Consider the following 119,080-nt stretch of genomic DNA (forward strand, 5'->3'; position numbering starts at 1 on the left):
TCTTTGGTTGCGCCGTCAACAACATAAATTTATATATCTTTGGTTGTCAACCACAAAAATTGCCATACTTTTGGTTGGCCCAGCCAACCACAGAAACTTCTAATTACTTTGGTTGCACCACGCCATCAGCCACAGGAAATTCTATATCTTTGGTTTGCACCGTCAACCAAAGAAATGTCTCACGTTTTGGTTGTCATCGTCAACCACAGAAATGTCTCACTCATCGGTTGTCGCATCAACCACAGAAATGTCTTATTCTTTGGTTGCCCTGTCAACCACAGATATGTCTCACTCTTTGGTTGCCCTGTCAACCACAGAAATGTGTCACTCTTTGGTTGCCCTGTCAACCACAGATATGTGTCACTCTTAAGTTGTGCCGTCAGCCACAGAAATGTATCGCTCTTTGGTGGCCCTGTCAACCACAGAAATGTCTCACTATTTGTTTGCCTTGTCAACCGTTAAAATGGTTGTGCCAATCAACCGCAGAAATGTCTTATTCTTTGGTTGCCCTGTCAACCACAGAAATGTCTTTCTTTGGTTGAGCTGTCAACCACAGAAATGTCTCGCTTTTTGGTTGCCCCACAACCACAGAAATGTATCGCTCTTTGGTTGCCCTGTCAACCACAGAAATGTCTCACTCTATGATCTTTGGTTGCCCTGTCAACCACAAAAATGTCTCGCTCTTTGGTTGCCCCACAACCACAGAAATGTATCACTCTTTGGTTAGGGTGTCAACCATAGAAATGTTTCGCTCTTTGGTTTTCGCCCTCAACCACAGAAATTTCTATCTCTTTGGTTGCACCCTCAACCACAGAAATATCTCGCTCTTTGGTTGCCCTGTCAACCACAGAAATGTCTCGCTCTTTGGTTGCCCTGTCAACCACAGAAATGTCTCGCTCTTTGGTTGCCCTGTCAACCATAGAAATGTCTCGCTCTTTGGTTGCCATGTCAACCACAGAAATGTCTCACTCTTTGGTTGCCCTGTCAACCACAGAAATGTCTCGCTCTTTGGTTGCCCCACAACCACATAAATGTCTCGCTCTTTGGTTGCCCTGTCAACCACAGAAATGTCTCGCTCTTTGGTTGCCCTGTCAACCATAGAAATGTCTCGCTCTTTGGTTGCCATGTGTCAACCACAGAAATGTCTCACTCTTTGGTTGCCCTGTCAACCACAGAAATGTCTCGCTCTTTGGTTGCCCTGTCAACCACAGAAATGTCTCGCTCTTTGGTTGCCATGTGTCAACCACAGAAATGTCTCACTCTTTGGTTGCCCTGTCAACCACAGAATTGTCTCACTCTTTGTTTTCGCCCTCAACCACAGAAATTTCTATCTTTTTGGTTGCACCCTCAACTACAGAAATGTCTCGCTCTTTGGTTGCCCTGTCAACCACAGAAATGTCTCGCTCTTTGGTTGCCCTGTCAACCATAGAAATGTCTCACTCTTTGGTTGCCCTGTCAACCACAGAAATGTCTCGCTCTTTGGTTGCCCTGTCAACCACAGAAATGTCTCGCTCTTTGGTTGCCCTGTCAACCACAGAAATGTCTCGCTCTTTGGTTGCCCTGTCAACCATAGAAATGTCTCGCTCTTTGGTTGCCATGTCAACCACAGAAACATCTTTCTCTTTGGTTGCACCATCAACCTCAGAAATTTGTTACATATTTGGTTGTGCCATCAACCACAGAAATTTCTTTCTCTTTGGTTATGTCGTCAGCAATTATCTTTCTCTTATACTCTGGCGGTTTTGGTCAAGTCGATGATGTGACAAGTTTGAGACATTTTCAAATCTCATGCAACATTCAGGGGTTCCGAATAATATCTGTATGGCAGGACATAGTTCTTTTTGGGCTTGATTTTTGGGCTTGATGTTGTTTTCGTTTAACTTTTTGTTTTAATTTAATTTTAGTGTCTGTTGATGTTATTCTCACATTGTTGGTTACAACAAAGGGTTTGAGTAGTGGGTTTATGTAGTTAAAGCCTTTTTTGATTTCAAGCTATAATTTGTCTTTGTCACTGTAGTTTTTTTCTCTAGTTTAAAGCACTGGACACCTTTGGTAATTGTCAAAGACCAATCTTCTCACTTGGTGTATCTCAACATATGCACAAAATAACAAACGTGTGAAAATTTTAACTCAACTGGTGGTCGAAGTTGCCAGATAAAAATGGAAGAAAAACACCCTTGTCACACCAAGTTGTGTGCTTTCAGATGCTTGATTTTGGGACCTTTTATTCTGAGGTCTTGAAATCAAATTCAAATATTTTAGTGGAAAATTACTTCTTTCTTGAAACTATGTTACTTCAGAGGAAGCCATTTCTCACAATGTTTTATACCATCAACAACTCTCCATTGCTAATTACCAAGTAAGTTTTTATGTTCACAATTATATGGAGTAGTCACCAATAGTATCCAGTGCGATTAAAACATTCTTTTGTTTACTTTGTTCAGGCTTTTACTGTGTTTTTCTTTGTGGTATATAAGGTTTTGAAAAGATTCAATGTAGGGTTTATGTAACTATTCATATTGGTCTAAAGATGTTTTTTATTCTACTTATACCTTGTAAGTTCCGTCAGTCGGATTTATGAATTAACTCAAGCAACTAATGGAACACACAGTATAGCTTAACTTCCAAGTCCCTGCAATAAAATAAGTATTTGACCCACTGCATCATTGTCATTTAAGGCTGCTGATTGCAGCATTTGCCATTATGGGAGTAAAATTGCATATGAATTTTATGGTAGGCATTTAAAAATCTGTTTAATGGATTGAGTGTCACTTAATATGTGCACTAACTGCACAATCATGGAGAAATTCATTGTATAACACTCCCAAAATGGCGCAACAAAGATTTTCGTGATCATCAAATTGAAGTTCTGGTGGTCAGGTCATCGGAGTGTGTATTAGAATACCGGTTGGGACACTATAAGTGGGTACCAGCTAGGGTAGAGGTTGATACTGTGTATGAAAAGCCCTTAGAGCATAGGGTTGCCCAGGTTGTATACCCCCAAGGGAGCTGAGACAGATTAAAAGAATGTTATGGCCAATTGACCAATGCAATAATGTAAAGCGCCTTGAGAGGGTTATTGTGAAATGTGCTCTATATAAGAACTAGTTATTACTACATATATTATTATGACATCATGTGGTTTGGGTCAATAAGTCGTTTTATCATGTGTTGTACTCTTTATTTACTTTACTTATCAAATAATAAACCTCAAGGTAAACAGACTGGGCATTTTTTTTCTTTGCTCAATCCCAATATTCTTTTTTTAACTTGTAGGAATCCTTGAGAAGATGACACTCTGAGATGTGCAGGAAGATGTGTGGGGAGGCAGCCCACCTGCAAGGCCTCCCCTGAAATGGCTGCTGAAGAGACACGAGTACATAAAGTGCCCTAGAAGCTTTACTGTAGTGAAATATTTGCCATCATCCTGCAATACACACATGGTAAGTTGCCGTCAAGTTTGTTGTTATTCTATCTTTAAATAAATTGGCTCACGACAGGGCCCATTTTTATGGCTCTGCTTACCGTAAGACAGAATCGAGGTTACGGAAGCAGGGAATTCTGTGCTTACGACAAGCGTATTTCACGGGTTTGCGGTGAATTTTGGCTTCTGCACATTCTACACTTGCAAGACTATAGCCCAGAAACTCGGTGCTTGCTCGTAAGCAGGGAATCGTGATCGTAAGCACAGAATTCTGCAGTAAGCAGGGCCATGAAATTGGGTCCAGGCCCCGATTTCACGAAGCGCTGCAACGCGCCGCAAGTGCAAGTTGCGACCGGTTACACGTCGTAAGTTGCGATGCGTATAAATCATCTTTATCAAAGTTACGATGCGTCGGATACGTCGCAAGTTCCTTGACAACGAGGAAGAACACGTCGTAAGTTTACGACTACCCATAGGGTCGTCGTAAGAATGCTATGTTTCATTTGTTTACGCACAAAATGCACGAAAGGACATAACAATTACCACACGTAACTTCCGTGAACCAATCGGGAAGACACTAGACCACAAATGGAAATTTACCCTCCCCCCCCAAGAAAAAAAAAAAAAAAAAAGACGGGTAAAAGAAAAGAAAAACACATGCATAACAAACGAACACACACAAACTAAAACAACTAAATAAATAATTATAAATCCCCCCCCCCCAAAAAAAAACCTAAACACTAGTCCGAAACGGTTGACTGTCTGCCATCTTGAATGAACTATAATACACGACTGTTTCATGACCAAGTTGTACACAACATAAAACAGCCGCAGAACTTTAGCAGTTCATCCTCGTCCAAAGGGTTGTTTTTATTAAGAGTGAAAATAGTTTGTATTGCGACTCGTCGCGCTTACGATGTGTTTGGTGAAATGGATTGTGGAACTCGTCGCAGCCGCGACGCATCTTAGGTCTGCGACGCATCGCAAACCCTACGATGCGTCGCTACTTGCGATGAGTTTTACTGAACTCCTGTATTTGTGATTTGCGTCCAGAATTAAAACAGTTTTCATTTTAATGATTTTGCTGTGGCATGTTTTGGCCAAGTTTCTGCGACTGGCTAGTGCCCAACTTTATGGTGTGTGCCAACCAATAATGTCTGTGGGTATGCATGAATATATTCAGGGTATTTCAGTGTCACCAATTGAATGATTTCTCTGTGCACATTTTTCTTTACCAGAATGCCTTGTGCGATCATAACCCCATGCGTTTTGGTGGATGTAACCAATAACATTTTTGGTTGAATCAGCCAATGGTTAATCACAGGCCAATAATCAAAACTTTTATTGGTTACTGTCGCCAAAACGCACCCCTTGAAGTGTAACTTTGAAATATCCTATATTGCATATTTAAGTTAATCCTGTGATTGATCCATCTCATGGTGAAGACTATACAGAGCGTACTGTAAAAAGATGCATCAAGATAACTTGAACATTGAAAGGGGCAGCAGTGTAGACAGACTCATGAGCAGGCCTGGAATTTTGTGTTGGAAGGGCAAGGCTATTTGCATTTTGCAAAGGGCACTTCGATGGGAAACTTTTGAAGGGCACCAAGGCCAAGACATGGGGCAATGGAGACCGATGGTCTCCGTAGACTGCATGTTATTCCAGGCCTGAGTGCAGATGCTATAGAGAAGGTATTTTGATGGTGTTTATATAAAACCTTGTCAGAACAACAATGTCAAATCTGCATGTAGATCCTGCAAATATTACGAAAGTGCCCCATGCAACAGCTGTGCAATTTTGTCCATACATTCATGTTATTTTAACCATGTCTGATGATGTATACAAAGTCAAATCTTATTCAAACTAGCTTATGGTGGCCACTTTACAAACGCCCGGAACAGCTCAGAGTATCCATTTTTTTATGGTCAGTTGACCATATTCTTTGAACCGGGAAATCTATTGTGCTGCCTGCACAGGCTAGGCAGGCACCTGTACCGTGTTATGCTTTGAATCCCTCATAAAAATATATGGAAGGTACTGGAATTCATGCTTTAAATCTCCCTTTCTGGGGGATATTGTGTAATTCTGGATTCCAGACCTTTTGTCCTTAATTTACAAATGATCGAGCAGGTTGCCATCACTGTATTTGGCTCAATGAGAGATTGTCCGAATGGTAGATTATTAATATTAGATTATCATTCTTAGCCTTGGCCAAGGTTTTGCGATAAAGAGTGACTCATACCTATTTTTAACACAAAACAGAAGTAAGTTCATTATGTTTCCATAATAAAGCTGAGGGGGTGGAATATCTCGATTACCTACAGAGGTGAGGTAACCAATAATTATTTCAACTAGTTATTTGTTTTTCTTTGATTTTTGTTTATCTTGCAGTACTTTGATAACGTCTTCTCCACATTGGGAGAGATTGAAAGAGAACAGGTGATGATCAGGAGGGTGACTCCAGGAATGCGTCCCCATTACAATGTGAGCATGAGGCGACCACGGACACTTGTTTATGCCAGACCGCAATACTGTACTAATGAAACTCAATGCATGCATCAAGAACATTCACCAAAGAGCCACTGCAAACAAGATGATGCTAAATGCTGCAAAGCATTGGTTCTTCATTTTACACCAAGATTTTCACAACAGCCACTTCCAGTCATTTCCATCACGGTTGGTGATGTGAAACCACTCAACGAATACCAGAAATCTCTGTGCAGTCATGGATGGACATTACATCAGTCATTGAAGAGCGCGGCATATAGGGTGGTGACATGGGCCTTCAGTGGTACGTCATCCAAAGATGTTTTAAATTTAGAAAATAATGATCCACACAAATACACCTGGAAATTGTTTGGTTTTCCTTGGCCGTCTTGAACTAACATGATCTGCCATTTTGTTCAAGCAGTAGTTTGACTCCCCAAAATGACAGACCATCATAGTTCAAAAAGTATTTGGAAAACCTCACAGTTTTAAAGTACATTAGTTTAATTATCCACTACTTTTAAATGCTTTTTTGTCCAACCTGGTTCATGTCATAACAAACTCTTTAAAATAATGTTTTAAAATACGAAAAATAATGATCCACACAGATAAACATGTACCTGGAAATTGTTTGGTTTTCTTTCTATATTCTCTTGAAGTAACACAGTCTGTCATTTTGTTGAAGCAAAATATGGACTCCTAAAAATGGCAGACTATTTTAGTTCACAAAGTAAATGGAATTTTTGACTCCACAAAACACAAAGTATACGGAAAACCACACAGTTTTGAGGCACCTTTTAGTGTTGATAATTATATACACTACTTCCAAAACATGTTTCCAACCATGCAGGGCCCTATTTCATAAAGCTGTTCGGCAGTAAACACTTCTTGACAAATGTGTTTGCTATGTTATTTTTTTGTGGAAACCTGTTTCTGTTAAACAATACTTGTCTGTGCTGAGCCAGTTGTTTTGCTTTTAGGCTTTATTAAATTGGGCCCAGAGTCATATCATACAGGTGGGCAATTCCACACTAATGGACCAAAGGGATAACTTTGTAAGTCAGGCATCTTTTTTGTTTGTTATTCCACAATCCTCATGTGCTTCTGAATGTACACAGACAAAAATACATGTCAACATACTTCATTTTGTTACAACTATCCAAACTTTCCCTTTCCATTTGTGCCCATTAGTGTGGATATTGCCCATGTGTAACAAATGCTTTCATAGTCCAAAGCGTCAAATCTAAAAGCAATGTTTCTCTTGGAGAAGGTTTTGATGACAGTGTGATCGAAATTGTTGAAATTTGAGATGTGATGAATTTTCAACAAGGTTTAATAATAAGTACTGAGCCTGACTTTTTAATGTTGAATTACCTCAGATGCTTAAAGGGACATGTTGCATTTGGGTTTGTGTTGTGTGCTTTTAGGAAGTTCTTGCTATGAAAAGAATAGGCCTACATGGTTGGATAGATTTTGAAAAAAATGACTCACACATAAATATACCTGAAATTGTTTGGTTTTCTTGTTATACCCTCTTGAGCTAACACAGTCTGCCATTTTGCTGAAGCAAATTCTGGACCCCTCAAATTAGCAGACATTTTTGTTCACAGAGTAAATGGAAAACTTTGCAGTTTATGAGGCAAATAGTGTGAATGATAATTTTAAAACATGTTTCCCAACCAGATTCATGTCCACAAATACTTCACAGTCTAATGTGCCAAATATAGAAGCAATGTGTTTCTTAAAGGTTTTAAGAAATATTATTATTGTTGAAAATTGAGATGTGGTGAATTTTTACAAAGACAAATTTTGATTTTGTGTACTGAGCGTGACCTTCTAATTGAATTGGGTACATTATACAATTGTTTTACGCTGTGACGGGGTCCATGGCGTTTTGTACAACCGAGGGGGGAAATGGAACCCGAGGCGAAACCGAGTTAAGCAATACTTATATTGAGAAATATTTCATAAAAATTAAGAACCATAAAAATATGTTTGGCCTATCATTATATTTAAAAAAGAGGTATGATAAGATACACGTAAAATTCCCCTAATTTTCTTACACAAACTGCAAAGGAAAGTTCATTTTCTAACATTTTGTTTCACTTTAGTTCACCTAAATTATGCTATAGAAAGATGTCTTTTTTAAACGGTAATAATTATTAATTTCTGAGACAATGTCCAAAAATCATTCCCATTGTTATTTTAGTTCTGCACTTATAAACTCATTATTAAAGCTTTCCACCAAGTATCCACTATAGAAACAGTTAGTTTTACGATTTAAAAAAAAATGTTACATCTGTAATTCAGTAATTGCTATTTTAGCCTATTAATATTATTTGTAAAAAAAAAAAAAAATAAGTATTTGATTGGTAAATTGAGCGACGTTAATAAAATTATTGACCAAAAATTTGAACTTTGTGCATGGAGTTTATTATTATTGATGACGTTTTTCCTCAAGCAGACTTTACTTTATATTATTTCCAATACAATAATTAAGCCATTACATAAAGAATCCTTAATTATTTTCTGGGGGCGAGTTCGTTAGGGGGCGACATTGGCTGGGGGTGACATTGTCAGTAGGCTCTACTTTATATTCTTTCCAATACAATAATTGAATTCGCAAAAGCCATATACTAACGTAAGAATTCCTTACTTATTTTCTGGGGGCGACGTTGCCTGGGGGCGACATTGTCTGTGGGCGACATTGTCAGGGGGCGACTTGAACTAAAAGAAACCACAATGATGTAGTCAATCTTTGACCTTAGTCAGAACCATGGTCAGAATAAACCTTGATTTGTGGCGACTCAACATGGTTGCAAAGAGTCTCAAAAGTGTCACCCATCCAATAGAGAGGTCAATTGAGTGAATTTTATTTCATTGAATGTCATTGATTGAGGTCAATTGGTACAGGTAGTGGGAATCATTCAACCCAAAGAATTAATTCATGGTATTTATTACACAGTCATGATATGTAAATGCGTGAAGAAAACCCCTTGACATTTGACCTGGTTATATGGAAATCGAGTATACAAATATGTTATTTAGATTCTCAAGGTCAGGTTTCTATTCACCTCTAACACAAACCATGTCCATAAAATAAATAGTTTTAGAGATAATTGACCTTAAAGATTGCTAATTACCACCTAATTTAAATATGCAAATTATGTCACTTCTGGCTTGGAACTCTTGTCTGATTTTGGATATGTCATCAATAACCACCCAATAAACAAGAATCAATAATAAAACAAACTTTTGCAATTTGTCGACATGAACAAAATGTTTATATCTGGTCCTCATTTAATGAGGGGGTTTCATCGTTTTATGTGTGTGTACTGGGACCACGCGTTACAATACTTTATACTTTTCCCCGGCGCCGGTATAGAGTGCCAAAGGTGTAGTGGTAGACAGGTTCCCTGTCTTTATCCGTCCACCCGTAAGAGAGATAGTCATGCTGGCTGGAAACCAAAGCTTGTCAAGTGCCGAATCTTCGGCGCCCCATATGAATCTTTGCCAAAAAACACATGCGCTTCACACGATCAATGATGTCGCTGTGTTATTCAACGCAACCTTGTACAACGAGGATGATCGTATAGTATAGCGGCGTTATACGATAGGGGGATCGACTTGACTATACTAAGAGCTTACAAAATAGTTACATAACACTCTTTAGAACCACCATGCTAGCTAGCGCTTGGCCATTTTCATAAAGATTGAGCTAAGACTTAAAAGAGTAACGAGTGTTGTTACTGATTGCTATGTTTATATTTGTAATGCCTTACCTGTATTACCACACACTACTTGTACATAGTTGAAGATGGAAGTCGCCGGTGAGCATGGTGAGTTTTATATTATTCGAGTAACGTCACGAAACGATGATTCCAAGAATCCAAAATAGTTCAATTGCTGTATCCGATCCATAGACCATTACACGGTCCTACTACTTGCCGTCAACTCGCCGACTTGCCGTCAACTCGCCGTCAACTCATTTTCGTGCCGTCAACTCATTAAATTTACATGAAAAATTTATAAATGGGACACGGAAGTGTTAAGTCTGGGCTAAACTACATATTTCTCATGGTTTTCGGTAAAAATTCATTCACAAAAACGACTTTGTGTTGATAAAAAAAAAGTACCACTCATTGACATCTTGGGCCAAGACTAATCAATGTGAAAAAGCAAGATGGCGGCCGACGGTTTTGCTGTTTCGAGATAATTTTTTCACGAGAAAAAAACTCAATTTTTATTCCGAAATATGACCTAAAACTTTCGCGAATTCTCTTTGAGCTGATACTTTACAGTTCTATGTTTCTTTTGTGGATTTTAAATGTATATTGGAGGAGTTGACGGCGAGTTGACGGCGCAAGTGAGTTGACGGCGAGTTGACGGCAAGTAGTAGGACCCCATTACATACTAAACACATCAACAAAAGTAAGTCCCCCCCCCCTAAACAATTCGTCATAACATCGCAAGGTAAAACATTTTACCACTACAACTAATTAAGAAATAATTCTATGACATGTTTCCTAAGTGGTGTATGAAAATGAAAGATGTCCATGAATGATGAATTCATGGCTGATTGAGCTCAAATTGAAGACAAAAACTGCCATTCTCAAAGTCACTAAGGTTGCGTTGTGTTGTTCACCGATGAAACGAGAAGTTGCCTGCGTCACATTGATGGCCGGAGACGGGTGTTGAGATGGGTGTCGAGTTGGAGAGCAACATGCAGAGTGCTGTGTTCAACCTCTATGGTTCAACCTATGGTGGTGGGAGTGTCATGTGTGGGGTGGTAAGCCTTACCAGGAAAACAGGTTCAGGGTAGCTACTGCTTTGCTGGCTGGTGAAGGCATCGAGCGAATGGTGTGGCCGGCAAGTTCCCCCAACCTCAATCCCATCCCTGTGGGACCAGCTGAAGCGATCTGCATATTCCCACATCAACGCCAACAGCAACCTTGATCACCTGTCCCATCTTCTGCAAGTTCTGTGGAATGCCATCCCACAGCGGCAGCATGTCACCAGACTGACCAACACCATGACGGTGCCAGGCGGTCATTGGCAGGCGTGGCCGGATACAGGCGTTACTGACCTGTATATTTGATAAACCTTTGTGACTTTTGAGAAGAGCAGTTTTTGTCTTCCATTTGAGCTCATTCAGCCAAGAATTCATGGACATCTTTCATTTTCACACAACAATTCTAAAGGAAACATTTCATAGAATTATTTCTTAATTAGTTGTATTGGTAAAATGTTTTACCTTACGATGTTATGGCGAATTGTTTAGGGGGACTTACTTTTGTTGATGTGTTTATATCGAAATTTGAAACCAGCCAACTCGCCCCACAGCAAAAGTCACCCATTACAAAGTCGCCCCATCACTTACAAAGTCGCCCCTGTCAAAGTCACCCCTCACAAAAACAAAGTCGGGATAACTTTTCCGTATGGCCCGTAACTTTTCCGTAAATGAAACTAAAACAAAACAAAGAAACAAAACACCGAAGTGAAGTCCCTAAAGTTGGACGACTTTATCTCTTAATTTTTGCCCTAAATTATCAACAACCATTTGAATGAAATTGTGGTTTGAGAATTGTTTGTTTTGAACATGTTCTGATCTCCGTCCGTTTGCAACAAAATCTTCGTGAATCAATGAACCAGTGGGCGACCGTGTGAGTATTACCATGTGGTTTTGTGCATCAATGATACTACACGCACGCCGGAGATTGTGGGTGCTTTCTTAGTACTCCATAAACACGCAGCATTCGAGCGGCTTATTTTTAAGCAACAATCAAGAAAGCCGGAGATTGTGGGTGCTTTCTTAGTACTCCATAAACACGCAGCATTCGAGCGGCTTATTTTTAAGCAACAATCACAGAGAAGATCGCGGTTTTGGAGAGAAAATATTTTTTTGATTGTTTTTACAGAAATGAAATACACTGGTCTAATTAGGAGTTTTACATGATTGTTGTCATTATTTTTCACCTATTTCGATGACATTTAAAACAATTTTACATAAATTTATGCCGGTCGCAGTTTGATATTTTTTGTTGGATCCCGGTCGGCTAAAGCTGTGACCGGTCATAGCCGACCGGCTCCGACCGTGGTAGCTACAACCTTGAATTTTCCCAAAGTCGCTCCCCCCCCCCCGTATGGAAAACTTTGACCCCATTTCGGACAGAAAGTAAGCCCCTGCTCTGTCACACACCGCGTGTGTGCACCCACACGCATTCATGAATAGAATCCCGGACACCTCGGCACCTCGCAAACTCGGCACCTCACAAACTCGGCACCCACTCGGCACCAAGAATGTCGGCACCATACAAAATGGGCACCGGCCTTTTATAGTCTAACAAACTCGACACCAAGCAATATCACCTCAAAGAGTCAGGTGGTTAAAAATAAAGTAAAGTACCTGTCTTACATGATATAAAATGGTTTGAATAGTTAGTAGCTTTGTAAACGCTGTTAATGGCAAAATCACCAGTTAAATGGGAGTTCATTTAGAATTCCGAACTTTCAAGAAATTAATTTGGGCCCCCAGCAAATTTTTATTTGGGGTGCGACTCTGTCAGGGGCGACTTTGTAGTGGGCGACTTTGCTGGGGGGGGGGGGGGGTAGGGGGGCGACTTTGCTGGGGGGCAAGTTGACTGGTATTCGCTGTAGTCCTAATTTGCTATATCCATGCTGTATCCATTTGTATGATTGTAGGGTGTCCTGTTTTCATTCAAGGTGTGTACCTAAATGGAGGCAAATCTTTGACCTTGTGCGATGTTAACAGTCCCAATAGATAAAATGTTTGTGGTTTTACTTGCCAAGCAAAGAGTCTCCTCTCTCATGACCAAAACTAAGAAAGCACGCCAGGCTCCACATGGTAGGCCTATCAATCATTCCCCCCCCCCCCCAAAAAAGACCTTATATGCACATGACGTCATTTCAGTACGGCGCCCTCGCCTTGAGGTCAAAAGGAGGTTGATCATTGGCCAATCTATGTGCGTTTCGATTGTTTCGTCACCGTTTGACCTCAAAGATGGCGGCTGGATGACGTCAATGCATAAGGTCTATTCAAAGAAAAAGACATATTATATTAATACCTCAAAAACAGGACAGTTGAGGAGTCATACTCATGAGCCATGCATGAGCAAGGGCTGTATCCTCCCCTGTCCTGTTTCGAGGTAATATGCCTTTTTCTTAAAAAATTGAAAAAAACAATGATGCCATATCCTGGTGTCATTTGTTTTCAGTAGGATAATGGGAAAATTTTACACAATCAAAAACTAAGTAGACTTGCGGGTACAACCATGGCTTAATTTGGGCCTCCATATTTTACTTTTTTTTAACTCCACCCCCAGACGTTGCTGCGTGACGTGTCCTGGAATGTCTAATCTTTTCCACAGTAGTAGTTTGGTTTACTTTTACTGTGCATGGTTTGTTTCTCTAAATGTTAACATAGTACCATTAATTTTTTCTGTGTTTGTCAACATTTACAGATTGTGAATCAGAAGACTCTTATCAGGAGAATACTGTACAAACTCCACCACAGAGCAGGAGAATCACAAGAAATCAAAGCAAATTACTGCAGTCATCAGCCAGTGGCAAGTTGGACTGCCACTTGCTTACAGGAGTTAATTCAAAAGGTTTTGGAGAGTCAGAAAGAAAAGGGGGAAATCGTCCTCATGCACAATCAAAAACGTTGAACTCCAATGATTCAAAAAACACAAAAGAAAGAAAGAGGACTAAGAATGGTTATGTACACCAGCCTGCTAAAAAATTAATAAGAAAAAATGAACCAATAAATGTTGCCTTGCGTATGAAAACCTGCAGTGAAACATTATTGGACCAAAGTGACAGGCAAAATGTTGATGAAAAGAATGATCCATCGGTTCAAGACTGTGCTGTAAGGGAAAGTGGTCCTAATCGTGCAAGTAAACCTTCCAGAATGTGTCAAAGTAGTACAAGAACAGGCTCTACAAATCAATCACACAGTGTGCGTAAGACTGATATTGGAAAAGAAAGTTCCACTTTACCAGGTTCACTGCTGTCATGTAATGCTGAATCACCTAACAATCAAAGTGTTCAGTGCATAAGTAACAAGCTTTCACTGAAAATGAAGTCAAAGATTCAGAATTCTGCTGGTGTCCTTGACTCCAAAAACAGTAATACGAGTGCCAATTTAACAAATTTTGTTTGTAAAAATACATACACAAATCAGACACAAATGGAAAAAGATGAGGAGTCAACAAGTGATGGCGAATCTGAGGAATGGGAAGAGGTGGAGGGTAGGTAACATTTTACACTTAAAAGTAAACTTGGTTGCAAAATGTAGCCTGCGCTTTAAAAGATAATGTCATCAGACCAAAAGTTTGTAAAGCAAATTTGAAATGATTTAACCTTGAAGTTTTTTTTGCAGTATCCGATTTGGTGGCTTCAGCTACAGCTATGAATGTTGTTAAAGGATGCCCAATATTTAAATACATGATGATGCGGCAATCCAGTCGTCAATTTCGGATACAGCCTGAAACTGGAAAAAAGTTTCACTTCACTCCCGTTTTTTTTTCATTAAACTTTTGTCAATTGAACTAGATATTGTTTGGTAAAATAGTTCCATGCCTGATCATCTTGTTTTTGTATCCCTAGTTTTGACTTTAATCCTTTTCATGTAGATTTGAACATTGAGGAAGTGGAATGTGAGTTGACAACTAAAAAGCCCCATAGTGGTCCGACTCAGTCTGTTGAAATCCAGATTGATGTTCCTGGATCTTCAAATGTCCGAAGGTGAGTTTTGGCTTTATACATTTAAAATGATCGTTGAAAAAAAAAATATCTCATGGTATAACTTCGTTTTTATTTTGTGTTATCATAATTCTTTGCTTGCAAAAGAAAAGGAAATGTTAATGTTGGCCTTCATAACACATTTTCAAACGTCTTTGAAGCGTAGGGCTGGTCTTTCAACAGGCTTGGTTCCAACTACTAGCTCTTTGTAGAGCACATCTTTGGGGTTTTGTCAATCCTTTATTCGGCTCACATGACAAAGCCCATGCAACTGTCGCTAAGTGAGGAGAGCAAACATGCTTGGGATACCCACATGTTGTAGAACATCCTTGTTTTGGACATCCTTCATCCATGTGATCTTCAGGATTCTTCTGAGACAGCTCCCGTTAAAGGTATTCGGAGGCACTTTTGGTGTGTGTATATAATGGCCATGACTCGCTGCTCTGCAGTAGTGTGCTCACACATGACTGATACACCCTCATGCTGTTCTACTGACCCTCTCAGAAAGTCCAGCCAATGATGTTGCTCCACTGCCAATGCGTTTTTTTTCAATTCGGCATCGAGAGATAGGTTACTGGGGTTAATTTCACAAAACACTTCCTAACTTAGGATCGGTCCTAGGATTGAGGATTAGTCCTAGCCTTGAGACCAATCCTACATGTACGTGAGACCAATCCTAGGATCAATGTCACAAAACTTGTCTTAAGCAGGACGTGTCCCAAGTAATATAAACCCACAAACAAATTTCTTTGAAGTGGCTAAAACTGCTATTTCAAAGGCTATGTATTTCACGCTGAATCACATAGTTAATTAAACTGTCGCCAATTTTCACATCACTTGATCGTGCACTCTCCTCCAGAAAAAAAACAAATCTTGGCCTTTCTCTTTTCACTTAGTTGTGACAAAATGTCAAATGGTACAGTTGATTGTGTGTGTTTGAATAGAGCATACAATGTAGGCAAGCTGTTTTGTGTTTTTGGATGTTGAGCATAATTCCCATGCTATCCTACAGGGCAGAAACCTGGGCAACAACTAAGAAGCTGGAAAAGAAATTTGGAGTCACAGAAAGAGCATCGGAGAGGATCATTATAGGATCGAGTTACAAGAAAGGACAGGGTCAGAAATGAGGACTTACAAAAGAAAACAAATGGCAGGGACATCATACATAACAAAGGAATGGAGATGGGCAGGCCACCTTGCAAGGCGTCATGACAACAGATGGACACACTGTATAACAGGAATGGACCCCAAGAACACAAAAGAGACAAAGAGGCAGGCCAAGTAGGCATTGGATGGACTACATCAGAGAATTTGGAAGCGTCACACGGATGCAACCAGCACAAGAAAGATCAAGGTGGAATTGTGATGAAGAGGCCTTCCCTTTCCGTAAAGTTACATGTTGAGTAAAAGGAGGGGAAACCCAAAAGTGAGTGGGAAAACAGTGTAAGAAAGTGCTGTGAGTGTGACAAATATACCCCGTCACTCACTGCCCAACTGCAGGCCACGGCTCGGTAAACAATAAATGCTTTGCACATTTGAGTAGAAGTGTGATATTCAAATACTTGAGTTTCAGATAACACATAAAATTGGTAAATTTAATCAATTATGAATTACTGAAAAAACTCTTTTCACTATGTTTTTTAATTTATTTTACAAATTATGTTATGACTGAAATGTATGCCAATGTTTCTTCAACGCGTCCTTCTCTATTCACCATAATCCAGCTAACAGTTGCAGAGCCATAACGTACAACACAAACTCATACGCCAAGACGACCTTACCGGTTCTAACTTGGGACAGAAGTTAGGAGGCGTTAAACCCTTCTTGTCTTTTGTGAAATCGTTCCTAGGACGCGACCTAAATTAAGACAAGTTACTCGCCCTCCTTCTTTTTGAAATCGACATCTGGAGATCTACATTAAAAAAAGGTCAAATGTTCAATCTAACTAGAAATGTTGTGTTCATGAACTAACAAACACTAGGTTTTCAGGATTTTTATTGAATGTTAATAGGCTTATTACCATGGTGAAGTTCATGTAGACATTTATAAGTACGCAAAACCCTTTCATATGATGTATTTCTCTCTTCAGTCTGGTGGCGCAAAATGCGCCGCGGTGGTCATTACAAGTCTACGCCAACCATCTCGATCTGCTGCTGATGCAGCTGCCATACCCTGTCCAGTCCAGTTCTTAATGTCGTTGATCCATGATGCTGCTAGGCGACCTCTTCTTCTCTTCCCCTTGACCGACCCCTGGATTATTTCTTTGTTGAAACCTCTGCGACGCATGACATGTTTAAAGAAATGCATTTTCCGCACTGTAATCTGTTTCCTCAGCATCAGCTCACTCCCTATCGTGTCCAATACCCAGCAGCTTTGTCCGCCTCTCCATCCATGACAATCGGAGAACCGGTCTGTAAGCTAAGTTCCTAAAGGCATCCACTCTTCGCTGGCTTTACCTCTGCTGTTCCATATGGAGACCATCTTCTGAGTTGCTGCTCGTGCTATGTCCAAGTGCCTCCTATAGTCTTCTTTGAGCTACTGCCAGTAGAAGTGATTGTGGATCCAAGATGGCAAGCTCACCCACCTTGTCTACTTTATGGCCATGGAGTATAAGTCAGACCAGTCCTGTCTACCTGGATGGATGAAGAACATTATCTTTGTTTTGGTGGTACTGATCTTAAGGCCCCTTGGTGTAAAGTCAGACCAGTCCTGTCTACCTGGATTGATGAACATTATCTTTGTTTTGGTGGTACTGATCTTAAGGCCCCTTGGTGTAAAGTCAGACCAGTCCTGTCTACCTGGATTGATGAACATTATCTTTGTTTTGGTGGTACTGATCTTAAGGCCCATTGGTGTAAAGTCAGACCAGTCCTGTCTACCTGGATTGATGAACATTATCTTTGTTTTGGTGGTACTGATCTTAAGGCCCCTTGGTGTATAAGTCAGACCAGTCCTGTCTACCTGGATTGATGAACATTATCTTTGTTTTGGTGGTACTGATCTTAAGGCCCCTTGGTGTAAAGTCAGACCAGTCCTGTCTACCTGGATTGATGAACATTATCTTTGTTTTGGTGGTACTGATCTTAAGGCCCATTGGTGTAAAGTCAGACCAGTCCTGTCTACCTGGATTGATGAACATTATCTTTGTTTTGGTGGTACTGATCTTAAGGCCCCTTGGTGTAAAGTCAGACCAGTCCTGTCTACCTGGATGGATGAACATTATCTTTGTTTTGGTGGTACTGATCTTAAGGCCCCTTGGTGTATAAGTCAGACCAGTCCTGTCTACCTGGATTGATGAACATTATCTTTGTTTTGGTGGTACTGATCTTAAGGCCCCTTGGTGTAAAGTCAGACCAGTCCTGTCTACCTGGATTGATGAACATTATCTTTGTTTTGGTGGTACTGATCTTAAGGCCCCTTGGTGTAAAGTCAGACCAGTCCTGTCTACCTGGATTGATGAACATTATCTTTGTTTTGGTGGTACTGATCTTAAGGCCCATTGGTGTAAAGTCAGACCAGTCCTGTCTACCTGGATGGATGAACATTATCTTTGTTTTGGTGGTACTGATCTTAAGGCCCCTTGGTGTAAAGTCAGACCAGTCCTGTCTACCTGGATGGATGAACATTATCTTTGTTTTGGTGGTACTGATCTTAAGGCCCCTTGGTGTAAAGTCAGACCAGTCCTGTCTACCTGGATTGATGAACATTATCTTTGTTTTGGTGGTACTGATCTTAAGGCCCCTTGGTGTAAAGTCAGACCAGTCCTGTCTACCTGGATTGATGAACATTATCTTTGTTTTGGTGGTACTGATCTTAAGGCCCCTTGGTGTATAAGTCAGACCAGTCCTGTCTACCTGGATTGATGAACATTATCTTTGTTTTGGTGGTACTGATCTTAAGGCCCCTTGGTGTAAAGTCAGACCAGTCCTGTCTACCTGGATTGATGAACATTATCTTTGTTTTGGTGGTACTGATCTTAAGGCCCCTTGGTGTAAAGTCAGACCAGTCCTGTCTACCTGGATTGATGAACATTATCTTTGTTTTGGTGGTACTGATCTTAAGGCCCCTTGGTATAAAGTCAGACCAGTCCTGTCTACCTGGATTGATGAACATTATCTTTGTTTTGGTGGTACTGATCTTAAGGCCCATTGGTGTAAAGTCAGACCAGTCCTGTCTACCTGGATTGATGAACATTATCTTTGTTTTGGTGGTACTGATCTTAAGGCCCCTTGGTGTAAAGTCAGACCAGTCCTGTCTACCTGGATTGATGAACATTATCTTTGTTTTGGTGGTACTGATCTTAAGGCCCCTTGGTGTAAAGTCAGACCAGTCCTGTCTACCTGGATTGATGAACATTATCTTTGTTTTGGTGGTACTGATCTTAAGGCCCCTTGGTGTATAAGTCAGACCAGTCCTGTCTACCTGGATTGATGAACATTATCTTTGTTTTGGTGGTACTGATCTTAAGGCCCCTTGGTGTAAAGTCAGACCAGTCCTGTCTACCTGGATGGATGAACATTATCTTTGTTTTGGTGGTACTGATCTTAAGGCCCCTTGGTGTAAAGTCAGACCAGTCCTGTCTACCTGGATTGATGAACATTATCTTTGTTTTGGTGGTACTGATCTTAAGGCCCCTTGGTATAAAGTCAGACCAGTCCTGTCTACCTGGATTGATGAACATTATCTTTGTTTTGGTGGTACTGATCTTAAGGCCCCTTGGTGTAAAGTCAGACCAGTCCTGTCTACCTGGATTGATGAACATTATCTTTGTTTTGGTGGTACTGATCTTAAGGCCCCTTGGTGTATAAGTCAGACCAGTCCTGTCTACCTGGATTGATGAACATTATCTTTGTTTTGGTGGTACTGATCTTAAGGCCCCTTGGTATAAAGTCAGACCAGTCCTGTCTACCTGGATTGATGAACATTATCTTTGTTTTGGTGGTACTGATCTTAAGGCCCCTTGGTGTAAAGTCAGACCAGTCCTGTCTACCTGGATTGATGAACATTATCTTTGTTTTGGTGGTACTGATCTTAAGGCCCCTTGGTGTAAAGTCAGACCAGTCCTGTCTACCTGGATTGATGAACATTATCTTTGTTTTGGTGGTACTGATCTTAAGGCCCCTTGGTGTAAAGTCAGACCAGTCCTGTCTACCTGGATTGATGAACATTATCTTTGTTTTGGTGGTACTGATCTTAAGGCCCCTTGGTGTAAAGTCAGACCAGTCCTGTCTACCTGGATTGATGAACATTATCTTTGTTTTGGTGGTACTGATCTTAAGGCCCCTTGGTGTAAAGTCAGACCAGTCCTGTCTACCTGGATTGATGAACATTATCTTTGTTTTGGTGGTACTGATCTTAAGGCCCCTTGGTATAAAGTCAGACCAGTCCTGTCTACCTGGATGGATGAACATTATCTTTGTTTTGGTGGTACTGATCTTAAGGCCCCTTGGTGTAAAGTCAGACCAGTCCTGTCTACCTGGATTGATGAACATTATCTTTGTTTTGGTGGTACTGATCTTAAGGCCCCTTGGTGTATAAGTCAGACCAGTCCTGTCTACCTGGATTGATGAACATTATCTTTGTTTTGGTGGTACTGATCTTAAGGCCCCTTGGTGTAAAGTCAGACCAGTCCTGTCTACCTGGATTGATGAACATTATCTTTGTTTTGGTGGTACTGATCTTAAGGCCCCTTGGTGTAAAGTCAGACCAGTCCTGTCTACCTGGATTGATGAACATTATCTTTGTTTTGGTGGTACTGATCTTAAGGCCCCTTGGTGTGCTGAAGCGTTCCACACGGCAGATCAATCAGATCTTCTCTGGTTATGACCATTATGGTCGCATCATCGGCAAAGCGCAGGTTACTCCTTCTTGCACTTGCCAACTGTGGACTCCTCTGCTGAACTCATACAAGGCTTCCCTCATATTGCTTTTGCCAGCGGACAAGCGACGTTGAGTAGAGGAAGAAAAAGAAGAAGAAGTATCAATAAAACAAATTAAAATGAACAAAAATAAGGCGTGTTCCGGACTGAATGCCAAAACACCTAAAAACAAACAAAAATAAGAGGTGTTCTGGGCTGTTAGCCTGAAGCGAACGCCCAATTAAACGAGATTTGGAATCATCCTCAATGTAGAATAAGTTTAGTTTTTACATTTCAAAAACTAAGTAAATGGGCAATTCCAAGCAAACAGGGACATGACACCAAAAATTACAATTTTTGTCACAGCTTTCTTTCCACTTTATTCAATTTATTTCAATTGTTTACAAGTTATGAACCAAATTTTGCCCAAAAAGAACTCAGCTTGGGCTCCATGATAGGCTTGGATAAATTGACTTGAAAAACTGTAAAGCGTCTGACAGTAATGCGACTGACCATGTTTTTTTCGATGCTGACCCTTTATAAGTATCCAGTAAAAGAGTTGTTTGACACATGTAGCAAAAATTTTGCAAGTTTTTTAGTTTGATGATTTTTTTGAATTGTTAAAGTGTACTTTTTTACCATGTCCTTTTTGTGTAATGCGACTGACCGCTTTTTACAAAGTTACATGTATGACATCCAGAGCACATAGCCCACAACATTTCTAATATCATCAATTCGAAGCCTTGGGTGTTAAGTACAAATCAGTCTTTAAACTTAGTGGAAAAATTATCTCAAGTAGAACTTCTAGCACCAAGATAAAGAAATTACACAAAAAAGTGTTATGCGACTGACCATGGAATTGCCCAAATGGCTTTTAGATGTAGCAAAGGTTGAATTCTTTGGCTACACTCTTATAAATGCAAACTGTGAGTGGTGACATGGTCTAACATGTTGTTTGAGACCCGCCTTTCAATCACTCTGTATTGCTTTACGATTATTCCTTTGAAAATAATATACCTCAACTAATAATATCCCTTATCTAATAATATCCATTGTAACATAGGGTTCATGGCAAATGTCAGTGGGCGAAACATGTACAGTGGCAAGTTAATCGCTACAACAAAGCACTTCAACTGCAGAAACACAAGGTAAACATCTTTTTACATCTGTTTCCCCCCTTAATTATACCTCCGGCTTATAGAACAAGTACAAAGATTGTTTTGGGCTTTTTTCACTAATCACTGAGAACCATGTTCTTATAAATTGTCCGCCCACCCAAGGTCTTGTTTTTATAAATTTTTGGAGCTTCTTGAGTTATCGGTTTCCTGTAAAAAACCATGGCGAAAAAGGAACCTTGAAAAACTGAGAGTCCCAAGATAAAAGAACGTAAAATTCATGCTCAAAATAAGCAACTCTTCTGATGCAACAATATATCATCGCTGATTATGAAAATTGCCACAATTTCTGTTATCTTGTTAACATAATATTTACTTGATGAAATACCACTCGCCCCTACCTCATTCCAAGCGGCGCTACTCAAGCCACAGAGATATAGACAATATAGCAGGTAGAGCGCTGCAACATGGCAATAATCTGATATTCTTCAAGCGCTTTACTTCTACTACATCGCTTGCTGTTGAATGTCGACCATGAGTGCTGAAAAGATTGCCACCTCCATTGCTTTTTAGAGGCATTGGTCTTATCTTAGTCTGTCCCGAACCATAGAGCTAAAGCTAAAAGCTTAAGATAAAAACTGAGGTCTCTGATGAAAAAAAATAGATGTGGGTGAGGAAATAGTAATAATTGGACTGGACTACATAGTTCGCGGGAATAGTAATTGGATAATAATTTCAAACAATCTGGAGTCCTGTGAACAAATCCACAGGCACGAAACTCGGGTGGGATTCAAACCCACGACATTTGCCATTCTAGGACAGATTTTTACCACTAGACCACCGAGATTGCCTGGTAGCTAGAGGTAGTGTGTATCTGATATTGTAGCAGCAGCCGTCGATTTCACAAAACTCTTCCTAACTTAAGATTAATCTTAGGACTTAGGACGAGTCGCAACCCTGGACTGTAGCATGCAGACCTAAAGATTAATCCTAAGTTAGGACGAGTTACTCGTCCTAACTCGAGATAAGACGAGTGAAATCGATGTGAAATCGATGGCAGGTACCACAACAATTTAATAGATGTTAAATGCATCTTCATTTATCAAAAGAATTGTTGGACAAATCTTTTGCGAAGTCCATCTCACGACACACTTTTCCTGTTTTGTTCAGTCTGATGCAATTTTGTTATCTCAAACACACCCCCAAAATGAAGTTGGCAACCCTTTGAATGTTCAAATTGGTACAACTACCAGCGTCAGAAGATAACAATTATTAGTTCAAAGTCTCTGACATTATTAATGTGATTTAATTGTGTATAATAGTTTTACCCTTTCCTGATGATAATGATAAATTGTGTATGTTTTTTTCCTCATCTTTTGAACATAAATATAATAGGCTCATCTTGTCTGTCTGTTAGCCAGTGCAGTACATAGCAATGAGGTATGCAACAATGAAGAGCTGCAAGCATTGGCACTTTCTCAAGTTTCCATAAACCAAGTGTTTGGAAAACTGTCATTGTTTAATCTCAACTGGGTAACACAGTTCATTGCATGGTACGTATGTTTATCACTCTTAAGATTGTTTTGTTATTTAATAAACACCTCTGAAAGTTTATGCATTCTGAAGATTGGTTGAAGACTGGTCTCGTGTTGTGTATTTAAAGGATTGGGGTACTTTTTGTAACACAAAACACAATGTCCACAGATTTACATTAAAGGATTTGGGTACTTTTTGTCACACAAAACACAATGTCCACAGATTTACATTAAACTTACACCGTTTGAAGATAATGATAGTAGAAAGCGTAGCTTAAAATATTAGTTGATGAGGTGCTGTGGTTTTTGAGAAATGAGGTTTCCTTAATTGTGTCATTGCAGACGAGGCGATTTACATAAGGAATATAAGGAAATAAAAAAGTAGCGACGAGTTCTTAAACTGCCGAGTTCTTAAAGTTCTTAAACCGGCATGGTCGTGGCCGTGTGATAAAGGCCTGAGCTGAATTCTTAAACTGCCGCTTAAAGGCATCGCATGTGCATGCTTGTTAAAATTCTGGCACTGTTTCCATGCCCTTCACAAGTAATGAATACAAAGTTTTTATTTAAACATATGGTATCCAACCAAGCCAAAGTTATTTTTTTGACCGTGAGCACATAATGTTTACCTGAACTGACTCTTAAAAAGCATAATGTTCAGTCCCGGCTAAACAGCTCAAAACGTTCACAACTTTATCGACTTTGTTCAGTCCGTGAGTGAGTATGGTGTAAAAATTAGTGAGTGGTATGACTAAGCTTGGGCGATATCACGATATAATCGAAAATCGCGATACCATTTTTTAAACGATTACCATATCGTCTTGATTTTTTTTAAATCGAGTTATCGGCATATCGTGGTTTTGATGAAGTATCACGATGTCTTCCCTAATTGAGACGTCTTGCAACCACAACGGGCTGTTTAAAAAAAAAATTCAAGTCCCAGAACCAACCCCAAGATCCCCCAATTGAAAAAAAATAACATCAAACACTTTAGCGCCCAGGCGGTCTCCCACAGACACTGCAGAAGTAACACAATGTATCAATTACCTCCCCTGTGTAGGAGCCTTGTGCGCCGCCTTGCCGCCGAACTGCAGACCACAATGGGATCATATTACACAAACCACAACCCATCCACAACCGTTTTATGAATGAGAGGTCACCCCATGTGCATTATGGATGCTTATTGGTCAGCTAGAATGAAATGGGCAGGATATACATACATAAGAACAGTCATGCGCAGTAGACACTTTAAAAGACACTTTATGTGTGTGGGTAACTCATAGAGCTACAACACCATGGGTGGTCAGTACACCTCACAGATCCATACCTCGATTTGTTTGAAGTCTTGAAGTATGGAAATTGAGCATAGTAATTGTCAGAACTTTATACTTTAAATAATATACATCGCGATTTAATCGAATATCGCGATACTTTGTTGACGATATATCGTGGGATAATAAAAGCAATATCGCCCAAGCTTAACTTAGGTATGATGAGTGGACCGTCAATAGGGTCTAAACGTCAGGCTACATGTTTGCTAAATACTTACTTGTTCCATGCAATCCCGTGGTTTTCATGTAAATAAACTCATTCCCGTCTGATACTGTCCTGTAACCCTGTCCCATAAATATACACACTCCTGTTTCATTTTTCTGTATGATAAATTTACAATGTACAAGTATATCTTGGGTATATCTTCAAGGAATTTTTTCTACTATCATCATCATTAGACCGTTTAAGTTTTATTTAAATCTGTGATCTTCACGATTTTTGTTTCTTACCAATTCTGTTGCGTTCCTTTAAAGCCATTGGACACTTTCGGGTAACAGTATTGTCCAAAGGCCCACACTTCCCGTATCACAACTTATATAAAAAATAACAAACCTGTGAAAATTTAGGCTCAATCGGTCATTGGAGTTGGGAGAAAATAATGGGAAAACCCACCCGCACGTTTCGCCGTGTCATGACATGTGTTTACTATAATCCGTAATTCTCGTTGTCGAGAATTGACAATTGTTTTAATGTTTTCTCAAAAAGTAAAGCATTTCATGGAATAATATTTCAAGAGAAGTTACCATTACCTTCTGTAAACCCTATAAGTTATTTGTAAATCTGTGAACTTCATATTGCATTTTGCAAAGAAACTCTGCACGTCAGCTTCATTATCTCAAAGTTGCGCACTGACTCTATAGGCACTTCCAATACCCACTCAATTTCTATCTTTCTCTCTCTCAAAATGTCATGTTCCTTCTTCTCAAAATTTCATGTTCCTTCTTTCACAAGAACGTATGTTAGAGTACTGCCTCTCCCCAAAATCTTGCATACCACACTCCATGCAAAGTAGCTCAATCCTTCAATGCACAACATTACATTCTTACCAACCTGTGTGACCACACAAGTACAAAGTAAAGTACATGTAAGGGCACTGAACTCTGCACTTCTCTTTCTAAACAAAGTTACAAAATTAGCATAATAACAAGTGTTCACAACCTTTGGGGAGAAAAATACAGATTCATTGGTTGATCTGACCCTGTAAACATATTCAGTAGAAGATCTGTTCGGCAAAATAAACACCATACACAAGTAGAAGTACACAACAAAAGTACGTGTCCCCCCCCCCCTGAACAACTCGCCATAACATCGTGAGGTAAAACATTTTACCAATACAACTGAATGAGCTCAAATGGAAGACAAAAACTGCTCTTCTCAAAAGTCACAAAGGTTTATCAAATCTACTGGTCAGTAACGCGTGTATCCACCACGCCTGTCATTGACCGCCTGACACCGTCTTGGTAATGATCAGTCTGGCGACACACTGCTGTGGCATTCCACTGAACCTGCAGAAGATGGGACTGGTGAGCCAGGTTGCTGTTGGCGTTGATGTGGGGATATGAAGATCGCTTCAGCTAGTCCCACAGGGATGGGATTGAGGTCAGGCGGGCTTGCCGGCCACACCATTCGCTCGATGCCTTCACCAGCCAGCAAAGCAGTAGCTACCCTGAACCTGTTTTCCTGGTAAGGCTTATACCACCCCACACCATGACACTCCCACCACCATAGGCTGTAACTGGTTGAATACAGCACTCTGCATGTTGCTCTCCAACTCGACGCCACACCCGTCTCTGGTCATCAGAGTGATGCAAGCAACTTCGCGTCTTATCGGTGAACAACACAACGCAACCTTTGTGACTTTTGAGAAGGGCAGTTTTTTTCTTCCGTTTGAGCTCATTCAGCCATGAATTCATGGACATCTTTCTTTTTCACACAACACTTAGGAAACATGTCATAGAATGATTTCTTAATTAGTTGTATTGGTAAAATGTTTTACCTTACGATATTATGACGAATTGTTTAGGGGGGGACTTACTTTTGTTGATGTGTTTAGATGATGTTAATCTAATTGTGAACTTCATAAATTTTGGCTGCCAGTGAGGAGAAAAATGTACACAGGCTTACGTGGAGCTCCGCCATCTGAAAAATAAACGATGCTCTCGCGGCACTTTCAAATTGATTTGCTCAATTTTTGGGGATCGATAGAAAGATTATTTTACTGTATAACGTAAGATTTTGTTCTTCCTTGTTTTGTTTTGTCTTGTTGTTTCGGGGAAGTTTTTGCGGGGTATTTTTGCCAAGTCAAAAATGCTGTGATGAAGACGCACTGATTTTGATCACATGTGCGATTGGAAGTTGCATCATAAACAGCCGATAGGCTGGGGCAGCAGCGGCGGTTTCTTTTGAGGTTTTACTTTGTGCGCGCCGCGGGGTCGTGAACTTCTGCGGCGGGCAGCTGATGGCGAAACACAAAGAACAAGCAGACAGACATACTTGGTTGTAAAAAAGTATTTTATTTATTTAACAGGGCAACTCAAAATGATGAAACTACATAATGAAGACGGCGTTTCTAATACTCAAACACAGATTTCTTTTTAATAATCTGACACTCTTTTGGTATTTTCGATATCATTTAGAAACATCGAAATTTTCAAAACATCGAAAATTTTCAATATATCGAAAACATTGAAATTTTCAATATTTCGATATGATTAAAAAAGTGACATCGGCGATTTCGATGTCAAAAAAATATCGAGTTGTTGAGTATTTTCAGTACATCGACGGACGTTAGAACTGGGTTAAATTATTCTCCATGTTAGATATTGTAGTGTGAAAGGAATCTCTGGGTCAGGTTTAATCCGTGTAGAAAACATTAACAGGGGTCACAACTTACACGGATCAAAGGTGAGTAGCGTGAAAATGGCTATAAACACCAAGGGAGCGCGCATGAAAACAACTGGAAGATAACATAATGGTTTATGACCTTTGCAGACAGCTATCGGCAGTTAGCATTACGTGTGAATGCAAGGCATTTTTTAGTTAAGTTCAGTTTTACGAGGATCCACGGCTGCTAATATTTAGCAGCGAAGTTAGTTTTTCCAGTCAACATCCCCAAAGTTGTACAAAAGTCATTACGTGCAGTCTATTATTCAAGTTAGGAAAAAATACATTACGTTATTGTTTATAACGAGAATCAAGCTTTCACATTCCTTTGGATTGATGGTTCAGTATACAATTGTTGCACGCTGTGACTGGGGTCCATGGCGTTTTGTACACCCGAGGAGAAAATGGAACCAGAGGCGAAGCCGAGGGTGCCATTTGCCACTGAGGGTGTACAAAACCCTTGGACCCCAGTCACAGCGTGCAACAATTGTTTTGTTATACCTTTGTAACATTATTATTCCTCTTCTCGAAGTTCTGGTGTCATCTTCAAACATTATTACGACGGACTATTCATTGTTTAATAAGCAGACAAACAAGAAACAATTCCCTCGTACCCGCGGTTGTTTCGTACACAGCGCTGGAAATCGACCAACGCTGGGAACGATCAAGGTGATGTACACCGGTGTACATCACTTTTCATGTTACCCGGCCCGTCGAGCCATGTAACATGCGTATTTGTTGCGCGGCACGTGATTGGTTCTCGACCAATCAAACTTCACAATTTGTACAGAGGTATAACAATATTCTTTGACACATTACAGGAGACTGAATCAAAGTATTTTCTAAACAATAGAAATACTGATGGTTTGTGGTTAAGCCGTAGAGTTTGATAAACATAATTTAGCACATTGGGTCGTATGAATGTAGCCCACGGTATTTAATAGGACAAATAAAGGATAGAGGACACGGCTGTGTTGTTCTTATTGTCACGATGTTTATTCTGTAAGTAGAAGACGAAGGAAAGGAAAGCTGTTTACGCGTCTTCTACAAGAATATGAATGACTTTTTAATTAATAAAGGCTAATGCATATTTAGGATATATTTAGATTTAATAAACAAATCAATTAAATTAAAAGGTAAAGGTATTGCTTAAGGCAGAAAACAAATAAAACAAGATGGCGCATGGTTCCTGCCAAAAGCTTGCTGGCGGCCGCCATCTTGAATTATGTGACTCAGTCGACGATAGAGACATCGTAAGTCCAAATAAACAAAATGGACAGACGTTAAAATTATCACGCTTGTGTTGTATATTTACTTAAACATTATTTACAACGAGAGTACGAGATTAAACTGAATTTGGTTGCTTTTCCTGCATACCTCAATATACAGGAAAACATCTCGCAAACAATAATTATCTACAAACTAACGATAAATCACAGTAATATGTACTGTAACTCTATTATACATTTGCTCTAGTCACATGTTATATAAATAATTGAAATAAAGTTATAAGCATAATATATGAAAATAGAAAATCTTTACCTGTAAGTAGAAGACGAAGGAAAGGAAAGCTGTTTACGCGCCTTCTACAAGAATATGAATGACGGCGAAGTATAGTGCGCCGCCAACGGTGTGAAAGCTGATTTGATTTTGGGGTGATTTGCATATATGAATATTTTTAACCAATGACGTAAGTCTACAATCTTTTTTTAGAGGGGGGTATTATTCATACCGGTGACATTCTCCCCTCTGTTGAAAACAAAATGGCGGCCTCGACATTTTACTGATTTACTAAAGCCGAATTTAGATTTCAATAAAAAAACATATTATTTTTTTAACTACGATAACAAATACATACACATACAGAGATAAATCGTTCTAAATTCACTCTGCAACCTTAAGATCTTTGTGAACATAGGTAATGACTTTAGCTTTAATTTCTAGCTGTCATTCTATAACACAGCTTGAAAGCTGACCTCAACTGTGGTGTCTTTTTTTTTTTCTTTTTTTTGACACATGTGGAAAAAAAATTTACACATTGGGATTAACTTGGCTTGTGCTTTTGGGAAAGCCTTACACAATGTAAAAAAAATTAAACACAGTTTATTTTATACAATAGAAATAAAACAGCAACATTATGCAATTAATTACTCATGATTTGTGAGAGGAGAAATCTTCTACCGACTTTCATTCTCACTTCAGCCATCTCAGGGCTTTTCCACCTCGTCCACAACCTTTTACCATTTTTGAGCTTGGACTCATAGAGCTCTTCCAGTGGTTTCTCTGAAGCTCTATGTTGTTTGGTTTGTCCAACGCACTCATATGTGAACCTGTCTGGTGGTTTACGCACTCTTTGCGGTCTTATTGGTAGCCGGTCGGGAGAATTGTTTGAAGGAGACTCGTCATCAGTCGTCTTTGGAGACTTGATGGTAGGTTCTACTTCGGACACGATTTGTGAAGGAGAGTTAGCCTTTGAAGTTGAAGGAGAATTGGGATCAGAGATGTTGTCATCTAATGGGAGGAACATGCACGGTGTAAGCAAGTTTCGATGAAGAGTGTGTTATTTACCGTCGTCCTGATTGCACACAACATACACTGGGACGTCTGGGTGTTTGGAGACTACAACGTATGGGTGAGTTTCCCATCTGTCTGCCAATTTCTGCATCCCAGTGATATGTTTATGTTGGACCAGCACACGGTCTCCCAGACGAAGAGGTGCATCTCTTGTGCCTCTGTCATACAGACGTTTCTGTTTTGCTTTAGACTTCAGTGCTAGGTCGGTTGCTAGTCTGTATGAGGACTGCAGGTTGTTTCTGAGTTTTTCTACAAACTCGTCGTATGATGCAGCTTCACTGTCTTTGTCTTGGTTAAGCCCAAACATGATATCTACTGGCAAGTTAGGCTGTCTGCCAAACATGAGATAAAATGGGGCGTGGCCGGTTGAATCATGACGAGTACAGTTGTATGCATGTGTCAACGCTGACACGTACTGTTTCCAATCTTCTTTGTGATTGTCGTCAAGAGTTCCTAACATGTTTAAAAGCGTGTGGTTGAACCGTTCCGTCAATCCGTTTCCTTGGGGGTGGTAGGGGGTTGTCCTTGATTTCTTTATGCCACATAACTTGCACAGTTCTCTTATGATTTGTCCCTCGAAGTTCCGACCTTGGTCAGAGTGAATCCTGACCGGGAAACCATAGTGGGTGATGAAGTTGTTGAAGAGAACTTTCGCGACTGTGGTTGCTTTCTGATCTCGGGTAGGATAAGCTTGGGAGTACTTCGTGAAATGATCGGTCACCACCAAGATGTTTTCTATTCCACCTTTCGATCGCTAGTATTTTCTTTTACTTGAAAAAATCAAAAGGAAGTTAAAGCTTTTACTGGAACGTATTTACTAAAGTGCTCATGAAAGTATCAACTTTTAATGAAAAGTAAATTCCTTTCTGTTTAGCACTTACTTACTTCCATATGAGTAAAAAGGAGAAAATACTACATAATGCTAGTAATAAGTTCTGGTAATTTTTCAAGGTAGCTCTAGAGCTACCTTGAACACAGAAGTAAAAGGCTTGTCTGAAGAAATGACAGTGTTTCAGAAGCTTAACAAAATCGTTTGATTCTGGGGGTCCAGATGAGTCGTCTTCATAAAAATGTTGTCAGAATAAAAATCTCATCGCGGAATTGAGCCATTCAGCCATGGCAGACAGCTTGATATCAGAAGTATTTACTCCAAAGCATTAAGTGAATACTTTGCAGTAAGAGAATACGTTTATTCAAGCATAATTTAGAAGATGCTAATGTACTGAATGCTTCTACTTGGAAGTTTTTGATTTTACTTTTTGCTAGTATTTGTCAGTTATTACTATTTTTATTCATACGACCCATTTCTCTATGATGTTCTAACAAATGTAATGAAATACAGGAAGGTAGAAAGAAATAATGAAGTGATTCTACATTATGTACGAACACATACACTGTATACATGTACAATTTTATCACAAGATTGGGTAAAATTGTCAAATTTGCTGGAAGGTAATGATTGGTTATGCCTCACATTGTATTTGATCACTGCATTCTTTATGATCACGAATCTCTTCTGTTATAGGTTTAAGAAGTCATACAAAGTAGACTCGAAGAACTCAAGTGACACTAATGGCACTTTGACTGACACTCTTTCCCATAGTATAGTGAACCTGACTGCTTCTCATGAAAGGAACATAGTATTGGTAAGTCTTATTCTTAAGAGTCATTTAAAGGCAGTGGACACTATGGGCGACTTTCTGGGACGATAGAGGGCAGCAGACTTACCGGGTAAATCCATTGTTCTCAAAATTATGCGCATGTTCAGAACTACGTAAACAATGGAAATTTACCCGGTAAGTCTGCTGCCACCTAGCAGTGGAAAGTCTCCCATTGGTAATTACTCAAAATAATTATCAGCATAAAACCTCAGTTGCTAAAGAGTAATGGGGAGAGGTTGATAGTATAAAACATCGTGAGGAACGGCTCCCTCTGAAGTGATGTAGTTTTCGAGAAAGAAGTAATTTTCCACGAATTTGATTTCAAGACCTCAAGTTTTGAATTTGAGGTCTCGAAATCAAGCATCTGAAAGCACAAAACTACGTGTGACAGGGGTGTTTTTTCTTTCATATTTATCTCGGAACTCCGACGACCAATCAAGCTCAAATTTTCACAGGTTTGTTATTTTGTCCATATGTTGAGATACACCAAGTGAGAAGTCTTTGACAATTACCAACAGTGTCCATTGTCTTCAACACGTTTAATTTTTGTCAGGGTACAGAAGTACGACATACATGTATTCTACACCCTCGGAAAACAACTGGTCGTTGCAGATACTCTATCCCGTGCACCAGACTGTAACGATGACAAAGGGGAAGCCCTGCAAGTGCAACATCTTGATGATGTTGTGGAAGCATTCGTTGATATGATCATACATGTAGAGACAATGCCCGTGTCTGACAACAGATTTAATCAGATACATGATGATACTCAAGCTGACGACCAACTGAGTAATGGAGGGGGTGGTAGGACTTAATAATTTATTATTATTATTTGTTAACATATTTCATCTTATCACAGCATGCAAAAGAAAGATCATATCTTCATTTGTGCCGGTAACTTCTCCAGTTGGGCTACGTCCCGTAGCCTTAGATCTCGAGGGTCTTTCTCAGAATCCTGGCTGTTCCCTAAAGCACCGCCTTCTTTTTGCAACAGATCTATCCTCACATTTGTCCCTATTTCGTCTAGATGTTTCCCTAGTGCTTTCAGAATGGTGCCGAGTGCTCCAACCACTACGGAACTACTTTCACTTTCACCTACCAAATCTTACAAAGTTCCCTGTCCAGGTCTTGGTACTTTTGGATCTTGTCCATCTCCTTCAAAGCTACCCTTTAATCTCCTGGCACAGCTATGTCAATGAGATTACACATCTTCTTTGCCTTATCTAAGACTACAACATCTGGATGCCTATGTTCTATTACATATGATCAGTCTGAATTTCGCCGGGAAACCTGGCTATATACAAGTTGTGTTTTTGTTATTGATCAACAGATTAATAATGTGCAAAAATAACTTGTCGGAACATAGGGGTGCCGGAACATAGGTGTGTCGGAATATAGGTTCAGTTGTCGGAATGTAGGGGTGTCGGACTAAAGGGGTGTCGGAATATAGGGGTGTCGGAATATAGGTTGATTTGTCGAAACATAGTAGTGTCGGAACATAGGGGTGTCGGAATATAGGTGTGTAACCATTAAAACGAATACCTAATTTATCCCATCCAATCCCTCAAACATAAACTCACGGTCTCTTGTGGCTGATTTGATACGGATATTCAAATATTTAAAATAGAAAATTTTTTGTTATGCAATGAGAACTGATCAAATAGAAAACTTATGAAAAGAGATGGGTTATCATCTTGAATGCAATGTAGGAAGTCTCCTTTCTTAGTCTGATGGGTAGTAAATGCAATAGTGACAAACCGGACCGAGAGAAAGATTGGTTTCCCCCAGGAGTGATGAGAGAGGGGCACTCGGGAGACGGTTTTGGTCCTAGGAATGAAGGCGTCGGTGTGGTTCATGGCGTTGTAGGAATGAAGGCGTCGGTGTGGTTCATGGCGTTGTAGGAATGAAGGCGTCGGTGTGGTTCATGGCGTTGTAGGAATGAAGGCGTCGGTGTGGTTCATGGCGTTGTAGGAATGAAGGCATCGGTGTGGTTCATGGCGTTGTAGGAATGAAGGCGTCGGTGTGGTTCATGGCGTTGTAGGAATGAAGGCGTCGGTGTGGTTCATGGCGTTGTAGGAATGAAGGCGTCGGTGTGGTTCATGGCGTTGGTTCATGGCGTTGTAGGAATGAAGGCGTCGGTGTGGTTCATGGCGTTGTAGGAATGAAGGCGTCGGTGTGGTTCATGGCGTTGTAGCAGCTCTTGAAGGTACGTTGGTGCTTAGCCATGGATAGAGCGCAAAACCAGAACCAACATCTTGAAGAGAATTCGCTGCTGTACAGAAAACTAATAAAAAGCGCCGAGGACGGGAAGGGATGTGACACCAAAAGTCTGAAGCCTCTTAGTCAGGACAGAATGCTTTACGGTGTCGAAGGCAGCTGACACACCAAGTAGAACCAGGTGCAAAGTGATCCAAACACCAGGAACTGCTTTCACTTTCTCCTCCAAAAATCTTACCAAGTTCCCTGGTCAGGTCTTGGTACTTTTGGATCTTGTCTACCTTTTGAAGCAGCCCTTGTGTCACTGGGCACAACTATGTCATTGAGACGACACATCTTCTTTCCCTTATCTAAGATTACAACATTCAGATGCCAATGCTCTTTAAAATTATCAGCCTGGAAGTCCAAGAGGATCTTGACCTGGTACTTTGCAACTTTCTCCAGAACATGGTTGTACTAGTTTGCAGTCACTTGGACACCCCATTTCGACACAGATCTCTGTGGATCAACTTGTCATGTCTTCCTTTGTACTCTGTCAAGGCCGTCTTACTACATTCGCTTACACATCTTTCAAACACTTGTTTATCAGATTTTCGTCAGTGTGTCCTTAAAGACACTGGACACTTGGTAATTGTCAAAGACCAGTCACTTGCTGTATCTCAACATATGCATAAAATAACAAACCTGTGAAAATTTGAGCTCAATTGGTCGTCGAAGTTGCAAGATAATAATGAAAGAAAAAACACCCCTGTCACACGAAGTTATGTGCTTCAGATGCTTGATTTCGGGACCTCAAATTCTAAAATCTGATGTCTCGAAATCAAGTTCGTGGAAAATTACTTCTTTCTCGAAAACTCCTTTTTTTCAGAGGGAGCCGTTTCTCACACTCGTTACCAAATAAGGTTTTATGCTAATAATTTTTTTGAGTAATTACCAATAGTGTCCACTGCCTTTAAATATTTTGCTTGCATTCACATCTTCTGTCATGAACTGTTACAGAAATCAGTGACAAAGAGAAGTTTTGATAATTGACAGCAAAATTAATCATCGAGAACTTAATTGATACTGTGATGCCAATACCAAACGTCTGATAACATAGTAGCAAATTTGTTTGTACATTTTTCCAATCAGACTTTTATCCCTCATTATGTTTTCCCGCAGATTTGTTTGATAACCTTGAGAGCACTTGGTCTTGAGACTCGTCTTGTTCTTTCACTTCAACCAGAACCCATCAAGCACAAAACTCTGTCTAAGGTAAATTCAGGCTAGACAAGTACATGTACTCCATATTAAATATTTACACATGTGACAACATTTCATTTTTATTTATTTTTTATTTAGAAATTTACTATTGTTTGCAATTCGAGCATTTGGTTCTGTCTCCTGATACTTGAAATAAAAATGTATATAATTATCTTCTTGTATGTTAATATAGAAGAATCCGAAAAGTTTAAAAATACTTACAGCCTGAACTATTGAAGCAGACTATTTAAGCAACCACATGTAGGGTGATAACACACTCGTAATCACATGTACATGGAAAGTGGCACATGGAACAGTGGCCAACAAATTGATAACCACTTTGGTGGTCGTTGTCAGGAATGTTGGTTTGTTACAGCAAAGTTGCCTAGTTTCTACTAGCTTACTCCTCCTTTAATCCTTCAAAACGTATAAGACATGTCAAGGACCACCAATCTTGATGTCCTTTTTTATCTGGCAAGCTGCCAAGGATCCTTATTTTATTTTCCAGCTATACCAGTGTGACATTGTTCTTAGAAGTTCACTCAATAACTAGCCAATAATGGTGTTCTTGACCACCTTTGATCAGCTCAATTTTGTTTTTTTTTGTTTTTTAAATAAATGCAATGTATATAATGGTTTGCAGAAACACCATGTGTATCTACTTGCCAGGTAGAGTTTGTTCTTAGAGAACTGTTTTGCTTTGTTCTAATACCGCAGAGTAGATTTGTTGGATTGTTCGGGAGACTTCTCAGTTCTGAAAAGAACTGTCCTGCTTTTTAACTATTGCCCGGGCGGGAGGTATAGAAAATAGGCTGGAACTACTACTTTAGCTTATAAAGGATCGTAATTAACTGCACTACCGCAGAGTAGTTCTTGAAATGGTCTCAATGTTTTGACTAGCTTGCTCTAGTGTACATTGGCGAGACCGATAGAGACTTCACAAGTTCACTACCTGGCTAAAAGAACATAAAGCACACGGCCGCAGAAGGAAACATGACAAATCTGCCATTGTCAAACACTCTACTGATTTAGACCATGTCATAGATTGGGATCAGGCTCGAATGATAGCACCTGAGAGACATTGGTGTACAAGGCGTATAAGGGAATCTATCGAAATACACAGACACAACACTGTGCCACAAGATATCGGTTATTTCATCAGCAGTAGGCATACATACCATCCTACCACCCTCCTCCTCTAACACCCCTCAGTCTACTAAACACAAGGGCTTTCTTACACAATGGGCTCCTAACAATAGCCCTAACCCCCAACCACCACAACACCAATCAGAGCGTTGATTGACTCTACCTGGATCCTTTGAACCCCTATAAATAAGCCCACTTCTCTCTCTTCAGTCTCCTGACGATGGAGATCAAGCTAGTCGGAACGTAAATAAGCCCACTTCTCTCTCTTCAGTCTCCTGACGATGGAGATCAAGCTAGTCGGAACGTAAATAAGCCCACTTCTCTCTCTTCAGTCTCCTGACGATGGAGATCAAGCTGGTCGGAACGTAAATAAGCCCACTTCTCTCTCTTCAGTCTCCTGACGATGGAGATCAAGCTGGTCGGAACGTAAATAAGCCCACTTCTCTCTCTTCAGTCTCCTGACGATGGAGATCAAGCTAGTCGGAACGTAAATAAGCCCACTTCTCTCTCTTCAGTCTCCTGACGATGGAGAGCGAGCTAGTCGGAACGTAAATAAGCCCACTTCTCTCTCTTCAGTCTCCTGACGATGGAGATCAAGCTAGTCGGAACGTAAATAAGCCCACTTCTCTCTCTTCAGTCTCCTGACGATGGAGATCAAGCTAGTCGGAACGTAAATAAGCCCACTTCTCTCTCTTCAGTCTCCTGACGATGGAGATCAAGCTGGTCGGAACGTAAATAAGCCCACTTCTCTCTCTTCAGTCTCCTGACGATGGAGATCAAGCTAGTCGGAACGTCAAGACCAATTCAAGAACTGACTCCGCAGTAGTGCAGTTAAATACGATCCTATAAACTAAAGTAGTAGTCCCAGCCAATTTTCTTTACCTCCACCTGGGTAGTAGTTAAAAGCAGGACAGTTCTTTTTTGAACTAAGAAGTCTCCTGAACAATCCATTAAATCTACTCTGTGGATTAGAATAAAGAAAGACAGGTCTCTCAGAGCAAACTCTACCTGGCGAGTAGATACACACATATGTATTGATACATGTACCTCACCATGCATTGCCTCAAATCCTAATCGAGTGTATTAATAGTGCTAAAGACTACTCTTTTTGCCTTTGTTTTTGTGTTATGTCAATGGAAAACTTATTTACTGGTAATTTTTTCTCTTTTTAATTTGGTAAAAAAGTGATGCAATTATTCCCTTTATTTGAAAGGTTTCAAGTCGACATGTGTCAAACAAAAGACAGTCATGTAGGTCCAAGATTTCTGGCTCTGATGTTACGCATGAGGGAGTTGCTGCCAGAGTAAACGTGGTGAAGAAGAAGCAAGTCACAAACAAAGGAAAATGCAAGGTCTTGCGAAAACAAAACCGCAAATCTGCAGCAAAAATGGACTCGGATAGTGATTTCGAAGGAGATGCTGTATCCTCAAGTTTTCAAAGAAAGACATTCAAAAGAAAGATACTATCATCAGAATCAGAACATGAAACAGACAGCCCCTGCATCAATTCTGAAAAGATCAAGAAGAACGGTACGTTAATAATAATAATAATAATAATGATAATATCATCTTAATAATGTCATCTTAATAATAATGTCATCTTGTAGACATAGCTGCCGGGAGATTTAAGGGTAGCTTCGAAGGAGATGGACAAGATCTAAAAGTACCACGACATTGCCAGGGAACTTTGTCAGATTTGGCAGGTGAAAGTGAAAGTAGTACCTGTTGTGGTTGGAGCACTCGGCACCATTCCCAAAGCACTGGGGAAACATTTGGACGAAATAGGGAAAAAAGTGAGAATAGACCTGTTGCAGAAGGCGGCGCTGTTGGGAACAGCGAGGATCCTAAGAAAGACCCTCGAGATAACAAGGAGTTATCGGCACAAATGAAAATGTGATATTTCTTTTGCATGCTGTGATAAGATGAAATAATAATAATAACAATAACTAATGCATAGCTGTTTCGTTAATAACATTTTCAAATTTCTCATCTGAATTTGAAATTATTTTTGTATTCAAAGCAGTTATGACCAATCCAGCCTTTTAAAGCCATTGGACACTTTCGGTAAACAGTATTGTCCATTGGCCCACACTTTGTGTATCACAACTTATATATAAAATTAACAAACCTGTGAAAATTTAGGCTCAATCAGTCATCGGAGTCGGGAGAAAATAACGGGAAAACCCACCCTTGTTTCCGCACGTTTTGCCGTGTCATGACATGTGTTTAAAATAAATCCGTAATTCTCGAGAATTTATAATTGTTTTAATAATTTCGCAAAAAGTAAAGCATTTCATGGAATAATATTTCAAGAGAAGTCTTTCACCATGACCTTCTGTAAACCCTGTAAGTTGTTTGTAAATCTGTGAACTTTTATTATTTTTTTCTGTTCCGAAAGTGTATAATGGCTTTTAAAAAGAAAATTTAAGTTATGCAATTTATGTCTTAAAGGTGCATATCAAGTGATGACCTCATCATGACTAACAACCTACCAACTTTCAACATGATCGCATCAATACTTCGGGAGTTTTGAGAGTTAAAAAAGTGCACCTTTAATGCCATGTCACGTGACCCCCAATGACGTTATCGATCTGAAACTTCACACACACATATGATGGCTGCCTGACGATCAACATGTGTGTAAATTTTATGGTGATTACAAAAAACTTCACCACACACATCTTCAAAAAGTTCATTTTGACGAGTTTTCAACCTGTCGCTAGAGGGCGCTGTTGCACTTTGTGACGTCATTGATATTTTGTTTGAACTGCCCACCCTTGCTAGACACTTGCATCCTTGAAAAGCACCCTCATAACTTTAACCACTTTTGAACTACAAGGCACTTCCGTTGTTGGCCCGTTTCGACTGGAAGTAGTGGTCATGTGAGGTCACACACAAAATAAAATGAAGACCTAATTTATCCCTACCCAATCCCACAAACAGAAACCTACTGTCTCTTGTGGCTGATTTGATATAGATTTTCAGACATTTAATATAAAACATGTCACGTGACAGGTGATGTTTTAGGATCATCATTGCACCAATACCTTTCATCACTGAAAGTTTTACTGCAATTGCTCTTTAGAAACATTGCAAATCAGCAATTATAAAAATTAGTTCTTAAAGGCAGTGGACACTATTGGTAATTACTCAAAATATTGATTGGCATAAAACCTTTCTTTTATTATTACTGGTTTATTGTAAAAACATCTGCTTGTCGCAGTCCAGAGACTGAATTAAAATACAGATTTACATTATTATATAAACATTTTAAAAAGCAGAGAGAAAATTTATACACAAGAAAAATTAAAAAATTAAGAGCAAAGTCAAAAGAGACGTCATGAGAACTAAAATTAGATAAAACAAAAACAATAAATATTTAACAAGCACACTTAACTAACAAACCCAACAGCAGCCCGACAAACATACCCCCCCCCCCCCCCGCCAACAGACACCACAACAAACACCCCAACAAACAAACAAACGAACAAACAACCAATCAAACACCCCAACAAACGAACGAACGAACGAACGAACGAACGAACGAACGAACATACAAACAAACAAACAAACAAACAAAACACTCCACCAGACAAACAAACACTCCACCAGACAAACAAACACTCCACCAGACAAACAAACACATTAAAAACACACAAACAAAAAACCAAACACACACGCTCAAAAGGTAAAAAAGACAAAACAAACACGCAAACAAGAAAATAAAAACTGGGAACAAAATCGATGGTAAAAATATGAGGCCTGCCAAAATGTGTTACATGTTCAAAATACTGGTGAGGTAGGGAATGGGGCTCGACCTGTATCGGTTGGTTCTGCACCTAATACTAGACAAAGAGTCGGAATTCCTAAGGTTATTATTCCTTGCAGGAGGCAGCCACTCTCTATGCTTGCTTGAGGACAGGAGCGAATTACCAAAGTTCAATGAGAGCTGTTCAAGTCTTTCAGTGAGGGCGGAATGTTAAGCACCACACAAATATCAGCATAAGGTTTAAATTTACAAAAATCCCAAGTAAGTATGATACGGAATGCCTTTCGTTGCATTTTCTCGAGGCACTCTCTTTGGACTTTGGTAAGACCACAAAACCAAGCAGGTGAGGCGTATTCAAGAGTTGGACGAACATATTGCAAATACACTGTTCTCAAGTCATTAACAGGAATGTTACATCGTTTAAGTTGACGTAAGAAGTACAGTTTTTTGTTGAAGGCTTTACACATGTAATCAACCTGAGTATCCCATTTAAGGTTTTCTTGTATATGAATGCCAAGAAGCTTAACACAGTTCGTTTGATTGATGACATTATTACCAATTTGAAAAATGGGCTTAACAGGTTGGTGTCTTTGGAAGCAAAAAATCATGACTTGACATTTTTTGGGGTTGAGTCGCATGTGATTTTTTAATGACCAGGAATGCAAACAATCAAGCTGCTGTTGCATTAAACTTGTTTGGTCATTATTACGATATGTTTGAACCAACGACATATCATCTACGTATTTGTAGTGGGAAACCTCAGGAGTGCCAGAAACAAAGTCATTTATCATTGCTAAAAAAGCCACCGGCCCTAGTTTAGTACCCTGGGGGACCCCAGCATTGGTTGGTTCCCAGCTGGAAACACTACCATCATATCGAACAGCTTGACTTCTGTTTGTTAAAAAACTACATATCCATGGAATAATTGAAGTACGAACACCAAGATTAAGAAACTTTTCAACGACAATCTGATGATTTACCCTGTCAAAAGCTTTTGAAAAATCAGTAGCTACTAAAACAGCAGAATGTTGGGGTCTATCAGTTCCCTTAAAAATATTATCTAACAATTTGACCAAACAATGAGTTGTAGAAAGTCCTTTGAGGGACCCAAATTGATAAGGATCAATGGAATTTTTGATATCCTCTAGGATCCAATTTACAACAAAATCCTCAAAAACTTTAGAAAACAAACATGTGAGTGAAATAGGACGCAGATTGTCAATAGTAGGGGGATTGCACTTAGGGACGGGTACAACAAATGCCCTTTTCCAAATGTCAGGTACAATGCCCTCCTGCAGTGAACAGTTGATTATTTGGCAGAGAGGGAAGCTTAGTTCATAGGAGAATTCTTTAATCACACGTGGCGGGAAAAGGTCCGGTCTGCCACTCTTGTTGATGTTTAATTTCTTGAGTTTCTTGAAAACATCATGTGGAGAAACAGATGGTGGTGATGATGTCATTGGAAGGTAGGCAGGTAGGCAGCTGAGATCAAGTTTTGGGATATCATGAGCTGCTGATATGAATTGATGATTGATACTATTTGTAATAGCCTCTGTTGAAGGTCCAGGTAGAGTAAAGCTTCTCTTGCAGTTGTGACCAGTAAGTTTCTTGATATGTTGATGCCATTGTCGCGGGTTAAGTTGTTTTAGTTTACCAACACTGGAATTGTAGAACACTCGTTTAGCATGTTTAATAAGTCGAATGGTTTTGTTACGGATCATGCGCCATAACAACAGTTTACCGCTGGAGAAAGCCTTTTGTCTTCTAATGATTAGGGATTTCAGATTTGGAGTTATCCAAGGTTTGTCATTTCGGTGCGAAGAGATAACCTTGGTCGGGAAAAAATTATCAATTGCCTTGTTCAGAACTTCGTAGAACACAGAAGTTTTGGTTTCTGCTGTGGTTGCAGCTTCAACACCCTCCCAATTGTAGTTTGTGATCCATTGGCCAAAGGCTCGTTGGTCCGAGTCTTTAATTGGGCGAACAACTCGTTTATGGTTGACATTGGTCGTTTTCATGGTGTTCAGGGGTTGCCACATAACAGTATTATGGTCGCTCAATCCAAGCGGTGATGAAATGATCGGCTCGTGATATAGATCTTTCAAGTTAGTTAAAATTTTATCAAGAATGGCTTGACCTCGCGTAGGGGTTTTGACGACTTGAAGGAGGCCGGACAAGCGGCAGATGTTGTCAGTGTCCAGTTTATTAAAATCTCCTAAAAGCATAACACCAGCGTTGGGATATTTGGTTTGAAGTGTGTTCAACGATGACAATAGGTGATCGGTGAGTATATTATCATGTGGAGAGGATGGTGGATGGTAAACGACACAGATGATAATACCACTCACCGATCTGGGAAGCCGTCGTGGGCGAGTCCAAATCCATAAAACCTCAAGATCATCGGGAACGTTGATTTCGCTCAAAGTTCTAAACTCTATGCCATTTCTGACATATAGGGCGACACCTCCACCGCGTTTATTGACTCGTGGTTTACTGGTTAGTCCAAACTTGGGAATAGAGAAAACACTAGAGTCATTATGAGCAGGAAACCATGTTTCAGTAATGGCTGCTATGTCGATGTTACTGGTGTTGAGCATTATCTGAAGTTCATCGATGCGTTGAACCAATGATCTAGCATTGATCAGGAACACAGGAGGTGTACTGAATCCGTTAGTATAGTCTATTGTAGATATACCAATCGGAACAGAAATCAGGTTTGACACGACAGACCCTCGTCGTGTTTGCGTGGAGTTGGCAATGGGTTGTCCATGTCCGCCCTGCGTGATAACTTGAATTCTTCTCTGTTTGTTTCTCCCCGCTCGAGAGCCACGTTTGACTTTTACTTTGGTTAGCTTGCAGGATTTTAAAGTCTTCCAAACCTCATTAGAAACAACCGATGTTGACTTACCAATGTTTCTCAAATTTAAGAGTTCTGATCTTGAGTACTTATAACGTCGGCGATACAACTGCTCGTCGCCATTTTGTGATGGTTCCAGGTAATGGAGTGTGTGTGGGGAGACACGTAAATCGGGCGTGGCGCGCTGGGTACCAGTGACACTGTTGAGAATGTCTATTGTAAACGTGATGTTGTACAGCAATACGAAGAGCCCGTACAAAAGCATGGCCATGATGGTGGTTCGCTGAACCATTGAATATTCCTCAGCTTTTCCAGTAAAAAGACATTAAGAACAGTCAAAGTTTCCAAACGGGAAGTCAAATAAAAAGACGAAAACGTACAACATACCTCGACTGACACGCAGAACATGTAAAACTGGAACAAAAGTTAGCAGAGATCACAAAACTTTAAAGGAAAAGCCGGAGCTCTAACAGCTGCGATGTGGACGCACTAATAAATCAGCCGTTCTTGGTGATGAGTAATGGGGAGAGGTTGATAGTAGAAAACATTGTGGGAAATGGCTCCCTCTGAAGTGACGTAGTTTTCGAGAAAGAAGTAATTTCCCACAGATTTGATTTCGAGACCTCAGATTTAGAATTTGAGGTCTCAAAATCAAGCATCTGAAAGCACACAACTTCATGTGACAAGGGTGTTTTTTCTTTCATTATTATCTTGCAATTTGGATGACCAACTGAGTTCAAATTTTCACAGGTTTGTTATTTTAGGCATATTGTTGAGATACACCAAGTGAGAAGACTGGTCTTTGACAATTACCAATAGTGTCCACTGTCTTTAAGATGAAAAATAAAAATAATAAAAAAACTTTAACAAAAACAAAACAAGAGCTGTTTTGCAGCGCTGCGCTACGAAATAGCTCATTATAATAGTAATGGGCATTTATAGTGCGCCAGTATCCATCTAAAGATGCTCATGGCACAGTGACACATTAAAAGAAGGGAAAGTTAGGCAGTCTCTTCATTAGGGAAGTTTTGAACAAAGCTAGTAATGGAGAACATTTAACTTGATCTGGCAGGTCGTTTCTTATTGAAGGGGCAGCAAAAGTAAATGATCTTTCACCCCATGATGTTTTGGCAAGGGGTTTCCTTAAAAGATATTTCTATCGAGATTGCATAGACTGGCGGTTGGAAAAATGAGGTTGAAGTCCTTCTGAAAGACATGGTGGTAAAGCGCCTTTTGATGAATGATATAGAAATAGACAAGGATCTTGAAAATGATTCTGTCCTTTACTCTTTCAATACCTGCGACATTTCAAAAGTGATACCCTAAACTGCACAGCTTCCAGCTTTCTGTAAAAAAAAGTAAATATATATTGGTATCCCTTCTCTTTGTCTTGTAGCTTGCCATCCTATTCTGAAATATCCTAATCAATAATCAATAGATGATTCTGATTCAGAAAAGTCATCCCTATTGCTGTCCGAATCAGCAAAAATTTCATTGATTTTCTCAGGAGATAACACACGCGCTCGTTAACTGGGCGCCACCATTTCTAACACAATAGAAAATCAGTTCTTGGTCAGTTAACCAAAAACCAGCTCAAAATTGAATGACGATTGTGTGTCGTGACAAAGAATGAGGATATGCAAGCTTGAACAGAGTGCTAAAGGAATTTGAATGCCTCAAAACGAAATTGAATAGCCGAAATATGAAATTGAATAGCCGAAATATGAAATTGAAACACAGTAAAAACTGGAGAGGCAAAACAGCTTTAATTCAAACATACGGAAATTAAAATGGCTGCTCATTTGCCGAAATTGACAAAGAAAACCTATACTTACCATGTCATGACATACGTCCATTTTATTTTGCTATTTTTGTAGAAATAGTTTAGGTAACAAAAACATGTCTACTTTCCCCCCTTTTTTTTATGTACAGAAATTGATATCTGGATTGAAGTTTTCAACTCAGAAGAACAAAAATGGATTTGCTTGGATTGTATCGGAGGTCATGTTAACCAAGCCGAATTATGTGAAGAGAATGCAACTAAGCCAATGACATATGTCATTGCACTAGACAACGGTAAGACTAATGTACCATCAGATCATTTTTACAAGTAATAATTTTTCACTTCTTCAGCCTGTTACAAGTTTTTCCTGGCAATTATCAACAAAATACCATTCAATGTGGGCTCATTAAATTTCTTATCTAACTGTTCAAGATGACCATTAAATTTCATTAGTTGAGCTTTCATTTGACAAATAAGATCATTAAAGTCCATAGGGTAATTTCTAGGTCATTCAATTACTTCAAAGTCCATTACAATGCATTGAACAAGAAATATACTTTTTAATCAGGAACTTGTTACATAAGATCCTATGCTTGGTGATAGAGACAAAATTTGTTGGGTTTTTGTTGGGGGGGGGGGGGGGGGGGGGGGAGGGGGAGGCCAGACAAGGGATGGACAGAAGAAGAAGAAGAAGTATGAAGAAAAACAAAAACAAAACGAACAAAAATAAGAGGTGCTCGGGCTGTTGGCCCGCACACCTATTAAACAAAAAGGCCCGCATCCTTCCCTTTTGATCAGGACGATCAACTAGTATTTTGTTTATTTGCCCCAATGTGTGTGTAAGCTTTATACACCAGATTTTTTCAACTAAGACAGTGACTAATTCTAGCAGAAATCACCAGTTTTACACTCGGATTACTCCAGGAAACACAAAAAAGTCCTGTAGATTCCAGGTGTAATAACAAATCCAGTTATATAAGAATTGGAAAAAAAATGAGCAAAATACTAAGAAATTAGCTAACAAATACAGAGCAGATTTGAGTTGCAGCTTGTCAGGTGCGCACTCTCAGGTCAGTTATTTACTTCAGATATAAAAAGTCATCCTTTTATCTACTTCTCTAGTGCTAGGAATGCTATATTTCTCAGAGCCTTTTTAAAATCTATAAATCCAAAAGGGGCAAATGGCATTGGTTAACCTCTAAAGTATTGAACATGTTTTAGATTTTTTTGTCAGTAGTGACTCCCACATTTTTGTATGATAAAATCATTTGGGCTCAAAAACAAAACTCAGGGCACATAACAATGCAAGATACTTTTAAAAGGTTATAGAATAACAACAAAAAATGTGTGAATTTGAGAAGTTTGTGATAACAATTATTAGTTTTGTTGAAATTGCTTGGAAAACCTATTGACCCATTTCACCTGACGTCATCAGCAGAAAAATCTTGAATGCGCCATACTGGTGGGCAATTTCAGTGTGCGTTTTTAAATATGCTGCGCGTTATGCAGTGAAAGTGTGCATTTTATGCGACGCGGCGTTAATACACGTAAACCTAACTGCCCACCAACATGGTGAGCGTGGCATTGGTCGCCGCGCGTGATACGCGTGCAAGGGGTCAATAGGCCTATTACACTTAAATAGCTATCATGTTTTAAAGCCAATGGACACTTTCGGTAAACAGTATTGTCCAAAGGCCCACACTTCGTGTATCACAACTTATATATAAAATAACAAACCTGTGAAAATTTAGGCTCAATCAGTCATCGGAGTCCGGAAAAAATAACGGGAAAACCCACCCTTGTTTCTGCACGTTTCGCCGTGTCATGACATGTGTTTACTATAATCCGTAATTCTCGTTGTCGAGAATTGATAATTGTTTTAGTGTTTTCTCAAAAAGTAAAGCATTTTATGGAATAATATTTCAAGAGAAGTCTTTTGCCATTACCTTCTGTAAACCCTGTAAGTTATTTGTAAATCTATGAACTTTTTTTTTTTTCTGTTCCGAAAGTGTATAATGGCTTTAAAACAAATTACCAGAGTCACTCGTGTCCAAATGGTTTTCATGATATGATATTAGTGGATGTACAATTGTAATAAATTATACCACTTATTTTTAATGCAAGTTGCTTGTGTTTAACGGGAAAAAAATGATTATTTCTGGAATAATTTATTATAAAAACTTGTTTTCAATGCAGACTGTGGTGTGAAGGATGTAACGAAGCGCTATGCCTCAAAGTGGATGTTTGAAACATCCAAGCTGAGAGTAGAATCAGGCTGGTGGGAGGATACTTTGAAGCCTTATATCAACACCAAGTGCACATTCAGGGACCAACTGGAAGATACACAGCTATGCAGTAAGTTATTTTCTGATTTCAGCTTATCTTGATCTTAAAAAGAATGACTTGTGTTGTAAAGGTAAAAAACATACAACTCTTGATATGATGTGTGTGTTAGGAAGTTATATTAAGGGGTCTACTTCACTCTACTTACCTGTAGAGCGAATACTACAATTGCTTTGTTCCCTATGCCGGCAGGCAAATAGCTAAGAGTTTTACATACAATAGCGCCCTCAAGAGTCCTATCCCCGACGCCCTGTGACATGTGCACCACTGAGGCATGAGAACCTTCCGGTTTAAACCGGAATTCTGTTTTTTTTCCTTTCAAAATTGTGGTCTCCGAGTTCGATGTGAATTTGCTATAAAATTCGGGGGGGGGGGGGGGGGGGGGTGTAGGTTTTTGGGGGTATACATTTGGATTTCTCTAATCCCTCTTCTCTATTCAGACAATGTATGTTTACCTTTATAATCGTATATTATCACGGATCCACAAGGCATTCATGAAAAAACCGGCACCTAAACAGGCCCAATATACGGCTTGTTGTCTTCCTGGTCATGTTGTTATTGCGCATGCATTCCCCATGCAGCAGCAGAGCGACAGACGTACACATAAACTTGTCTCATTCCTCGCTAGCAGTACGGTTCAATAATGTTTGCGCGTAAATGCACTTGTTGCTGCAGCAAAGATAACACGTGCAGAGACTTTCGAAAGTCCACTGACATAACATTGCCCGTGTTTTGCACCCTGTGTACGTGCAGGTTTGATCGCCGGCAGGCCATGGAGAACTGGTACCTGTTATTGCCTCACAACCAGCGAAAGATACACTGGGAACCAGCAAACACACTGTACGTCCGGACGCCATTGTAGGAGCGAGAGGGCATTATAACTCAAATTTGTGTGGGGTCTAATCTAAACCTCGTTCCAGTTTTATCCTATGCTGAATAACAACCTCTTTCTCAAAAACACATTGCTCTCGCCAACTTTTTTATTATTTTTTTATGTGCGTCGCCGACGGATTGATGAAATCCAGAACATTGCAAAAGATTTTTTTTCTACAACCGAACTTCAAAAAAGGAACCTATAAAAAAGTGGTTGTTGGTGTAAAAAAGCATTTTCAAGGGCAGAAATAAGGAATAAGATCATCCAAAAAAAAAGTTTTATTTTTAAAAATTTTTTTATTCTGTTTCTTTTTTCTGTAATTGTAACAAAATCGCAGGGATTTTGCGCTGCGCGCTCGTGTTGTGTGCGTTGGAATATTAACATTTGCAATAAACTTAATTTTGTCCTGTTTTTTCTGTCATCACCCATTCTCATGCCTGACCTCGTCGGCGTCCTCTTTTTCTCTTAGCAGGCAGAGGCATTGGTATAAATCGGTAAGATTTAATAGTGCCTTGGTGCTTGAGAAGTGAAGTAAATAGTGGCTATTCAGTAGAGGATAGTCTGTAGAGTTGAGTTGTTTTTGAGTGTGTTTGATATGAGTTCATATAAAACATCGGGGAGGAAAGGGCTTGTCGCCGTAGGAGGGACCTAACTTCCCTCCGAGATGGCCTGAATCCTCGGGGGTTTGCGGCGGTGACACTAAGTCCCTGCCCAAGCAATCCCCCAGCCAGGATCCCCCCCCCCCCCACCCAGCCATGGTTGGTTGGCGAGGCTGATGGATCAAATACCAGCCGGGCGGCGGACGGTTTTATTCTTATCATACAAAAATGTGTGAGTAACTGCTGACAAAAAATCTAAAACACGTTCAATACTTTAAGAGGGAGTATTTGTGATAAGGTCTATCATATACATGTAGGGTAAAAGGGGCACATCTTACAGAGTCCGTATCAGAATCAATATTTGTAGGTTTTTGAAGCACACTTCAAGTCAAAATAAGTGCTTCTTAAAGGTGAAGAGTTTTCTGTCTCAAAGTCAGACCTACTTTAATAGATTGGAGTGCTGTATGAATTGGTCTGTACATTCCAAATTTATGCACCAGTCAAAGGGTCCAAACCAAGGCAGAAAAATATACATACCATATAATTGCAATGTGACACCATTGAGTATGTTGGTTATGACAAAAAAAATTGCACCTGAAGAAAACATTTTGAAATGGTATTTTACATGGTTTTAACATGAGGATGGTGGCTTGAAAGAAGTTTCCATTTTTTCCCATACTTTTAACCTTGGAGCACCTCTAAAGAACTACATGTTCGAACACTGCACAAATCAATTTATTCTTGAAACAAAAGGGATATGGCTTACTTAATTTATTCCTTGATTAATAATGTGAATTATTTCATGTTTTACTTTTAGAGCAACTGGAAGGAAAACCATTACCAACTCGTGTCTCAGAGTACAAGAACCATCATCTGTAAGTTGTTTTTTATATTGACTATTAATGACATTCAAAACACACGGTACTTCAAAAGTGAATTTAATAGGGTACAGAAAATACGACATCTCCGATCGTACAAATGCATTTACAAAGCGCAAGCAACTCCGATGAATAAAACCAACCCAAGTGTACCCAAAATACGCCCTTCTTTTTACAGCGCCCTTGTCAAATGGTCCTTCCCACCTACATGGCAGAGTATCCGCAGCACAACATTGCACAACACTGGCTAAGATTATTTGTGAAAAAAAAAAAACCTACTCTGTTCTACATGTGTCAAATGTCAAGAAACAGACTGGCTTGCAGGGCATTTGTGTTTTTAAACACCACTTTTCTTGTTTATAACTTTTATTTCTACTTACAATGATTCATATAAATGTATTTTCCTTTTGTTTTCTATAGATTTGTTCTCAAGCGACATTTGTTGAAATTTGAAGCGCTGTATCCAGACACAGCTAATATCCTTGGCTACTGCAGGGGTGAACCAGTGTATTCAAGGGACTGTGTACATAATGTAAGTTTATATACAAATCCATCTTTGTGATGCATTAATAGATTCCTACTCAGTGGGGGGGGGGGGGGGGTGCTTGCTTGTAGAGTCTCTTTGTAGATAAAATGTAATCAAATTGCCTTTTGTATGTTTTCAAGACTGGAGTAGTAGGTCAATCCTTATGTATGTACATGTACCTAAAAGTTAAAAGTCAATAGTGCTAACTTTGTAGCTAGACTACATGTACAATTCCAACAGGTTGGACTTGGGCTATTCATGTGGTTTCTTCCCAGCTGTTCATCATCTCTAAGTCTGGTTTGAAGCTCAGAATACCAACAGGTTGGACTTGTGCTATTCATGTGGTTTCTTCCCAGCTGTTCATCATCTCTAACTCTGGTTTGAAGCTCACACCAGAGCCTTTCATGTTGATTGGGTCCCAGTTCTTACCTACATGTAATTACATTGATTTCTTGCAACATAAAAACAGATATTTCTATGAGTTACAGTGCATTCACATTTGCGCTTCCCCTGCTTTCCTTACCAAAACGATATAGTTAAAAATAACAACAATAATAAAACAATTAGTTGTTTGTGTTACCTTTTCGGTTTTATTTTTATATAGTTATATTTTGTTTCAGCTACACACACGGGAAACCTGGTTAAAAGAAGGTTTAGCTATAAAACCTTGTGAACAGCCATACAAAACGGTACAAGGCAGACAGAGAAAGGTAAGGCATTTTATAAGCAATTTAAAGAGACAAATTGCCTTGGATTGTTTTCTTTGGGCCATTCAAAGTGTTTGTTATGAAATAAATATGGTTGGAAAGATATAATAATTAACTTATTATGATTCACACAGCTATCCCCCCAAAAATCACTCTGGCCCTGCCATCTGCTGTGGTAAAAAGTATGAAAAGTAAACCCCACAATTTTGAGGGTCTACTTCACTCATATTTACCTGTAGAGCACACTACTATTTTTGCATATTTCCCTATACCGGCAGGTAATATCGCTAATAATTAAATAGCGCCCTCAATTGGCCGCCCCACAGTGCCCGCGGCGTACCGCGTGATCTTCCTCTTTTCTCTTTTAGCGACAGGAACGATGAGACGTGTTATTAGAAACTAGCGAAGATTTGCTCTAAAACGTCCCTGTTTTTGCTTAGAGAAGCTTGATAATTTACCTCTACGACCATAAACAGTTCGTGGAACTGTCGTAGTTTGTGTCTTTTGATTGTTGTTGATTGTGAATATGAAGCGTTTTGGGAGGGCAAAGTATGTCGTTACCGAGGGAAACTACACCCCTCGGCACAGTCTGGGTCCTCGGGCAGGAGGCTGTGTTGGAGACTACATGTATGTTGCTGACCCAGTATACCGCCCAGCACCCACAGCCACTTTCGGCTGCAGGTGACGGCAGCCCCACTGGTGATGTCGCGGGTCGAGTACTCGGTCCCCGGCGTGACCAAGGATGGTGGGGCTGGAAAACGCAAGACTGTTTCGAAGGGGCGGGTTACCCGAGCCCCCAAAACGGAACATAAGTCGAAGAGAGGTCGAGTTGGCAAGCAAGACGTTGTACCGGGTCTGATCCTTGCCACCGACCAAACCCAGAGCACGGGGCCGCCCATTGTGGCTAGCCGTCATGGCTCAATGGGTTCTGGCCTCTCAGGCCCCCTGGCACAGTGCAATGCAGCACGGGTGACCAGGGAGGGTTGTTAACCGGGTTTCCGGACCACGCAGCACCTGCCGACCCAATGGGTGTTGGGGCGCCGCTGGCCGGGGGAGGGCTAGGCGGACAATTGTCCCTGAGCGGGTCACGCTCTGACGGGCGCTCCACGGCATCGGGGGTGCCCATGGAACGCACCCCAGTACTCTTGTCAAAATTGAAAGTCATTAGGGTATTTGGAATGAAGCACACATTTTGTTCTGTCTTGCCTTCAATGAATAAAATGAGATGTGCTTTTCTGCAAAAGAAAAATTGTAACAAGTGTTTTTCCTTTTTGGCGAGCTGCAGAGCAGTGCGAGCCTATGTAATACCAATTTCCGTCCATTCGTCCGTCCAACCGTCCGTCCGCGTTAAAGTTTTTGGAAATGTTAAAGTTTTTGATTTAAGTTTAAGTCTTTGAGTTGAGTTGTTTTTGATATATACATGTACAAGCCAAAGTGAGATTGTTATATACAATTGCAAGTCATTTTCAGTGATTTTCAGCAATGTTTTCAAATAATGTTGAAGTTTTTGGAATAAAAAAAATATTAAAGATTTTTGGGATAAACAAAAAAATGTTATTTAAGTTTTTGGAATAAAATTTTTTTTGTTCAGGCTCATACATTGACATCTGGATTTAAAAGAAACAAAATCAAATTGAAATCTTGAAGTTTTGAAATAATTTGTTAAAACAAAAATCAAACTTTCTGTCACTGGTTCCGGTTGAATGAGCTGAAACAATGAAAAACATTAAATGATCATAACTCCTGATTGCAATGATGTTCTGACTTGAAACTTAAGTCAAATATTGCTTCTTACATGTAGTTTTATATGAAGAGATAAAACTTAAAGAGTTAAACACTGGTTTCAGTTGAATGAGCTAAAACAACAAACAAATTAATCAGACATAAATCCTCATTTCCATGATTTTCTGACTTGGAACCTAAATCAAAACTCAAAGAGTGCATTACTGAAGACTGCACAGTTTTAATCAAATATTGCTGCTTACATGTAGATAATATGAAAAGATGAAACTCAAAGAATTTATCACTGGTTCCATATGAATGAGCTAAAGCAATGAAAACCTTCAATGGTCATTACTTCATACTTGTCACGTCCCAACCCGTTGACCATCAGTTGATCAAATGATTGTTTTTTCTGTCAGTCATTGGTTCTATCTGGTGATCGGCAGCTTGCCATGGCAGCTTCGCTGTTCTAGTTTGTTATGTACTCCAAAAGAGAAATTGTTAAGACATTTGTATTTCTGTTTTTCTCATTCGTTATAAGAACGCCTCTGAAGTTTCTGTATTATGTTATTGTTTCAGAAAAACTCTATTGATCCTGTTTTACCTCTTTATGGGAAATGGCAGACTGAGTTATACATCCCCCCACCTGCAAAAGATGGCAAGGTTCCTCGCAATGAATATGGAAATGTTGAACTTTTTCAACCTTCAATGTTGCCCATGGGGACCGTACATCTTCATGGTATGTGTTTTCAAACAAATGTATTTGAATAAGTTTTTCAAATACAAGTTTTATCTGTTTATGGACTGCAAGACAATGGTTTCATTTTAACAAAATCAAATGGATGATGGAAACTACCTGGTTTTGTAAAACGTTCTCCCTAAGCAAATTAATACTATGATGACAATCACCTAAAAACACATACATGTTTAGCTTTGTTTCTATAATGATTGAGAAGTGTTTTTATTCTAAATGTTCCAACGTGTTATGGAAAGGACACTACCCCATCCCCCAACTGATTGCCCCCCCCCCATCCCCCAACTGATTGCCCCCCCCCCTCCTGCTGATTGCCCACATAGGTACATCATGTATATTAACTTAAAGGTCAGCTACTGGATGCTCTGAATTATCTTACCTTTTTTCGTAATAGACGGAGTCCATAGGAAACAGACAAAAAATATAACAAGTCACTTACCTCACATTAAAACATGGTAAAAAAAATTATCTGAAACGCTCCAAGCCGAAATTCTGAAATTGTGAGGTAAAAAAATCCCGCGCGACAAAGGACTTGTGAAGTCATATGGAAAATAGCGACCTCAATTTGCCAAAGCTGGAGAACTGTGCACAAACGCTAATGGGAAATTGCGCCAATGACGTCAAGGGGTCATTGCATATCATTATCGTAGATAAGCAGTTTTTGACTCTCAGCTGAAAAAGCAGCACGGAGAGGTTTTTTTTTGACTTGAATTATTTATTACTAAATGCAGATTTTAAGTGTAAAATGGTTATAAACCCGTATCTACAATGTCTAATTGGCCAAAAAGGTAATAGTTGAAATATTGAGATTATCCTGTAGCAAACATAAAATCATTCTTTTTCATTCGTTTTATACAATATTTGCGGGGCATAATGTCTAACAAAAAAAATTGCAAAAAGCACAATGCGAAGTAATGTTCTGATATTTTAAACTTTGCGCGTTGGACGTGAGACTGGAAGATAAAATTGTTATCACATGCGCGCTCGTGGAATACGCAAAAATATAGCGTGTCTGCGTCCCATATCCAACTCGGCTTTTGGCCTCGTTGGATATGGGACGCAGAAGCACTATATTTTTCTGTATTCCACTAGCGCTTGTGTGATAACTTATAATATTCGTACACCTTCTCTTGTTGACGTAGGCACAAACTCCACCTCCAGTAAGTTTATTTGAACTTAAAGTCCTGTCCATTCTTGCGCAAGCAAAACCCTCAATTTCTGATGTGTGTGGACTGTATGTACTCTTAAACCCTGTCTCACTAAAACACATCAGGCAACTGTCTCTATATTCATACTGGTAGTCAGTGCAGGCCTTTAATTCATCCATTTTGTTTCAAAGTCATTGTGAATCACCTGTGATTATTGAAGGATGTGGGGGACGAAACTTTCGACGTCTGAGTCGTTGGCGAATTCCACCCTATTTTTTCCCCTTTTCCACTGCTTTGTTTGAATCTCAATTGGAATGTCAATGTTGGGTGGGGCACTGGTCACTGGCCGAAGCTGCAGTAATTCCTGTCACTTGGACACGATGGGAAATGGCCGTCCATGTTCATTCACCCCCTCAGCAGGATTGGCGAGAATTTGTCTCAAAACTAACAGCAAAGAAATACAAATCCGTAAAAACCTGGTGCTTGATGCAAAAACGCAGCCTCACATTCACCAATAAGTCCAACAAATGTACTAAAAAGTGACAAAAACAAGACAAATATAAGACACCGAGCACACAAAGTGGTCGCCACAGTGCAGATGCCAATGAAAATGACTTTGTATTTGCAAACATTATTTATATGTAGGGTATACGTTTGATAGCTGTCAAAGACCACTGTACACCAGTATCCTTAGCTGGTGTACATGTACATGTACATTGTGTACATGTATACATGTACCTCCTTAACATTTATGCATAAAATAATGAACCTGTGACAGTTTGAGCTAATCGTGCAAGAAAACTTGCAAAAAACAATCCATTTTTACAGCAAGACGGTGTGTGTGTGTGTTTACATTTCACACATGTCGCGAGGTAGAGAATGGTATGTTACCTCATGTTCATCTCATAGGTTAACATTGCCACTGGCTACACCGCCAGCCTAATTGCTGTTCATCGCACATACAGGGACAATGGTATTCACGTCTTGAAATACATTTGGCAGGACATTTATCGGTGGTCAGAGGTCATAAGCAGGTACCACCAAGAGCAACTGACTACTTTTACTTTGAGCATTGGGCTCTAATCAATAATAACATCCAATATAGCATGCTACATCAGTTAAGCTACACAAAAATAGTAAATATTTTGTAGGATTTGATTGTTGTACTATTGCTTAAATAACTTGTTTCACTAATTTCATCTTGTAAATAGTCAAGTATAAAGACATTTTGTGTTTATTTGTTATATTTTTTATATTAACCAACAGTGCCTGGACTAAATCGTACTGCTAGAAAACTTGGTATAGATTGTGTACCTGCCATGGTTGGATGGGACTATCATAGTGGCTTCTGTCATCCAGTGTAAGTACAGCATTGTTATCAGAGTCACATGTATTTCCTACAAAAGATAAGCATGCTGTTATGATCAGATTTGTAATGTCTTTTGGTAAAAATGTGCGTTTTTTCTTCTTTCTAGATTGGATGGTTATATTGTTTGCACAGAGTTTCAAGATGTTCTTCTTGATGCTTGGGAGAAGGATCAGATAGAAATTGAGGCCAAAAGAAAAGAGGTATTTTTGTCCCTAGCTTTATTAAACTGTAACACTTGTAAACAATTTGCAAGAGGTGATTAATTTAGCTGCCTGTATGTGAAATATTTTGTTTGATTTAATTGTGGGTTCTTATATAGCGCTCATAAGCGTCAATCAGTGACCCTATCAAAACGCTCAAGGTATGTGGGACTTTGTTTGAATTCTGAGACCTACTCCTTTTGCATAGAACCATGTAATGTTTTACAAGGTGCTGTGGTGCAATATACTGCCAATCAAACCAGGAACGCGGGGCGTACCACTTGGTACCTTTACAGCCCCATTTGGGGCTAAACTGGGATGGTGGGAAAGTGGCGTCAACAGCCAGGTGGATAAGGTGCCAAAAGAAAAAGATTAAAGGTGCACTTTTTACAGGTGCAAGAAAAAAAAGGAAAGAATTTAAAGGACAATATTGCCATGCAGAGGCTGCATTGCTCTGATGGCAGGGACAATATTGTCATGCAGAGGCTGCATTGCTCTGATGGCAGGGATGGCTGATGTTTGGTCAACCTGTATGGATCGAGCTATGTGTAGGACAGCAGATGGTGGGAGCCTGTTCCAAACTGACATAGCCCTTGGAAAGAAGGCATATTTGTATGCATTAATGGTTGGAATTGAGTGGGTGATCGACTCGTTGTGAGATATGAGTAGCATGTTGAAAGCACTGTGGGAATGTAATATTGACAAAGTTGTAGTAAGTTTGGTAGTACAGTGTGCATGGTTGAATCAGACGACGAGTGTGAAGTAGATCCCAGTTTAATTGTTCAACAAGCCGTGTAACACGAGTTGTCAGTGAAGACAAATCTGGCTGCTCTCTTTTGAACCTGTTCAAGATGGTTTATGTCGGTAACAGTACTGGGGTTCCAAACTTCACTTACATATTCAATTTGTGGACGAACTAGTGCTGTGTAGGCTCTTGACTTAACCTGTTGGGAACAAGGCGATAAAGTTCTTCTCAGGAGACCTAGTGTACGACTTGCTTTCTGTGCAACTTGATGAGAATTCACTGTTGATGCTTCTCTTACTACCTCCCTTACATTACTCCCTGGTGCCTGTTGGTCTCTACTGACCTTTGAAGAACCCACTGATTATCAATTATGGTTTATTAAGTCAATTGTTTGTGCATGATGAGCATTGGAATGGTATTTGTAGCTATCAGATATGAGTTTTCCGTTTAGTGGAATAAAACAACTTTTAAAATAGTTTTACTGCAAAATTGTTTGTGAGAAAATGAATCTTGTAATTGCCACGTAGGTTGAGTGTTGTTTATATTTTTATTTCAGAGAATAGAGACACGTGCAGTGAAAAACTGGAAACGTCTTTTCACTGGTATTCTCATAAGAAAGCGTCTGAACAAACGCTTCAAAGTGGATACAGACCACAGCTTTGACGAGTAGAAATCCCACCTGCTGACCAATAACAATACAACAAGCCTTAAAGGAGACTGTGGTGGAGGCAATCGCTTACCTTTATAATAACATTTAACCAATTCTTTACAAATGATTCTTTTTCATTTGCATAGATAACTTTTGTTTGGATCAGTGTCTGTATATATAATCATAAAAAATTAAAGGTATGGTCACACTTTGGCAATGAAAAAAATTGTATAATCTGTATCCTAAAGCCTACTTGAAAAAAAGAATTGTAATTGTAGAGATCATCCTGTGGAATGGGTTGGCTCAAGTGCCTCCTGTTGAAGTATGTCAACAGAACTTGAATCTCCAAAAAGCACTATAAACAGAACAGCTTTGGAAGTTGTTGTATTGGTTGAATGATGCTCTCAATACAGAGATGCTATTGGTACCCGCTGTGAACAAGCACAGTGCTTTGCGTCTCCTTGATGTATATGTGCAAGGATTCAATGTTGTTGATGAAAAAAACAGTGATGTCCCTGGCATTGTATCATTAATTTAGGAAATGTTTGAGCCGTATGGGGAGGATGAGTACAGATGTTGGACCCTATATTATTTAGGATTACTTCCATATTGACTTCACTGATAAGAGTGCACATGGAAAGGGAAGTAAGATTAGCTCAGGATTTCTATTATGATTTAGGGGGGTTTATTTTTAGGGGTGGCTTCTATCATAGATGCTTCTAGTGATTGCACTACATCAGAGTAAGGTGTGTGAAAACAATAATGTCCATAATGTATACCCCATGGTGTTCTCAAAATCTTAATATGTACATGGAGGAGCAGTGATCACACCTAAGTTATGTCAAACATTTTACAACAGAAAAACAAATTTCAATCGACCTTTCCAATTCAATTATGTAAAGTACATTCATGCATGCGCACTAGACACTACTTGGCGAAACGAGTGAACATTATTCTCTTTTTTATGGTGGTGTGACGCATGTTTCCCAACCAATAGTATCTGTATGCATGTATGAATGTTATAAGAACATTTATAAAAACATCTATTCGTATGAGATTGTGCATGGCAAAAAGTTTATTTTAATGACATCTGGAAATTTTGAATGCAACAAAAAAGCTGAAGAGATAAAATTAAAAGAATGTAATTAATAGCCCGAGGTCGATTTCACAAAACTTTTCCCAACTAAACTTAGGATAGAACCTACTGTAGGATTTAGAACCAATCCTACGTAAGGATCACCTAGGATCGATTTCACAAAACTGTCTTAAAGACACTGTACACTGTTGGTCATTGTCAAAGACTAGTCTTCACAGTTGGTGTATCTCAACATATGCAAAAAATAAAATTCTAAATCTGAGGTCTCGAAATCAAATTCGTGGAAGATTACTTCTTTCTCGAAAACTATGTCACTTAAGAGGGAGCTGTTTGTCACAATTGTTTAAACCTCTCCCAATTTCTCATGATAATAATTATTTTGAGTAATTACCAATAGTGTCAACTGCCTTTAAAGACACTGGACACTATTGGTTTTGGTTAAAGACTAATCTTCACAGTTGGTGTATCTCAACACATGCATAAAATAACAAACCTGTGAAAATTTTAGCTCAATCAGTCGTCGAAGTTGCGAGATAACCATGAAAGAAAAAACACCCTTGTCACACGAAGTTGTGTGCTTCAAGTTGTGTTTGAATAAAGCATAGGCATGAAAGGTAAGCTTTTTTATGCCCCACAGTTGGCGAAGACAACAAAGGGCCATACTGTTTCCAACATGCAAGATATAATTTAATGAGGACTCAAATGTCAACATAAAACTTGGTGTGTGAATTGGTTATTGGATTCCTCCCTGAAGCCTGTCATTATTGAACCCCTTTGTAACATTGCGAGGTCACTGTGACAACAAATTGATGTTGGATTGATAACTTGGGATAGACTTTGCATATCAACTGCAAACTTGGTTTGTGGATTAGTCTTGGGGTCCTGGTCCTTACTCAAGATAAGATGAGTTCTAACTCTTTGTGAAATCAACCCAGGTATGTTTTTGAATGATATGAATCAATAAGTACATTCGTGTCCTCTGTATTCACTATCTAGAAGTAATCTGACGTTTTTTAAGTGTTTTCATATTCTCACATGTGTGTACATCAAACATGAGAGGTGAATAAAAAGGTAAGAACTTGCATGTAGATACTCAAGACTTTTGCCATTTGGCATTTGTTTATACTGATAGTTTACATTTGTATTAGTTGATGATATTTCAAGGTTACCAATAAAAATCTGAAACACTTTGTTTTGTTTATGCCATGTAACACAACTTTTATTTATTTATGTGTACAGTTCTAAAATAATAACATGTTTCCATCCTTACCCATGTTCGTTTAAAATACAAAAACATTTCTTATAGCAATGTACCGGTAAGGTGATCTACATTTTGGTTGTATGTTTTCTGCATTGTGGTTTGCAGAAAAACCAATACAGTTGTCTAAAGTAAAATGGTTTAAAAAAAGAGATGGTATGCTTAAGGTATCAACTTAGTATACTTAAAATATCATGTTATGTACATTTATACAAGATAATTAGTTGGGATTACCAAACAATACATTACATTGATGTGATTAACGTCCCATGTGCTGTGTTGTTCAAAAAACTTTTACAGAAAAACAAGTTGCCGTAATGCAAAGTAATATTCCACTACTTTCTTACTGTTTTTGTGTGTATATATTTTGTTTTCAGGGAATATTTTGCTAGTAAAGCACTGGTAGGCAAAGGGCAACTGGCTAGCTATTCAGATCAAGCTTTTATGTAGATTACTACTCAAACTTAATAGGCCCACATAGCCTTGATTCACATGCAATCAAACTCAAGTCAATGTACATGTATTTACTAGAAGTTTAAACATTTGATCTGAATAGCTAGCCAGTTGCATGAATGATTCAATATTTACTGTGCAGAATAATATTATTATCACTATCACAAGTACATAAGTTCAAGTACATATGAGGGTGTAAACAAAATATTTCAAAAGAAATATACAATAATATGAGTTTATGGTATGTTGACATTCTCCACAACACGGCAATTTAATGTCCATTATTTCCTCTGGTATGTTGACATTCTCCACAACATGGCAATTTAATGTCCATTATTTCCAACACTATTAAGCCCTTCACCACATTCAAGTATAAACTAATTGCATCACAAACTAATTCACTGCTTGTTTTTTGTTTTTAATACAAGGTATAGTTTAAATATTACAAAAACTTCATAATTGTACTTGCAAAATCAAATATAAAAACAAAAAATGCTTTATTTATATTTTGCAAAGAAAATTTGAGTACAAATACCTACATGTGTTTAAAATAAATCCATTATCTCGATACCCAGAATTGATATTGTTTTAATGTTCTCTCAATAAGTAAAGCATTTTGTGGAATAATATTTCAAGGGAAGTCTTTCACTATTACCTTCTGTAAACCCTGTAAGTTATTTGTAAATCTTTGTACTTTAAACTTTTGTTCTGTTTAGAAAGTGTCCAATGGCTTTAACAAAGCGTAACTGGTCAACATGTTTTTAAACGCTAAAAGTGAGACACAAATTATTTGTTTTACTCATTTCTCAAAAACTACCGCACCTCAGTAAGTAAAAAGTAAGGGAAGTTTGATGTAAATCTGTGGACATTATTGTGTTTTGTGTTCAGAAAAAGTACATAGACCTTTTGAAATCAGGTTGTTTTGATCCATACAAATGTTATTACTTTGAGAAAAATTTCAAAGAAACAGAGACTTAATTCATGAGGTAAACTGATTTTGTTTGGACAAAAACTAAACTTTCAATAACAAAATGATCATGAATAATTTGGTGTAAAAACATTCTTATTAATGTTGTTTTGCTGTAAATAACTTATTTTAAGTGATTGTAATGGAAACGAAGACTCCACAACATGAAAATAGATCCAATACTTAATTATTTGTTTTATATTTGTGACCAAATACAGTACAGGGCAAATTTTTGAAATGTCTGGGAAATAGTGTTAGTATAATATTTGACTTTGCCCATTTCAATTACTTTCCTTCTTTCCACATTCATATAAAAAGTACTATGAAAATGGAGTGTGCGATCAATTTAGTTTGACAATAGAACAGTTGATTTGTCAGTACCTGTGGCACTTTTAACTAATAAACAAATATGGACCAGTTTTTTTAAATAATGTTCAGTCTTTATATCCCATTTTAATACACCTTACCTCCACATGACAGGATTTGACAACATTAGAACCTATAAACTCTCCAAGGAAGTCATCTTTTTTATTCAAGGTTATAAAAAATAAAATTGGAAATACCTAAAAAGCACATGACACTATTGGTAATTACTCAAAACAACTGTTAGCATAAAACTTACTTAGTAACAAAAACAAAAGAGCAACGAAGAGCGGTTGATAGTACAAAACATTGTGAGAACCTCTAGGTAACATAGTTTTTGAGAAAGACGTCATTTCTAACTTAAAATTTGAATTGATTTCAAAATCAAGCATCTAAAAGCACACAACTTGTGCGATAAGGGGTGTTTTTTTTTTTACATTATTCTCTCGCAACTTCGACCAATTGTGTTCAAATTTCCACAAGTTTGTTATTTTATACATATGTTGAGATACACCAAATGAGAAGATTGGTATTTGACAATCACCTAAGGTGTCTATTGCCTTTAAAATTGTTTTGTTCACTTGACACAAAGTAAGATTCTACTACTCCTGTAAATCCATGTTGCCAAGATAAGCATGCAGTCTTTGAATGTAGCCATCGTCTGACCAGCAGACTTCTAGACTTTTAAACTCATGAGAGGAAATTAGATGGTGGAAGCTCGGACTGTGTATCATCCATGCTTGTCAGACTGCTTCGTCTACTGCTATGTAAAGAGGCAATTGGTGAAGATTGGCACAATAGTGGATCCACTCCAGTGTGCAAAGTATTATCGTCCATCATTTCCTCGATACTTGATTTGTTCTGTAACATATTTGCAGTTCTTGAGTTTCCAAAGCTGCCTTCAGTAGCAAAAGTAGCTGCTCTGTAAATGTTGCCACCATTCTCTTTCATCTCAGATTTTTCACCTTTAATGTTCAAATCAAGATCATTGCTCTGGAGACGCATAAATTCACCGGCTATATTTTCTGTCTTTGTCTCCTCACTAAGAGCAGTGCTTGGAATATTGAATTGCTTGCATCGCATTTCCAACTCCTGTGAGGAAAATATACAGAATTATTTTAAAGGTAAGGTCATAGATTGTCAAGAAAGATACAATAAAAGTCACATGTGAAAGTTGCAGCAGGAACCAGTGTTAAAGTTTACTTGCTGAGTAAATAGATTTGAAAAAACTGTCGGTATTTTCACAGGAACGTGGAATCCATACAACCACATCTATAGTTGCAGCATTCGTGAATGGACATTCATGCAGGAATCGTTTAAAAGATTCAAATGTTTTTTGGGGAAAAATTGTCCGTGAAGGGAATCCTTTCTCATATAAACTGCCCACAAGAAGTAAGAACACTTTTTTTATTCGCGTATATTTAGCTGTTCTAACAGTTCAGTCGTAACAGCGATTGTAATCGTCCAGATTTTTATTTTTTTCATCTGTTCCGACAGTTCCGTCGGAACAGCTATTGTAATCGTCCAGATTTTTATTTGTTTTTATTATTATTCTTTCTTTCCCTAAAACCCTATTGACTTAACACTTGACTTTTCAAATGTCAAATTGGAATAATTAGAAGTAGACAAATCATATACCATATTAAAGCTTATGACCTGACTTAATTTTTAGATGTATTTAGATTAACATTCTTAAGTTCACTTGACAACCGTATGAATATTTTATTAGGCAATATTGTTCCAATAATATCTCAAGAATTAAATATCCGATCCCAAATTTTTTTTCGGTAATGGACTTGTCTTGTATTATAGATGCTGTGTCTGGCCTAAAATGTTCAGTCACGTCATCATGACATCATACGCTTGCGTGTTATATTTTCTGTGTACAAAACATATGGCGCTAAAAGTGGAAACGTTTTACAAGTCAAAAACACAATAACTGACAATAAACCTCAAAATAATTTATCTGCTCGTTTTCAAAACTTCATATTCCGTGTTGAAAAATTAACTGATTCTAATAAGAGATGTTTAAGTCCATTAAAAGCAATCAAAGTACATCTATAATTATCGATTCATTAAAATTCTTGGCGTCATGGGTACAACTTGATACTTCATAAAGTGGATGCAGTCGCTTTCACAGCATCAATACACCTTATCCATGGTCAAGGCAATATAATACACTGTTGACCCGCATGGATTGGGGACTTCTTGAGGGGAGTCTATACGTTGTCAAGAAGCTGGCAACCTTTTATTAGTTTTCTAATCACGTTCTGGACCCATTACTTTGTACCTACTCCATTGGATTTGTACACAACCAATAGGCCTATATTGGATTCCTGTGGTGGTTCAGGGTTTTCGTTAATACGAATGGACGTTTTAATAGGGTTTTTGTAAAAGGCATTGGATTGGGGCAAGTTACATACCATCGTGTACCTAATCAATTTTGTTAGTACGAAAAAAAAACCAATTTTAAAACTGTGACGACATTACTTGTTAATTTATGGAAATTAGAAGCTTTAATGAGTTTTTCTTTGCAGCACTATATCTCAAGAAGTGTACGGCCGATTTCAAAGATTTTTTCAGTAATAGACTCCTTAGGCATGATAGATTTGCCTTGGGTAAACGTGACCCGATTTGACCTCTACTTCTGGATGAACCGGAAGTGGGACCATATCTAAAGAGTTACACAACCGATTAAAAAAATTCTTCAGTTATAGACTCCTTAGGCTTTAAAATTTTTTGGGGGAAAAACCGTGACCCCATTTTGAACTCTTCTGGGTCAACCGGAAGTGGGACCTTATTTCAAGAACTACACAACAGATTCTCAAACTTTTTTCAGTTATTTTGTTATTTATTACCCTATTGTTATTATATTGCAATAGTTTTTTGAAATTATTTCCAAATTTACACACATATTGATCGTCAGGCTGGCATCATATGTATGTGTGAAGTTTCAGATCTATGACATAATTGGGATCACATGAGGGTTGTTCTAAAAAAAACACCACGACCCCTGGACGTCCGCCTCGTGTTTAAAGGGTGTCCCAATTCCGGATTCATCAAATACCGCTTTACGGCCGAGTAAGAATTAAGTCCCCGATTTAGAGTGCACAGTTTGTGATCTATCCATAAGAACAGGCGACGCACCTTCTTTCCACGACTAGACTTGGTTTCAAGTCTGAGACTGCGGTTATTTATCTGCATCAGCCACGAAGAATTGGGAGTATTTACTCTCTGCTTCCGCATGTCACATGCACACCAAAGGGGGAGGCCCTGTTTGTGTGGGAGACTGACAACAACCCCAAGCATGTGTAGGCCATTTGGTCGGTCAGGTCTACAACCTCGAGTTCCGCATAGAGCAACTAGTAGTACACAGGACGGGAGCGATCAGCCGGAAATGGGTCTGCCTCATCACGTAATGAGTTGGCCGTAATCGTACTCGGGCGGTAAACGCAGCTAGGTTCCCAGTTGGGAGAATAATCTTATTTAGTTAGGGCTTGGATTGTCTAAGAGATACGCGTGGAAATGCCACAGGTTTTTTTTTTTTTTTAACATAAAAATTGCCACAGGTCCCCATCTCAGGCAATCACGCGCAGTTTGCTTCGGGCAAACCACGGTGTGTTAGGCATGTTAGTCGACGTCACCTTACAAAATTGTGTGCATGATTGGCTGAGGTTGTGAACTGTGGCAATTTCGTTGTACTAGAGAGGGTGTTTTAGAACAACCAGTCACATGACAGGGCACTTTTTGAAGTCGTAAAACTGCACAAATAATGACTGGATCAAGTTGAAACTTTGTAGGTTCTTAGATATTGGCAAGTTCTTGTAAATTATAAAATGACGCATAGATGACGTCATAACATGATTTTTTATGATTTTTTTAATTTTGCATCTTTAAGTCATAAATGGCTAACTGATGAGATTTCTCCATACGAAAACATCCAGAAGACAACATCCTTTTCATGTTTCCCAACTCATACTTCTTATCTACTATAGTAATCTCATAAACAACCACTGGCTTTTAAAGGCAGTGGACACTATTGGTAGTTACTCAAAATAATTATTAGCATAAAACCTTTTTTGGTGACGAGTAATGGGGAGAGGTTGATGGTATAAAACATTGTGAGAAACAGCTCCCTCTGAAGTGCCATATTTTTTTCGAGAAAGAAGTAATTTTCCACAAATTTGATTTCGAGACCTCAAGTTTAGAACTTGAGGTCTCGAAATCAACCATCCACATGTAAATGCACATAACTTCGTGTGATAAGGGTGTTTTTTTCTTTCATTCTTATCTCGCAAGTTCGATGACCGATTGAGCTCAAATTTTCACAGGTTTGTTATATTATGTATATGTTGAGATACACCAACTGTAAAGGCTAGTCTTTAACAATTACCAATAGTGTCCACTGCCTTTAATCCCTTGATCTCAGCAACAGGCAAGCTGCAGCTGGTACTACCAGCATGAAAACCGCTGTAGTAGTTTTTTCCTGCGTTGCCCAAGTGTTTGAGGCGCATACTAAACAAAATATTGTTCTTATGCATGTTGGGTGGATCCATCAGCCCTGATACTGCAAGACAGCAATTGCTGTCGATGCCCATACCAATTGCGAAATCCCACTTTACACAGCCATTTTTTCCACGCCCTTTTCTCATCATTGCCGCCGTGCCCTTCCTCCTGAAAATATTATATTCACAGAGATGCAAAGTTGAGAGAGCAGCTATACATGTCGGTGCACTGTTTGAAGTTGTATAACTCCCGAAGCAATGATGCAATCAAGTTGAAACTTTATAGGTTGTTAGCTTTTGGCAAGTTCTTAACTGCTTTGAATGTAAATAAAATTTCAAATTCAGTTGAATCATTTGAAAATGTTATTCACAAAACAGCTATGCATTCGTGCACAAATGCAATCATGTCTAGTTATTAGCTGTTTCGCAGTTTCGTAGCGCAGCAGTGCGAAACAGCTCTTTTTTTCTTTACATTTTTTTTTTTATATTTTTTTTATTTGTCTGTTTCAGTAAAAAAAAAAAAAAAAAAAAGCAATTGAGATAATGCTGGGTTCTTTGAAGCAGCTTTTTACAACGAAGAGCAATTGCCGTGAAACTTTCAGTGATGAAACTTTCAGTGATGAAAGGTATTGGTGCAATGATGAGGCCTAAACAAAAATTAGTTGGATTGCCCTATCCCGACTGATAAAAACGTGACCCAGATTTTGCTACTTTTACAGTCAGTCGGGGTAGGGCAAATGGACTAAAAAGTCCATGGGTGCAGCCATTTGGTTAATAGCGCCCTCTTGAGCCTCAAGTTGAGGGTATTAGTTAGAATTTTGCGAAACAAAGCTACACAGTTCACTTGGCGCATACGGTTCGATATCTGTATGCGTATTCGTATCCGCGACTCTGCGAAACCTCTCTATTTGTTTTCGGCCGACTACTTACGGTCGACAATAATTATCCAGTGCAACAGTCGTGGGTTCAACCATAGAGCAAGGAACACGTTCACAAAATGCAACGTATATGTAGATCAATTTACCTCACACGCACGGACAGGGCGAGCCTGTGTCACATATCAAACCACACGCCCGTTTATCCGACGTCACGATAAGGCCCCCCCCAAAAAATATATTGGATTGCCCTTTCACCCGATTTTTTGCTTGGGTCGATCGGTCGGGATATTATTATTATTTTTTAGATGTCAAAGAATGCCCTGCCAAAACTGCATATACATTTCATGAAAGATCTCTTTTTTAAACAAGCAAAGTATTTCATCTTATATATCTTTTTGCGTCTTTATTTTGGCAAAATTCTTCAAAAACTATTTCCAGAGTCATTTCATTCACCATGTTTTTCATCCATTCAATAAACGAGCAATACCATATAAGGGCATTACTGGCGACAGCGCCCTCTGTTGTTCAATGGATTGTTAGACTGGTTCCTTGTGAAATCGTGACGTTGGATAAACGGGCGTGCGGTTTGATACACTCCATTGAACAACAGAGGGCGCTGTTGCCAGTTACGCCCATATATGGTATCGCTCGTTTATTAAACGGACTAAAAACACGGTGAAAACAGTAAGAAATGACTCTTGGTAATTGATTTTGAAGGAATTTGCCAAAATAAAGACGCAAAAAGAGCGCTTGAAGTGAGATGTGTACAACTAGATCTTTCATGAAATGTTTATGCAGTTTGGAATTTTTTGACATCTGATAAAAAAAATATAAAAATTGAAAAATTCCTGACCGACCGACCCAAGCAAAAAATCGGGTGAATGGGCAATCCAACATATTTTTGGGGGAGGCCTGATTCTAATACAATGATGTCATAGTGATGTCATCACCTGTCGCTTGATGTCATCTTAAAGGTGTTTATTTTAAATGTTTAAAATCTATATCAAATCAGCCACAAGAGACAGTAGGTTTCTGTTTGCGGGATTGGGTAGGGATAAATTAGGTCTTCATTTTATTTTGTGTACGTGACCTCAAATGACCTCTACTTCCGGTCGAAACCGGAAGTGCCTTGTAATTCAAAATTGGCATTAGCTATGAATTTAATTTCAACGATGTAGTGCCTGGCAAGAGTGGGCAGTTAAAAAAAAAAGTATCAACGACGTCACAAATTGCAACAGCGCCCTCTAGCGACAGGTTGGAAACTCGTCAAAATGAACTTTTTGAAGATGTGTGTGGTGAAATTTTTTGTAATCACCTCAAAATTTACACACACATGTTGATCGTCAGGCAGCCGTCATATGTGTGTCACCAGAGGTCACGTGACATGGCATTAAAGGTGCACTTTTTGAAATCGAATATCTCCCAAAGTAATTATTCGATTACATTGGAACTTGGTAGAATGTTAGATACTAGCAAGTTTTTGTAAATTGTGAAGTGACGTCATGATAACGTCATCACATGATTTTTTATGACTTCTTGCATTTTTGCACCTTAAAGTTATAAATTGCTATCTGGACATGGTATAATCCAAATTATTTTGTTAAATAGGCTGGATTGGGCATAACTGCTTTGATGCCAAGATAATTTCAAATTCAGTTAAGAAATTTGAAAATGTTATAAACGAACCAGCTCTGCATAATGCAATCATGTGTGGTTGTTATTTCTTTATTTATATGTTTCAGTTCTTGCATTCTTTTGCATAATTCCTAAAGCACAATTGCAATGAAAGGTATTGGTCATATATGATGATCCTTAAAGACACTGGACACTGTTGGTAATTGTCAAAGATCAGTATTCTCACTTGGTGTATCTCAACATATGAATAAAAAACAAACCTGTGAAAATTTGAGTTTGATCGGTCATCGGAGTTGTGAGATAATAATGAAAAAAAAATACACCCTTGTCACAAGAAGTTGTGTGCTTTCATATGCTTGATTTTGAGACCTCAAATTCTAAATCTGCGGTCTCAAATCAAATTCATGGAAAACTACTTCTTTCTATTACTTACTTCTTTCATCACATTATTTTTAATGATATTTTTTATTTTTTGCACCTTTAAGTCATAAATTGCTAACTAAACTTGGTACAACCAAAATTCCCTTTTTTAATAGGCTAGATAGGTCATAAATGCTTGGAATACCACAAGAATTTCAAATTAAGTTGATGAGTAACTTGAATTTACAAATGTTATTAACGAAACAGCTACGCAGTACAGCTGAAAGAGTACAGTGGAGGAAAGTTACATAGTGCAAAATGTCAGGCACTTGACAAAGGCGCTTAGATAACATCTATCAGAATCCACTGTCACAGGGTGAAATAAAATTAGTGAAATTACTCCAGATCTTATGGTAACAGAGTAACATAATATAGTTTGTGTATGGGCAGAGCGCATGTAGACTACTTTAAATTTGTTCTTGTATAAGATACAAACAAATTATTTTTAGTGGTCAAACCGCACCTCAAAATTGCTTAACCATCGCAAAGAAGTAATGTGACTTCAACATGGGTTTTGATTGGTTAAGTTTTGGGTTATTTCGCGAGTGAGCGGACTACTGTTAGATGAGAAGGACTGAACACTCTCCCCCCAATACCAAGACAGAGGCATGCAGAACAAGAGTAAAGTTAATGAGACAGCTTGTAAATATTGTAGAAATTAAAATGTAAATAAAATTCTAAATATAAATGAGAAGAGTCAACATAAACTGCGCCAATAAAGTATCTAAACACTTACAAATGGTCAGATTTATCGGAACCTGAAATAGTATACACAAATTTAATTGTTCGTTTCTATTCACCGTTAATTTCTGCACGTTTTGACACATCTTGTGTTGCGCTACAATATTGTTTGGTGGATTTATGGACACTTGAGTGGCTTAAGGTCGAATTTCAAAAGTTGCAAAAGCCCCTATTCACCCCAATTCCAAAAGGGAACTCACATAAGTATCACACTCAGACAAAATCAAGACAAAAGACACAAACTCGTTTCGTATACATGACCATGAAATTAATTGCCGTATCTTTAACTCTAAAACTGCTGATATCCTGTCCTCCATTCTTGGTGTGTCCTCCATCATTATCCTGAACGGCAAGGAGTCGTCTTCTCATACTCTCAATGAGACCTCTGATCTGTCCCTGGTCAATCCCCTGCCATTTCCTGATCAGGATGCGTCGCAAACCCCTCGAGAGTGGTGTCAGGCTTTATGGACTTGTTCACTTTCTTCTTCTGCTGCAGAAGTCACCCTCGGACGGCCACCCCTTGGCAGGTCGTCCACATTTCCCTGAGCTTGGTAGCAATCCACCATTTACTGACCGTCGCTGGTGACGTTTTTACCTGATGAGCTGCAGCTCGCATCGACGTACCGGCTTCTATCAAACCAACAATTCGTCCTCTTTCCTGTTTGGTCGTTCGAGCCATCTTTCCTGTTATCTTGAAACACCTTTCCCTGTCTTACCATTGTTGTATGCCTCCCATCTTTGACCCCTTTGCTTGGTTACTGACAATTATTGGTGAGTATCATCATCGCAACCGATTTATCCAAAACGCGACCAAAAAAACATCATTTATAAAAGGCGAGCAAAAGAAACGCCGATCTTACTCGTCACAATAGAACGATTTAGCTTGAATAGGGGCTTTTGCAACTTTTGAAATTCGACCTTAAGCCACTCAAGTGCCCGTAAATCCACCAAACAACATCGTAGCGCAACACAAGATGTGTCAAAATGTGCAGAAATTTACGGTGACTCGAAATGAATAATTATTTTTTGGCATACTGTTTCAGGTTCCGATATATCTGACCATTTGTAAGTGTTTAGATACTTTATTGGCGCAGTTTAGTTCTCTTGTGTGTGTGTCGAGGGGGTTGGGTGTATACTGAAGGTCCATAATTACTGATAATTAGTGATCCCCCTTTGTGCGAGCTTGTAAAGTGTTCTTCTGTGAGAAGAAGAAGTCAGATAAGACGCGTCTTATCCGCAGGAAAATACTGTAAGTATTAAGAAAGAAAAGAAAACACAAGGTGTTCCGGAATGCCCTAACCTAACAATGTGTAGTACAAGTTCAATGCATGGACAGTGTACAAACACTGGCAATCATCCTTCCATTGTATGTAAAGCTGTGTTCATATTGGAGTGTTTTTACCCAGACCGTAATTAACATCTAATAGGTGAAACTTACCACCATCTGCACTTGGATTCACGACATGAGTAAACTAACCGACACGTCCTGTGAAACATAGTTGCTTACTTAAAACAAACACAAGATGGTGCTGTAAAAGTGACTTTTGACCGGGTTGTTGACAGTGAGAATGCAAAGAGTACAACCAAGCTTCTGTTTAATCGATCACACGGTCATGTCTGTGTGGGTGGCGGGTTGGGGGACCAGACGTAGCTTTTGACCATGATGGCTTTTACCCGAATCGCGTTTGCACTTGACTTTTCAGCTTGATTAAACTGACTTGGTCAATTTAACCGGGCAGGGAGGGAAACTTCCAGGGCTGTCTGCATTGGACTTAGAATGGTATTGGTTACCCATTTGCTCGGTAAGTTTTCAAAAACAAAGTCCAATGGTTGGCTTTTAAAGAATCGTCAGAGGATTGCCATTTATAGCAAAATGGGTAACTTTACCATTTGAAGTCCAATGCAGACAACCCGCACTATAAAACATAGTGCAAGTGGACTTACGCAGTTGTGTAAAGTTTCATGGAAATCAGCTGCATAAAGTTTCCCTCCTGGGTATTAAACTTAATTGACCCAAATGGTTAGTTTTATTGGGCCTTATCTGGTTGGTTGCACCTGTCCTTTCATATCCCTTCAATGTGACATTTTACAACAAAATACAACTTACTTGAATCCTAAGCATCATTCGTCGATTAACTGATTGAAGTTTCTTCTGACGCTCTTCTGCAGCCTTAAAACGTGTCTGTTCCTTTTGCAGTTTCATGATGTAATCAACAGAGCATTTGAGAATGGTTCCTTTATTTTGCCTTTGGTCACTATTTATAAAATGAAAGAGAGACGTGATCAACTTTAATTTAGTGATTTAAACAGAGGACATATTTACATGAGCATGACAGTTAAATATATTTTGTCGGGTCCGTTTATTTTTGTACATTGATTCATTTACTTATAAGGTATTTGGGCATGCCACCCGAAACCCCTCTTAACTTTGTCTGTGTTATGAGCCCGAAACACCTTTTATCTTTGTCTGTGTTATGAGCCCGAAACACCTCTTATCTTTGTCTGTGTTATGAGCCCGAAACACCTGTTATCTTTGTCTGTGTTATGAGCCCGAAACACCTCTTATCTTTGTCTGTGTTATGAGCCCGAAACACCTGTTATCTTTGTCTGTGTTATGAGCCCGAAACACCTCTTATCTTTGTCTGTGTTATGAGCCCGAAACACCTCTTATCTTTGTCTGTGTTATGAGCCCGAAACACCTCTTATCTTTGTCTGTGTTATGAGCCCGAAACACCTCTTATCTTTGTCTGTGTTATGAGCCCGAAACACCTCTTATCTTTGTCTGTGTTATGAGCCCGAAACACCTCTTATCTTTGTCTGTGTTATGAGCCCGAAACACCTGTTATCTTTGTCTGTGTTATGAGCCCGAAACACCTCTTATCTTTGTCTGTGTTATGAGCCCGAAACACCTCTTATATTAGGGCAACTCTTTGTTAACCACTTGCCGCTGGTATTATAATTAAAAAATGCTTGGCCCTTCAGCGGTATTATTTTACAATGAACAAGACAGCAAAGCTGCCATGGTGAGCTGCCGATCGCCAGGGCCCAATTTCATAGCGCGGCTAAATACACAAACTCGATTAGCATGAAACTTCTCCTTCGATAAAAACAGGAATGCCAACCAAATTTCCACTTGATTTTCAGAGCAAGCAAACAACAGCTGTATACCAGTGAGAAAGCAACATGCAACAAATGGAAATTTGATTGGTAATCCTGTTTTTATCAAGAAAGAAATTTCATGTTAAGCAAATTTTTTGTGCTTAGCAGCTCTATGAAATTTGGCCCAGATAGAACCAACGACTGACAGAAACCAATTATTTGATCAACTGATGGTCAAAGGGGTGGAGACATTGACAGGTATGAAATAATGACCATTGAAGGTTTTCATTGTTTAAGCAACTGGAACCAGTGATTAACTCTTTGAATTTCATCTAAAATTTTTGCACTAACATTTTGTGCGCTGAAAATGCAATTATGTAACAGCTCTAAGAATAATTTGCTATCATCCTTCTATATGCGAATTGTGCAGGAATCGCTGTAAATATCTTGAATTGAGTTAAATTAAGTTGTATGATCCGTCAACGAATTAATGACACATAGCTCCATGCCACAGCCCGATGAACCCGCTAGCATCATTCCAAGTTTCTAGTAAGTTGCAAATTATTATTATTAAACATAGGAATTGCTTTATTTGATATAATTGTACAACTTGTTGAGCGTGTACATTTTCATTGCTTACATATCATTTAATAATTGCACATCTTATTGAGCATGCCAACTTTCATTACAATCATTTTGATAAGTGCACATCTAGTTGCGCATGTGGGCTTAAGTTTGTTCCACTCAAAATCAGCCCTTCTCTGTAGACAGCCGATTCTGATTTGGTGGTAAAATTTAGTATTGTGTTAAAAATGTAGTTTTTTGTCAATTGTACATAATCTTTTAAAAAAAATTTCTGCAACCACTTCCCTTTTTAATGTTTTTATAATGTATATTCTTGTTGTGTATCTTTTTAACTCAATTCAGCCCTCAACCTGCAATGTTTGAATTTTTAACAAACCAATAATAACAAAATAATATTAAAATGAACTATGTGCCAAGTTAACTTGTGTCCGTGAGATATTTCTGGTTTTAATATTTTTTGGAATTAATGTAAAGAACGATCATTAATCCTTCAAAGAAATGTTGTATTATTTAAGAATGATAACATTACTTTTTGATGTCTCCAATGTCTCCAATGTCCAACCCGCTGGTTAAGGTACCAGTAATATTCATTGTGTTTTCTGTAAACTGTTTTAATATAAAAATGTCTTGAGTTATGCACCATAACAGATATGTTGAATTTGTGTGTAATCAATGAACGGTGTTCGTCTCTAACTGCAAGTTATAAACTGCGATACATGTTTTAATAAACCATTTTTGGACTAAATTGAAAGGTATTACATTGTGGCGCTGCTACTGTTGGTTGGCTGCACTGACCGCGGACAGAGAGGCGGGCGCTACGAAGAAACTGACTAGTCTGTCACAGCGGAGAAACTGACTAGTCTGTCACAGCGGAGAAACTGACTAGTCTGTCACAGCAGAGAAACTGACTAGTCTGTCACAGCGGAGAAACTGACTAGTCTGTCACAGCGGAGAAACTGACTAGTCTGTCACAGCGGAGAAACTGACTAGTCTGTCACAGCGGAGAAACTGACTAGTCTGTCACAGCGGAGAAACTGACTAGTCTGTCACAGCGAAGAAACTGAGAAACTGATTGTGACAAACTGATTGGCGTACATTTCTACTTTAATATCCATGCAAATCATTTAACGTTACTGATAATTGACACGGCAGGGTTGCTGCAGACAACGGGGGAAACTCATCACAATCACGGCATGTTCCTTCACAGTTTTTACACTCAATTTGCATTTCTTTTCCTCATTTTACTCATTATCAATATTAAACAGCTTACCTACATGTGGACCATATTAGAACACACTCATTGACTATTCAAACATAAAGGTCTGAAATCAAACTTAGTATTTTGCCTTTTTTGTCGCCACTGAGCAAAAAGAAAATGGCCCACGGTCTGTTTTTCTGAAGAAGAATAAACAATCATTCGATGTGCAAATCATTTGACCATTTCATGAACTAGGCAAAACATTCATCAAAAAGCCATTGCAAAAGCATTTTCAGCCTCATTCGAGAATTTGTTTGTGGGTTTATCCTAGTTGGGACTTGCCTGCTTATAACAGGTTCTGCTGTGAAATCGCTCCTACAATTGGTCTTACCTAGGATCGATCTTTAAGCTAGGACTCGTTCTAAGTCCTAGGATCGATCTTTAAGCTAGGACTCGTTGTAAGTCCTAGGATCGATCTTTAAGCTAGGACTCGTTCTAAGTCCTAGGATCGATCTTTAAGCTAGGACTCTGAAAACACTAACAGGTCTTCCTGAGTTATATAATTGTACAATAAAACTAAAAAACATTCAACTCACGGATCAATGTTCTTTGGAATAAGAGTTCCCAACTCTTTGATTCTGTCATTGATGTTAAAGCGTCTTCTTCTCTCAACTGAAAACAACAAAGAATACCATCGAAATGTTTGTTGGTAAATCAAGGTAGTTTAAAGTTATGCAAGCAGTCACACCCGATTGTTCATTCTATAAAATGTTTTGCTATTGAAATGCAAGTTAGCCATCCAGGTATACAGTTGCTGCTCCAAATGGCTTTAACACATGGTAAAGACACAGCCATGGAAAGATATAGGCTTACTTTAATGTACTTGCATAAAGGCAAGATCTGCTGAATACTATCTGCTTGAAAAAAAGGTAGAGAATTAGACAAACAAACACAGATCTTACTGTTCAAACCCATAAAAAAAATAAGAAAACCATAGAAAATTAAATCTCTCTTACATAATGTTGAAAGGTCCAGTCTAATAAAAGCAAGAACTTTTACTCCAAAGAGCATTGCATTTTGGAATTACACTGAAATAAATGAAATGTTCTATGGTTTAATGTTTGGATGGGAAGTGGGTATATGTGTGTTCACTGATGTGTGGATGATTTTGGTTGAGTGTGCTAGTTATGGTTTGCAAGATGTTGCTACACTAACATCAAAGCTAACAATGACATGTACATTGTGTCTTTGGAGACTATACGTGCTATACAGAATAAGGTTCTTAATGTTTTGGACAAACTGGTCAGTGTTCAAGACATGGAATAGAGTTACCCACCAAAAACACAGATGTTTTGTGAGGTGTTTTGCCAATGATGGGTCAATGAGGGATGCTTTTTTCAAGTATCTTGGGTGAGTCAAGGAATCTGGTGGATAAATATATATAGGAGGAATTCCATGGACAAAGTTGTCAGCACAAGAGGTAGATGTAAAGAGTATACTCCAGAGGAGGTTTCTTCACAGTATAGGAAGATGATGACATGAATTAGTGGCTCATGTACCTGTAACTTGACACTGGGGACCAAATAGAGTAGCAAACTTGGTTAGAATGGTGGTGATGTTTGCTGATATGCATTTGGTGATGTATGTTAACATGATGAGTTTACACTGGTCTCGTCTGTTTGTGATGTATGTAAACAAGATGAGTTTAGACTGGTCTTGTCCGTTGGTGTTGTATGTTAACAAGATGAGTTTAGATTGGTCTTGTCTGTTTGTGATGTATGTTAACAAGATGAGTTTAGATTGGTCTTGTCTGCTGATGATATATGTTAACAAGATGAGTTTAGACTGGTCTTGTCTGTTTGTGATGTATGTTAACAAGATGAGTTTAGATTGGTCTTGTCTGTTTGTGATGTATGTTAACAAGATGAGTATAGACTGGTCTTGTCTGTTTGTGATGTATGTTAACAAGATGAGTTTAGATTGGTCTTGTCTGCTGATGATATATGTTAACAAGATGAGTTTAGACTGGTCTTGTCTGTTTGTGATGTATGTTAACAAGATGAGTTTAGATTGGTCTTGTCTGTTTGTGATGTATGTTAACAAGATGAGTATAGACTGGTCTTGTCTGTTTGTGATGTATGTTAACAAGATGAGTTTAGATTGGTCTTGTCTGCTGATGATATATGTTAACAAGATGAGTTTAGACTGGTCTTGTCTGTTGGTGATGTATGTTAACAAGATGAGTTTAGATTGGTCTTGTCTGCTGATGATATATGTTAACAAGATGAGTTTAGACTGGTCTTGTCTGTTTGTGATGTATGTTAACAATATTAGTTTAGACTGGTATTGTCTGTTGGTGTTGTATGTTAACAAGATGAGTTTAGACTGGTCTTGTCTGTTGGTGTTGTATGTTAACAAGATGAGTTTAGACTGGTCTTGTCTGTTCGTGATGTATGTTAACAAGATGAGTTTACATGGTCTTGTCTGTTTGTGATGTATGTTAACAAGATGAGTACAGACTGGTCTTGTATGTTTGTGATGTATGTTAACAAGATGAGTATAGACTGGTATTGTCTGTTGGTGATGTATGTTAACAAGATGAGTTTAGACTGGTCTTGTCTGTTTGTGATGTATGTTAACAAGATGAGTTTAGACTGGTCTTGTCTGTTGGTGTTGTGTGTTAACAAGATGAGTATAGACTGGTCTTGTCTGTTTGTGATGTATGTTAACAAGATGAGTATAGACTGGTCTTGTCTGTTTGTGATGTATGTTAACAAGATGAGTTTAGATTGGTCTTGTCTGTTTGTGATGTATGTTAACAAGATGAGTTTAGACTGGTCTTGTCTGTTGGTGTTGTGTGTTAACAAGATGAGTATAGACTGGTCTTGTCTGTTTGTGATGTATGTTAACAAGATGAGTTTAGACTGGTCTTGTCTGTTGGTGTTGTATGTTAACAAGATGAGTTTAGATTGGTCTTGTCTGTTTGTGATGTATGTTAACAAGATGAGTTTAGACTGGTCTTGTCTGTTGGTGTTGTGTGTTAACAAGATGAGTACAGACTGGTCTTGTCTGTTTGTGGTGTATGTTAACATGATGAGTATAGACTGGTCTTGTCTGTACTGGTCTTGTCTGTTTGTGATGTATGTTAACAATATGAGTTTAGACTGGTCTTGTATGTTTGTGATGTATGTTAACAAGATGAGTATAGACTGGTCTTGTCTGTTTGTGATGTATGTTAACAAGATGAGTTTAGATTGGTCTTGTCTGTTTGTGATGTATGTTAACAAGATGAGTATAGACTGGTCTTGTATGTTTGTGGTGTATGTTAACAAGATGAGTTTAGACTGGTCTTGTCTGTTGGTGTTGTATGTTAACAAGATGAGAGTTTACACTGGTCTTGTCCGTTGGTGTTGTATGTTAACAAGATGAGTTTAGACTGGTCTCGTCTGTTTGTGGTGTATGTTAACATGATGAGTATAGACTGTTCTTGTCTGTTTGTGATGTATGTTAACAAGATGAGTACAGACTGGTCTTGTATGTTTGTGGTGTATGTTAACAAGATGAGTATAGACTGGTATTGTCTGTTTGTGATGTATGTTAACAAGATGAGTATAGACTGGTTTTGTCTGTTGGTGTTGTATGTTAACAAGATGAGTTTAGATTGGTCTTGTCTGTTTGTGATGTATGTTAACAAGATGAGTATAGACTGGTATTGTCTGTTGGTGATGTATGTTAACAAGATGAGTTTAGTATGGTCTTGTCTGTACTGGTCTTGTCTGTTTGTGATGTATGTTAACAATATTAATTTAGACTGGTCTTGTATGTTTGTGATGTATGTTAACAAGATGAGTATAGACTGTTCTTGTCTGTTGGTGATGTATGTTAACAAGATGAGTTTAGTATGGTCTTGTCTGTACTGGTCTTGTCTGTTTGTGATGTATGTTAACAATATTAGTTTAGACTGGTCTTGTATGTTTGTGATGTATGTTAACAAGATGAGTATAGACTGTTCTTGTCTGTTGGTGATGTATGTTAACAATATTAGTTTAGACTGGTCTTGTATGTTTGTGATGTATGTTAACAAGATGAGTTTAGACTGGTCTTGTTCGTTGGTGTTGTATGTTAACAAGATGAGTTTAGATTGGTCTTGTCTGTTTGTGATGTATGTTAACAAGATGAGTATAGACTTGGTATTGTCTGTTGGTGTTGTATGTTAACAAGATGAGTTTAGACTGGTCTTGTCTGTTGGTGTTGTATGTTAACAAGATGAGTTTAGATTGGTCTTGTCTGTTTGTGATGTATGTTAACAAGATGAGTATAGACTTGGTATTGTCTGTTGGTGGTGTATGTTAACAAGATGAGTTTAGATTGGTCTTGTCTGTACTGGTCTTGTCTGTTTTTGATGTATGTTAACAATATGAGTTTAGACTGGTCTTGTATGTTGGTGTTGTATGTTAACAAGATGAGTTTACACTGGTCTTGTCTGTTTGTGGTGTATGTTAACATGATGAGTATAGACTGGTCTTGTCTGTTTGTGATGTATGTTAACAAGATGAGTATAGACTGGTTTTGTCTGTTGGTGTTGTATGTTAACAAGATGAGTTTAGATTGGTCTTGTCTGTTTGTGATGTATGTTAACAAGATGAGTATAGACTGGTATTGTCTGTTGGTGATGTATGTTAACAAGATGAGTTTAGTATGGTCTTGTCTGTACTGGTCTTGTCTGTTTGTGATGTATGTTAACAATATTAATTTAGACTGGTCTTGTATGTTTGTGATGTATGTTAACAAGATGAGTATAGACTGTTCTTGTCTGTTGGTGATGTATGTTAACAAGATGAGTTTAGTATGGTCTTGTCTGTACTGGTCTTGTCTGTTTGTGATGTATGTTAACAATATTAGTTTAGACTGGTCTTGTATGTTTGTGATGTATGTTAACAAGATGAGTATAGACTGTTCTTGTCTGTTGGTGATGTATGTTAACAATATTAGTTTAGACTGGTCTTGTATGTTTGTGATGTATGTTAACAAGATGAGTTTAGACTGGTCTTGTCCGTTGGTGTTGTATGTTAACAAGATGAGTTTAGATTGGTCTTGTCTGTTTGTGATGTATGTTAACAAGATGAGTATAGACTTGGTATTGTCTGTTGGTGTTGTATGTTAACAAGATGAGTTTAGACTGGTCTTGTCTGTTGGTGTTGTATGTTAACAAGATGAGTTTAGATTGGTCTTGTCTGTTTGTGATGTATGTTAACAAGATGAGTTTAGACTGGTCTTGTCTGTTTGTGATGTTTGTTAACAATATTAGTTTAGACTGGTATTGTCTGTTTGTGATGTATGTTAACAAGATGAGTATAGACTTGGTATTGTCTGTTGGTGGTGTATGTTAACAAGATGAGTTTAGATTGGTCTTGTCTGTACTGGTCTTGTCTGTTTTTGATGTATGTTAACAATATGAGTTTAGACTGGTCTTGTATGTTGGTGTTGTATGTTAACAAGATGAGTTTAGACTGGTCTTGTATGTTTGTGATGTATGTTAACAAGATGAGTATAGACTGTTCTTGTCTGTTTGTGATGTATGTTAACAATATTAGTTTAGACTGGTCTTGTATGTTTGTGATGTATGTTAACAAGATGAGTTTAGACTGGTCTTGTCCGTTGGTGTTGTATGTTAACAAGATGAGTTTAGATTGGTCTTGTCTGTTTGTGATGTATGTTAACAAGATGAGTATAGACTTGGTATTGTCTGTTGGTGTTGTATGTTAACAAGATGAGTTTAGATTGGTCTTGTCTGTACTGGTCTTGTCTGTTTTTGATGTATGTTAACAATATGAGTTTAGACTGGTCTTGTATGTTGGTGTTGTATGTTAACAAGATGAGTTTAGACTGGTCTTGTATGTTTGTGATGTATGTTAACAAGATGAGTTTAGACTGGTCTTGTCTGTTGGTGTTGTATGTTAACAAGATGAGTACAGACTGGTCTTGTCTGTTTGTGATGTATGTTAACAAGATGAGTACAGACTGGTCTTGTATGTTTGTGATGTATGTTAACTAGATGAGTTTAGATTGGTCTTGTCTGTTTGCGATGTATGTTAACAAGATGAGTTTAGACTGGTCTTGTATGTTTGTGATGTCAAGATGAGTTGAGACTGGTCTTGTCTGTTGGTGGTGTATGTTAACAGGATGAGTTTAGATTGGTCTTGTCTGTTTGTGATGTATGTTAACAAGATGAGTTTAGATTGGTCTTGTCTGTACTGGTCTTGTCTGTTTGTGATGTATGTTAACAATATGAGTTTAGACTGGTCTTGTATGTTGGTGTTGTATGTTAACAAGATGAGTTTAGACTGGTCTTGTATGTTTGTGATGTATGTTAACAAGATGAGTTTAGACTGGTCTTGTCTGTTGGTGTTGTATGTTAACAAGATGAGTTTAGACTGCTCTTGTCTGTTTGTGATGTATGTTAACAAGATGAGTTTAGATTGGTCTAGTCTGTTTGTGATATATGTTAACAAGATGAGTTTAGACTGGTCTTGTCTGTTGGTGTTGTATATTAACAAGATGAGTACAGACTGGTCTTGTCTGTTTGTGATGTATGTTAACAAGATGAGTACAGACTGGTCTTGTATGTTTGTGATGTATGTTAACAAGATGAGTTTAGACTGGTCTTGTATGTTTGTGATGTCAAGATGAGTTGAGACTGGTCTTGTCTGTTGGTGGTGTATGTTAACAGGATGAGTTTAGATTGGTCTTGTCTGTTTGTGATGTATGTTAACAAGATGAGTTTAGACTGGTCTTGTCTGTTGGTGTTGTATGTTAACAAGATGAGTACAGACTGGTCTTGTCTGTTTGTGATGTATGTTAACAAGATGAGTTTAGACTGGTCTTGTCTGTACTGGTCTTGTCTGTTTGTGATGTATGTTAACAAGATGAGTTTAGATTGGTCTTGTCTGTTTGTGATGTATGTTAACAAGATGAGTACAGACTGGTCTTGTCTGTTTGTGGTGTATGTTAACATGATGAGTTTATACTGGTCTTGTCTGTACTGGTCTTGTCTGTTTGTGATGTATGTTAACAAGATGAGTTTAGATTGGTCTCGTCTGTTTGTGATGTAGTTTAGATTGGTCTTGTCTGTTGGTGATGTATGTTAACAAGATGAGTTTAGACTGGTCTTGTCTGTTGGTGTTGTATGTTAACAAGATGAGTACAGACTGGTCTTGTCTGTTTGTGATGTATGTTAACAAGATGAGTTTAGACTGGTCTTGTCTGTACTGGTCTTGTCTGTTTGTGATGTATGTTAACAAGATGAGTTTAGATTGGTCTTGTCTGTTTGTGATGTATGTTAACAAGATGAGTACAGACTGGTCTTGTCTGTTTGTGGTGTATGTTAACATGATGAGTTTAAACTGGTCTTGTCTGTACTGGTCTTGTCTGTACTGGTCTTGTCTGTTTGTGATGTATGTTAACAAGATGAGTTTAGATTGGTCTTGTCTGTTTGTGATGTAGTTTAGATTGGTCTTGTCTGTTGGTGATGTATGTTAACAAGATGAGTTTAGACTGGTCTTGTCTGTTGGTGTTGTATGTTAACAAGATGAGTACAGACAGGTCTTGTCTGTTTGTGATGTATGTTAACAAGATGAGTTTAGACTGGTCTTGTCTCTTGGTGTTGTATGTTAACAAGATGAGAGTTTACACTGGTCTTGTCCGTTGGTGTTGTATGTTAACAAGATGAGTTTAGACTGGTCTCGTCTGTTTGTGGTGTATGTTAACATGATGAGTATAGACTGGTCTTGTCTGTTTGTGATGTATGTTAACAAGATGAGTTTAGATTGGTCTTGTCTGTTTGTGATGTATGTTAACAAGATGAGTACAGACTGGTCTTGTCTGTTTGTGGTGTATGTTAACATGATGAGTTTATACTGGTCTTGTCTGTACTGGTCTTGTCTGTTTGTGATGTATGTTAACAAGATGAGTTTAGATTGGTCTTGTCTGTTTGTGATGTAGTTTAGATTGGTCTTGTCTGTTGGTGATGTATGTTAACAAGATGAGTTTAGACTGGTCTTGTCTGTTGGTGTTGTATGTTAACAAGATGAGTACAGACTGGTCTTGTCTGTTTGTGATGTATGTTAACTAGATGAGTTTAGATTGGTCTTGTCTGTTTGTGATATATGTTAACAAGATGAGTCTATGAGTTTAGACTGGTCTTGTCTGTTGGTGTTGTATGTTAACAAGATGAGTTTAGACTGGTCTTGTCTGTTCGTGATGTATGTTAACAAGATGAGTTTAGACTGGTCTTGTCTGTACTGGTCTTGTCTGTTTGTGATGTATGTTAACAAGATGAGTTTAGACTGGTCTTGTCTGTTTGTGATGTATGTTAACTAGACGAGTTTAGATTGGTCTTGTCTGTTTGTGTTGTATGTTAACAAGATGAGAGTTTACACTGGTCTTGTCCGTTGGTGTTGTATGTTAACAAGATGAGTTTAGACTGGTCTCGTCTGTTTGTGGTGTATGTTAACATGATGAGTATAGACTGTTCTTGTCTGTTTGTGATGTATGTTAACAAGATGAGTACAGACTGGTCTTGTCTCTTGGTGTTGTATGTTAACAAGATGAGAGTTTACACTGGTCTTGTCCGTTGGTGTTGTATGTTAACAAGATGAGTTTAGATTGGTCTTGTCTGTTTGTGATGTATGTTAACAAGATGAGTACAGACTGGTCTTGTCTCTTGGTGTTGTATGTTAACAAGATGAGAGTTTACACTGGTCTCGTCTGTTTGTGGTGTATGTTAACATGATGAGTATAGACTGGTCTTGTCTGTTTGTGATGTATGTTAACAAGATGAGTACAGACTGGTCTTGTCTCTTGGTGTTGTATGTTAACAAGATGAGAGTTTACACTGGTCTTGTCCGTTGGTGTTGTATGTTAACAAGATGAGTTTAGACTGGTCTCGTCTGTTGGTGTTGTATGTTAACAAGATGAGTTTAGACTGGTCTCGTCTGTTTGTGGTGTATGTTAACATGATGAGTACAGTCTGTTCTTGTCTGTTTGTGATGTATGTTAACAAGATGAGTTTAGACTGGTCTTGTCTGTTGGTGTTGTATGTTAACAAGATGAGTTTAGACTGGTCTTGTCTGTTTGTGATGTATGTTAACAAGATGAGTTTAGATTGGTCTTGTCTGTTTGTGATGTATGTTAACAAGATGAGTTTAGACTGGTCTTGTCTGTTGGTGTTGTGTGTTAACAAGATGAGTACAGACTGGTCTTGTCTGTTTGTGATGTATGTTAACAAGATGAGTTTAGACTGGTCTTGTCTGTTTGTGATGTATGTTAACAAGATGAGTACAGACTGGTCTTGTCTGTTTGTGATGTATGTTAACAAGATGAGTTTAGACTGGTCTTGTCTGTTTGTGATGTATGTTAACATGATGAGTATAGACTGGTCTTGTCTGTTGGGGATGTACCTGTACATGGGTTTTTGTACACCATCAGGGGCAAATGGCACACAAGTACCCTCATCACAGCAGGCAACAATAAAGAACAATGGTGTATATGAACTTACTCATGTTGTGATTGTCCTTCTTCTGTCGTTCTTTAGCTATAGCTCGTACTTGCTCTTGAAAAGGTTCTTGCTTGATTTGGTTCAGGTCAGCTGGGCATGAGACTGACTGAGTAGGAACAGCAGCAGGTGTCATACCACCAGTAGGACTCAACTGGTCTAGATATGTGTGTACTGGCATCTTAAACATGATCAGACAAACAACACTTGTTTTTATTTGCATGACACACACAACTACAAACTAGACACGATTGCAATTGTGCACAAATGCAGAGCTGTTTTGTCCATAAAATTTTTTAATTCTCATCTGAGTTTGAAATTTGTTGTGTATTCAAACCAATTTGCTCAATCTGGCATAAATACGATTTAAAAAAATTGATGATACCATGTTCAGATAGCAATTCATGAGTTAAAGGTGCAAAAATGAAAAAATCTTTAAAAATCATGACGTAATTTCACAATTCAGGCGAACTTGCCAATATCCAACAACCTACCAAGTTTCAACATGATCGCATTATTAGTTTGAGATATATATCACTTCAAAAGGTGCACCTTTAAGGCCGAGTCACGTAGGTTATGCTCAAACATTTATAAAATGATGAATTTTTGTAAAAAATCACTAGTGCATTATTATGCCAACAATTAAATGAGTCTAAGAAACATCATCCAACCTCTAAATTTCAAAACAAAATTATTATCTGCTAGATTGAGTTTCATTCTCCTTTGATCAATAGATATATCACTTGGTGTGGTTGCTTATTGGGATTCTATGGTGTGCCAATACGGGGGGAAAATTAAAACATTTTAAGTAAAAAAATTGCAGACAGTAATACATTCTGATAAACGTAATAAATAATATGTCTTCATTAGAGAGAAAATATCATAGATTGGTGATAACCCCTGAAACCAAACATTAATGGTCTGAAATGGGGGAAAACAGACTATTTTAAAGTGTTTGTGCTTCAAGGGGGTTGGGGTGTTTGACTGTCATGCCGTGCGATATCTCCAGATTCTAAAAAAGTTGGATAGATGAATTTTTTTTTTTAATCCTTTAGTTTTTGATTGTGAACAATTTTCCTGTTATCCTACTGAAAACACATGACACCAGGATACCATTATTTAGTTTCCAACTTGTCAACGTGAAAGACAGTGTGCGCCTAGTCTTGGCTCAAGGTGTTGGCTTTTTAATACAGTTTTCAGTAAAGCGCCCTCTCTTGGTGGAACGGGACAACGACATGGGCAAAAGTATCTATCGTGCTTAACGAAAAACGAAAAACGGCTTTAGTCAAAGACTAAGATGACAGGTTCCCTTTCTCTGCTCTGTGTGTGTGTTGTGCAGTAAAATTACTTGCTGCTTGAATCTTGATGACAAAAAATGTAAAACCGCGGACCGGCCATTCATGGCAGAGTTGGGAAAAACGCGGAGCCCGCATCAAAAACACGGAATGGGAAAATTCAAAACGCGGATTTCTGCGTAAACGCGGAAGTCTCACATGCCTGTTAGACCTTGAGTGTAAATGGAGCCACACATTTTTAAGATGATAACAACATACATAGACCGTGTTAAAATTTTCAACTGTTACAAAATTCATATTTTGAGAACCATGGTACATGTAGCTATTGTAGCTACAGCAAAAAAGATATTTTTTGATATAAAAGCTTTGAAGGTATTCTTTGGAAGTACTCATTCGACCATTACTTCCAATTGAAACCAGAAATGCTTTGTAGTTCAACTTTTTCTTTTCTTTTTTAGTTGCTTTTAAGATATTAGTGTCTAGCTAGGGTACAGTAAAAGAACATAGTACCCCTGATGTCATAAAATCAAGCAGTGCCCTCTAGTGGCAAGCTTAAATCAGTTCCAAATGCACCTTTTACTTCATATCTATGGTGAAGTTGCAAACCAATGTCTATGGTAATCGTTCCAAACTTTAGTTCAGAGAACATGTGTGGTATATGTGAAGTTGTAAATTGATGGCATCATCAAGGAATTGAGATGGGTTTTTTCTTTAAGAATTTGGTATAAATATAAATTTAACTGGCTAATTTGATTTAGTAAAACAAATAGTTCTTGTTGGACTTGTTTTCTCATTATCATACACGCTAGACTTGCACAGTATTACAACAAGTGTAGGAATCAAAATATAAACAATGGAAATTATACAAAGTGTAACATGTTTTTACCGTAGATGGCATCATTACCGGGTCTTGAAGGTATTGACTAAGTGCATCTTCTCCTATGCTTGATTCCAAACTTATCACTTCATCTAAAATATCATCCACCTGTATGAAATAAAAAAGAGAGTTGACTCGCTGGGTTTTTATATCTCACTTTATATGTTATACTCCCATTTGTTGTTAAGAATCCTTCTGAGGCAGCGCTGGTGGTAGCATTCCAATGTCAGCAGGTTTCTGCGATATGTAACCCAAGTTTCACAACTGTACAATAGCGAGGGGATATTACAACAGTACTAAAAACAAGAAGTTTGGTGGGAGTTCGTAGACTATGATCATTGAAAACACGATACTGGTGTCTTTCCTGTTAGGGCATGTCATCTTTGATGACGCTATAAAAACGTTCAACACCAACTTTGCTTTGGGAGTTGTACCTGGCTGTGCGGCAGTGAGTGACGAACGAGGAAAACTGAGAACTGTTCCAAGGTCCATTGTCAGTGATGATGACCTCTGGGAGGCCCCCTTTTGTGAACATTTGCTGCAGGATCGAGGTGGCCATGGAACCGTTTGAGTGATTTCCGGCCACTTCGAGTGGAGATCATGGAACACCACCAGAAAAACCCTGATTCTGGGGAGCAGTTTCAATTGGGCCAAAAATGTCCAACTGCAGTTGCTGCCAGGGTAGTTGGGGCTGGTCTGATGTTTACATGGTCTATGGCCATTTCGCTCAGAGCACAACCTTCGCAGTGCACAAGTACACACTACATGAATTAGCAAAGGTTTGTAAACACAATACCAAAAGTGCTGCCTTCTGTAACAGATCGTCATCTGATCTGAGACTACAACATCTTGAGCCTGCAGCCATACCTAGGTGATCTTTGGTATGGAGGCTGTAGTGTTAATCGTGTTTATAATGTGATGATATATGACCAACCTCGACCTGCTCATTGAAGAAAAAAGCTAACAGTTCTTGCTTCAACTCGGAATGTTCTTTAGCTAAAGATATAACATTTTAATTGCAAAAATATTTCAATTATTTTAGACGAAAAGACGTAGTAGTCCATTTGGTATCTTATTAGATACTTTTTAAACACCTTTGAAATCAATCTTAAATTATTCCCCTACGTAAATTGGAAAATTACTTAAAATATACACATCAAGTACTATACCTCTTGCGTAGTTGACATGGGACTGTTGGGTACACTGGAGATTGATCCACTCTGTTTGCGTGATGGGGAATTTGAAGTAGGGCTGCAATTGAGTAAATGAGGAGACATTCTTGATTGCGATGCAGAAGCTGACAGATACTGTTCAACTTGACGCTTTTGGGATTGCTTGATGTAATACCGCGTCGGGTTCTCAAGTTTGGTGGTCACCTGAAATAACCAAGCATAACAAAGGAAATAAAAAGAAATTGGCTTTACAAGCTACTTACATGTTTAAATGTTCAGGTTTATGATTAAACCTTGTTTCACTGAAGAATATCAATAGTTTTCCCCTTCTGTCCTCTTTTGGACCTTGTAAGACACGCAGCCAATTTCACGAAACTTTAAGAAACTGCGAATTTTGCCTAAAGATGAGTGAAATTTGCTGCAGATGTCATGTCCAATCCAATACTTTTAGTTCCCGACAAGTTTTTACACTCCTTTGGCATAAAACAAATTAAAAGTAATTTAAAGAAGTAATTCTATCACTCTCTTTTTTGTAAATACATTGTTTGGTCCTTAAGTATTTAAAAACACAAAACTGGTGTGTTGACAAAACACAAAAAGCCCAATGACATTAACCACATTTTGGACCTTGTCATAACTCGTGACATCACCCCACCTATTGTCTCAAACTTTGGTATTCTACCTGAATTATCAGACCATTATGCAATTATGTGTAACTTGAGTCTGTGCAAGCCAAAAGTCCCAACAGTCACTGTAGAGAGACGACAGTGGAAAAAGGTTAGTTTTCCAGCGACAGGAACTCATTTAGCTTGGATTCCCATGTCAGGCAATATGAAAGGACTGTATGTGAAAGTTTGGATAAACAGGCACCTTGGAAAACAAGATCAGTCACGGTCCAAACTAAAGTATTCTGGTTCAATGAACAAATTCTTACCACAAGAAAGATTTGCAGTTAGCAAGAGCGAAATGGTGGGAAAATGGCAAACTGGAGACACAATGGGCCGAATAAATAAAAACCAGCAATTACTTATCAAGTTAAAGGTCCAGCATTAGCAAGAAGACTGAAAAGTCAAAGATCAGGCATGAACATTTTGCTCGCTGGATTACCTTTCACTTATAGACGTATAAATAAAAACGACATTGTACTAACATACTGTAGCAATTACTTGTATTTTTACAAGCCACTGTATTAGGAGCTTGAGATTTTACTTACACAACAGTGTTGCATATATAATTTTTTTTTTTAACTGCCCACCCTTTCCAGACACTAACATAGTTAAAAGCAACTTCACAACTTTTGCCACTTTTGAATTACAAGGCACTTCCAGTTTCGACTGGAAGTAGAGGTCACGCAGACCTAATTTATCCCTACCCAATCCCTCAAACAGAAACCTACGGTCTCATGTGGCTGATTTGATACAGATTTTCAAACATTTAACATAGCACAACTTTAAGATGGCGTCACGTGACCGGTGATAACGTCATCATGACATATATAGGATGAGCACTGGAGCACGACTCCGCACAGCACACACTACACATATATAGGATGAGCACTGGAGCACGACTCCGCACAGCACACACTACACGTATATAGGATGAGCACTTGAGCACGACTCCGCACAGCACACACTACACATATATAGGATGAGCACTGGAGCACGACTCAGCACAGCACACACTACACATATATAGGATGAGCACTGGAGCACGACTCCGCACAGCAAACACTACACATATATAGGATGAGCACTGGAGCACGACTCCGCACAGCACACACTACACATATATAGGATGAGCACTGGAGCACGACTCCGCACAGCACACACTACACATATATAGGATGAGCACTGGAGCACGACTCCGCACAGCACACACTACACATATATAGGATGAGCACTGGAGCACGACTCCGCACAGCACACACTACACATATATAGGATGAGCACTGGAGCACGACTCCGCACAGCACACACTACACATATATAGGATGAGCACTGGAGCATGACTCAGCACAGCACACACTACACGTATATAGGATGAGCACTGGAGCACGACTCAGCACAGCACACACTACACATATATAGGATGAGCACTGGAGCACGACTCCGCACAGCACACACTACACATATATAGGATGAGCACTGGAGCACGACTCCGCACAGCATACACTACACATATATAGGATGAGCACTGGAGCACGACTCAGCACAGCACACACTACACGTATATAGGATGAGCACTGGAGCACGACTCAGCACAGCACACACTACACATATATAGGATGAGCACTGGAGCACGACTCCGCACAGCACACACTACACATATATAGGATGAGCACTGGAGCACGACTCCGCACAGCACACACTACACATATATAGGATGAGCACTGGAGCACGACTCAGCACAGCATACACTACACGTATATAGGATGAGCACTGGAGCACGACTCCGCACAGCACACACTACACATATATAGGATGACGCTGGAGGACGACTCAGCACAGCACACACTACACATATATAGGATGAGCACTGGAGCACGACTCCGCACAGCACACACTACACATATATAGGATGAACACTGGAGCACGACTCCGCACAGCACACACTACACATATATAGGATGAGCACTGGAGCACGACTCCGCACAGCACACACTACACATATATAGGATGAGCACTGGAGCACGACTCCGCACAGCACACACTACACATATATAGGATGAGCACTGGAGCACGACTCAGCACAGCACACACTACACATATATAGGATGAGCACTGGAGCACGACTCCGCACAGCACACACTACACAGATATAGGATGAGCACTGGAGCACGACTCCGCACAGCACACACTACACATATATAGGATGAGCACTGGAGCACGACTCCGCACAGCACACACTACACATATATAGGATGAGCACTGGAGCACGACTCAGCACAGCACACACTACACATATATAGGATGAGCACTGGAGCACGACTCAGCACAGCACACACTACACGTTGTACGTGTAAACTCTTAAACTTTTAAGTTTAACATAAACCTAAGATTCGAACTGCCTCTTGCTACCAGGCAATCTTGGTGGTATAGAATTACAATGGTCGTGGGTACGAATCCCACCCAAGTATTACACAAATATTGAGGGTGACTAGTTGATATTAGCTCCCCGAGGTTTTGAAATCTGACAAACTAGTTCCAGAGGCGAAGCCAAGGGAACTAGTTTGTGTACCAAGGGGAGCTCATCAACTAGTCACGCAAAATTAACCATGTTATATTTGTTTTACTATCATACATATTCAGTTACCGGAACATGAGTTTGGAGCAAGAGAAAATGATTACTGTGAAACAAAATGCACATGATAAGTTTGCATGTGTTGGATGTCGCTAAGAGAGCGCTGTTCGTACGTGTATACAAAACAGTACCAAGATCAATAGCGCCCGGGGATGACAATTTGCAATGGTAGTGCGTATGAAATGCAGAATAGCTCCCGGGGAACTATTACTCGTCATGCACATATTTACCACTTGCGTGAATACTGACGTGCACGCTTGGTAACTCTCAAAATTAACACCTGGCACGTGGTGATGAATGGACCAATAAGAACTTGACTCTCGGTCATGAATATGTATGAGGTACAGTAAACAGTGCTATCACACATCGGTGCAAACGGGTAAAACAAAAATTTATATTCTTTATCTCCAATGCAAATTTAAACCCGAATGGTGTGTTGACAACACAAATGCCCTGCTGAGATTGGAGTTGCTACACAAAGTCCTTTTTGATTTATTGTTTAAGCCAAAATGACCTTACTATTTACCTGAGAGGGTCACAAAACAAAAGGCTTTTGGGGGTTCACTAAAGTAATCCACAAACCAAGTTTGGAAGTAATAAGCCAAGTTATTGCTCGGACAACATTTCTTTTGGTTGAGCCATAAGGACCTTAATATTTAATTTAGGGGGGTCCAAAAACAATAGGCCGCAGCGTTCGACCTTAACAGTGGTCCGCTGGCCAAATGCCAGTGGAAACCGCGACGGACCGGCTGAAACACCTTGCCAGTCCGGCTGACTAGTCAAAATATCGGCAGAAGTACTACAGAACTATCACAGTTTATTTATTATTTTCTGGCTCGAATAAAACGTAAAAACATTCACTCAAGGTTTGGATAAAAGGTTTAAAAAATCACTCGAAAGGCCGCTCAACGTTGGCAAACTTCCGACGATCACGCATACACAGCGCAAAATCCCATCATGCAACGCACTTGTAAGCCTAGCAGTCTTCGTATTAGTTCACGAGTGACAATAAATGTAAGAAACATTGAACGCTAGAGGGCATTTCAGAACATTCGATAGCGTGAGAATAGACGCCCTCTATTGGTGAAAGTAGGCGATGGCTTACAAAACTAGTTTCAACTGCCTTGACAAAAGACCACACAACAAAACACGTACATTCTGTCAGCAGCATGGATGGTCGTCAACGGAGCAGATTTCCGTGGGAATCTAGTGGTTTACGAAATGTTTAAGGCAACCCCTGTAAAGGCTTCTGGGGGATCCCATGACCAAGTTTATTGCTCGGACATTATTTCTGGGTTTTGTTTATAGCCATAATGAGCTTAAAATTAATCTGCGGTGCCATGACTAATCCACAAACCAAGTTTGGAGTTGATACTCCAAGTCCTTTTCAAGTTATTGCTCGGCCAACATTTCTTTTGTTTTAGCCATAATGAGCTTCATATTTATCTGAAGGGTCCAAAAACATTACCAATCCACACACCAAGTTTGGAGTTTATACACTAAGTCCTTCTTGAGATATCGCCGGACAAAGATGATGTGCACACAACACACACACGCACACACACGGAAGGACAAGGCAAACACTATATAATAATAATATCAAAGTCTTATATAGCGCACGTATCTACCAAACAAGGTACTCAAGGCCCTGAGTATACAAACAAACTTTCAGAAAGATAGGTTATTGCAGTGATGGATTCTGAGACACAAACATGAAGCACTTATAAGAGTTTACAAGGTGCTACGGCGCATGATGCAGCCACAACCAGGAACACTAGGGCAAATCCCTTCTCTTTTCACATGGGACCAACGGCTTTACGTCCCATCTGAAAGCAAAGCAAGGTAAAGTGTCTTGCTTAAGGACACAAGTATCACGGCTGGGGATTCGAACCCACACTCTGCTGATCAGAAACACCAGAGTTGGGATTGAATTGCGTTAAAAAAATATTAATGTAAAACTAAAGCGACAGTAATAATTGAAGTAAATTTAAATCAATGTGACAGGTCTTTATCCATGACCCTAATTGAATGCAAAGCACTTGTAAATGTTTATTTCAGGGTTTACAACCAAACTTAGCATATAATTTGGGTATCATGCAATTTTCAGTATGAAATCATTATAATCTTTCCTTTTTGTTTCAACAACTAGACCCCCCTGTGTTCACTTTTACAAACTTTTTCTTTACTTTATTTTAGTCTTAAACTGAGCAAAGTCCCTCAAGAAATGCTAGAGGTCACACTGATTAGTTGTGATACAAAGATATGTTTATAAAATCGTACATTAAATGCACATCATCCAAGACCAGACATGGTACCCCATTGCAGTCACAGGAAAAAACAGTGAATCATCAAGCAAGTGTGACCTCATTGATCCAAAGTAATTATAGGCATCCTGTTGCTTGTCTAGTGTGCACATCCATGTACATGAATTGCTTTCAAAAAGATGAACACGTTCAGTAACAAATTTGCTGTAAGGTGGACCGGGTAAATGAGTATACCCAAGTTCCTGCAATAAAACCTTTTGTAAATCAGAATGTTAATAAAAGGTTAACAAAATAAAGAAAGTAATTTTCATTGTTTTCAAGTGTGTGCCTTCTTTTATGTTGTACACGTATACTTGCAAAAGGGATACAGTGGTACAATTGAAACAGCATCCTAACATGGTGCTTTTAGAGCCCTGCTGATAAAGTGTTGGTCCTCACCCAAAGTATCAATTAACAAGACCACTTTAAGGTGATGTCATTGCAACTTTTATTCATCTTTGAGAGACATTTCCAAGGACATTTAAATTATAAAGCTCCATTGTGTTATTTGAACATGATTATTGAGGCTCAATTGCCTCGTAAGTTTCAAGGCTAAATTCAGTTTTAATTTAGAGGAACCGTTTGTGGTTGAACAAAAACAAAATTGACTAGACCAGGATTTGAACCAACAACTTCCATTTAAATGTGCTTACGCTCTACTGACTGAGAGTATAAGTTTAATTAGGAGAGACAGTCACTATTGAAGACGCTGACCATTAATTTGGGATATTTAATTTTAAGAAGACCAGTTCCTCTTAACATTCCGGTTAACAAATAAATTTTGGTTTCAATATGGGAAGACAACCCCAAAATGTGTGATGCCAAAATGCCTGTTTTTAAAACATAGTTCATAAATACATCAGACAGTTTCGCTTTTCCTATTGGTGGAGAGCACGTCACGTGGGTGTGTATAAACCGTGTTAAAACATGGGTGTGACACGCGAGTTTGCACCTGTGCTTATAAGACAGTTTCTTCATTCCTATTGGTCGAGGGCAACGGCCGAGACAGTTTTGCCACATCACGCAATACGCGCGACGCACACAGCATTCCCTTACAAGAAACCACTAGTTGAAAACCTCTTCACCACACATTGATTCCCTTATCTAATTTCCAACATATCAAGTGCAGTTACTGAGATTTGAACGTGTTCGAGCACTCCAGCAGGAACGCCCTTTCTTATATAAATATATTAATTCATTATTCTCCTTCTTTTTCATCTCCCTGCCATTGTCTGTTTTAAACAAAGACACACTTCACTAGCTCACACAACTTAAAAACTTGACACATTAATGTACAAGTAGTTTGATTTGTTTGCCATGTACACAATGTACATCTACATGTACACTGTAGTTAATGACATCTTCAGGCATTGACACTATGTACATCAAATCAAGTTTTATCTGTATTTAAAAATACACTGTACATGTTGTACAAATCATGAGCCCTGACTACACATTTAAGTTGCGCAATTTATACATCATCTCAAAGGACTTCTAAAACTTAACAAACGCTTCACAGATTGTGACCCTATTTGACCGTGACTTACGGTTCAAACCAGTAGTTGAACATTTCAAAACTCATATCACAGATTTACACAAATTGAGATAGGACTAAATTAATACAAATGTTATCTTTGCTTGGGCTCTTAGGCACATTTATGATTAATCCACATTCATAAATACCTCAGAAAGTTTCGCTATTCCTATTGGTGGAGAGCGCATCACGTGGGGGTGTTTAAACGGTTGATAGTGACCAGCTGGAGCTCTGTTTATAACTGGTTGTTTAAGAATACTGTGCGCTAGTCTTGGTGCAAGACGTTTCACTTTACGGGCGATGCGGGTACTGTTGGTGAGTTAGCCGCGCTGTGTTTAAAAGGAAAACGGGCGTGCCTCGACCCACTAGTGCTGGTCGAAGTGACCGCGGTGGCTAAACACTTTCAAAAGAGATACGATTTTTCAGCAAAATAGGCACCGATGTTTAGTACAAATGGAAATTTAAGGTTTTAATCAAACAGGTTATATTTTCTGATAAGTTTCTAAAAACTTTTCAGGAGGAAAAATAGGTTACATGTGGTCCAATGATGAATAACCTGCTTTTCTACGATTTCCACATTACATTATTGATTATTGCACTGTGAAGGTCAGAAATACATGTGTAAAACATATTTTTTATGCTTCTTTGTTGACTTAATATATTCATTTATTCACACTTCAAACCCCGGTTCAAGGGCCCCCAGCGGTGGCTTTATTTTCAAATTTATCAATTCGGATCATTCTATACTTTGATGTCGAAAGAAACACATCTGGCAACTTCATGTTATTTCTCCGACAGGTAATGATCTTTTCCATTTACTTATTTCACATTTCCCCTTATCATAAATTGCATTTACCTTCATACAATCTCTTGCATTTATGCTTGTTTTATACATTTTACTTAGATTTATAGCCACTTGTTAATGTTGTTTTGGCAAGATTCCGAATTGAGATTCGGCAATCAGGAGTTCCGCCCTTTTTCAGAACTTAGTTTCATTAACCTTTCTTTATTTATTATACATGAGTTTGAGTTATTAGAAAGAGATAGTTGAGCTCTTGATGAGTAATATTTCTTTAGGTTTATTTTGCACAGTTTGCAAGGTTTATTTAATTGAATATTTGGGCGTTTCCAAGATGGCGGACGCCATAAAGGTTTTGGCGGGAACCTGCCAGAGGAAAAACTGTTTTGTATTATTTCTTTCTTTAATGTTGCCATCCAACTACAATCGTTATTTGATTGCCTTAGTTAGTAATCGCTTGGACATTAATGTACATTTTCTAGCGATGTGTATTTTTCTAATTGTTTAATTCCGGGGCTGAGAGAAACCCGCCCTGTATGTGAATTTTATAGTTGCCTTATTCCTTGAATAACTCGTAGACATAAGCACTGTATATATTAATGTTTATTTTATCGCAATGTTATTGTTTCTCATTAATGTTATTGATTCTATACTTTGATGTCGGGAGAAACACATCTGACAACTTCATGATATTTCTCTGACAGATTATATGAATAAAGCCCGGAGGCAAGAGATCTAGAGAATGTTTCCACATTAAAATCTTTCAATTAAACTGGTCACAGCACCAATAATCTTCAAAGTCCACAAAGCCTGCTTTAGTTTCATGCAAAATTCCATATTATGTGAGCACTGTTGTTCACTTACCAAGACTCACAAAAATATTTTTAAAAACCTTCAAACTTTCAGCTCTGTAGCCAATAGTGCATGAATTTTGAAAAAAGTTTCATTGCATGAACTGACATCATGACCATGAAATTTTCCAATTGATTGGTAACTTCACCACATTTGCAGTTACTACAACAAAAACAACTTTAAAAACTGTTTTATTTTCAATATTTTTTTAATCAAGTTTCATCATCAATTTTTACTGAAAAAAGGTAAAAATCAGTAAATGCTTTTAAAAAATTTACCTATGTAAAATAAGTATGATAAAAAGGGTGCATTTCTTTTGCACAATCAGGAAAAGTGTTCCTGATTGACCATTGTAATGCGCTGTCACTGTTGTATTTCAACATCTTTTCAGCATATAGATACAATGTACATCCGTGATTGTAACAAAGAAACTGAAACCAAACTAAACCATGACAAACTATTGCACAAACATCAACACCACAACTTGACATTGACATCATGATGACGTCTTTAGGTGTCGATTTATGTAGGAATCAGAGTTAAATATGACCCCACGTTGACCTTAAGTTTTAGGTCAACCGGAACTGGGAACATACAATGTCCATGTATCTCAAGAACTACACCACCACTTTTTTTACTTTTTAAAGTTATGATCCTTTGAGCATTAAATATTAAACTTGGGTTATTGTGACCCCATGTTGACCTTTATTTCAAGATCAATCGAAAGTTAGACCCATATCCAAGAACTATCACAACGATTTAAACAACAATTTCAGTCATAGACTCCATTGGCATTGGAGATTGGCCAAAGGGTCAGATCCACTTAAAAGCTCCAGAGAGATTGATCAAAACAAAACATTTGTTGTTCAAGGAAATGCATGAACATAATGAAGAGCTTTGATTGCCAGTTCATGAACTGATGTCAACTGGTGTATCTCTACATATGCATAAAATAACAAACCTGTGAAAATTTGAGCTCAATTGGTTGTCGAAATGCAAGATAATAATGAAAGAAAATACACCCTTGTTTCACGAAGTTGTGTGCTTTCAGATGCTTGATTTGGAGACCTCAAAATCTAATTCTGAGGTCTCAAAATCAATATTTTGAAAAATACTTCTTTCTCGAAAACTATGTTACTTCAGAGGGAGCTGTTTCTCACAATGTTTTATACTATCAACAGCTCCCCATTACTCGTTACCAAGTAAAGTTTTATGCTAATAATTATTTTGAGTAATTACCAATAGTTTCAACAATAACATGAGGTGTTTGAGCAGTTGTAGAAACGCCTCAAAAATTAAATTAATTACAAAGGGAATATTGAATGAATGGGAGCACTTTAAGAATAAACAATCAGAGATAAAAGCTCCCCCCAAAAAGTGATGTCTCACTAGGTTCAAATACTATGCATTTAAGATGTCTAAAAACCTTGCAGTAAAAATAGCTCAACAGGAAATTCATATTTATTCAGGGAAGTTCTGGTCAGGTTTTAGCTATGTCATTCTTTAGGTGACGCACTTGTTTGTCTTAAGGGAACCCATCGACTATTAAATGGATGACTGTACTTGTGAGGCACCAACAATATAACTTTAACTTTGCTAGCAAATTAAAAATGAAGGTAAACATGCAACTGCAACTCACGTCAGTTGGTTTTAGTCAACAAAAAATGTGTGTGAAGGATTGCAGAAATAACATTGAATACAAACAAATTAAAAAAATTAGAAAAGCTCAATCTCATGATGAAATAGTTACACGTACTGAAATGTTTGCCGAGTTTACAAAAACATGAGAGCTTTGATTCGATACCTTCTTGATGCCCATGGTGTAGTCTTTACCATATACACACAATTATCATTTTTCAGTGTACAACTTGGTCAGAAATGTTCAATTCTTGCACTGTACAGATAAGGACTTGCACAAAAATGTTTGCAGACCATTCAGCAGTTGGGTGCACTATAGTCCAAACAGTGAGTATGAACACCTCTGGTAGTACACTGAAGTGTGCACAAGTTGCCATGTAAATGGGTCATGTTGCTGGTCATTATACAAATTCGTTAACACAGATTCCCTTCATAATGTACAAGTATCGTGCAGTACTCCGCAGTACTTGAAACTTGACTACATGTAAAAGGTTCTTGACACAGCAATGCTTAACGACAGTGAAATGTAGCACCAGTATAAATCATGTTTGTTTTTATTAAGGCCTTACAATACATGTAAGGCCAACTTTGCTTAGTGGTTAATAATTTTTAGGTTAAAATCAAGTTCAAAAACACACACACAATGACTGTACAGTTATAGTCTGGATTTTTATTGTTAAAATCTTGAGCAAACACTTGGCACAGAGCTTGATTAAACCATAAACTCAACTAATCCAAGCAAACTGAAATATCTTGCAGAGAGAAACAACCAAAAGTTTAATAAAGATCAAGTGACTTTTAGGCCAAAATCTTGTCTTAGTTTTAAGTTATAGATATTGCAGCGCGTCGAGTAAACTTTTTGGCTGTTCGTGAAAACGCAAAAGCCAGAGCACCCGCTTTTGGCACCATGCCAAGGGATAATTCAACGCGGAAGAGCAATACACTTTTCTGCACTTCGTGAAAATGCAATTTTTTTTGTCCTTTTAAGTTTTTGGCTCTTTGTGAAAATGCAAAAGCCGGCGTGATTGGCACTGTGCCATCAACATGGTAAGATTACAAACAAATTACAAAAAGGTTTTTGGCTCTTTGTGAAAACATAATTCCAGGTTCTTGAGGTTTTTGTCATTAATCAAATTAGCGTAATTAAGAAACCAGACAATATTGAGATCTAAAACTTCGTAAATAGTTAGATCCCGATCACCTTAGTCAAATCCACCCAAAAAATCAAAATCACTTTTTTATCGATTTTTAAGGTTTTTGGCCCTTCGTGAAATTGGTGACGATTTCTACACACAAACATTTAAGTGAAAAGTGGGTTTACCCTTGAAGTGTGTTACCTCATTTTGTTTTTTGTTATTTGTATCTGTATGCCTAACGCATTAAAGCTTCACTTGCTTGTTAATTTGAAGCAGTTATCAACAATCTATAGAAATTGTTTGACTACATTTTCACAGTTTAAGAAAAAGAAAGCACTGATATTTCATATTGTAGAACATTTATATTGAAGTCAAGGAAACAAGTTGAAGGCAGAACTGCTTGTACTGTTTAAAAATCTTGTTGTCAAACTTTGTGTGAATTAAAACGATTAGATTGAATAGTGTACCGTCACTTCTAAATAAATATTAAAAAGATTTATTTGGGGAGATTTTCTAGGCACTTAAACATGACTCCAAATGAAAGAAGTTTATTAACCTACCTGGTTATAAGGATGGTGGTGAGCGTGAAGCTGTTGGTGTGGTTGATGCCCATAGTATGGAAGCATTACTGCTATTCCACCATACATACTGTTTCAATCTAACGGACCAGCCGTTATGAACTTTAATTGAAATAACTTGGGATTGACCACACGAGCTACCAGCGCTGTGAGGTCTTGGGACGGAGTGAGCAGTCTCAACAAGAGCTTGCTACATATCAAAGCTAGAGGAGGGGAGCAATTACAATATGGATGATGTCATTTTCCTGTCTGTAAACTCTTTCTTTCCATTACCAATCCCCCTATTTCCTGTCTAAAGCAGTTCTCATTGGTTATTGATGGGATGTACGTCAAATACGCTGATCATACAGATATCCCCCTCCCCCAATAGTTGTTACATGTATAAATAGCCTTTGTCCCACTGTATGATCCCAGCTCCTATAGCTACCAGGGGCACAACCCCTGGCCACTCTGCAATTAAGATTTAAAGGCTCTTCATGCTCTTGCTACATGTACATTACACCTACCTTCTCTACCCAGGTCAGACCATATACAATATATGCACCTGGATAACAAGACAGTAAATGGTAAAAGGGATCAAAGACCCCCCAAAAAGGGATAGAAACCAGCCTGAACAGGTAGCAAGCAGAGCAAAAATTGGCTGATACCATTCTGAAACCTTCAAAGTCACCTGGAAGTGGTATTTTATTTGAAGCGGTGATCAGTCCACTCACATGTATGCCAATAGATGTATAACAATAATGACTTTGTGTTTAAAGCCATTATACACTTTCGGAACAAAAACAAAAATAAAAGTTCACAGATTTACAAATAACTTACAGAGTTTACAGAAGGTAATGGTGAAAGACTTCTCTTGAAATATTATTCCATGAAATGCTTTACGTTTTGAGAAAACATTAATCGAGAATTACGGATTTATTTTAAACACATGTCATGACACGGCGAAACGTGCGGAAACAAGGGTGGGTTTTCCCGTTATTTTCTCCCGACTCCGATGACCGATTGAGCCTAAATTTTCACAGGTTTGTTATTTTATATATAAGTTGTGATACACGAAGTGTGGGCCTTTGGACAATACTGTTTACCAAAAGTGTCCAATGGCTTTAAAAGGATTTTTAAATGCTATTCTGTAAGCGCCATGGAACATTGGGTTTTTTCTATGTAAATTTATGCATTTATTATTATCTTCAAATTGTCCCTATATCAATAAGGAGGCTAGAATTGTAAGACCAGAGTTTGTCTCAAAGTCCTTTCTGTGATTTCACGTCAAAACAGAGATTGTGGTTGAATCCCACCCGAGTAACATGCCTGTGATATTTTTTCACAGGACTCGGGGAAAGTACTGAGTATACAGTGCTACTGAGTATACAGTGCTAACACACATCAGTGTATGGGTAAAAACCAAAATTAATATTCTTTATCCCCAATGCAAATTTAACATCTATTATATCGTTGCGGTACCCGCTGCCAAAACACAGGATTCGAACTGCCTCTAGCTACCGCGCAACCTCGGTAGTCTAGTTGGTAAGACACTGCTCTAGAATTGCAAGGGTCTAGTTTCGTATTCCACCCGAGTAACATGCCTGTGATATTTTTTCCACAAGACTTGGGAAAGTACTGAGTATTATATACAGTGCTAACACACATCGGTGTATGGGTAAAAACCAAAATTAATACTCTTTATCCCGATGCAAATTTAACATCTATAAAGATCATAACTGTTCAACTGTTGTCACTTTTGAATTACAAGGCACATCCGATTTCAACCGAAAGTAGAGGTCATGTGAGGTCACGCACAAAATAAAATGAAGACCTAATTTATCCCTCCCAAATCCCGCAAACAGAAACCTACAGTCTCTTGTGGCTGATTTGATATAGATTTTTATACATTTGAAATAAAAACCTTTAAGATGATGTCACGTGACAGGTGATGACATCATCATGACATCACTGTTTTAGGATCATTATTGCACCAATACCTTTCATCACTGAAGGTAAGCAACATCAGGCCCGATCAGTATTTTTTTGTTTTCATGCTTTGAAACAAACATTTCCCTTTCGGTTAGTTAGTCTTCGGTCGACAGTCGTCATTATTCATAAGTTCCTATTTCCTCAACCACAAAAGCTATTTTGACAATCTATAGGGGGCCTACATCATATGAAAGGGCTTTACGTACATGTACTTCACAAAAAGGGTATGTTGGTGACCTTCTCTTGACCTTTTGACCTGTCTTAACCAGAAGTGAATGTAAAATGCTTTGAATAGGCATTGTATCTTTGTTTATTGTCCACCAGGCTTGTACGTGTAGTTGTGTACTCCCGGAAGCCGACAACTTGTTTTCGTTACGACAAAACTTAAGTCTACATGTAGTTAAATGATTATTATTGTTATTATTATTATGGCATCCACGCACGGTGACCATAGTCAGAGTATTGCCCCTCTTACTGGCTGACGTACACCTGAAAAAATTCACCTACTCACGCCCACTGCCCTGCCCTTTTCTTTCGTTGGCCGTTGTGCCCTTCTTAACTGTGTATGGTTTTCTGCTTACCAGTAACAATTAAACATAAACTTTCTTCAATCCGATCCTGAAGCGTGTAGACTTAGACTTGGTTCTAAGTCTGTGATTGTGATTTTTAGTCGTCCTGATAGTCGATACATATTGGCTGAAGCACCGCCCTCTTGTGGATAAACAATCGTCATTAACCTACGATGGACCATTGTCAAGTTTGTAAACAGTAACACCCTATGGCGAATAAGTCAAAAGGTGGATGGAACACTCTGATTGGTCAGAATCTATGAGGCCTTCAATAAAATGCACATTCAAACTTGACTGTTCGGAAAATCAGGGATATATTTCCAGATAGTTTCAACTTTCAGTGGTATGTACACATGATTTATGCAAAACAGGTTTAACAAATGGCAATATTTCCTGTTGCAAAAAAAAAAGAATTAAATTTTTATTCCTAAATCAACACATGATGTCATTATTTAAACTGGGTTTTTTTGTGCACATTACTTATGCCAACAAATTATTGGATGTGATGTGAGCAGAGTTTGTGTTTTCATCACACTTGAAAAAGTTGGGTTTCATGGTTTTGGATAGTTTGCAATATTATAACATGTGATAAAGTTTAATTTGAAGTACATTGTCAATTGTTTACATCATATTTAATGTATTATTTATTTGAGATTTTGATGTTTATAACAAAAAACACACTAGGACAGTGTGCATGAATCATCTTCAAGCACTTAATGGCTAAGCTCCCCACTATATTTCTGAACTTCTTCAAGTTTACACTCCATCAAGCAATCTTCAATCAAGTTCCATGCTTCTCCTCATTGAACCGAAGTCTTCTTCACCCGCGCCATGCATCTGGAACTCTCTACCACTTAATCTTCGACCTTGTCTTTGTACCCTAAAATTCAAATCTCTTCTCATAACTTATCGTATGGCACAGGTTTTCAAGGACTAATTTTGTTTGTTTTGTTAGTTTTTGGTTTTTACTGCTCCTTAAACACACAGCAGGGTGGATACGTGCGCATAACAAGTCTTATTATTATTATTATTAGGACAACAAAATGCAAAAACATAAACATCTGTATTTAAAAAAAATTACCTGAAATATCTTTATGTTGTGTTCATAAAGAGACGTAAAAGTTTGATAAACACGGTGCCATTTCAATTTTGAACCTAAACCCATGCAAGTATATTTTGATTTCACACCTCATGCCTGTTAATGCATAGTTAAAATTATGTTTCAGAACAAGTCAAATGGTTGACTTGCAGACCATGTTAGTTCGAATCAGTATAAAAAGGAAAACCACCCAATTTCCAGTCATACTTGTGTGGATCATTCTATTTTACTTTTAAAACATCTTTCCTAACCATATGCATTTTACAACCAAATCACCCGATCTAAGGCATTGTGTACCGTCTCTTCAAAGGGACTTTATACCTAATATATTGGTTATTAATCAACTAGTTTTTTATCATAAAACTCACTTGATAAAGTCCACATGAGAGGCATGTCAAAGGACTTGTTTCTATACTGCAATGGTGCTTATCTTTCACTGTTTCTTGCAACTACTATTGCCCAATTTAGCCCAAATTGTCAAAGGTTTATTATTGTATGCATAAATGTTGAGGAGATACACCAACTAAGGATACTTGGTCTATAGTGGTCTTTGGCAGCTATTAAAAGTATACCCTACATTTAATTCATGTTTGCAAATACAAAATAAGTTTTATTGTGTACTGCTATGAATTGTATAAACATGTCGCAATAAATTTTGCATATTGCTTTTTAAAGTTCCTATAAATTTGTGACCAAGATTTTCTTTGATTACAAATGATACAAACTCTTGGCAATACTTCTAATAATGCACTGACCTTATGTCTAACGCACACAGCAGAAAATTGTTTACAATTTTGTAGCTAAAATGTTGAGAGTTACATGGAAGTTAACCATAAGAAGTGGAAAATCTGGACTTGTTTTGCTACAAGTTAGGTGGTGGTGGTGGTGGACGTGGGCTGGACTTGCTGTTTAGATAATTTAATCAAAGTTAATTCAACCATTCAACGTAGGCCCTTATATTTAGCGGGTCCTGCTAGAATTCCGCGCTGTCTTGATTTCACAAAGCACTTGAATGATCTTAATAATTGCTAAGCAAAGAGTAACTTCACAATACTAATTACATACATCGCCCTTTTTTGTACTCTGTTTCATTTATTTTTTCCCGTTCAATTTACTTTTATCCTTTCCCGTATTATTTATTAGTCCCTTTTCTGTTTGCCTTTCCCCGTATTATTTCCCCAGCCCTAAGCTTGGGCGATTTTATTATCCCACGATATATCATCATAAAAGTATCGCGACATTCGATTAAATCGCGATTTATATTTGAAGTGTAAAATTCTGACAATTTATTATGCCCAATTTTCATACTTTAAAAATCTAAACAAATCGAGGTATAGATCTGTGAGGTGTACTGTCTATACCCATGGTGTCATAGCTCTATGAGTTACACACACAAAAAGTCTCTTTTAAAGTGTCTACTGCGCATGACTGTACTGCGCATATCCTGCCCATTTCATTCTAGCTAACCAATAAGCATCCATAACATGCACATGGGGTGACCTCTCACTCACAAAACGGTTGTGGATGGGTTGTGGTTTGTGTAATATGATCTTATTGTGGTCTGCAGTTCGGAGGCGAGGCGGCGCACAAGGCTCCCACACAGGGGAGGTAATTGATACACTGTGTTACTTCTGAATGTCTGTGGGAGACCGCCTGGGCGCTAAAGTCTTTGATGTTATTTTTTTCAAATGGGGGATCTTGGGGTTGGTTCTGGAATTTTTTTTTTAAACAGCCCGTTGTGGTTGCAAGACGTCTCAATTAGGAAAGACATCGTGATACTTCATGATATGCCGATAACTCGATTAACAAAAAATCAAGACGATATGGTAATCGTTTGAGAAATGGTATCGCGATTTTCGATTATATCGAGATATCGCCCAAGCTTAGCTATGGGAGCGCAGCCACTTCTCAACGGATTTTGTTCAAAAATAGATAAGTGTCAAGGCAAAGTCAGCGTCTTTCTTCCGTGTAAATTTGGCGAGGTTTGATGCGGTATCCAGGGAGGAGATCCAATAACACACACACACACACAGTTTATGGTGTAAACCGAGGACTTCTCTTTGTTCTCCCATTGTTTATTTTTCAGACGTCCCTATTGGTTTTGTACACGAAATCAAATTGAGGCTGCCTCGGTGTGACTTTTTCCCGTATCCCTTTTGTTATAACCTTCTCCAAGTCCTCGGTTTGAATGCGTAGACATGCCCACACACACTCACACAGACAGACACGATGCAGCTATTTATAAAGAGATAATTGCTCAGTCGTAGTTCAACAGCTGCGACTGGAAATAAATTATAAGACTAGTGCAATTTGGCGGCCATTTATGGAATCTTGACATCCATAAATGGCGGAGCGTTTTGTTTTGCGAAATTTAACAAAGCGAAGCACGTTTGTGTGGATCATTATATTCTACTTTTAAACATCTTTCCAACCGTGTTTATTTTTACATTAAACGCTTGTTATAGCCCAAAAACACCCAACAGCGCGCAACCCGATAATGCTTGGTCATTTAATCCTCCTACTGTGAAAGCCTCAGTGAAGGGCACACGTTTACCAAATTAACTAGAGCCCCTTAACACAGTGCTCAAAGAGAACGGGCATAGACCGAACAAACCAGAGTCCCTTTCCAAACACAACTCTCAGTCTGCACAATCCAAAGATACTATGCCTATTGGGGTTCTTCCATACATTGGTCATACCAACAAATCCTCCGTGAAGCGGAAATCAAGATCTACTACCGAACTTGCAATAAGTTGAAATGAAGCTTCACACCCATAAAGACAAGCATGACTCTAGCAGTCAGGCAGGGGTCTATCGAATTCCTTGTACTTGTGGTAAAGTGTACATTGGCAAGACAGGTAGAGACCTTACTAACAGGCTAAAAGAACATAAAGTACACGGCCGCAGAGGGGAATATGACAAATCTGCCATTGTGAAACACTCCACCAATTTAGACCATGTCATAGATTGGGATCAGGCTCAAATCATATAGCACCTGAGAGACATTGGTGTACAAGGCGTATACAATGTAAGGGAAGCTATCGAAATAGACACAACACTGTGCCACAAGATATCGGTTATTTCATCAGCATTTGGCATACTATCCTACCACCCTCCTCCTCTAACAACCCTCGGTCTACTGACAGGCCTCACTACACACAAGGGCTTTCTTACACAATGGGCTACCCTAACAATGGCCCTGAGCCGCTAACCACCACAACACCAATCAGAGCGTTGATTGACTCCGTAGTAGTCCCAGCAAATTTTCTATACCTTGTAGTAGTTATAAAGCAGGACAGTTCTTTTCAGAATTGAGGAGTCTCCCAAACATCTGATAAATCTACTCCGCGGTAATGAAGAAAGAAAGTTCTCTACGAACAAACTCTACCTGGTAATTAGATAAACACATGGTGTTACCGCAAACCGAACATATATTGATTATATCCTATTTGGAATAGATGCAGCCAACAGGTTTTTGTGGTCTCCTGATTGGTCACCTCTCTGGCATTGTGTTGTTATGCAACTGTAGGTTGTCAATAGTATAAATATTTCGTATACACAAGAGGGTCAAGTCTGAGATCGCCAGTTAGAGCGTGTGATAGCAAATCTGCGGGAAGGTCTACATGGCTGATGCAGAGAAATAACCGCAGTCTCAAACTTTGAATCAAGTCTACGAAGCGTGTGGCATACTAACCATTGACCACGTCCAGATTCACAAAGGAACACAGAATCGTTCCCGATGCACGTTGTACTGCATGGTCTCCTCTACATAGCACATTTTTTTATGTACCTTGCAGTCAACTGGTGTGCAACCAGACTGTACGCTCTGGTTCCCCAGATACTGTTTTGTCCAGACGCTGCGCCAGTCAAAAATTCTCAAAATACAAAATGCGCTGTTAAAAAAACGTAGCGCCCGGGCAATTAATTTTTTTAAATTTTTCACCACGTACAACACCAAAAAACGTTCAATGGGCTAGTAGATTGATATTTTTGCATAAATTGTGTGCATCGACTGGTACATGTACCCAGAAGTTGACAATTCTTTGGATGTTGAAACACACAGTGTGGTATTGGGAGACCGATCAGAAATAAACAAATACCCGGACGCAATTCTGATACTATTATTCCAACTAGAGCTATCAGGCAATCGTGCACAAAGTGGGTTTTTTATAGTTCAGGATGAATGTTTTGTTATTGAAGAAATGAATAGCGCAAAATTGTTTGCACAATCAGTCACTTCAGAGGAAGCTGCTTCTCACAATGTTTTTTACTATCAACCTCTCCCCATTACTCGTAATCAAGAAAGGTTTTATGTTGATAATTATTTTGAGTAATTACCAATAGTGTTCACTGCCTTTAAAGCCTAATGTATGATATCATTCAATGCTTTTAGAATGTAGAATGTTTCAGAACTGTAAGAGGGCCCTCAAAATGTCAGGTTTAAAAAGGTTGTTGTTACATATACTTGGCAAGGTCACATTCAGGTTCCATCCATTCCATCGTCACATTGGGGGTAATGGACATTATGTAGTCATAATAACTCAAAAACCTCATTAGAACTACACTTAAAAAACAAACACTTCTAATAATTAACAAAAGGAACAGCAATGTGTTCGTCCATGGGACAAACACTACACTCAGGTATTATATGTACAATGTATGTTGCAAACCCTAATGGTTTCCTACCCATAAATTGAGTTTTATCAGTTGCAAAACATCATCAAAGCTCCTAGCCAAAAGAGTTAAATCATTGTTTTTTATACACATCTAAAAGTTGAGAACTTATACCTTTAGAACATTTGTAGGAACTTCTGGGATGGTAGAAAGCTTGGGAAGGTCTATAGCAGGTGAGGTCAGCATTGGAGATGAGCACGGCAGACTTTGTTCTCGTTTGTCCATGTCTTGGATCTGCTGGCGCATAAGCTCCTGCTTAAAATTTGTCCTTGTAGACATGGCGCCAGGTGAAAACTCTTTCTGCAGTATGGAACTACAATGTGAAAAAATAATACTCGTTAATTAAAAATTCATTCAGTGATTGCAGCCTTAAAGTACTTCCGAAACATTGTTTAAGGTACAAGATCAACAGAAGGACACAAAATATTATATTTAAAGGCTCGAATTTAGAAAAAAAATCCACAAGACCACAAATCAACAAAATGTGCTTCACTGTCTACCCCAGCCTCTTCCAATACAATATCCTTGGAACAACACTCGCATCATTAGACCAGCATGATACCTGGCAGTCATAGTTCCATGTGATCTCCGCTGGAATGTCCATCTTCAAAAAATAAATAAATCTGCCAGCTGCACTCTTGGTCTTCTTCACAGAACACTCACTTACTGCACTTAAAACTGTGAAACAACAGCCTACAAAACCTTAGTTCGCCCGCAATTGGAATACGCCTCAGAAGTCTGGAGTCCACACACAATACATGGTCAAAAATGACTTGAGCAAACAAAAAGGTCAGCAGCACACTTCGTTTTCAACGATTTTCGTAAAACAACCTTACTATCAACCTAGAATGGGAAACACTGCATGTACATGTAAGACGCCTCTTTGCACCACCATCTATCAAGCCAGCTACATGATCACACTCTCAAGTATTACATACCAGATGCCTCACACGACCAATACGAATTCTCATTCTACCTGAAGAACAGTTAAGATCTGGAACCATCTACCCTCTGGCTGAGTCCTACGACCTCTGGCTGGCTCTAAGATGCTGTAAACCCTGGCTCCTGCACAATGTAATTTACAGTGCACAACCTTTTTTTTTTTCTTCTTTTTTTTCTCCGCACCTTGCACCAACGACCAATGACGTCACCAACGCACTATCCAAGTTTAGCTTATAATCTAAGGGGTTAATCAAAAGGCTTGTTGATGTTCCACTTGTTAACTGGACCAGAAATGGTTTTACAATGATCAATACAGTGGACAAAAATATCTGCACAAAACTGTATTGAACAAGCACTAAAAAATAGAAAATTTATCTCATTCTTGGCTATTTAAAGCTACTTTGTTTATCAGACTTTTTGGAGTGTGGAGGGTTAATCATTTTAAAACACCAGAAGATCACCGACCATACTGGCCCTTCTGTAGGATCCTTAAGTCTGGATACAAATAATACTGAGGCCTGAAGGCCTTAGGCCTTTGATCCAATGTAAGTTTTGAGCCTTGTCAGCAATAGGCCTGGATATTCCATTGCGCAGAGTGCACTGTGCCGCTATAACACTACAGGCGTTTGCTCCATATAATGAGCAACACAAAGGTACTGGAGTTCATGCTTGGAACGCCCCTTCTACCAGGCTGGGTTATTATGTAATCTTAAATATTTTCACATTTTCAAATTACAATCAAGGATAATAGTTCAGTTTTCACCTCATAATTATCTATAATCTCGCAACTAACTCGTATTCCATCCAAAAGGCCTATCTATAGACGTGTAATAATGCAACAAATTAAGGTTTATTTCAAGACATTGGGTCGTGTGAATAAAAAGTAGTATTTACTGACAAGTACTAGCAAAAAGTAAAAGGGCAATTCCATGGTCAGTCGCATTACACTTTTCTGTGTCATTTCTTGATCTTGGTGCTAGTATTTCTATGTGAGATATTATTTCCACTAAGTTTATAGACTGATTTGTACTTGACACCCAAGGCATTGAAGTGATGATATCAGAAATGTTGTGGGATTTGTACTCTTGATGTTATAGCTTTGTAAAAAGAGGTCAGTCGCATTACACAACGAGGACATGGTAAAAAATACACTTGTCTCAATTCAAAAGTTTCCTCAAACTAAAAAACTTGAGAAGGACGCTTGAACGCAATGCAATCTGTGTATTTTTCTGTGGCATAACTGAGTACCTAGTTCTTTATACTTCGCTCGTTAGGAAATGATGTTTCTGCCAATTAGCGATGGTCGTTATACGCCCACATTGTGAGAAACAGCTCCCTCTGAAGTAATGTAGTTTTCAAGAAAGAAGTAATTTTCAATGAATTTGATTTCGAGACCTCAGGTTTAGAATTTGAGGTCTCGAATTCAAGCATCTGAAAGCACACAACTTCGTGTGACAAGGCTTTTTTTCCTTTCATTATTATTTTGCAACTTCGATAACCAATGGAGCTCAAATTTTCACAGGCTTGTTATTTTATGCATATATGTCGAGGTACAAAAAACTGTGAAAACTAGTTTTTGACAATTGCCAATGTTGTCCACTGCCTTTAAGTGAATACTTTGCAGTGAAAGAATTTAGTTTATTCATACGGAATTAAAGACATGCTTTTACTGAATGCTTGGAAGTTAATGCTTTTACTTTTTGCTAGTACTTGTCAGTAATTACTACTTTTTATTCACACGACCCAATACGCCTTAATAATTGAGGCATTCATTTCTGAGCAAAGTAATGCTTTATGTCTTTGGAAAAAAGCTTGCTTTACTGATACAAAACGGTTTTATCCAAATGGTTTTATTTTATTCTCGGCATAAATATAAACAAACTTGTTTAAAAGCAGTTTGAGTTTATGCGTATTGTTTCTGTTGTGAAACACTGTGCATGTGTCTATTTAATATTTCAGTGATGTCTTTCCTTTAGACTTAAACAATTGTCCTATGAGGAACAGTCATAAACACTGTCATTTTTTCAGGTAAACATTTTACTTCTGTGTCCAAGGTAGCTCTGGAACTACCTTGAAAAATGACCAGTACCTACTTACTAGCATTTTGTAGTATTTTCTCCTATTTATAATAATACTAATAACAATACAAATTTGTACCGCGCTTGATACTACGTTTCTAAGCGCATGGTGCTGGTGTCCTGGTGAAGACTATAGTAAACCAGGGCAACAGCACCAACAACAAAGAACAATAAACATGCAAAAACAAAATAAGCAGAACAAAAGCAGAAATAAACATGAGAAATAAACACAATTAACAGATAACAATAGAACTCAGCATGTATGTATTGGCACTGCGATATCGGATCCTGTTGTTTTGAACTACTCTGTGCCACAGGGGTCGGTACTCAGCCCGCAGTGGTTTACGCTGTACATTTTACCGATTCGTGACATCATCCTCAAATATAATCTGAATTACCATGTGTGCGCAGACGACATTCAGCTATACATCACGTTTAAATCTTCTCAAGAAAACGCCAATGCATCTATGGCAAGACTTGAGAAATGCATCCAAGAGATTCATCGTTGGACACAACAAAACTTCCTGAAGTTAAATGATGATAAGACAGAGTTCCTTTTATTTGGGTCACGTCAACAGTTAACTAAGGTTTCAGTGCCATACATCTCCATCGGTGATGCTCGGATAGCTCCCTCGCTGAAAGCTCGGAACTTGGGGGTTATTTTTTATTCATCGATGACACTTCAGCCACACATCAACAATATTGTTCGTTTCTCATCATATCACATCAGGGATATAGGTAAGATTCGCAAGTACTTGGACAAAAGTGCCACTGAAAAGGTCATTCACACATTTGTTATTTCTCGTCTTGACAACGGCAATGCTCTTCTCTACAGTCTTCCTAACAACCAGATTTCCCGACTTCAACGGCTCCAAAATACTGCTGCCCGCATTGTGACACTGTCTAGAAAATCCTGTTCTATCACCCCCATTCTGAAACAACTACACTGGCTCCCTATCTCTCAACGAATCATCTTCAAGCTGATGCTCATTGTCCACAAAGCTCTAAATGGCAAGGCTCCCCACTATATTTCTGAACTGCTTCAAGTTTACACTCCATCAAGGAATCTTCGATCAAGTTCCATGCTTCTCCTCATTGAACCCAAGTCTCGACACTCATGGGGTGACAGGTCTTTTTCTTCAGCCGCGCATCTGTAACTCTCTACCACTTAATCTTCGATCTTGTGTTTGTACCGCAAAATTCAAGTCTCTTCTCAAAACTTATCTTATGTCACAGGTTTTCAATGACTAATTTTGTTGTGTCTGTTTTTCTTTGTGTTGGGTTTTTGGTTTTACTGAGCCTTGAACACCCAGCAGGGTGGATATGTGCGCATTACAAGTCTTCTTCTTATTATTATTATTATTATTATTATTATTATTATTATTATTATTATTATTATTATTATTATTATTATTATTATTATTATTATTATTATTATTATTATTATTATTATTTCATTTTATCACAGCATGCAAAAGAAAGATCTCATTTTCCTTTGTGCCGGTAACTCCTCGAGCCGGGCTACGTCCCGTAGCCTTAGATCTCAAGGGTCTTTCTCAGGATCCTCGCTGTTCCCAAAAGCGCTGCCTTCTGTAATAGATCTACCCTCACATTTGTCCCTATTTCATCTAGATGTTTCCCCAGTGCTTTGGGAATGGTGCCAAGTGCTCCAACCACCACGGGGACTACTTTTACCTTTACCTGCCAAATCTTACGAAGTTCCCTGGCCAGGTCCTGGTACTTCTCGATCTTTTCCATCTCCTTCGAAGCTACCCTTATATCACCTGGCACAGCTATGTCAATGAGATGACACATCTTCTTCGTCTTATTATTATTATTATTATTATTATTATTATTATTATTATTATTATTATTATTATTATTATTATTATTATTATTATTATTATTATTATTATTATTATTATTATTATTATTATTATTATTATTATTATTATTATTATTATTATTATTATTATTATTATTATTATTATTATAACAACAAGCTGCACAATGAGATAACTACAAAGATTTGAACAAGTGAGTTTTCAACAACGTTTTACATGTCTGTAAGGAAGAAGCATTTTGAATTTTGTGAGGGGAGAGTGTTCCATAATTTGGGAGCTGCAACAGAGAAAGCTCTGTCACCGTATCGTGTTTTCACACAAGGACCAGGCATCAGTTGAAGGTGAGAGGATGTGGAAGATCGTAGCCGGGTTGAAGGAACTTTTTGTTGAATGAGTTCTGAGAGATTTGTAGGACACTGACCATTACAAGTTTTGAAAGTGAGCAGAAGAATTTTCACCTGAATGCGTTGAATGATAGGAAGCCAATGGAGATGTTTGAAAATAGGAGTGATGTGTTCATGACGCTGTGGACGTGTAACCATGCGTGCAGCAATGTTTTGGATACGCTGAAGAGGCATGAGATGAGAGGAAGGCAGGTTAACAAAGAGACTGTTGCAATAATCTAAATGAGAAGTGACAAAAGCATGAATGAGACGCTCAGTTGAAGATTTGTCCAAAAATTTCTGAATCTTCCCAACTTTGTGAATGCCAAAAGAAGCAGCTCTACATACTTTTTGGATATGAGAATGCATGTCTTCATCACAGCATTGTCTATAACGAAGTTAAGTTTGAGGTAATAATTCAGAGCCCACTTTTTGACGTCAACAATGCACTCTTCAAGTTCCTTTATTTATGCCAATCGATTATTACAGGGTTTAACAATTACATGTACATACAGTTGGGTATCATCAGTGTAAGTAACATGACATATGTAATACTATGAACATTTACAACATCACTCAGAGAACTAATACAAAATGAACTCAAGAGGCCCTAAAACTCAGCCTTGAGGCACACCAAATGAAAGAGGTAGAGGATTTAAAACAACGCCATTAATAACAACTCTCTGTTCTCGATGTTCAAGAAAGCATTTCAATGCAGTACCGCCAATTCCAAACCTGTGGCAAAAGCGCTCAACTAGAGTGATATGATTAATAGTATCAAACGCTGCCGAATAGTCTAGCATTACTAAAATGGCCTACTGACCCTTGTCAACAGCCATTAGGAGATCATTATAGAATTTCAGCAGTGCAGTCTCTGTTGAGTGGAAACGCCTGTATAAGCTGACTGCTCTCGGAAACAAGCAATTTTCCTCAAGATACAGTCGAAGCTGGTTTGAAACAATACGTTCCATAACTTTTGCAACGAACAACAGGTTTGCAATTGGACAATAAGTTTTTCAGTTCATTTCGATCCAGACTAGGGTTTTTTAGTACAGGTCTAACATGGGATATTTTAAAAGCCTTTGGAACAATACCAATAGTTAGTCATTGGTTCACAAGATTTGTAATATATGGAAGTGGTGGGTATCTGGTAAAGCCTGCAGGACTTGGGAGGACTCTCTAGGATAGTTTTACGGACTTCATCCTCTGATACCGAATCAAAGTCAGTGAACGAAGAGTTGCATGATGACAGGTTATCCGTAGGAAGAGGATATCCTCCTAATGAAGACACAATACCTTGAACTTTCTTTAGAAATAATTGTCTTAAGTCATCAGCCAACTGTTGATCGGATTCACTGTCAGGGAGGGCTTGATGTGACGTTGGTGCATTGAGTTTATTTACGAACTGGAACAGCTGTTTAGTGTTACTTTGCTCTATCTTTGGGGTGAAGTAATGAGACTTTGATTTCATCAGGAGATGGTTATAGGAGTAACATTGCTGCTCATAAAGTTGCCTGTATATCTCAAGGTGAGACTTCATAAACTAACGTTCAGCACGACGTCGTTTACGTTTTGCCTCACTCACGTCGGCGTTGAACCAAGGAGCACAAGGTCGAGTGAAGACAGGTACACATTGCTCTGGTGCATGTTTGTTCATACAATACATTGTTAAACCTCTCCACTAGATGCAAGGGGTCCTCAGACGAAGAGTGGAGAAGGCCAGAGTTTAAGATGTCTCTCCTAAAGAGATCATGATTGATCTTAGAGATCTTGCGGTATTTGATGAGTTGTTTTGTAGCTTTCGGTCGCTTAAAGTATCACAACTAATAAAAACAAACTTGTGAAAATTTAGGCTCAATCTGTCATCAGAGTCAGGAGAAAATAAGAGGAAAACCCACCCTTTGTTTCCGCACGTTTCGCCGTGTCATGAAATGTGTTTAAAATATATCTGTTATTCTCGATATCGAGAATTTCCTAATTGTTTTAATGTTTTCTGTAAAGCATTTCATGGAATAATATTTCAAGGGCAGTATGTCACAATTACCTTCTGTAAACCCTGTAAGTTATTTGTAAATCTGTGAACTTTTTTTTTTCTGTTCAGAAAGTGTCCAATGGCTTTATACCTTGAATGAAAACAGGACAATTGAGGATACACATCATGGAGCGGGTTGGCGTTAAGCCCTTAACAAAAGAATGCCAGTGTTACTCACTGTTGCCCATTGCGTTTAGTTTTTTTAAACATATTTATAAGATTTATAACAAGTCTGTAGTGTACTAACTTATTACTCAGAATAGTTAGTAAATAGTAGGCCCCGGTGTCATGATCTGCTGGCAATAAGTGTGCGCTGAGCATGCGCAGTATACCCCGGACACTATTTGGCACGGATTACGTGACAAATAGTGTCCGCCCAACAAATAGTGTCCAGGCGCCATGCTGCGCCGTGCTGATTATTTATAATCAAATACAACCTAGAAAGCGTTCAAGTAAATACAAGCCAAGTAAAAAAATAGACAAACAGAACACTTACTCGCAATCAAAAGTATGTCAAGATTAGTATTTTACTATGGTAAAACAGTGCAGGTTTAAATGTTACGAATTATTTATAATAAAATACCACCAAGAATGCTTTCAAGCATACAAGTCAAGTTACAAAATAGACGAACTTTGTCAAGATTCGTATTTTACTTAAGTAATTAAAAAGTCCAGGTTAAAAAAATACGAATGAAAGTGCTGAATGATAAATAATACAAATATTTATTTAATCAAATACAAAAAGCAGGAAAGCGTTAACAAAAATGTAAAACTAAAATGTTAAAAATGAAGCAAGGCACGCAATGTCATGATGATGCACGCTAACCGCGGACACTATTTAGCAAGCTTCCGTAAACAATGTGACGTCATAGACGCTTGACCAATCAAAACGCAATATGCTAATGAGCGGACATTTATTGCCAGCGGACACCGGGCCAAGGTTTACTTTAATTTTAATACAACAAACATGACAAATACAAGTAGTAAGCAGGTAAGGGGAACCAACTAAGAATAAGAGAAAAAATGCATAAATACCTTTCAACTGGTGTACTTCGCAACTCATAATAGCTTGAGTTTGAAAATGCACCAGACTGACTGATATCTTCTTCAGCTAGGCTGAACCCAACCTCTGCTGATCCTGGCCCGGAAGTTATTGAAGAAACAGACCCTTCACAGTTGCCTTCCAAATATGTTTGTTGCAAGGTTGAGCACAAATTTTGTCTCAGTTCTCCAAAAAGATCGAAAGCCCCGTCATCATCGTCGAGTTCAAGATCATACTCGAGATCAACTCCAGACTCTGGCAGTGGCATTGCCATTTCAAAACGGACAATTAAGTTACATACACCTTTTATTTTAATGTAAAACAAATTTATGGTTTAATTTCATAATTTTGTACCACCTCCATGACATAATCAAATGAATGCGTGTACAGTAACACTTTACCGTGAGTAGAATGTCTGGTGAATCATAAAATACACTCTGTCATGTCTGAGCACAGGACTGTAAAGTATTTGCTAAAGAAAATTGTATCAAGTTTTAGTTATATTTCGGTTAAAAAAACGTAGTTTTTTTCTCATGAAAAATGTATCCTCTACTAAGCGGTGGCTCCACCATCTTGCATTTTCTCTGGGCTTGTAAAACATCGACAACAGAGGGCGCGTTCCTGCATTTTGGTCTTCTTTGCCTAACGTAGACTTGTGGACAAGTCGTTAAATCGACGCGGTGAGATAGTCGAGTTGTGGCGGCGCTCACCCGAGAACTGCTGGCTCCCCGATTTCTACTCCTCATGAGGACGCGAACTGCTGGCTCCCGATTTCTACTCCACATGAGGGCTAGGAGTAGAAAGCAGGGAGCCAGCAGTTCGCGCGAGAGCAGTGATCTTGTGAGAGCACCGCCACAACTCGACTATCGCGTGGGACCGATTTAACGACTTGTACACAAGTCTAGGCCTTACGTAGCTGTACTCTGTTGTACAATAATTATATCAATATAAACCACAAGGGAAACTGACTGGGTAAATTTGTAAATGATTTTTGGGGTTGAACAAAGAATTGACTAGAGTGGGATTCGAACCAACGACCTCCGGATTAACGTGCCGGCGCTCTACCAACTGAGCTATCTAGCCCTATATTGGCGGTGTCCCTATTTTGTCAATATCTTTGTTCGGGAGTGCCAGTCAGAAGCCATACAACCGTTAGCTGCCGTGTAGCCAGGGATCACACCCAAATTACGATACAACCTGGGAAGCGGCAGCTAGGGGATCACCTTAAGGGTGATGCGACTAGTGTTTCAGATCTCAATATAAACCACAAGGGAAACTGACTGGGTAAATTTGTAAATGATTTTTGGGGTTGAACAAAGAAATGACTAGAGTGGGATTCGAACCAACGACCTCCGGATTAACGTGCCGGCGCTCTACCAACTGAGCTGTCTAGCCCTATATTGGCGGTGTTCCTATTTTGTCAATATCTTTGTTCGGGGGTACAATAATTATGGTACAGTACGAAAGTGTAAGGCCACCACCAAGGGCCGGCTATAGGCTCCGACAAAAATAGCAATGTTGGACATGATTCGACCAAGGGACCCAGGGGTGGATTTCACAAAGAGTTAGGACTAGTCTTATCTAGAGTTAGGACCAGTTACTCGTCCTAACTTATGACTATCCATGCAATTTGTATAGCTCCTAGGACTAGTCCTAAGTTAGTACTTGTCCTAACTCTTCGTGAAATCCACCCCTACCTGGACACTCAAAAAAATGTTATCCTTTCACATGAGGTGCATTTTGTAAAATCTTACAACCATGCTACAATTTAGCGAGGGACCCTTGCTGAATTGCTCTCGTGTGAAAGGGGCTTTAACGTTACACAGCCAATAAAGGATGATCTCAATATTTTAACTATTACCTTTTTATGGCCAAATATAGACATCGTAGATACCGGTTATGTTAACAACCATTGTACTCTCAAAATTCGCACTTTTTAGTAATAAATAACTCGAGTCAAAAATGCACCCGGCCGGCCGCGTGGCTTTTTCAGACAGTCAATAACGGCTATTATAATGACCCCTTGACGCCAGTGACAATTTTCCCCTAATTGGGTTTGAACACAGTTCTCCAGCTCATGGCACACTAAGGGCGCTATTTTCCACATCAAATAGCCGCCAATTATTATGTCACGATTCCTTTGTCGCGCGCGGGTTTGTTTGACCCCGCGTTTTTCATAAATTTGGCTTGGAGCGTTCTGGAGAAAAACCTATTTTTACCATGTTTTTACGTGAGGAAAGAGATTCGTTATATTTTTTTATGTTTCCTATGGACTGCAGCTTTTAGAAACCTGCTATATCTATATATTTGAGATCATCCTTTTGTGGCTGTTTAATGATCGGTACCGCATTTCACAAAAAGCCAAGCTTGATCGTAATTCCAAATTATTCGTACAGCACAGTATTTAGCTTCCCTGGGTCATCCCCGGTCTGCCCCGGTGCGTTCAAATAGCCTTTAGCGTCACTCCAGGAGCTCACCCCAGTGCCCTGCTTGTGGAGTGGGTCACTTGGGGGCCGGCCGGCCAGGTTAACGACGTCACACGAGAGCGGTGAGTGGTCGCATTGTCAGGGTATTCTTTTGTTACTCTGCGGTTTTGCGGGTCGTTCGAACTGAGTCCCTCAGAAGTACAAACTGGAAACGCCCATTTCCAATGTTGAAAGGTTTCCAATACTCTTCTTAGCATTGTGGAGAAACTCTTTGCTTGAGTTGTCCTAAAGAGACTTTGAATTCTTGCTGAAAGAGTCTACCCAGAGTCTCAGTGTGGTTTCAAGCCAAACTGTCGACCACATTGAAAGTTGCAAAGAAAGTTTAGGGAGCAGGGAAAGCTACTCTACATCGCCTTCTTACGGAAGCCCATTAGTGCCACGTTGCGTTTCTCTTTAGCGTTGTAGTGTTTCTCTTTCACGTGGTAGTGTTTCCCTTTCACCTGGTTGCCGTGGCGGCCGCCACTTAATAACTCGCAGCCGCCACTTAAACTTGCGGAACTTATTGTCGGAAGCTAGCCGCGAATTCTCAGGCGAATTCCCAGCCGCGAATTCTCAATTTACGGCCG

The 119,080-nt window shown here is 38.7% G+C and overlaps 2 protein-coding genes across 4 annotated transcripts; one reads left to right on the forward strand and one right to left on the reverse strand.

Moving 5' to 3' along the window:
- Nucleotides 1–9,484: 9,484 nt before the first annotated feature.
- On the forward strand, nt 9,485–58,475 carry LOC117307078 (DNA repair protein complementing XP-C cells homolog). The gene is made up of 17 exons (XM_033791730.1): nt 9,485–9,753; nt 13,396–14,184; nt 14,569–14,680; nt 21,599–21,683; nt 23,046–23,203; nt 31,497–31,617; nt 35,011–35,103; nt 37,451–37,766; nt 44,795–44,938; nt 46,842–47,000; nt 49,279–49,336; nt 49,760–49,871; nt 50,486–50,575; nt 52,874–53,033; nt 55,463–55,556; nt 55,672–55,765; nt 57,067–58,475. The coding sequence occupies exons 1-17, from the start codon at nt 9,732–9,734 to the stop codon at nt 57,178–57,180; spliced, it is 2,721 nt and encodes a 906-aa protein (XP_033647621.1). The 5' UTR covers nt 9,485–9,731; the 3' UTR covers nt 57,181–58,475.
- A 3,270-nt stretch (nt 58,476–61,745) lies between these two features.
- Nucleotides 61,746–116,606, reverse strand: LOC117306951 (microphthalmia-associated transcription factor-like). 3 transcript variants are annotated; one of them, XM_033791546.1, is made up of 8 exons: nt 116,022–116,606; nt 107,822–108,020; nt 87,252–87,458; nt 86,110–86,190; nt 83,914–84,091; nt 74,954–75,029; nt 71,583–71,730; nt 61,746–62,388 (listed from the first exon to the last, which is right to left on the reverse strand). In XM_033791546.1, exons 1-8 carry the CDS (start codon nt 116,300–116,302, stop codon nt 61,987–61,989), a joined length of 1,572 nt encoding a protein of 523 aa, XP_033647437.1. In that variant the 5' UTR covers nt 116,303–116,606; the 3' UTR covers nt 61,746–61,986. The 3 variants fall into 3 exon arrangements, with proteins under 3 accessions (XP_033647437.1, XP_033647436.1, XP_033647439.1); XM_033791545.1 differs by having other exon boundaries at nt 86,092–86,190; XM_033791548.1 differs by lacking the exons at nt 107,822–108,020; nt 116,022–116,606 and adding an exon at nt 99,377–99,475 and having other exon boundaries at nt 86,092–86,190.
- Nucleotides 116,607–119,080: the final 2,474 nt, after the last annotated feature.

This window comes from Asterias rubens, chromosome 2, assembly GCF_902459465.1.
Source record: "Asterias rubens chromosome 2, eAstRub1.3, whole genome shotgun sequence".
Lineage (NCBI taxonomy): Eukaryota > Metazoa > Echinodermata > Asteroidea > Forcipulatida > Asteriidae > Asterias > Asterias rubens.

Coding starts and splice junctions, on each gene's coding strand:
- LOC117307078 (XM_033791730.1), top strand. CDS start 9,732: ATGGAAGTCGCCGGTGAGCATG. Junction 14,681..21,598: donor GGATCTTCAAATGTCCGAAG/GTGAGTTTTGGC, acceptor ATTGTAACATAG/GGTTCATGGCAAATGTCAGT. Junction 53,034..55,462: donor GGGGACCGTACATCTTCATG/GTATGTGTTTTC, acceptor ATTAACCAACAG/TGCCTGGACTAAATCGTACT.
- LOC117306951 (XM_033791545.1), bottom strand. CDS start 116,302: ATGGCAATGCCACTGCCAGAGTCTGGAGTTGATCTCGAGTATGATCTT. Junction 71,731..74,953: donor ATTCCAAAGAACATTGATCC/GTGAGTTGAATG, acceptor TTTTATAAATAG/TGACCAAAGGCAAAATAAAG. Junction 62,389..71,582: donor GAATGATGCTTAGGATTCAA/GTAAGTTGTATT, acceptor TTTTCCTCACAG/GAGTTGGAAATGCGATGCAA.